The sequence below is a fragment of the Salmo salar genome, chromosome ssa04 (genome assembly GCF_905237065.1).
Source record: "Salmo salar chromosome ssa04, Ssal_v3.1, whole genome shotgun sequence".
Classification (NCBI taxonomy): domain Eukaryota; kingdom Metazoa; phylum Chordata; class Actinopteri; order Salmoniformes; family Salmonidae; genus Salmo; species Salmo salar.
The window spans coordinates 60,888,945-61,025,498 of record NC_059445.1 but is presented as its reverse complement, the minus strand read 5'-3'; the positions used below and the strand labels follow the sequence as shown (position 1 = coordinate 61,025,498).

At 42.4% G+C, this 136,554-nt stretch overlaps 3 protein-coding genes across 15 annotated transcripts; 2 read left to right on the top strand and 1 right to left on the bottom strand.

Moving 5' to 3' along the window:
• Window positions 1–25,170: 25,170 nt before the first annotated feature.
• Window positions 25,171–29,544, top strand: kcnj15 (potassium inwardly rectifying channel subfamily J member 15). 4 transcript variants are annotated; one of them, XM_014197146.2, is made up of 2 exons: window positions 25,171–25,430; window positions 26,605–29,544. In XM_014197146.2, exon 2 carries the CDS (start codon window positions 26,671–26,673, stop codon window positions 27,691–27,693), a length of 1,023 nt encoding a protein of 340 aa, XP_014052621.1. In that variant the 5' UTR covers window positions 25,171–25,430; window positions 26,605–26,670; the 3' UTR covers window positions 27,694–29,544. The 4 variants fall into 4 exon arrangements, with proteins under 4 accessions (XP_014052621.1, XP_014052624.1, XP_014052622.1 ...); XM_014197149.2 differs by lacking the exon at window positions 25,171–25,430 and adding an exon at window positions 25,816–25,953; XM_014197147.2 differs by lacking the exon at window positions 25,171–25,430 and adding an exon at window positions 25,875–26,226.
• A 274-nt stretch (window positions 29,545–29,818) lies between these two features.
• Window positions 29,819–107,689, bottom strand: LOC100194969 (v-ets erythroblastosis virus E26 oncogene like (avian)). Of its 10 annotated transcripts, none has more exons than XM_045716201.1 (12): window positions 107,540–107,689; window positions 83,431–83,517; window positions 45,363–45,577; window positions 41,081–41,235; window positions 36,257–36,460; window positions 34,475–34,525; window positions 33,527–33,601; window positions 32,988–33,050; window positions 32,649–32,705; window positions 32,506–32,553; window positions 32,107–32,169; window positions 29,819–31,939 (listed from the first exon to the last, which is right to left on the bottom strand). In XM_045716201.1, the coding sequence occupies exons 2-12, from the start codon at window positions 83,467–83,469 to the stop codon at window positions 31,419–31,421; spliced, it is 1,491 nt and encodes a 496-aa protein (XP_045572157.1). In that variant the 5' UTR covers window positions 83,470–83,517; window positions 107,540–107,689; the 3' UTR covers window positions 29,819–31,418.
• Window positions 107,690–115,980: 8,291 nt separating this feature from the next.
• On the top strand, window positions 115,981–125,393 carry ets2 (v-ets avian erythroblastosis virus E26 oncogene homolog 2). Its single transcript, NM_001140089.1, is given in 10 exon segments — window positions 115,981–116,179; window positions 117,045–117,114; window positions 118,536–118,656; window positions 119,881–120,000; window positions 121,010–121,210; window positions 121,419–121,493; window positions 121,946–122,149; window positions 122,322–122,591; window positions 122,769–122,887; window positions 123,659–125,393. Coding segments are annotated over 9 exon segments (1,374 nt in total). The 5' UTR covers window positions 115,981–116,179; window positions 117,045–117,066; the 3' UTR covers window positions 123,875–125,393.
• The last annotated feature ends 11,161 nt before the right edge of the window (window positions 125,394–136,554 follow it).

The window sequence follows — 136,554 nt, the reverse complement described above, 5'->3', positions numbered from 1 at the left end:
ACCTGAGGTAGAGTATATCATGATAAGCTGTAGACCACACTATTTATCAAGAAAGTTTTCATCTATATTTTTCATAGCTGTCTATTGACCACCACAAACCAATGCTGGCACTAAGACTGCACTCAATGAGCTGTATAAGGCGCTCCTAGTGGCTGGGGACTGTAATCCAGGTGACGTGTCTTTAGTATCCTTAAATGTGAAGACTGATTTTATCAAATCAATTCTCTATGTGTAATTATTATTACGTGATTAAACTAATCATGTAAACTTTAATTAACAAGGAAGTCGGGGCACCACGGAAAATGTTGAGATTACAAAGTTATAATTTTCCAAATATAACTCTTCAGATATTTTATTATCTGATCAATTAGTCTTCTATTAATGAATTATTACCTGTTAACTTCCGTCAGTCTCATCTGAACGTCGTAAAATTCTTGGTTATCTGCACGAACCTTAGCATAAATTATGAATCAGCAATATACAAATTGGCTTAATTATTTATTTACTGACTAATCAAATCACAGAAATACAACAAACAAACAGTAGGTATTATACATTGGGTTGCTACATGATACAAAGAAAAGTCCCTAGCGGACGAAACCGATATGCGGCTTGGTAGACAAAAGAAAGGGGTGGGCGGTTCAAGAGCGGGAAACTCAGAGGATAACTACACTCATTGAAATTGCTAATACTTTACATGAATGACCGCTCATTCGAAAATAAATTGTAATTTATATTTATGCCCGTATGTCGTTGTTGTCTTCTCTGTTGAAATCCGGTCCGTCTGCTGGAGAGTTCAGTCTCTCTCGTTGCGTTTCCCCTAAGATCAAAGTATTTTGTGGTTGTTAGAATGGATACTTCAGAGTACCATTCAGAAATGTTCTCATGGAATAGATGTTTCAGCGGTTGTCTGTATTCTCGTCCTAAGTTTACGTATTTTCTAGCTGCAGACTAGTAATTTGTGTTGTCTAGAATTTCTCACTTATTCTATAGTGAATTGATAGTCTCAGAGTTTAACCATTTCCAGCCGTGTAGCCAATGCTCCATGTGGTATAGTCTTGTCCTTTGCTAGAGTTGTAGTTTAAACCGCTTCACACACCAGCGTCACCAGCGTTTTGGTCTTAGAAATTCAACCATTGGCAACCTTAGCTTACACCGGGGTTTGCGTGGTCTGGTGTGAATTTCATCAGGAGTGGGTTTTATACGTTTCAGTAGAAAAGGGCGGTCCATGACACCATATGTGATGTCTGGGCTCACGGGGCTGTGGCCACTGACTAGTTAATCTTTATATGAAAATCCATACTCTCATTTAGAAGGTTTAATATCACATTACATATTTTCACAAATAGTTTGATGTTTAATCACATACTTTTCACAATATTTAGATGTAAACCTGACAGATGGGAAATGTACACTTTAAGAGATACCATTGTGTGTTTCCTGTCCTTCATGAGATCACCAAATGAAACACACTCATCATACATGTCCCTTAACTGTCCACAGACCATTCTCAAAAGTCTTCTTCCCAAATGAGCGGCGTTGTGGCACTAAGTGATGGTTGTATGGGGAACTTGTTTATGGCTCTATCACTTCCTAAGTGTCAAAGGAAATTAAATGAAAAAGAATGAAAGCATAAACAAAAGATATACAAAATACAGTTATCACACCTTAATCATCTGATTGGACTGTATTCTACATACATTCAAAGTCTTGGCAAAATGACCCTATCATGGCATTGTCTAATGTCATCTCTTGGGCGATCCTAATTTGCAGTGTGTTGCTTAGGGCACTATCCTAAGTTGATAACTACTCTCTTACTCTCAGAAACTGAGAGAGGGTTTCTGACAGGAATTTATGACCTGAGATAACAAAACCTGGGTTTAGGTGAGAGAGTGAGGGGGAGGGGGGGCACGATCTAAACTTAAATGCATTTTACTTCAATTTTACCAGCATGTTACATGTGCAACCAGAGGAAAAAAAATCTAGACCACCTTTACTCCACACACAGAGACACGCACAAAGCTTCCCTCGCCTTCCATTTGGCAAATTTGACCATAACTCCATCCTCCTGATTCCTGCTTGCAAGCAAAAACTAAAGCAGGAAGTACCAGTGACTCGCTCAATACGGAAGTGGTCAGATGACGTAGATGCTAAGCTACAGGACTGTTTTGCTAGTACAGACAGGAATATGTTCCTGGATTCTTACGATGGCATTGAGGAGCACACCACATCAGTCATTGGCTTCATCAATAAGTGCATCGATAACGTTGTCCCCACAGTGACCGTACGTACATACCCCAACCAGAAGCCATGGATTACAGGCAACATCCGCGCTGAGGTAAAGGGTATAGCTGCCGCTTTCAAGGAGCGGGACTCTAACCCGGACGCTTATAAGAAATCCTGCTATGCCCTCCAACTAATCATCAAATAGGCAAAGCTGTCACGGACGTCATAGTAAGTGGACCAAGGCGCAGCGGGTACATGAATGCTCATGTTTATTTTACAAAATAAAACACGAAAACAATGAACGGACGACAAACAGTCTTGCAGGCAACACACAGCTATGCAAAGAACAATCTCCCACAAATCCCATGACAAACACATTCCTAATTATAGGACCTTCAATCAGAGGCAACGATAGACAGCTGCATCCAATTGAAGGCCCTAATCCCAATTATCTAAACACAGATCTAAACACCCTAGAACAGACATAGAAATAACTGTAACGGCTGTCGTCGGGAATAGAGGACCAAAACGCAGCAGGAATGTGGATGCTCATCTTGTTATTTATTTTAAATAAAGAGAACACCAAAATAACAAAACGAAGAACGCACGAACAACAAAACAGTCTTGTCAGGCTCACACAGGCAAAACAAGAAACAAACTCCCACAACACTACACCAAACAATTACCCATATATAGGACTCTCAATCAGAGGCAACGAGAAAGCACCTGCCTCCAATTGAGAGTCCAGCCCCCATAAACCTACACATAGAAATACCACAAACCAGAAAGAACATAGAAATACAAAATATAGAACATAGACCAAAACCCGGAAATAATAAATCAAACACCCTACTACATAAATCACCACCCCGAACCACATAAAGAAAATACCCTCTGCCACATCCTGACCAAACTACAATAACAAATAACCCTTATACTGGTCAGGACGTGACAATAACAAACATAGAACAATGACCAAAACCCCGGAATACATAAATCAAACACCCCTCTACATACACACACACCCCGAACCATATAAAACAAATACCCCCTGCCACGTCCTGACCAAACTATAATAACAAATAACCCCTTTACTGGTCAGGACGTGACAAAAGCATCAATACAGGACTAAGATTGAATCGTAGTAAACCGGCTCCGACGCTCGTCGGATGTGGCAGGACTTGCAAACTATTACAGACTACAAAGGGAAGCACAGCAGCCAGCTTCCCAGTGACACGAGCGTACCAGATGACCTAATTTACTTCTATGAACGCTTCGAGGCAAACAACACTGAAGCATGCATGAGAGCATCAGCAGTTCCAGACGACTGTGTGATCACGCTGTCTGTTGTCGATGTGGGTAAGACCTTTGAACAGGTCAACATTCACAAGGCCACAGGTCCAGACGCATTACCAGGATGTGTACACCGAGCGTGCACTGACCAACTGTGTTTTCACTGACAATTTCAACCTGTCCCTGACCAAGTCTGTAATACCAACATGTTTCAAGCAGACCACCATAGTCCCTGTACCAAGGTAACCTGCCTAAATGACAACCGACTCGTAGTGCTCACGTCTGTAGCCATGAAGTGCTCTGAAAGGCTGGTCATGGCTCACATCAACACCATTATCCCAGAAACCCTAGACCCACTCCAATTTGCATACCACCCCCAACAGATCCATGAATTTTTGTATTTATTTTTTTATTTCACCTTTATTTAACCAGGTAGGCCAGTTGAGAACAAGTTCTCATTTACAACTGCGACCTGGCCAAGATAAAGCGACAGTGCGACACAAACAACACAGAGTTACACATGGCATAAGCAAACGTACAGTCAATAACACAATAGAAAACTATATACAGTGTGTGAAAATGAGGTAAGATTAGGGAGGTAAGGCAATAAATAGGCCGTAGAGGCAAAGTAATTACAATTTAGCAATTAAACAGTGGAGCGATAGATGTGCAGAAGATGAATGTGCAAGTAGAGATACTGGGGGGCAAAGGAGCAAAAATAGTAGGTAGTTGGATGGGCTATTTACAGATGGGCTATGTACAGGTGCAATGATCTGTAAGCTGCTCTGACAGCTGATGCTTAAAGTTAGTGAGGGAGATATGAGTCTCCAGCTTCAGTGATTTTTGCAATTCGTTCCAGACATTGGCAGCAGAGAACTGGAAGGAAAGGAGGTGGCCAAAAGAGGAATTGGCTTTGGGGGTGACCAGTGAAATATACCTGCTGGAGCGCGTGCTACAGGTGGGTGCTGCTATGGTGACCAGTGAGCTGAGATAAGGCGGGGCTTTAACTAGCAAAGACCTATAGATGACCTGGAGCCAGTGGGTTTGGCGACGAATATGAAGCGAGGGCCAGCCAACGAGAGCATACAGGTTGCAGTAGTGGGTAGTATATGGGACTTTAGTGACAAAATGGATGGCACTGTGATAGACTGCATCCAATTTGCTGAGTAGAGTGTTGGAGGCTATTCTGTAAATGGCATCGCCGAAGTCAAGGATCAGTAGGATAGTCAGTTTTACGAGGGTATGTTTGGCAGCATGAGTGAAGGATGCTTTCTTGCGAAATAGGAAGCCAACTCTAGATTTAATTTTGGATTGGAGATGCTTAATGTTCGTCTGGAAGGAGAGTTTACAGTCTAACCAGACACCTAGGTATTTGTAATTGTCCACATATTCTAAGTCAGAACCGTCCAGAGTGGTGATGCTGGACGGGCGGGCAGGTGGGGGCAGCGATTGGTTGAAGAGCATGCATTTAGTTTTACTTGCATTTAAGAGCAGTTGGAGGCCACGGAAGGAGAGTTGTATGGCATTGACGCTTGTCTGGAGGTTAGTTAACACAATGTCCAAAGAAGGGCCAGAAATATACAGAATGGTATCGTCTGCATAGAGGTGGATCAGAGAATCACCCGCAGCAAGAGAGACATCATTGATGTATACAGAGAGAAGAGTCGGCCCGAGAATTAAACCCTGTAGCACCCTCATAGAGACTGCCAGAGGTCCAGACAACAGGCCCTCCTCAGTCTGAGAAGAAGTTGGTGAACCAGGCGAGGCAGTCATTTGAGAAACCAAGGCTGTTGAGTCTGCCGATAAGAATGTGGTGATTGACAAAGTCGGAAGCCTTGGCCAGGTCGATGAATACAGCTGCACAGTATTGTCTCTTATCGATGGCGGTTATGATATTGATTAGGACCTTGAGCGTGGCTGAGGTGCACCCATGACCAGCTCGGAAACCAGATTGCATAGCGGAGAAGGTACGGTGGGATTCGAAATGGTCGGTGATCTGTTTGTTATCTAGGCTTTCGAAGACCTTAGAAAGGCAGGGTAGGATAGATATAGGTCTGTAACAGTTTGGGTCTAGAGGATGACCGCGGCAGCTTTCCAATCTTTGGGGATCTCAGACAATACAAAAGAGAGGTTGAGCAGGCTAGTAATAGGGGTTTCAACAATTGTGGCGAAAAGATTTTGCAGCTCTTTCAGAACATCAGCTATCTGAGTTGCTGTGGGGGGTGCAGAGCTGTTGACCGGGGTAGGGGTAGCCAAGTGGAAAGCATGGCCAGCCGTAGAAAAATGCTTTTTGAAATTCTCAATTATAGTGGATTTATCGGGGAAAAGGTAGCCTTTGCTTTCCTAACTGCCTGTGTATATTGGTTCCTAACTTCCCTAAAAAGTTGCATATCGCGGGGGATATTCGATGCTAATACAGAATGCCACAGAATGTCTTTGTGCTGGTCAAGGGCAGTCAGGTCTGGAGTGAACCAAGGGCTATGTCTGTTCCTGGTTCAACATTTTTTGAATGGGGCATGCTTATTTAAGATGGTGAGGAAAGCACTTTTAAAGAATAACCAGGCATTCTCTACTGACAGAATCAGGTCAATATCCTTCCAGGATACCCGGGCCAGGTCGATTAGAAAGTCCTGCTCGCTGAAGTGTTTTAGGGAGCGTTTGACAGTGAGGAGGGGTGGTCGTTTGACCGCAGACCCATTACGGAATCAGGCAATGAGGCAGTGATCGCTGAGATCCTGGTTGAAGACAGCAGAGGTGCATTCCACACTGCCTTTTCCCACCGGGACAAAAGGAACACCTATGTGAGAATGCTACTCATTGCCCTGGCTGGCTCGAGAGGTTTCCTTGCCTCAGTCGGCTCGGTGGCTTCCCATCCCACGTCACACTCCACCTGATCTTCGGGCTACCTCCCTGCAGCGGGATCGACAGGCGTCTTGCCTCAGCCGGATCGTCGGGCTTCCATGCCTTAGCCGGCTTGCCAGGCTCTCATGCTCCTGCCGGTTCGTTGGGCTTCCACGTCCCAACCAGCTTGCCCAGCGCCCATGTCTTGGACAGTTCGCCCAGGAGGGACGCCGGGTGGCGCCCCTAGAGGGGTACTGTCACGTCTGCTCCCGTTCTTCCCCCCCCTGGAGCTTGAGGGCGCCAGGCTGCCCTGCATCACGCACTCCTATCATCCATTATGCACACCTGCCTTCCCTCGTCATGCGCATCAGCGATATTGGACTCAACTGGACTCACTCATCACCTGTTTATTTCCTCCCCTATATTTGTCAGTTCCCCAGCTCTGTTCCCCGCTGATGCATTGAATGTTTTTTGTCTTTGATTTCTTGTATTCTGACGCTGTTCCTGTCTCGTTCCATGTCCATTCCTTATTAAATGTTTGACTCTCCATACCTGCTTCGTCTCTCCAGCGTCAAATCATTCCATGTGATAGTTACATCTTCGGCCGTTGTATGAAAGATGCATCGTTAAAAAACGTGGAAACCTAAGTTCCATTGCTATCGGGAAACCGGGCCCTGGTCCGTGCTACCTCTATCTCCACAGCAGCAGGAGTGTAATGGAAAAAGCACACAAAGGAGTATGGCTCTGGAAGAGGGCCCGGTTTCCTGATGGTTTTCGGAAACAGCTCAGTGAGTTAACGATGCTCCGATGAAGGTTAGTTCTAACAATGAACGTTAGAACCGGGCCCTGGTATAATCATCCTCACCATCTGCGGTTCAGCTGCACCTTTCAACACTCCTCGCTAACATCTGCACTCACACACAGACACACTACCACCACCATTAGATCTCATATGTTTGCAGAGAATATTCAACCACTCCTCCTGTTTGTACAGTATGAATTAAGGTGAAGAATTTGAGTAATTGCACTGGTACAACCTATTGAGCTGCTGGACTGGAAATTCATTTTTTTTTTATCTACTCAGTAGTGCCCTCTGCTGAGACTTTACAGGAAGAGTTCCACTACTGTTTAAAGGCCCAGTGCAGACAAAAACATGACTTGCCAGTGTTTTATATATATTTCCACACTATGAGGTTGGAATAATGCTGTGAAATTGTGAGAATTATGGTCACACCCTTTACTGTAATAGATGTTTGAAATTACAGCCTGTGTTGGTGGAATGGATTTTTGGCCTTCCATGATGACATCAGCATGATGTAAATTGGGTAATAGACCAATAAGAATGAGATTTCCAAACCTCTCTGCCAATACCAGCAAATGTTCAGTTTCCCCCTTTCCCTGTCAGACCACTCCCAGACAGTCCTACAATATTCTTGCTTGAGAAATTGCCCTTTGCTAAGAAGCAATTTTATTTTGTATTTTTTTACCCAAACAATCACAGTAAAGTACTGAATTGTTACCCAGAAATGACTTTATATTGAGATAAAAACGGCTGCATTGGACCTTTAATACAGTTAGTGTTCAATCTAAATGAAATTCAGTGACTTCAAACCACTAGGATCTAAACTGAGAGGGGGAGAGAGAGAGAGAGAGAGAGAGAGAGAGAGAGAGAGAGAGAGAGAGAGAGAGAGAGAGAGAGAGAATATCGGGCATTGGCAAGGACATTTTCAAAGGCAAGCAACACAGAAAACAATTCCATCCCAGCTCAAATAACCAGCCAGCAGATTCTGCCGCTGCCATTGACGCCCAGGAGAAAATGGATCACGGTGTATTGATGAAACAGAGACTCATATGAGTAGAGGGGATTTAAGATGAAATGGCAATGTCTGCCGCCCCAGTCTGTCTGTGGTAACATCACTGTGTATCCTTCTCACATATCCTGTCTCAGTGACATGATTGATGCAGAGCTAACACTGTGGTAGGAGGATATTTATATGTGACTGTTTATTGCACAAATAATATTGATGATATGAAGCATCGCATAAATATAGACACAGAATGGTGGACTGGGGATAGAGCTGTTGGAAAATGTATTAGCTGGTTTAATTTAACTCATGAATTGCATTCTATCATCATTTAGCAGTAAATGTTGTGGGAATATTTTTATTAAATTATTTGGATTCATAATGATTATTTACATTTACAGGCGGATACCTTCAGGGCAGGCATTTAACCCAGCTAGCACAAAACATTCTGAGAACCATGTTTCTTGGACTTTGGTGAGAGTGCAGTTGTCCTATGGTTATTTTGCATACAACCTTCCCACAACTTTGTGGGAATAGTGAAGGATAGTTGATTGACTTTGGAAGCATGAGTTTTTACTCACCAATGTAACAACACATTGTGGTCAAAGACTTAGTAACTTAGTTGTAGTCACGATCTGGTTACCTACAGTGCTTTCAGAAAGTATTCATACCCCTTGACTTATTCCACGTTTTCTTGTGTTACAGCCTGAATTCAAAATGTATTTAAAAAATAAATAAATTCTCACCCATCTAGACACAAATAAAATAATGACAAAGTGAAACATGTTTTTAGATATTTTAGCAAATTTATTGAAAATGAAATACAGACAATCTAATTTACATCAGTATTCACACCACTGAGTAAAGACTTTGTAGAAGCACCTTTGGCGGTGATAAAAGCTGTGAGTATTTTTAGATAAGTCTCTAAGAGCTTTGCACACCTGGAATGCACAATATTTGTCCATTATTATTTTTAAAAGTATTCAATCTCTGTCAAGATAATTGTTGATCAATGCTAGATTTTCAAGACTATTTAAGTCAAAACTCTAACTAGGCCACTCAGGAACATTCAATGTCGTCTTGATAAGCAACTACATTGTAGATTTGGCCTTGTGTTTTAGGTTATTGTCCTGCTTAAATATGAATTTGTCTCATGGTGTCTGTTGGAAAGCAGACAGAACCAGGTTTTCCTCCACAATTTAGTCTTAAAAAAACTCCCTAGTCCTCACTGATGACAAGCAAACCGATAACATGATGCAGCCACCACCATGCTTGAAAATATGAAGAGTGGTACTCAGTGATGTGTTGTGTTGGATTATCCCCAAACATAACGCTTTGTAATCAGGACAAAAAAGTACATTTCTTTGCCACATTTTTTGCAGTATTACTTAAGTGCCTTATTGCAACAGGATGCATGCTTTGGAATAATTTTATTCTATACTGGCTTCCTTCTATTTCACTCTGTCATGTAGGTATTGTGGAGTAACTACAATGTTGTTGATCCATCCTCAGTTTTCTCATATCACAATAATTAAACTCTGTACCTGTTTTAAAATCACCATTGGCCACCATTGGTAAAATTCCTGAGCTGTTTCTTTCCTCTACGGCAACTTAGTTAGGAAGGACGCTTGTATCCTTATAACGACTGGGTGTATTGATACCCCATCCAAAGCCAAATTAATAACTTCACTATGCTCAAAGGGATATACAGGGTCTGCTTTTACATTTTTTACACATCTACCCATCTCTGCTAGGCATTGAAAAACCTCCCTGGTCTTTGTGTTTGAATCTGTGCTTGGAATTTACTACTCAACTGAGGGACCTTACAGATAGTTGTATGTGTGGGTTACAGAGATGAGTTCGTTATTCAAAAATCATGTTAACCACTATTATTGAACACAGAGTGAATCCATCAAATCAAATCAAATTGTATTTGTCACATGCGTCGAATACAACAGATAGACCTTACAGTGAAACCAAAAATGCAGTTAAGAAAATACAAGTTTTAAGAAAGTATATACTAAATAAACTGAAGTAAACAATAAATAAATGAAAATAAAAATGAAAAAAAATAAGAAAATAGACAAATAAACAGTGTACAGTGTCAATGTGCGGGGGCACAGGTTAGTCAAGGTAATTTAGGTCATGTGTACATGTAGGTAGAGGTAAAGTGACTATGCATAGATAATAAACAGAGAGTAACAGCAGTGTAAAAATTTGTGGGGGGGGGCAATGCCAATAGTTTGGGTAGCAATTTGCTGTTCAGGAGTCTTATGGCTTGGGGGTAGAAGCTGTTAAGAAGCGTTTTAGAGCTAGACTTGGCGCTCTTGTACCGCTTGCCGTGCGGTAGCAGAGAGAACAGTCTACGACTAGGGTGGCTGGAGTCCGAGCAGTTGCCATACCAGGCAGTGATGCAACATGTCAGGATGCTCTCGATGGTGCAGCTGTAGAACTTTTTGAGGATCTGGGGACCCATGCCAAATCTTTTCAGTCTCATGAGGGGGAATAGGCGTTGTCGTGTCCTCTTCACGACTGTCTTGATGTGTTTGGACCATGACATTTGTTGGTGATGTGGACACAAAGGAACTTGAAGATCTCAACCTGATCCACTACATCCCCGTCGATGAGAATGGGGGCATGCTCGGCCCTCCTTTTCCTGTAGTCCACAATCATCTCCTTTGTCTTTTTCACCTTGAGGGAGAGGTTGTTATCCTGGCACCACACTGCCAGGTCTCTGACCTCCTCCCTATAGGCTGTCTCATCGTTGTCGGTGATCAGGCCTACCACTGTTGTGAAGTCGGCAAACTTAATGTTGTGGTTAGAGTCATCAAATAAAATAAAATACAATTTCATTGGTCACATACACATGGTTAGCAGATGTTAATGTGAGTGTAGCGAAATGCTTGTGCTTCTAACTTTAGTTCTGACAGTGCAGTAATATCTAAGAAGTAATCTAACAATTCCCCAACAACTACCTAATACACACAAATCTAAAGGGGTGAATGAGAATATGTACATATAAGTATATGGATGAGCGATGGCCGGGCGGCATATGCAAGGTGCAATAGATGGTACAAAATACAGTAAATACATGCAATATGAGTAATGTAAGATATGTAAACATTATTAAAGTGGCATTATTTAAAGTGGCATTGTTTAAAGTGACATATACATTCCGTTCTCAGTGTCAACAAAACTATTTCTATCCACGCCCACTAATTGCCATACCTGATTTTCCTTAAAAATGGGGTCTGTTTCAATAGACTAAAATGAATAGCTCTGTATGCGTGGCATGCTAGCTCCACCCTGGTGGCGCAGTGGAGAAATTTGATGGATAGAATGCAAAAGATTATAGGTTTGAATCTCACTGCATCTTGCCGTGTCACAACAAAAAATAGATCTGTTTGCATGATTAATGCCTGAGGAAATGAATTTACATGTGTCTTATCTGTGCTTGGAGTTCAAAAAAGTTAACCCAAAATAAGCTAGCAGTGTCATTAACTCTTACGGAAGTTATTCAAAAACCTCAAAATAACCTATAATTTCTACCTATAATCTCAGAGCATTAATGTCTATAATCTCAGAACCAAAGTAAAACATTCTCAGAACCTCCCTGCAACCAAAAAATAAAAGTTCCCAAAACAGGTAAAATGATAAATTCTGTTCATGGAATGTTTAACCTGTCTGGGATAGGGGGCAGTATTTTCACGGCCGGATAAACAATGTACCTGATTTAAACTGGTTACTACTCTTGCCCAGAAACGAGAATATGCATATTATCCCTAGATTTGGATAGAAAACACTCTAAAGTTTCTAAAACTGTTTGAATGGTGTCTGTGAGTATAACATAACTCATATGGCAGGCAAAAACCTGAGAAGATTCCAAGCAGGAAGTTGCCTGTCTGCGAATTTGTAGTTCTTCTGTTGCTTCTCTATCGAAACTACAGTATCTGAGCTGTTACGTGAAACTTTCTAAGGCTTCCATTGGCTCTCTAAAGCCTTCAGAAACCGGATTGAGGCGTCTCCTGTCTCTGGGCAGATAACAGGAGCACAGTTTGTCAGTGGACTGCCTGGTGACAGAGAGATTGGAGATGCGCGTTCATGAGACCTCACCATTTTTCTCTTCCTTTTTGAATGAATACAGCATTGCCCGGTTGGAATATTATCGCTATTTTACGAGAAAATAGCATAAAAATTGATTTTAAACAGCGTTTGACATGCTTCTAAGTACGGTAATGGAACATTTTGATTTTTTTGGTCTGGAAATGCGCTCGCGCGTTACCCTTTGGATAGTGACCTGAACGCATGAACAAAACGGGGATATTTGGACATAACTATGGATTATTTGGAACAAAAACAACATTTGTTGTGGAAGTAGCAGTCCTGGCAGTGCATTCTGACGAAGGACAGCAAAGGTAATCCAATTTTTCTAATATTAATTCTGAGTTTAGTGAGCCCCGAAGTTGGCGGGTGTCTGAATAGCTAGCCTGTGATGGCTGAGCTATGTACTCAGAATATTGCAAAATGTGCCTTCGCCGAAAAGCTATTTTAAAATCTGACATAGCAATTGCATAAAGGAGTTCTGTATCTATAATTCTTAAAATAATGTATGTATTTTGTCAACGTTTATGATGAGTAATTTAGTAAATTCACCGGAAGTTTTGGGTGGGAATGCTAGTTCTGAACATCACATGCTAATGTAAAAAGCTGTTTTTTGATATAAATATGAACTTGATTGAACAAAACATGCATGTATTGTATAACATCATGTCCTAGGAGTGTCATCTGATGAAGATCATCAAAGGTTAGTGCTGCATTTAGCTGTGTTTTGTTTTTTTGTGACATATATGCTTGCTTTGAAAATGGCTGTGTGATTATTTTTGGCTGTGTACTCTCCTAACATAATCTAATGTTTTGCTTTCGCTGTAAAGCCTTTTTGAAATCGGACAATGTGGTTGGATTAACGAGTCTTATCTTTCAAATGATGTAAAATAGTCATATGGTTGAAAAATTGAAATTATTGCATTTTTGAGGTATTTGTATGTTCTTCCATTGGATATTTGGCAAGGCGTTCCTCTAGCGGAACGTCTAGATGCAAGAGGTTAAAAAATGTTCCGTTTTACCAGTCAGGAAACTTATGGCTTCGCTCCCAGAATGGGAAACCAGAAACGTACGTTCCCACAACTTCCAAGGAACTAAATGTGCTAGCTGGGAATCAACCACACCAAGTTAAGTATTAATCATACAAATTACCACTTGATATATGAGCTGAAGTTGTGAAAGTGCAAGTGAATGCATGCAGTATAGGCTATCTGTGATATGCTGAACAGTTGAGTGTACATTTCTACTGGGCAAATGAAAATAGAGATTCAACAAAATGGACATTACAGAATAAAACTGTAGCACATTGAAGCAGGCAAAACACAACATCACAGTAATGATCGATGAGTGGTTGCATGGTTTACACCAAATGCAAGAAGTAAACAGTAGCAGTAGAAACTAGAGTAGAATAGAGTTTGCACATGATCTACAGTTAGTAAGCTGCGCTTAAATCTTTGTATCGGTCTTCGGATGCACAATGTAATTTGTAATTGTTGACTCTCCACATCTGAGGGCTTTTGCTCTCTGAGGTGTCCGTTCAAACTGCTTCAAAAACCTCTAATTGGTCGAAAGAATTACCAATAAAGAGCTACATTAAAAAATAATGTGAAGGTTATAATGGTACCAACTTATGTTTACCTATGTGAGCACCAATGGAAGACAGTTCTTATTTCTTCTCGCAAAGTTTGCTTATCCGTATCCCACAAGTTGCCTGCTCCGCTGCTCCTGTTTTTCAGATAGCATCTTCCCAGGTCCAGTAGAGTAAGCTAAACTCTGTGTGAGTTGTGTGTACTTTCAGTCTGTAACTAACAGCCTGTGACCTGTGGGTCGAAGTGTGAAATTCGGCCTCCAAGGCTGTGTGAGCTCTCCCCTACTTATCCCTTTTATACAGGAGGATATCGGGCTTCCTTTTCTTGTGCTGACTTAGCCCCCCAGATAGTGTGTGTGTGTGTGTGTGTGTGTGTGTGTGTGTGTGTGTGTGTGTGTGTGTGTGTGTGTGTGTGTGTGTGTGTGTGTGTGTGTGTGTGTGTGTGTGTGTGTGTGTGTGTGTGTGTGTGGGCCACCTTACTTCGGTGCTAACTTTGTCATGATATCCTCTGGGCACTAGTTTTAAAACTTTAAAACTCAAATAACCATGTCTCATAGAGAGTGCGTCGTCTAGGAAGGTAGTTAGCCTAGCCAGTTATACAACATGAGTTTCGGACTGCCTCCCCCAGGCATCCTTCTCCCCTGGTATTACTAGCACTCTACAAGTTATCTAGCTTAACAACTCAACCTAGCTGCCACCGTGTGTCATCAGCTTGGCTTACCAAAACGAAGGCAATTTGTGCGTGTTTCACATGAATAAGCCTACACTTAAACATCTCTCCTGCTCCAGCTCTGTTGTAGCTAGGCTGTTCAATTTCTACCAGATAATTGTAGCTATCTACTTTTACTGTATATTGAGGTAGCTACTCTGTAATACACTTTCCTGGTTTCTATTGTATTAGTTAATTGTATTAATTCATATATATTTGTATAACATATTTTTGTTGTCATTTTTTCTTCACATTCTGAGCTGAGAGAACACAGCATTACGTGATGCTGACCATGCAAGGCTGCTCCTCTTGTGGACTACAAATGGAAGACGGTCATGACCTGTGCACCGTCTGCCTAGGCATTGGTCACCTGCTAGAGTCCCTCTCTGATCCCTGCATTAACTGCCTGTGAAGGTGAGGGAAGTACGGCTAGCCAGATTTGAGGGCATGGTTTCCATTGTTCACCAGGAACCACCCAGGGCCATCAAAAGAGAGAAATCCCACGAAGTGCCCAAACCTCTACTGATCGGCTGTGATTCCGCTATTATCGAGAAGTTACAAAATGACAGAGCCCCAACAACCAGGATAATGTATGCTGGTCGCTGGAAATGGTGCTCAACCAGGGTGGAGGACCCGGTGTCTTGCTCCGTACCTGTCATACTGAGCTTCCTTCAGTCACTATTGGACTCAAGTCGCTCTGCCTCTACCTTGAAGGTGTATGCCTCAGCCATATCGGCAAACCATTTAGGCATCGATGTTAAATCGGCAGGGGCCCACTACCTCGTCGGCCAATTCTTACAGGGTGTCCAGTGGCTGCATCTCCCAGTGCCGTCCGCGTGGCATCCTGGGATCTGACACTTGTATTGGGGGCTTTGACCAAACCTCCCCTTCGAGTATAGGGAAGAGCCGGATATAAAATGGTTGTCTCTGAAAACAGCTTTCCTCTTAGCTATTTAATCAGCGAAGCGTGTGAGTGAGCTCAACGCACTCTCTATGAGTCCTGTCTGCCTATGAAGAAAGGCAGACAACCTAAGTGTGACCTTATGGCCCAATCATGCCTTTTTGCCTAAGGTTTTATTAACTCTTCACATCAACCAAGCCATCGAGCCTACTGCCCCCCCCCCTTTCCAGAATGCGGAGGAGTAACAAGCAAATCTCCTGTGTCGTCTGTTCCCTAAAATACTATATGCAAGCCTTTGAGCACTACAAGAAATCAGACCAGCTCTTCCTGTGCTCCGGTGAGAAGTCAAAAGGCCTTGCATTGCTCGGCTTTCACACTGGGTTGTGGATGTCATTGCTCGGGACTACAAGGGTATAGGGAAGCCTGTCATCGATCGGCGCATTAATCAAAGGTTGGCAGTGCTATTCCACACGATCTTGTTGATGTGAGTCATCCGTACTTTCATCCGTACTGACGGTCTAAAAGGTATGAAGTAGAACGGAAGTTACAAATGTAATTATGATTCTACAAATACCTGGAAGACCGTCAGTACTTTGCTGTCACTCTGAATCTTTGGGCAAGAAGATTCTCTGAGACAGTACATGGTCTGAGGCACATTTTTATATGAACCGCTAGGGAACGTCTTCCCATGCTGTCACGTCACCGGTGTGACTTTGTTGTTATTATTGCTCAACCTGCGAGGAGCGTGAGGGATATAATCCATACTTTCAACTGGACTGACGGTCTTCCAGGTATTCGTCTCATTCAACATGCCCAGCAGACACTCTGTAAGTAATAAACTTGCAGATTCAATTAAATGTGCAACATGACTAATGGTGAATTAATGTTTACTGGGGCTGTACGCTCTTTCAATAATAGCTCTGTTCTCTCCCCTGGGTCCCCAACATGCATCTCTGGCTTATACAGAACAGTTTTCCTCACCATGCTGATTCGCATCAATAGAAAATGAATCCTCCCTGCTTTGTCAATTGATCACAGTCAGCTGACTCTTGCACTGTTGAGGGACCATACATTTTAGTCATTTAGCAGACACTCTTATCTAGAGCTATAAATATACATTTCTTACATGTTTATGTTTCTCTCCGTACTGGTCCCCCATGGGAATCGAACCCACAACCCTGGCGTTGCAAACACCATGCTCTATCAACTGAGCCATACGGGCTTTGGAAAAGACAAGTGGTTCTACAGTATATAATTCAGGTTATAAGGGCACAATGCGAGACCCAGATGCAGACGGTTTGAGTCTTTGATATTTATTACATCCAAAAGGGGTAGGCAAGTGAATGGTCGTCGACAGGCAAAAGGTCAAAACCAGTTCAGGAGGTATAGTGTGGCAGGCAGGCTCGAGGTTAGGGCAGGCAGAATGGTCAGGCAGGCAGGTCCAGAAAACAGGCGAGGGTCAAAACAGGGAGGACTAGTAAAAGACAATAGAAAAAGGCAGGAGCACGGGAAAAACACGCTGGTTGACTTGGAACATACAAGATGAACTGGGACAGAGAGACAGGAAACACAGGGATAAATACACCAGGGATAACAAGCGACACTTGGAGGGGATGGAGACAATAACAAGGACAGGTGAAACTGATCAGGGTGTGACACAGGTGGATAATAAATCCACTGTGAAAAATTAGGTGAATATACAGTATCAATATCTTAATTGGCCTGCCGTACTGCTTGTAAGTGACTTTCCCATGCATTAGTGCTAGGAGATTATTGTCTCAGATCGATTGAGATCACATTGCTGCTCCAAATATGAACCCCATTCATCTTCTCTGCAGAACAATACAACCCACGTTCCCCCGTCTCTCTGCGATGCTGAATTGTCTTCAGCAGGCCAATATGGGGCTAATGAAAATCCACTAGCTGAAGGCTGGGAGAGGCAGATTATTTGAGAGCTTTGGTCTGTGTACAGGGCTCAGAGCCTTAGCTCACAATACAGGAAAATATAGCAATTTGATGCAGAGGCAGAAACCACTGTAAATATTACTGCTCCCCTAACTTAGACACACAGCCAACAAAGATCTCTGGCTATTATTACATTAGGCAAAAGTGCAGCTATCTGTGTACCTAGACTATTGACAAAAGACGTGAGGAAAACAAGCATGGTATTTTGTCTGGTCCATTCTATTTTAGACTTATGAGGTTGGTTGCATTCACAGACATGGAGAGCAGCATCAAAGGATGAGAAGCTTTACAATAAAGTGGGTTAACTGGTCTAAATATACAGTTTTTAGCAATATGCAGGGCATCGTCCACCTAGCAGGATAAACGACCCTGGTGAAAGTCTACTTTTAAATTATCCATAGACTATATGAAGCATCGTAGCTATTTTTTTCCCCCATTGACTCCAGAAATGACTGTCTAATGCTATTTTTCGTCTCGTTGTTTCTTACACACTTTTAATGAGTCAATATCTCTGTGGTGATAGATCACTGATACCAACCACTATATAGCAATATCTGTAAACACCCACCTTACACATTCACTGCCGGACCCCCTCACACAGCTGTGGCACCACCATCATCACCACCTTCATCATCCATCAACATCCTGTCCACACACCTGTTGACCCGATGAGCACAAATGAAATGCTCCTGAAACTACTCTTCCTTGATCTCCCTGCTTCTGTCATCTTTTTATCCTCTGGCATCTCCAGGGAGACCTGAGTCTCGGGGGCTGGGCTGGGCTGGGGAATACATTGCTTTTGTCAGGCTCCATTTCCCCTAGCAGCCTGATCTCATAGACTAGCGTAACATAGTAAACATAAATCTGAGATAGTGAAATTAGAATATGTTGCGTTTGGTATGGCTACATAAGACAGAAGGTTACTTAAGGCAAACAATGTAACATTGTAACATTCTCTGTTTCATGGAAACATGGCTCACTCGGGATATGTTGTCAGAGTCGGTACAGCCACCGGGTTTCATCATGAGTCGCATCGACAGAAACAAACACCTCTCTGGTAAGAAGAAGGGCCATGGTGTATTCCACATGATTAATGACTCATGGTGTAACAATAACAACATACAGGAAGTCAAGTCCTTTTGTTCACCTGATCTAGAATTCCTTACAATCAAATTCTGACCGCATTATCTCCCAAGAGAATTCCCCCCCCAAGCAGATATCTCGTCGGCCCTGAAAGAACTTCACTGGATTCTATGTTAACTGGAAACCATATATCCTGAGGCTGCATTTATTGTAGCTGGAGATTTTAAAAACTTCGTAGTTTAATAGCGATTAAATAAATCACTTACTTTTGAAGATCTTCCTCTGTTTGCAATCCAAAGGGTCCCAGCTACAACATCAATGGTCGTTTTGTTAGATAAAACCCTTCTTTATATCCCAAAAGGTCAGTTTAGTTGGCACCATCAATTTCAGTAATCCACTCATTCAAAATGCAGATAAAGGAGTCTAAAAAGCTACCGCTAAACTTCGTCCAAACAAGTCAAACAACGTTTCTATTTAATCCTCAGGTACTCTAAAATGTAAATAAACTATAATATTTCTTACGGAAAGTAATATGTTCTATAGGAAAGGAAAATTAGTAAGCGCGCGCCCTCTCCCTCGAGCCCCGAAAGACTGATTTTGTTCCGCTGCTCTTCTAACCAAAACTCAAAATGTTTGCTTGTTTCTCAAAAACAAGCCTGAAACCTTAAATAAAGACTGTTGACATCTAGTGGAAGCCATAGGAATTGCAATCTGGGAGACAGATTTACATAGAAACAATTGGCTTCCATTGTAAGAGCCTGGGACCTCAAAAACATATATATATTTAGGATTTTCTTCAGATTTTTCCCTGCCATATCAATTCTGTTATAGTCTCAGACATTATTTTAACAATTTTAGAAACTTAAAAGTGTTTTCTATCTGCATATCCTGCCTTCTGGGCCTGAGTAACAGGCAGTTTACTTTGGGCACATCAGTCAGGCGGAAATTCAGGAAACTAGACCCTATCCCTAACAAGTTTTAACAAAGCTAATTTGAGAACAAGACTACCTAAATTCTACCAGCACATTGACTGTTGTACCCGCTTGAGCAAACACTCGACCACTGCTACTCTAACTTCCGCAATGCATACGAGGCCCTCCCCCGCCCTCCCTTTGGAAAATCCGACCACAACTCCATCTTGTTCATACCGTCCTATAGGCAGAAATTCAAACAGTATGTACCCGTGACTAGAACCATTCAACGCTGGTCTGACCAATCGGAATCCAGGCTTCAAGATTGTTTTGATCACGTGGACTGGAAAATGTTCCGGGAAGCCTCAGACAATAACATCGATTTATACGCTGACTCGGTGAGTGAGTTTATTAGGAAGTGCATTGGAGATGTTGTACCGACTGTGACTATTAAAACCTACCTCAACCAGAAACCATGAACCACCTCCGCAAGGCAATCAAACAAGTGAAATGGAGTCGCAAATCAACAGCCCAGACATAAGAATTATGTGGCAGGGTCTACAAGGAAATTACGGACTCCAAAAAGAAAACCAGCCACGTCACGAACCCCGACGTCTTGCTTCCAGACAAGCTAAACTCCTTCTTTGCCCGCTTTGAGGATAATACAGTGCCACCGACGCGGCCCGCTACCAAGCACTGCAGGCCCCCGCTCTCCTTCTCCGTGGCCGAAGTGAGTAAGACATTTAAACGTGTTAACCCTTGCAAGGCTGCTGGCCCAGACGGCATCCCTAGCCGCATTCTCAGAGCATGGGCAGACCAGCTGGCTGGTGTGTTTACGGACATATTCAATCGCTCCCTATCCCAATCTGCTGTCCCCACATGCTTCAATGTGGCCACCATTGTTCCTGTACCAAAGAAGGCAAAGATAACTGAACAAAATAACTATTGCCCTGTGGCACTCACTTCTGTCATCATGAAGTGCTTTGAGAGACTAGTAAAGGATTATATCGCCTCCACCCTACCTGCCACCCTAGACCCACTTCAGTTTGCATACCGCCCCAACAGGTCCACAGACGATGCAATCGCCATCACACTGCACACTGTCCTATCCCATCTGAATAGGAAGTTAACATACACATAGGTTGGAGTCATTAAAACTCGTTTTTCAAAAACTCCACATATTTCTTGTTAACAAACTATAGATTTGGCAAGTCGGTTAGGACATCTACTTTGAGCATGACACAAGTCATTTTTCCAACAATTGTTTACAGACAGATTATTTCACTTATAATTCACTGTATCACAATAACAGTTGGTCAGAAGTTTACATACACTAAGTTGACTGTGCCTTTAAACAGCTTGGAAAATTCCAGAAAATTATGTCATGGCTTTGGAGCTTCTGATAGGCTAATTGACATCATTTGAGTCAACTGGAGGTGTACCCGTGGATGTATTTCAAGGCCTACCTTCAAAGTCAGTGCCTCTTTGCTTGACATCATGGGAAAATCAAAAGAAATCAGCCAAGACCTCAGAAAAATAATTGTAGACCTCCACATGTCTGGTTCATCCTTGGGAGCAATTTCTAAACGCCTGAAGGTACCACGTTCATCTGTACAAACAATAGTACGCAAGTATAAACACCATGGGAACATGCAGCCTTCATACCGCTCAGGAAGGAGACGCGTTCTGTCTCCTAGAGATGAACATACTTTGGTGCAAAAAGTGCAAATCAATCCCAGAACAACAGCAAACGGCCCTGTGAAGATGCTGGAGGTACAAACAGCTACAAAAGTATCAACAAGGAAGAAGCCACTGCTCCAAAATCACCATAAAATAGCCAGACTACGGTTTGCAACTGCACATGTGAACAAAGATCGTACTTTTTGGAGAAATGTCCTCTGGTCTGATGAAACAAAAATAGAACTGTTTGGCCATAATGACCATCGTTATGTTAGCAGGAAAAAGGGGGCGGCTTGCAAGCCGAAGAACACCATCCCAACCGTGAAGCATGGGGGTAGCAGCATCATGTTGTTGGGGTTCTTTGCTGCAGGAGGGACTGGTGCACTTCACAAAATAGATGGCATCATGAGGTAGGAAAATTATGTGGATATATTGAAGCAACATCTCAAGACGTCAGTCAGGAAGTTAAAGCTTGGTCGCAAATGAGTCTTCCAAATGGACAATGACCCCAAGCACACTTCCAAAGTTGTTGCAAAATGGCTTAAGGACAACAAAGTCAAGGTATTGGAGTGGCCATCACAAAGCCCGGACCTCAATCCTATAGAAAATATATGGGCAGAACTGAAAAAAGCATGTGCGAGCAAGGAAGCCTTCAAACCTGACTCAGTTACACCAGCTCTGTCAGGAGGAATGGGCCAAAATTCACCCAACTAATTGTGGGAAGCTTGTGGAAGGCTACCCAAAACGTTTGACCCAGGTTAAACAATTTAAAGGCAATGCTACCAAATACTAATTGAGTGTATTTCAACTTCTGACCCACTGGGAATGTGATGAAATAAATCATTCTCTCTACTATTATTCTGACATTTCACATTTTTAAAATAAATTGGTGATCATAACTGACCTAAGACAGGGTATTTTTACTAGGATTAAATGTTAGTAATCGTGAAGAACTGAGTTTAAATGTATTTGGCTAAGGTGTATGTAAACTTCCAACTTCAACTGTATATATTTGAATGGGAAGAGACTGTCACTGGCAGACATGGTTACAGACCCAACAACAATATATAGTATCCCCTCCTTGTGAAGGAAAGCACATGAGCTAATTATAATACACAAAGTCAGAAAAACAATGAAATCATTCTGTCATTACCTAAAATTATGAATAATGAGATAGGCCTATACCACATGACCAAAAGTATGTGGACACCTGCTCGTCTACCATCTCATTCCAAATTCATGGCGGCTGCTCGGCCATTGAAACCCATTTCATGAAGCTCCCGACGAACACTTATTCTGCTGACGTTGCTTCCAGAGGCAGTTTGGAACTCGCTAGTGAGTGTTGCAACCGAGGACAGACCATTTTTACGCGCTACACGCTTCAGCACTCGGCGGTCCTGCAGCTAAGCAGTTGTTGCTCCTAAATGTTTCCACTTCACAATAACAATAACAGCACTTACAGTTGACCTGCTCTAGCAGGGTAAACATTTGACGAACTGACTTGTTGGAAAAGTGACATCCTCAGACGGTGAAATGTTGAAAGTCACTGAGCTATTCAGTAAGGCCGTTCTACTGCCAATGTTTGGCTATGGAGATTGCATGGCTGTGTGCACGATTTTATACACCTGTCAGCAACGGGTGTGGCTGAAATAGCCAAATCCACTCATTTGAAGGGGTTTCCACATACTTTTGAATATATAGTGTATATAAGCATTATAACAATTGAGATGTACAAACTATGGCATAAGGGAATGATGAGCGGATAAGAGGCAAGCCGTAATTTCGAATAAGACATTAATGAGCGAGCTAAAATGGACATCTCTGCTGCAGAGGAATAGTTAATTACAGTTACCAGCCTCAGAAATTGCATCCCAAATAAATGCTTCACAGAGTTAAAGTAATAGACACATCTCAACATCAACTGTTCAGAGGAGACTGTGAATCAGGCATTCAAATCAAATCAAATCAAATTTATTTATATAGCCCTTCGTACATCAGCTGATATCTCAAAGTGCTGTACAGAAACCCAGCCTATCACTTGTTTTTCAACAGGACAATGACCCAACACACCTCCAGCCTGTGTAAGGGGTATTTTTCCAAGAAGGAGAGTGATGGAGTGCTGCATCAGATGACCTGGCCTCCACAATCACCCGATCTCAACCCAGTTGAGATGGTTTGGGATGAGTTGGACCGCAGAGTGAAGGAAAAGCAGCCAACAAGTGCTCAGCATGTGTGGGAACTCCTTCAAGACTGTCGGAAAAGCATTCCTCATGAAGCTGGTTGAGAGAATGCCAAGAGCGTGCAAAGCTGTCATCAAGGCAAATTGTGGCTACTTTGAAGAATCTCAAATATAAAATATATTTTGATTTGTTTAACACTTTTTTGGTTACTACATGAATCCATATGTGTTATTTCATAGTTTGTATGTCTTCACTATTATTCTACAATGTAGAAAATAATAAAAATAAAGAAAAACCCTTGAATGAGTAGGTGTGTCCAAACTTTTGACTGGTACTGTATATACTATTTTATTTTTAGCTAAACAGCTGGGGCTTAAAACAGGTGGGGCTCTTCGTAACATATCATATGTTCTGCAAATTCGTAAAATATCGTATATTTTGCAAATTCGTAACGAATATCATACAAATTGTAATCACAAATGAATAGACTTCTCAGGTTTACGTACAGAATAATATGAAATGTTCCAAGACCAGGTTGCCCCTACATGCCTTTCCCTCTCCACTCCACTCCCGTCCACTCCCCTCCACCACCCTGGGGAAGCGGGGCTGATTTGTGAATTTAACAATTGGTTAAGATCAAGGCAGAAGGCTCCCTTTAACTTCTTTGTCTGGGCCAACTTATCTCCGCCGCTGACCTATAAAATAGATGTGAGGGCCGGCGGTGCGGCGCTCTACTGAGTGCCGACAAACTGACTTTCTCATTTAATGATCTATTCAGCTCTGCCCACTTAGATAAAGATACTCTTGCAAATGAATGTCTTTGCTCCAGGCCATGCCAAGTGTGTATGTGCTGTGTGTGTGTGTGTGTGTGTGTGTGTGTGTGTGTGTGTGTGTGTGTGTGTGTGTGTGTGTGTGTGTGTGTGTGTGTGTGTGTGTGTGTGTGTGTGTGTGTGTGTACAGCCGCACAGGATGCATTAGCTATTAACTGTCTTTATAAATTTGTAACTGATCCTTAGTCATTGGTTGCATATCTGAAAGCGCAGGGTGCTTGGTTATGAAAGTTAATGAGGATAATGTCCACACACACACAGAACCATTAAGCCATTTCTGGCCTGATAGCTACTGAGCAGATAACAAAACTGAAATAATTACATTTAATATGAGTATGAATATGAATAGAATTAACATGTCAGTGACACTGACACTGAACCACACACTGACACAGATAAAAGGAAAAGCAGACACAAAACTGTCAATATATCAAGGGATTGACACCCTTCCACAGTCCAGTGTTCATATATCTTGGTAGCACCAGCCCTCAGCTCAGTTAATGACAAACGCAAGGAGCTCTTATCTGCACATCTTGTAACTTAATCCAAGGTCACAGAGCAATAGTTACACAGAGGATTGCATTAAATCTGGAGAGACACGTCTTGTGTTTTCCAATTACACAGATTCCTCATTGGCTACACATGGTTTATGGGCCCCCTTTCCCCATTTCCATACATACATGCGCTTTGCAAAACAATTGCTGTATTTTCAATGTGATGATTTTAGATATGGTGTGATTGTGACATGACTTGCCATTTTATTAATTAAATAAATGTAATTATATTTAACCCAATTTCGTTGCCAATTTTCCATTTGTCTTTAGCTGTCAACAACATCATACAGTATCTTCCCTTTCATTTTCTGGTCAATGATTTAGAATGTCTGACAGTACATTATTAGTCATTGGAGATAGTAAATAAGGGTGTATGTATAAAGCAACAACATTCATATATGGAACTACAAAACAAACCATGAGCTCAAAGAAGGAAAAAATGTGACAAGGAGCACTTGTTGCCATACCTACCCCTGGTTTGGTGGGGTAGATAGGTGGAGTTTGTCCTACACCTGAAATAAAAGCTGACCTACAGGTAGCCAAGAACTCATTGAAGGAGTTGTCTTCCTTCTCTCTCCTCTTTGTTCTCACAAACTGTCCTAAATATAATTATGCCAAAGTTCAATGTGCATAAGCAAGGGCAATAGAGGAGTGGGGACATTGTGGAACTCTCCAGGAAGGGTATTACAGCAGGTTCATGTTGCAGATTATAACTACTGAGAACAAGTGGAGCCACACACCTGAGAAGGCAACAACACTAAATGTGAGTATACACCTTCCTTGTATTTTTAAGATCTAGAGGGGTAAAAGTAATTTAATGACATAAGACATTCTACAAAAAGTGTTCCTGCCTGCTGAGTTAATTTACAACTTCACATAATTGCTTATTAACCCTGGAAAACAATAAGGAAAAGAATATTCCTAAACTTTCCGTCACAAGGAGCTCTATTTTTGTACTTGCGGTGTCATGCTTACATTTACATTTACATTTAAGTCATTTAGCAGACGCTCTTATCCAGAGCGACTTACAAATTGGTGCATTCACCTTATAATATCCAGTGGAACAACCACTTTACAATAGTGCATCTAAATCTTTTAAGGGGGGGTTAGAAGGATTACTTTATCCTATCCCAGGTATTCCTTGAAGAGGTGGGGTTTCAGGTGTCTCCGGAAGGTGGTGATTGACTCCGCTGTCCTGGCGTCGTGAGGGAGCTTGTTCCACCATTGGGGTGCCAGAGCAGCGAACAGTTTTGACTGGGCTGAGCGGGAACTGTGCTTCCTCAGAGGTAGGGAGGCGAGCAGGCCAGAGGTGGATGAACGGAGTGCCCTTGTTTGGGTGTAGGGCCTGATCAGAGCCTGAAGGTACGGAGGTGCCGTTCCCCTCACAGCTCCGTAGGCAAGCACCATGGTCTTGTAGCGGATGCGAGCTTCGACTGGAAGCCAGTGGAGAGAGCGGAGGAGCGGGGTGACGTGAGAGAACTTGGGAAGGTTGAACACCAGACGGGCTGCGGCGTTCTGGATGCTAACTGGCAAATAAAGAATCTTAGATTTACAAAAATGTAATGGTTTTGCATATAATATTAAAGAGACCCTGTTTGAATGTACAGTGGGGAATACATACAGTATTACACAATATTTAGACATTTGAGGAAATGTTTTTGGCTCAGTAATGTACTGTACATATGTCTACATCAGATGGAGGACATATCTAAAAGGTTAGTCACATATGCTCGTTGTGAAATTAGGTGTGTGGAGATATTTTATCAATCTCCTAATTCCTGTATTAAACCAACTAACTACTGTAGCTCCAGTGAGAATGTTCTTGTTACTGACATTTGTCCAAATGCCAGTTAATGCTTGAACTATTCCTGAACTATGTTACCTACTGTGTCCTAGTTTGTTGGCATTGACTAACATTGTTACTTCTTCCTTTTCAGCCTCACTGCTTGCCATGCAAATAGAGTGACAAACTGCCAACCAAAGAGAACACACTTAAGACCAAGATGACCACCAAGAAGGCAGATTTCCAGCGGAGGATTGTCTCCAAGGATGGACACAACCAAGTGCGCATTGACAACGTGGAGGGCATGGTGAAGCTCTATCTCCACGACATCTGGACCACGGTGGTGGACATGAAGTGGCGTTACAAGCTCACACTGTTCTCCTCCACCTTCGTCATGACCTGGTTCCTCTTCGGCGTAATCTTCTACTTCATCGGCATGGGCAACGGTGACTTCAAGGGTGAGCTGCTGTCCAACCACACGCCGTGCATCATGAATGTCGAGACCCTTACCGGCGCCTTCCTCTTCTCCCTGGAGTCGCAGACCACCATTGGCTACGGTTTCCGCTACATTACCGACGAGTGTCCACTGGCCATCTTCGTCCTGGTGGTCCAGCTGGTCACCACGGGCCTGGCTGAGATCTTCGTGACCGGGGCCTTCCTGGCCAAGCTGGCACGACCCAAGAAGCGGGCCGAGACTATAAAGTTCAGCCAGTCGGCGGTGATCTGCCGGCACGATGGCAAGCTATGTCTGATGGTGCGTGTGGCCAACATGAGGAAAAGCCTGCTGATCCAGTGCCAGCTGATCGGCAAGCTGCTTTCGCCCAACGTGACCGAGGAGGGCGAGAAGACGCTGATCCACCAGACAGCTGTGGACTTCTACATGGACTCATGCGGGGAGTGCCCCTTCCTAATCCTGCCCCTCACATTCTATCACGTGTTGGATGAGAGCAGCCCGCTGGCGGGGCTGACCGCTGAGAGGTTGCGGACGCGTGACTTTGAGCTGCTGGTCACCCTCAACGCCACCATGGAGTCCACGGCAGCTACGTGTCAGAGCCGCACATCGTTCGTTCCCCAGGAGATCCTGTGGGGCTACGAGTTCAAGCCCGTGCTCTTCAGCACCCCCAGTGGCCGGTACGTGGCTGACTTTAACTTCTTTGACAAGGTGCAGTTAAGCAGCGACCCGACACTCCTCAGCAACAACACAGAGAAGCTGAAATTGGAGGAGGTGTACAAGAAGGAATAAGGGAGGACACTCAAACATGTTGGACACACTGGTAATAAACATGATCCACTTTAATGGTTGTTTAACCATAGTTATTGTCTATAAACAATTTGGAAATACACCCAGCTAGCAAATTTGGTTCCTTGGAAGTTGTGGGAACGTATGTTTTTGGTTTCACATTGGTTATGTGAACGAAGCCATATGTTTCCATAAGTTGAAAATTTTGCCTGTTCTGGGAATATTTATTTTTAGGTTGCAGGAAGGTCCTGCGAACGTTTTACTCTGGTTCCTTTAAAGTTTTTCTGGGAGGTTTTATTAAACCTAAAATTATAGGTTATTTGGAGGTTTTTGAATAACTTCCTTAAAATGGTCACTGAATGTTTCAATAAGCCTTTTAATAATACTGCTAGCTTGTTTTGGGTTAATGTTTTTGAACTCCAAGCATTTCCTTAAGCATTAATCATGCAAACACATGTATTTGTTATTGTGACACAGCATCAGTGGGTTTATGAACCTATGATCTTCTGTTCTCTATCCATGGTATTAGTCCACTGCGCCATCAGGAAGGAGCTAACATGGCATATTTTTTACACATACAAAGCTGTTAATTTTAGTATGCTCGTACAGACCTCATTTCAAAGGAAACGAGACCTCATTAAGATCAGGTGTGGCCAATTAGTGGCCGGCCAACACACCTGAACACACCTGAACACACTTAACAAGATACAGGCTAGAGAGAGTTTTGTAGATGCTGAGAACAGAATGTATATGTTTTTAAATATCAATCTTAGAACGTTCTCTAAACATTACAAAAGTTTACTTGAGGATTTATACAGAATGTTTTCTTAACATTCTCTGAACTTTTTGAGAACATGACTTTAAATATAACCATGAGGAAGCCTGTAGGAAACATTATGCTGAAGTACCGAAATTCCCACAGAATAACATTGTTTCTTAATGTTCTTGGAACAATTTGAGAATGTGACTTTAAACATGACCATGTGCACCCGCACATTGACTATGTACCGGTAGTACCCCCTGTATATAGTCTCGCTGTTGTTATTTTACTACTGCTCTTTAATTACTTGTTCCTTTTATTTCTTATTGTTATTCATATTTTTTAAACTGCATTGTTGGTTAGGGGCTTGTAAGTAAGCATTTCACTTTAAGGTCTACACCTGTTGTATTCGGCGCATCTGACTAATACAATTTGATTTGATTTGAGGAACTGTTATGCTGAAGTACTGAAATTCCCACAGAAGAACGTTGTTTCTTAACATTCTCTGAACTATTTGAGAACATTCCCAATGTCAAAGCAGTTGGAGAACTAAAAAACTATAGGACAACCACGCTCTCAACAAGCTCTAAGAACCATATCGTTCTCAGAACGTTATGTGCTAGCTGGGCACAGTACGGAAATATATATGTTTGTATAACTCATAAACCTAATGAGTGACTGCTGACAAATTTAGGCAAAAAAAATAATGTTCCTGATCAGTGTGCATCTGGTCAGAGTACATTCATGTGCTGTGTACAGTATATTTGGCATATTATTTGTATTTACAAGCTTTATAATAGGAGTATATGGACATGCATTCAGAATAAGGACTGCGTCTCAGGTGCTGGTGTTTGTGTTATTGAATTTGTGGCAGTAACTGTTGCTGTACTAGAAAAAATTATGGAGGATTCCAGAAAAACAGATTCAAGATGTTGTTTCTTTTTATCACTCAAGTTGTATATTTTAATGAATTATACATATTTCACTCTAAAGATATATGGGGATATAACAAAACTAGTTTGAGATAATGGCTGTGTAATGCTTAAAAGCTGTGTTCCATCTGTATCTCTGAATAAACCATTGGCTTTCAAGAATATATGATCCATATACCATAATGAGATTGAAGGGATGTTTGTATCTATAAATAGCTCTATAAAATTCCATTACCCCCATCCCACACTGCTCTACTCCTCATCTCTGTTGTTGTGGCAACACTCAGGGTAGAGCCAATGAGGTTTGTCGTTTGGTTGTTGGCACACATCGACTGTATTGGGTCAAAATAATGGGGGCAACTCCTCTTTATACTGCATGCAGACAGGGCACAATAACACACAATCTTTCACCTTCCAAGACAAGAGAGGACAGCACTTTGGTTGAAGATACTTTATTAGAAATGACACAGTAGAAAATCTATCAAAGTATATCATTTTTATGGTCCCTTTAGTAAACAATCTCAGTATCTCAGTCCTGTTTCTCAGCTTACAAGGCTGGCAGCTTATAAGTGTTCTACCCAAGCCTGCATCCCATAAAATAATACTGAACAGGTCTGAAATGACTTGCCTGGCCGACACAATCAGTTTTATATTAGTATATATAGTTTATGTTGTAAACTGTTTACAGAACATAAAGTTCAAAGGCCACAACTGTTTTTTCATCGTTTACTGCCTTCTTTAGTCTATTTCAATGACTTTTTTGTCACTATATCTATTATAAAAACATTGTCTGTGTCTTTGGCTGGCTGAGATCAACTCGTAGTGTATATATTGCATAAGTTATAAATTTATCATATAAAAAGAAATATAACACTGACTTGTATACTTCAATCTAACAAACGCACAGCGTTCGCGACTCAGAAAAACAATAATACAAAATTGGAACTTTGTAAAATCTCTTCAGCTGAACTGGGAGTTTCTGTGGTAAGTCACTGTGGTCAAGAAAACTCCTCCTTCCTTATAAAAAGATTTGAGGTCACACACAACATTTTACGAATCGTGCTTAATTCCAGTTATTCAAAATTTCCAAAACACAGATTAATTGATTTCAAGGCACTCTCTTTAAGAATAACAGTCAAGTAAAACAATCTTCCCTTTACGTTCAATAATGCCATATGCACTACTATGTAGTATAATAATACTGATAAGACATAAGGCAGTTTATATCCAAAGGAATAATACTTAATTTTTCACATATTTCAGTGTCTTTCATGATCCGCCGTCCTCTCTGATGTTGCCCCACCCTTGGTCACAAACAGTCTGTGAGTCCATGCATGGTCATGTGAATGACCATCTAGCACACATCTACCCAAGGTGTTTCCTGCTGGTGCTTGTTTCACAGTTTACTACAGCCAAGTTTAGTACTTCTCCCTACTTCCTCTGAAGTACACACTCATCTGCCACACCACACCCCTCTCCACACTTACATCTTACTTATCTTGCCTCATCTTTACAGTCTTTGATATGTTTACTTCATTAAATAAGGTCGTTTAATAGTTTAAAAACATATATAATAAGTAACTGTTCATGCAGCTATTGTATTTTTGGGGTATATTTAGCGACCTTTATAAAAAGGACATGATCATGTTATATAGTCCACTGATAACTCCCTTTTAATTCTACTCAAAGACTTATCTTTCACTGTTCTCAGAAGCTACATGTCGCACAATGCCCTTGGTCATAGTAACGTCCACTATTGCCCTTTTTACATTTACAGTTTTCCCTCCTATATCGTCTTATAGCGACATGTCTGTAGCCCTCCTCTTAATCCTTTACAGAACCTTGAGTTCCCTCACCTGCTCATGCCCTAGACTTACACCAGTTACCCTACCTCTACCAAATTTCTTCATTATAGATCCTGCCCCTGTTTTTGTTTGGTTCTGACACTATCCAAACAGAAACCCTTTGTGTTTTCCTGTTTCTTCCCGTTTCTTCCTCCAGTTTTAGCGTAGCAAGACGCCCTTCCCTTGGCAGGTCTAATAGTACGTGCCCAGGTGGGAGGGCATGTGAGCACCTGGGTGCCGGGTGTTGGGGTAGATACCTCCGGTGGGGGAGTTCCAGTAGGGGTTGGGGGCAGCAAAGAAGCTGGAGGAGGTGACGGGTAGTGCTTGGGGGTGGGGCGTGACGAAGTTGACCTTCTGCTGGTGTGCATGGTAGGTGCTCATGTAGGACAGATCGGAGGGGTACTTGTACATGGAGGACTCTGGCGGGTGGGGCTGCAGGGCCTGGGCAATGCCGTGGAAGTCAAACTTGTAGGCGTAGCGCTTGCCGTGCACCTTGGTCATGATGTTCTTGTCGTAGTAGTAGCGCAGGGCGCGGCTCAGCTTGTCGTAGTTCATGTTGGGCTTGCTCTTCCTCTCGCCCCAGCGCCTCGCCACCTCGTCAGGGTCGGTCATCTTGAACTCGCCATTGGTGCCCTCCCAGGTGATGCAGCCGGAGTTGGTGCTGTCTGACAGGAGCTCCAGCAGGAACTGCCACAACTGTATCTGTCCCGAGCCTGCAGGCAGAAAAGGTGTCAACACAGTTAAAGTTACTAATACAGGCCGGGATTCAAACCGCACTATGTCGACATCGCACTGCACTTCACTTTCAAAGGCAATTTCCTTGATGTTCACGATCGCATTCAGGGTAAACGCTGCGGATGTCAGCTCAAGCGTAAATTACCTTTAAAGCTCAAGAGTAGTGCGATGTCGGCGGATTGCGGTTTGTTTGAGTCCCGGCCAACGTCTGGACAGAGACAGGAAGTCAACAGGTGTAACAATTACTTATACAGTCGGGACAGAGTCAGGGAGTCAATATCGTAACAATTATAATACAGTCTGGACAGAGACAAGGAATCAGCACGTAATCATTTATAATACAGTCTGGAGAGAGACAAGTGGTCATCACCATAACAACTACATACAGACATGCTACAGTCAACACCACAACAACAACTTATTGCAACAGTCACCACCATAACATCTGCTCATATAAATGGTTCCTTTGTTCTAATATTAATTTCTAAAATCGTACATTTTATCTAATGAAGTGATAATCACTCACACCCTCCATAAAACTCACCGGGGTTTGCCAGCCTGCTGCTCGTGGGCCCCAGGATCTGGTAAGGATCTAAGAAGGGAAACAATTTTACATTAGTAGGAGAAAATATTTTATTCAGCTCAATCACCATCTATTTCAGAGTACTGTTCAAACTAATATCTTACCTAGCTGAGGCCTCTGCTCCTCTGTTTTGGTGACAATGACTGGGGAGGGCTGGGAACCTTGAGGGATAAAGTGTCCAAAATATTAACAGGGGGTTGGTTTCCTTGAGGACAATGTTCCAAGTGTATACAGTGGAGAAATATATTCTTATCTTGAGGTATACAATTTCCTGTTCTGTGATTCTGCCCAGCCTGTGTTGTTTATGTCTAGTCCACAGGCTTGTAAAGATGTACCCTCTTAAATGAATTGAGGTACGTTGACACATTTCCCAATAGATGAAAAGCAAAGAGAGTGCCATCTTTTGACAAAGGACTGATGTACAGTACATTGTGACTCCTTACCTTTGGTGGAAGACACAGCTTGTGTAGGCCATCCAGATCTTCTGGCTGCTTCATATGCCAGGTCTGTAAAATAACAGTAATGACAAGTCAACCTGCTGCCTGCAGTTATGAACCTTACCCCTAGATGGCGCTATGATAAAAACAAAAACATGATGAGTGAGTGCATTTCAGTGGGTCACCTCATCGGTCTGAGGTAAGAGTGGTTGATTGCCAGAGACTTTCCATAATACAAGGGGCCTAAGCACATAGGCACAACTACTGCAGTCTGGAGTATTATTTTAAGGGCAGAGGATGCTTGTGTTGAATATAAACAAATTAAAGCACCTCTAAAATATTATTTTGACGAACTTCTTCTAAACATACCTTAGTATATGAGTATTTTTGTACAATAATCAAAATGTAGTACTTGTGTGCAAGGTGTGTGGTTCCTTGTTTCTGCTTTACCCATGTACCTTGCTCCTCTAAGTGTAATTGGATGTGCCTACAGTAAGCTCTTATGCCTCATCTACATAAAGTTGTAGGAGTGATGAATCACCCACCTGGCCTAGCGGAGACCCTGGGGGAGTTGTCAGTGGGATAAACGGGAGTGTTGGGGAAAATAAAACTTGCACCTCCTGTGAAGAGTGAAAGAGAGGATAATCAATGAATTACGTAAATTATTATGTACCCGTAATGTCACAACTTCTCATGACACATTGACTGAACGTTCCATATCCATGTGGGGAGGGATTTCGTGCAGCACATGGGTAATTACAGCACTATGCATCAACGTTAGACTTTAGCACATGCCTTCATCTACGCTCTACAGCCACAATGCATTACTGCACCAGCATACAGTAACTTCTGCACCACATAACAAAAACACATTAGAAATAATAACAACCAGTATCAGATTAGATGACTTGATGCATAATCTGATAATCATTTGAATACAAAAAAAGCAGTGTGCATGTACAGTATATAAAAAGTGCACTGTATATACATAGGTGGGCACTGTGTGAGTGTGAGGATACTGTGGTGGCGGGAGCAAAGCCAGAGGTAGAGAAGGGGGGCAGGGGTCTCCTTACCTGTGTTGCGAGCATGCATTAACCGCGGGGAGTTTTGTAAGGCTTTGTCAACATCATCGGAAGTCAAGTGAGGAAGTGGAGCTGAGAAATAAAACATTCTTTTGAAAAAGAGATGAACCAAAAAAAGAAAACAGCTCAAAACAACCTATGATGTGCAAGGAGTGATGCGTTGGGGGGCGTCAGCCATGATAAACACAGACCTTTAGCGATGCACTAAGGTAAGGGCTGCTCTCAGAACTGCCATAGAGGCAACATTCAACAGGCACGGAGCAGTACAGGGAGATAGCGGGTGAGGAGAGGGGAAACGGAGTGGGAAAGAGAGAGCGAGAAAGAGAGAGAGCATGTAAGTGTGGAACACATCGCCATAGCGAGAGGGGAGACAATGGCAGGGAGGACCAACCCAAATAAACAGTTAATCACCCGTGCCCACATTCGTCTGTGAGAATCCATCGCTTTTCCCAATTTTCCCTCCTTCAGAGTAAATTCGGCGAGCGTGTGTACACACAAGGGGGAAAGAGGAGCAGAAACCATTACCAAAAACAAAAGGAGGAGAGGGCATTCTTCCTTTCCCCCCCATCACTAGTGTTTTTTCCAGTCGAAGAGACCTCAAATACAAAGCCAGCCACCGTCAGGGTCTGTGAATAGTGTAGGTGTGCCTACCCACTCCCTTCAGACCATTTTACATCTAAAGCCAAACAAAAATACATCTTTGGAGACAGATAAGTAGGCCTATTGGCAATTCTCTCTTATCAATTTCAAACTGCCCACAGTATTTAAATGAGGGGGTGGGAACTGTTGATTGCACTAAAAGGAATGTATAAGAAAAGGTCATTCAAAAGATTTTTGTGAGACGTGTTTCAAGAGAGCTTCAAGCACAAACAACAGCCCAGTTCAGAACGTGGTGGTACGCCACTCTAAACTCTGGACTCCTCCAGCTATCTGTCTGTCTGCGTGGTCTGTGTGTCTGGCTTTCTTTCTGTTTTGTTCCTCTCTTTCTCCCATCACTTACCTCATCTGTACATCTGTGGCTAAACCCTACCAAAACCGACACTGATATCAAACAAACAAAACCATTAGCAGTCATCATGAGAAGAGTAATGTTTCATTGGAAAGTTGTCTGCACGATCAAATGGAGCTTGGACTACCCTATTCTTGGAGTGCAGAGAGAGACAGACTATCAAAGATACACAAAATCTCAAGAGTCTATACTATGACTATAAACAGATATGTCTCTTAAGATCGGTGTCAATTAGGACTTTGATGTAGTACATCTATTCCTCTTCAAAAACATGTTCATGATTTTATTATTGTTACACTACTGCCACCATTAATCCTACTACTACTACCCAACTACTACTACTGTCACATCTACTGCTAACAATTTAAAAACGGTGTGTGTGTGTGTGTGTGTGTGTGTGTGTGTGTGTGTGTGTGTGTGTGTGTGTGTGTGTGTGTGTGTGTGTGTGTGTGTGTGTGTGTGTGTGTGTGTGTGTGTGCGCGCGTGCGTGTGCAAGTGAACGAGCATGTGGACGACATGCACAACAACGTGTGTGTGTAGAGGGGAGGTGAGGTGCAGTGGACAGGAAAGCAGGCCTTGGAGCAGTGAGTCATTCAGCCAAAGCAGCAGAAGCAGCAGCAACAGGGACTCCTTCACCAGGTTGCATTCTAATCTGTAGTCAAGCAAAATAGCTGAGGCCCTCTGGAGTACGTCAGTGAGAGCTCAGTTTGATTCACACTACACACAGACAGGACTACTGAGGCTCGCTACTGGAAGGCTGCAGGATCTGCCTTTTGCCCTAACTTTAACAAGCTATGACTTTTAACAAGCAGACACTTTGTTAAGGGAACAAGTGTATCTTGTATCTCACACTCCCCTTTCTCCTTAATAATCTAGACAAGTCTGGTTCTAGAGAGCCACAGTGTGTACAGGCTTTGGTTTCAGGCCACAATTTAAAGCACCTTAGGCCTGCTTACCTTATAACCCCCCAGGACAAGTTTCCTACCTTACCCCTGGTATCGAGGTAAAGAATGGACCACCAGACTACAGCAGCCCTTCAGTAGTAGCCCTTTGTAGCATTTCTCTTTACCACCTGCCAACGCATTGTGTTGGTCAGCTGGGGAAAAGGGACAGAAGGCGGGAGCACGGAGAGGGAGGAGAGGAGAGAGGGATGATGAGGAGGAGAAGGAAGATACTAGACTCACTCTCTCTGAGGTAGTGCAGGTGGGAGAGTAGGATCTCTGCGTTGTAGCTGAGCGTGAGCCTCTGGAAGTCCTCCTTGCTCATCTTGCACAGGTCCTTGCCGTCCATGTTGTGGAAGAGAGCCACGTCCACGTCCAGCAAGCCATACTCCTTAACTGCCCACTCCAGCCACTGGCGCACATGCTCCGTGGACCAGAGTGTGGGATCTGCAAGGCCATGGACACAACATAGGAAGGGGATGTGTTAACACTATGGAAGGGGATGTGTTAACACTATGGAAGGGGGTGTGTTAACACTATGGAAGGTGATGTGTTAACACTATGGAAGGGGATGTGTTAACACTATGGAAGGGGGTGTGTTAACACTATGGAAGGGGGTGTGTTAACACTATGGAAGGGGATGTGTTAACACTATGGAAGGGGATGTGTTAACACTATGGAAGGGGATGTGTTAACACTATGGAAGGGGTAAGATGCAGCGAGTAGCAACATGTAACTGGAGCAACTTATCCCACCACAGAGAAAGGAGAATGGAAACTCATAGTAAATGCTCACGTTTATACTTACTTATTTTCTTACAGTTCATACTTACTCTCGTTCTTTATATGATAATAGTTGAGAATACATTTGCAATGAAACTGGTTTTAACAACCAACATTTTCTAAATAAATGTTAATTTGTGCAAATACAGTCCATTTACATGAGTACTGTGTTTAGAACGATGACATTCTCTTTCCCAGAGATAAGACCACTGTTACAAAACACACACACACCTAACAAACATAACAGGATCCAAAAAACAGCTGACAGGTACAGAAACAAACCACACTGTCGTCTGGTCCTCTGTTCCAGCAATATTTAACAGTACCTGTAACTCTGTATCTGTGTCCCAAATGGCACCCTATTCCCTACATAGTGCACTACTTATGAGCAGAGCCTTACGTGCCTTGGTCAAAAGTAGTGCATCGTATAGGGCATAGGGTGCTATTGGGGACGCATATGTAACCCTAGCTCTCTGAGAACGAGACTACTAGCCTCTAAATATATATATTTTTTTGGGGGGGGGCTGGAAGCCTGAGTACTTACACAGGCTCAGAGAGCAAGGGGCAACGGTAACTCATCCCTCACTACAGAGACACGAGGCAAGGATCAGTTGGGCGAAGGGGAGGCTGGCTGGCACTCGCTCTCCTCAGCCCTCAGGTCTGTCTCAGTGCAATATTGGAGGACTTAACCATCCAAACAATATAGTGGATGTGGCATTAAGCAGTGAATGCACTGTAATGCAGATGGAATTCAGATGGGACAGAAACTATAGAGGGGTGGAATCAAGTACTACATATTATAAACTGGGTGGTTAGAGCCCTGAATGCTGATTGGCTGACAGCTGTGGTATATAAGACCGTATTTTCTAGTGTTCTACTCCGCTAGCCAGCACCTCGCCTTTATAGGTGTGCGTTTCTTTTTTCTAGATATAAGACCGTATACCACAGGTATGACAAAACGTTTATTTTTACTGCTCTAATTACGTTGATAACCTGTTTATAATAGCAATAAGGCACCTCAGAGGTTTGTGGTATATATATACCACGGCTAAAGGCTGTGTCCAGGCACTCCGCAATGCATCGTGCCTAAAAACAGCCCTTACCCGTGGTATATTGGCCATACAGTATACCCCCCCCCCCCCCCTTATTGCTTAATTATATCATAGGCAATACACTTTTGCATAACGTTTCTGTATTCTCTCCAACAATATATTATCCTATATGGCAGAGATGTTGGGTGGGGCTCTAAGGCCTCTTAAAATGCACTAAGTGGTGCATTGTGCATCATATAGGAACAGATCTGTATGTATTTGAAGTTGAAATGCCCTCCCCAAGTCCCTATACCAAAATATCAGGAATGCGTTTCCTATACGTAGAGCAGAGAAGCCAGTTTAATATTGACCTCCCATTACATTCCGTGGAGCAGTGTGTGGCTATTGTCCTCTAAATTAACAGCAAAAACAGGATGTTCTTAACATGTCGCGTCATTGTCCTTGTCAGTTTCAGTTGGAGAGGAAGTTGCACTATGCCAGAAAAACTGTGTTGCACAACCTCCAGATAGAGAGTACAGTGCTCCAATCCGTCAATGGACAGGTTTGTCTTCGGGAAAATTACTCAAAACAAAGTTTCTCTATGGTTATTTTCCATTGGCTACATTACTGTGGGGTGGCATGTAGCCTAGTGGTTAGAGTGTTGGGCCAGTAACCGAAAGGTTTCTGGATTGAATCCCAATGCTGACAAGGTAAAGATCTGTGGTTCTGCCCCTGAACAAGGCAGTTATCCACTGTTCCTAGGCCGTCATTGTAAATAAAAATTTGTTTTCAACTGACTTGCCTAGTTAAATAAAGGTTACACTGTGACAAAGGCTAACATAGGATCTAGTGTGACCTTTGGTTTGAGCTTCATGTACACTATGGGTCAAATATTTTTGAATATTCAAGGGTTTTTCTTTATTTTTACTATTTTCTACATTGTAGACAAGACATCAAAACTATGAAATAACACATATGGAATCATGTAGTAAACAAAAAAGTGTTAAACAAATCTAAATATATTTGAGATTCTTCAAATAGCCACCTTTTGCCTTGATGACAGTCTTGCACACTCTTGGCATTCTCTCAACCAGCTTCATGAGGTAGTCACCTGGAATGCATTTCAATTAACAGGTGTGCCCTTTTAAAAGTTAATTTGTGGAATTGATTTACTTCTTAATGCGTTTGAGCCAATCAGTAGTGGTGTGACAAGGTAGTGGGGTATACTGAAGATAGCCCTATTTGGTAAAAGACCAAGTCCATATTATAGCAAGAACAGCTCAAATAAGCAAAGATAAATGACAGTCCATCATTACTTTAAGACAAGAAGGTCAGTCAATACGGAACATTTCAAGAACTTTGAAAGTTTCTACAAGTGCAGTCGCAAAAACCATCAAGCGCTATGATGAAACTGGCTCTCATGAGGACCGCCACAAGAATGGAAGACCCAGAGTTACCTGTGCTGGAGATGATAAGTTCATTAGAGTTACCAGCTTCAGAAATTGCAGCCCAAATAAATGCTTCACAGAGTTGAAGTAATAGACACATCTCAACATCAACTGTTCAGAGGAGACTGTGTGAATCAGGCCTTCATGGTCCAATTGCTGCAAAGAAACCACTACTAAAGGACACCAATAAGAAGAAGAGACTTGCTTGGGACAAGAAACACAAGCAATGGACATTAGACAGGTGGAAATGTGTCCTTTGGTCTGGAGTTCAAATTGGACATTTTTGGTTCCAACCGCTGTGTCTTTGTGAGATGTGGGTTAGGTGAACGGATGATCTCTGCATGTGTATTTCCCACCGTAAAGCATTGAGGAGGAAGTGTTATGGTGTGAGGGTGCTTTGCTGGTGACACTGTCTATGATTTATTTATAATTCAAGGCACACTTAACCAACATGGCTACCACAGCATTCTGCAGCGATACGCCATCCCATCTGGTTTGGGCTTAGTGGGACTATCATTTGTTTTTGAACAGGACAATGACCCAACACACCTCCAGGCTGTGTAAGGGAAATTTTACCAAGAAGGAGAGTGATGGAGTGCTGCATCAGATGACCTGGCCTCCATAATCCCCCGACCTCAACCAAATTGAAATGGTATGGGATGAGTCGGACCGGAGAGTGAAGGAAAAGCAGCCAACAAGCGCTCAGCATATGTGGGAACTCCTTCAAGACTGTTAGAAAAGCATTCCAGGTCAAGTTGGTTAATAGAATGCCAAGAGTGTGCAAAGCTGTCATCAAGGCAAAGGGTGGCTATTTGAAGAATCTCAAATATAAAATATATTTTCATTTGTTTAACACTTTTTTGGTTACTACATGATTCCATATGTGTTATTTCATAGCTTTGATGTCTTCACTATTATTCTACAATGTAGAAAATAGTCAAAATAAAGAAATACCCATGAGTGAGTAGATGTTCTAAAACTTTTGACCGGTAGTGTAGTTCACAAAAGGTGTAGTCATTAAAACCCCTATGCACATAGGCCAGGATTGTATTTATTTTTGATGCATCAAGAAGTGACTATCTAATGCAGATCTATGACTTTATATCAAAGAAAATATTTACAAAGTTAGCACCTAATTTCAAAGGTGCTTTATTTTGGCTATTCTGATTCCTCTTTTACCCAAAAGACACAGCACAGCCTCATGGATGTTCCAGTCAGGATTCAGTGCTGTATTCTAGGTGTGTGTCTTTGAATGGGGAACTGATAAGAATACTTTTCTCCCATTTGGCAGGGACTCACATCACCCCTCCACTCTGCTCCTTACGCCACCCTGCTCCTTACTCCACCCAGATGGACCTACACCATAGGAAACCGTCTAGACAAGGAAAAGCACACTCTGCAACAAAACGCTGGGGCTTCTGTGCTGCAGATAACAGGAAGTCTCTCCTTGTGACAGATGAATGTATGTAAGAGACATGAGGTCCCTAATCGAAAGCAGTGAGTGATTCACATGACTGATTGGGACTGGTATTGAAGGCCCCTTTAACCGCAGAGGGCAACGCCCTGCTTCTCATTCTAAAGCAGGTCCTCTTTAGTTATGTTTACATGTGTACATAGGACACATGAGCTCGTGAGCTAGTTCACATCAGATGAGATATCCATTTTTATTATCATCTCAACTGAAGACAGGTGAGTCGACCCAAGGTAATTGAGAAGATCTAACTAAGAGCTTCAGCTGTCTTTAGAAAAGTGTTCTGGTGTTCTGGTGTTCAAATCACTGTGGTATCATTTGATGTGCTCTGTTACCTGCGGGAACAATGACGCGGCGCTCATTGGTGGTCATGTTGGGGGGAGCGATGTGCTTATCCTCCAGGTAACTGCTGTAAGTGACAGGGGTGCTGCCCTCTCCTCCACTGGACAGCTTCCCATTCTTCCCCACGCTGCATTCGTCAGGAGAGTTTCTGTCAGGACAAAACACAGCGGGGAGGAGTGGGGTCAGTCACAGGGAGGCGGAGTCATCCACATATGGGCGGAGTCAATCCCAGAGGGGCGGAGTCAACCACACCTGCAATGCTCATCAAGACTATTGGTTTACCTAACTGGTAACACTACACTGGAACATCTGTTAAACAACTGTTAATAAACCATTAGTAATTTGTTTGTAAACCGTTAGTAAAATGTTTGTTGATGATTATCTATCTGTATCTTTGTATTATCCCATGCATTCATGTTGACCCAAAAATCTCCCCATAACATTGCTAGTGTGTGCCTTGATGCTCAAACAGAGGAGACCGTGTAATTGTGATGTCAACTCTCCTCCCACCACAGACTGCGAAACAAAGTATTCTCAGATTTTTCGTCTATACCATTCCAATCCATTATTCTTTCGAATATCCCAGCTATGGCTGCAACCTGTGCCCCGCAGCTCTCCTGAAGCCACATAAAAAGACGGATCTCCACTAAAATAAAGTGGAGGGAGGGAGGCGTGCCAGGGGCCCTGGGCCCCATAAATGACCCCATTCCAAATGACTCTTCTGCCATTATCATAGCTTCTGATTCCCCCGGGGCGCGGCCACCAGATGGGATGGATTACCCATGGAATGTCATATAAATTCATATCAACCTGCTGTGGCCAAGATATGAACCATTTTGGAAGCATTTCTTGGAATCTAAGTCATGTGTCAACCAACTGTTGGCCTCTCCTGACCCAGCCTTGATGGAGAGTATGTCCTTGCCACGGGTACAGACCCCAGATGCATGTGATTTGGGAATAGCTGTTTCAAAGTAAAATCACATACAAGTGATTTATTCTCAGATCTGGTGTTGGAGGGATTTTTTAATCCAGTTGTATTTCAATAATCTTAGTCCCAAAGATTACAGTAACTATTCTATGGCACTTTCATAAAGAGACGTTTTATACTTCTTCTGTGAATTAGTTGCCTATAGTGCTGTTAGTCCCAAAGACTGTCCATTGACAAAATGTTGATGGCCATTTATTTTTTCTACAGGATTATTCTTATAACCGGAATGATCCAGTTTCCAGATTGTAATGTTAACATGAGACTTTCAACTGAAATTACCACATTGCTGCAAAGTGGACCACCTTAAATACCTTGTTTTTCACTTGGCAGAAATTCTGCCTCCCAAAGGGGGTCTCACTTATGTGTCCATAAATGTTAGCAACTTGACTGCAGAAACTAGAGACCCCATTCAATGGGGTTCAGAGGGTCAACATAAAAAATCAGGTGAAAGCTTCACTACAAATATTTTCCGTGGAAGACAATAGCCGCTTTCAGCCAAACAGCACAACCTGAGTGATTGCCTTCCTCTTCCCAGAAGATGGAACTCTCATCATTAGGGAATCCATCATTAAGCCATAAGGATATGGTATCTGGATCTAGTTGAGCAAGGGGTGAGAGATGTCCAAGGTGTGACTTGTACTGAAAAGGCCCTCGGAATTCGTCTGATTGAAAAACATTCTGCCAGTTTGAGTTTGACAAAGAAAATTGAAAAGAACGTCTGATACTAAACTAGGCCAAAATAAAACTTTAAATATGAACAGGAAGTTGGGGGGAATTCAAATGGTCTTATTTACTATAAAACATACCCCCGAAAAACATATTCTATCGCAACCCTGTTTTAAGGATCAAAACAAGCCTAGACCAATTAGTTTTATAGAACATTTGCTCATGCACAAATCATACTTCACATGCATTCCCAAAATGTAATACACAATGCCCATACTTCTACAGTTTTTTATCATATTTCATTTCAATCAATACAGAGAGAGAGCGAGAGAGAGAGAGAAAATAAGCAACAGAATTCATCTTTGCTAATTCAAAATGCATGATTTTTTCTTGCGGCCCAGTTTCAGAAGAAAAACCAAGTATCTTTTGCAACTGGAGAGGGAGACAACGAGATTTCCTTTATGTAATCAATTTACGCTTGATTGAGTTTAACAGTTTGGGCAGAAGATCATACTACTGCACCCTTCCAAGATATTATTATTGTGAAAGTATCTGATGTTCATTTGACTGTGGAGAGCAGCCATGTCACCACATGTGCTGTTCGAAAAATACCACAAGAACTGGGGATGTTATCTATTATTGTGAAATGGATTGAGATTGTATTCAAAGGGCGGCGACTGTTGTAAATTTGAGCTAATTAGCCAAAACAAATGAACTATGTTGTGTTAGAATGTCTGATTAAAGATGAATGCAATGGGATCGATGGAAAACTAGTATATCTGTGTGCCTGAGTCTACTGTGGAAGTCTCAGTGTCTGTGTGTAGACATATGCATTTGTATGTGATGCAGCAAAGTGCGCTGCAGTTCAGCCCTGATTAGTGTGTGTGTGTGTGTGTGTGTGTGTGTGTGTGTGTGTGTGTGTGTGTGTGTGTGTGTGTGTGTGTGTGTGTGTGTGTGTGTGTCCGAGCCCATTGGACATAAGTTCACTTACTCTATTGTCTCCCACCCAGTATGAGTCACCATCAGATGCTTACGGAGGCCAAGCGACTGTAAACTGCTCTCCACTGGGCCCAGACACATGCTAAAACACATTCAACCCTCTATCACTGTAGAGAGAAAGAGAGAGAAAGAAAGAGAGAGATACAGAGGCAGAGACTAGAGACAGATATAGAGATAACAATGAGAGAGAGAGAGAGAGAGAGAGACAGAGCGAGGTAGACAGAAAGTACAAACAATCCAAGGGAATCCTAGCGTAGAGGAGTGCAGGCTTCCCGTCGACCTTGTCTTGAAGCTAACTTGTTCATTGTTCTCCAGGTTTGGGTCAGCTAATTAATCTGCCAAGAGGTTGGGCTCCCGGGCTCACTTCACTTCCCATAAACCCTGCTGCTGCTCACTGAGGGTACTGGGTGGGGGGTGATGGAGGGGGGCATGGGAGGGGAGGTCCACAAACCCATTAAATCCAGATAATGAGGGTAGCCTCAGGACCCCTGCTAGCCCCCATGTCAACATTCCCCGTAATAATTTCCATCGCTGAGGCTATCTGTCACCCAGCTGTACCCTTACGCTACCTCCCTTTTCTAAAGCTTCAGCCATAAAAAGCCCATTGCCATGTAACACAATCTTTAAGATGATCAACTCTGGAAACTGGGACCAAACTCCTGGGCTGTCGGAGTGCTTTGGAACACTCCGGGTTGAGCTTTGGGTCCCCAGATGCTAGCATACAGATGGTGTGCGCACACACAGACACACACACACCTGTCTTCCCCCCTCCAAACACACACATACATTTATTTGGCAGTACAGTAGGCCTCCCTCTAGCAGCATAGTGAATGGAGGGGAGGATGGTGGTGTGTGCAGGAGCAGCAGTGCTGTCTGTGTTGATCTCCGCTGTAAATCTTCCTCTGCTCCCTGACTCGTCACTAATTGGAACAATCTTTCCCATGTCTCACCGCCAGATAAATAAGGCCCTCTGCCTGTGTGTCTGTGGAGAGACCTGCTCCAAAGATGGAGATGGCTGTGTGGTGATTGGAGGGTGGCTAGATGGATGGAGGGGGTGTTCTTGCACGTGTGAGATGTGTTAGAAATATGAATGCAGTGGCGGTCCTTCTATATTTTTTTTGTGGTACAGCTGTTTTGAGTTTGGGATTCCAACAGCAGCAACTCTGTCTTGGATTGGGTCTCAGGCAGCTTTGCCAGTTTTTTTTCACCCACTGAAAACCTCAGTCAAGTTCCTCGTCTGTTTGGCAAGTAGCTTGGCTGCTGGCTGTTACTGTGTAAGCCAGGCGAGACTCTTTACTATTGATGGGCGTAAACAGCAGACGTCCCTTTAACTGACTCTATACCACAGCATTGAATTTTCTGCCCCCGTAACTCAAAATATTTACATTGCGACGTTCGATTTCAGGCCGCATCGACCCACCTGTTTAAAGTACATTAATACAAATGCAGACAATAGACAGGAAATCAGGGCCACAGGCAGCCCGGCTGCAGCCCAGTGCACATTGGACCCCAGGGTGTAAAGCACTGTGTCACTTCACTCCTTCTAATGCTAGCACTCTCCAGAGCGCACATGATATGGGCCAGACATATGTAAAAGTGAAGCTAAAGGTGGACTGCTGTACCTGTTTCCGTTGACCTGTCCACTGTTGCACTCCATCTTGATGGTGACGCGGGCGGGCGGCTGGGACAGCCAGTCCTGCTGGTGCACCCTGGGGCTCATCTTGGCCGTCTGGCCGTACTCGCTGGCCGCCGCCGCCATCTCAGCCTTGGCGTGGTGGGGCGTTCCGTAGGTGCACTCGAACAGCGACTGGTCCTCACTCACCACCGACAACGCTTCCTGTACACAGAAAGAAAGCGCAAAGACATATCCCTCTTAGATTTCTATTACAATCAAAGCTCCATTCACTTGGTTTATAATCAACTGGTTCAGATTCATTAAGTGTGGATTTTGGCATGAACCGAGTATGATTGATTTGTGATCCTTGGGGCTCTGCTCAAATTGCAGGTAATTTGGGACCGGTCCGTGATTTAAACCCTAAGCTCTATGCACATATGTGGTGGATATAACATTAGATTGCAGTCTGATGAATACCTCCTTGTGCGCTCATTGTTTTGTGGGTAAAATGGCAGACAGAATGACCCCTGGAAAACTCACCTGAAAACCAGGCCCCCTCATTATAGAGGGATTACCATGGCCAGTAAAAGTGCTCCAGTTTCATTCACTTCTACCTGGGTTGAATTAGAGCACAGAAGTATACGCTATGATTAAACCAGCAGGGTGTCTACCAGGCTCTATATAAAATATATAAAGACCTCATTATACATGAATAATATCCACATATGATCGACAACATGGGCAAAGAGTACCAATATTAACCAACCTGACCCTCTAAACTAACACATGCTAACCCTCTTGATCATTAACGTTTCACAGGCATTTTGTCCAACTTTTTGTCTTCCTCACAGGACAATCGCTACATCCAGGCATCCCAGGTCTGAGGTAAGTTCACCCGGTGCCATCTAGATGGGATAGGCCTCCTAAAGAGTCTGGGTTACTTCCTGTACATTTTTGGGATGTTTTCCCTTTTTTTTCATAGTTTTCCCCTCTATTTATACAGGTTATTCTCATTGAAATTAAATATATTTTACATGAGAAATCTGTTAGGTTCACCAGCTAGCCACTGTCGCCCAAAGCCTGCTTTAGGGGATTTACACGTTTGATTTCTCATTAAATACTCTGTGCCAATGGCATAAAAAAGTTCCAAATCAACAAACATTTTATTAAATGTTTTAGACTTTCTCAACTGTTCAGTATCTCCCTATCCCAAGACCCCCAATTTAGCTGTAGAAAGACCTGAGAGCTTTTTTATTTCCAGGTATTCTTTAGGTTATTGGGTTAGGTCAAGGCATTCTAAGCAAATTCAGCCATTCTTGGGGGAAATGGAAATTGAGACTCTACTTCAACTTTCATTCCAACATCCATTTGTTGTGATGTCAGGAGACCACAGTGCAGACCACACTCATGATTATCACACACTGGGTATACTCCCTGAAACCACAAGGCCTCAGTCAGGTCCCCATGTGTCCTTCATCCAAGAAAGATGGAATCATATGCAATACAAAACGCTTTTAAGATTTGTACATTTAAAGATGAAATGCATGTTCTAGCCAAGGAATTAATTAAATCTTGATTAATCTAGTGTTTATCCTTAATTTATTTCAAAGCCATTCCTGTCTCCTCCCATCAACCTCAAATGAATGGGATCCAACAGTAAAAATCCATTCAACACCAATGACTAACACAAACACATATTTTCACACAAATGCCATGACATGGCAACCTGTCTCTAATTTTCCCAGTATTGTTCATAAAATCTCTTAGCCAAATCCTGTATTGCTACATATACCTGAGGGCTTCTATCTGAGTCTAACGCCAACCCTTCTCTTCTCTCTTTCCTCTGAGCTCGTCAGCCCTCCTCAACCTGCCCTCTCTCTCTCTCTCTCTCTTGTGGAAGGAGAGCCCCTCCAACATCTCGGTGTAAGTGACCCACCCTGATCTCAAATCACTTAGGAGGAAAAGGAAGCTGTGTCGGAAAGGAGATTAATCTAGTGGGGACTGGTCCTCCCTGATATGTCAGCTGCAAACCACATTACAGAGCAAGCTCGGCACATTGACCCTCATCTGAGAGAAAAGAGGGGGGGGTCCAAGGGTTAGACATAGACGAGAGCAGAGCATAATATACACGAGGTGACCCCAGCCAGCATGAATAAGGGGCACACACACACAGCTTTTGTTCACCCAATGCAAACAAAACAAAACCACATCCACTCACAGCTAATGTTCAGCCACACAGCTCCATACTTCCTGAGCTTTGATCCTATGGAAAAGACCATAAAGCCAGGAACTGACCAAAAAACAACCAAAAGATAGGCCACAGAGAGATCCGTCATCAATCACAGCTGGGATTTTTGATAGATGTGTAGCCATCGAGTGCCATTTTAATGCAGTCTGTTTACATTGTGTCTGGGAACAACTAACAGATTTAGGATCTTAATGTGATCACCCTGTTGCAGGAGAACTTGCCTGAAATGTAGAAAATGCTAAACTTGTACTGTATTTGAGGTTTAAAAAGGCTTCAGAAGTTTGTAATTTCCACTATGAAAATTCAGAGTTGATTTTCCCTTACGAAAAATGTATCAACCCCTACAAAAATGTCCACTAATTATAATCCACATAATAATTCACATTTCTTGTTGCTGCAGGACTATTATTTTCCTGCTGTAGCAAACTGGATCAATTTAAGATCCTACAACTGTAAACCAGTTATTATAAATTATTTGGCCATCCTGAAGACAACAGAAATATGTGACAAAATAACATGACACTAAATACTAGATTTGGCGATCACAACATAGAGAAGATTCAGATATTCCATAAACACCAAGACACAATGAAGCAAACATAATTCGCCTTTAGATTTAAACTAAACTAGCTTAGATCAACACAAGAGTCTGGCCAGGTCTCCATCTTGCCCCAAACTCAGTACAGTACATTCCTCTATGGTCCATTATTCCTCTTCTAAAGAAAGTGAGAGATTGTTTCACAACCTTAGTGTCATGGCCAAAGAAAATGAACACAGATTTAGGCAGGGAAGAATGAGGCTGTGCTGAGCCCAGTTTTCCTAACGAACAGTGTCCACCATAGAATAAGTCATATGATGTACACATTCAGGGAGGTCCTCTATGGGAGCGTGTAGTGGAGTTCCAGGGGTTGCAGCATGGCTGTCTGGGTAGGGAAATGAACGGCTGACCAGTGGGCAGCTGGTTCAAATCAGAACTTGAGCCCCTATGAGGCAGTATAGTAAATTACCCTCCATAAATATTGAGCTTTATAAGTGGAAATTGGTATAGTACACTTAATTTCACCTCATATAATGTTGTGTATATCACATTTAATAACAGTCAAAATCATGTTAGCCTGAGCTGGTTTACAGTACTTTATGGTGGACATTTTGTCCTAAAACATTTCTTCCTAAACCTGCTCCAGTGTCCCCAGGGTCATTCTGACCTTATAACGTGACATAGAGAGCCATATTCACAGTGTATGAGTAGCTCTAGTCCTGTACTCCCTCTCAATGGAGCCATTGGACCCATTCATGGAGAATGTCCCAGGCAGCCTTCCCAATGAGACATGGTGTGGTGTGGCTGAAGACAGGAAGCTCCCCTTCTCCCATCATTTCCTGCATTTAAAGTTCCTGATAGTGGGGGAGGGATATCGGGAGGTGGGGAGCGCAAAACAGGAAGTGCTCATCGTTGGCATTTTGATTGTGGTTGAGATTTGGAACACTAATGGAGTTGATGGCCGGATGAAGAGAGGGAGAAACAGAAAGAGAGGGAGTGGGAGGGAGTTCTCCCTGCAATTTCTACACAGCAGGCCATTGGGCAGTTCACCACAGGTTGACGTTTATTTTAGTCTTGTCCTGGAGGCAGAACTGAGCAATTTCCCCTTAGATAGGCCAGCTGCAACATTGGTAATTGTAATAATTCGATTTTTGGTCTAAAGGGTTAGGGTTAAGGTTAGGTTTGAAATCAGATGTCATGGCTTTGTGGCTATGCTAGCTAGTGACCACTTTGCAGGGCTGCCTCCAGAACAAAATGCAGTAACATCAGTAGTGCAGGTTATGGCCTTGCACTTCCCGGTCCTTCAATCAGGGGCAGCCATTCTGGATGTTGTTTTAGCAGCTCCCTCCCTGATTCCACCAATTAAGACTACCTTAATTTCCATTTGGTCAGACAGGCAATATTGGGGTGTCCTACTATGAATTGACAGAGACAAACCTTCCCAGTCCAAAACACAAGATCTGTTATTTTTCAAACAGGAAGAACACCTGTGTTACGTTTCCACGAAAGCCGTTTTGTTAGCATTGAAAAGCAGTCTGATTTGTACATGACTGCTGGAAAACGTTTTGTTTCGCAATTGGACACCACAGAGACAATGTTTTTTCCTAGTAGAGATCCAATGATGAATAACTTCCAGGGGCCTTGATTTGGCAGTAACACGTGTTATGGAGAAAGAGATGGAGCTGTTACACTTATGTGTGAAACTATAGTACAGGATGAAACTTGGAATGTCAAAAGCCTGGAGAGTTTCAATTTGAAAAATTATGGGTGTTTTTATTTCCATAGGTCAGTGACAAAGGTTGGCCAGAGCCTCAGACCTCACAAAGACACAGAGGTTGGTTGGCCACAACTTCCTGGATCCCCCTCTGGTATGTGCATTACACACACATACACACACTATTTGCATTGTTTGTCTCAGTTCTATCCATAGGTGGGCATGATAAACTGTTTTGTTTGTGTCCTGATATCCTGATGTGGTTGACTCAATGAACTGAATGCCACACTCTTCATTGTGTAAATAATTGTACATTGTATTAAGTTTTTAAAAATTTTTATACACATTTAGGACTAAAGAAGTGGCTATGGACCAGCAAAGTTAACAGGTTGGTCTACCAAGAACATTTATGATTGGTAAGGGATGAGATCTGTTCCACGAAAGCCGTTTTGTTAGCATTGAAAAGCAGTCTGATTTGTACATGACTGCTGGAAAACATGTTTTGTTTTTGCAATTGGACACCACAGAGAGAATGTTTTTTCCTGAACATTGCTTTCTAGGTGTGTACTAGATACTAGAGGACCCAACTCACTGACCCCAATTGAACTGTCTAAGATGATAGACTGTCCACTGGTGCCATAACGTGTCTTCATGCTGAGAACAGTGTGACATTATCAAAACAACATGACACAGCTTTTCAGTCGGTTGCGTTGTGCTCATTTCAGCAAAACTATTCCCCAATCGCCTTGTGCTATTGTGACAGAAAAGCAGTGTTCTCCAAAAAAAAGTTGATAACAGAGAGTATCTATGTCAGTTGTTCAGAATATTCTTTATAGTCATCCATAATAATCTCAATCAGGTGCAATGAAGTTCACCACCACCAAACCTGTTCCACAAAAAGCCAGCCAGTGCACCGAGAAGGCATTTATAAACAGCGGTCACTCTCCTCTCTGCATGGGACTTCAACTCAACCACGGTCCCAGTGCCACAATATCACGGGTCACAAAGGAGCAAGCTCCCTCTCCAAACATTTGGGTTCTACTTCCAAAGTGTACCTGTTTACATTGAATACCAGTAAGACAGCTGATTATGTAATTATGGCTTCCCTGCTTTTGTTTTATTGCTCACACTGTGATTTGGCTGTAAACATCTTGTGCTGCCACTGGCAGACGCAGAGGGTGGAAATATTAGACGCCATGTTGAATTAGGTTTGCAGGTGACTGACTCCCTAGCAGGACTCTAAATTAAAACAAGGGAGGGATATCGGGAGGTAGCACTGGAGCTCCCAACTTTAAAAAGTTAGGAGCACAACAAAATGTAGGAGCACCAGAAAATATATTTTTTATATTAATTGAGATATAGCCTATGAGTTCCAGCTACTTCTGAAGCACGTTGTGCCCTAGATTATTTGATTATTATAAAAAGCAAAAAATGCTTTCCTCCTCTGTCCATTGTCTAATAGGCGCTGTTACAGTAACTACACAAGGGTAATTACTTGATAGACTAACACTAGGATAGCTATGTCAAAGTATTAACTATTTACTACGACTATTTACCATTCATTTTGATTATGACGTTAACATAGGCATTAATGCAACAATAACAATTGCATGATAAAATGTCTTCAGAGAATTTAAACCTCCCACTATTTCAGTTCCTTCAGCACAGGATAGCATTTTTCATTTCAAAGTATAATTTTCGCAGATGGTTCTTTGACAAATACCTAAGACTCAACCCCCCCCAAAAAAGACCAATACATAAGAATGCAAAAAAACAGTCAATTTTCTATTCGTAATTTTTTTGTAAAGGTAAAAATATCAACATCAAAAACATAATAAACGTTAAAATTGGTGCCTCTCCATAACGGATAAAATTTTCAAGAAATGTAAATTCCGGTTTGTTTTATTTGTTTGTAAAACAAGCCAGGTCAAATCACTTCTGCGTCCAAAAGAACAAAATCTCAGATTTTGTCATTAACCCAAAGATTTTTGAAACCGTACAGCCCATCCGCATAGGAAAAAGGAAATTTGCAAGGAAATCTTGTCGCACCTCTATGGCAGAAGGGTGTTACCCTTCGCCTGCTTGGTCAGTGTTTCTTTAAAGTGCCACGAAAACTAAAACAATGCCCAAGCACTACAGAAAATAAGCAATAAAAAGCCAAAACTTTTGAGAAAAAAAATAGAAATGTACTTACCTTAATGGTGCTGGCCATATTTGTTCAGGACCTCTCAGTCCTGGTAAAACACACTGGTATAAATTCTAATATGATTTTTTTTCTGGACAGAAAGCTAGTTGAGGTTCCACTAAGCGGTGTTTGGAGCGGATGAGATTGTGCTAACGTTGGGAAGTGAAGTCAGCCAATAGCAGGAAGAGGTTTCTATTGGTTCTGGCCACTGCAACTCGAAGAAACAGGATATTTGGGAGAGAGGAGATAAGAAGGGCTAAAAACAATGTTGTTATTCTTGATGATGTGGGTTAGAAGTTTTTATTTTTAAGTAAGGAGGGGTAAGGTTGTAGAGGGGAGACTAACTAAAGGCTGATCTGAGAGTAGGTTCTCTACTGAGGCAGGCAGATGTGAAGTGTGTGTTTGTGTGTCACACAAATAAATCGGTGATAGGATGCAAATGTCTGATCACACCATCCATACTTGATTCGCTTGCCTGCCATGTGCCTCTATAGAGGGCTAACAGTCGAGGATGGCTACAGTGAGTACAGCACCAACCTCTCTTGCACAGAGCACTCAACACTATTGAAAAGATAATTTCACCACTTTTGAACAAGGGGCATTTCAACATTACTACACTTAAACCATTTTTTTTATCAGGTTTAAGTATATTCCAGTAGAAATTAACCTTTATAAACTCACTTAAATAACAGGTCACATGTATGCCTCAATTTAGTAGGCTACCTGCATAATAAATAGAAAAACTGAATGTCCACACAATGAATGAATATTAATTGAATGGAGAATGAGATGTGAGCGGCCCGGCCCTCCCTTCTTCAGGGGGGTCTGGTTGGTTCTGGAGACTAGATGTGAGAAAGCAGAAAACCTGAGCAGGCCTGATAAGGAGGTGAAGTCAAGGAGAAAGTCAAGGAGAAAGTAAGAGAGGAAATCAGAGCACAGCCTGACATCCTGCTGCCGACCTCTGTCAAAACACACCCATGACTGACCACCCCTGGTCCTGGACGTTGATTACACACACACACAAACAGGCGGGGGCAGACCCACTGCACTGTGACCTCTGACCTGTGACCACTCTCAGGTGCACAGTTGAACCACAGTTCAGACCAGAAAGCCCTCAAGGTAGTACTCAACTGACCACTGTGAGGCTCAGGGCCGTAGCCAGGGTCTGAGTTTTTGTCAAATTCGGTGTCCTTATATGTAGCTACAGCCATGGTGAGGTTCACAGCATTTGTAAACCGATCGTGGCGTGGCATCATATCATTTACAAAGAGGAATTATTTTACAAGATGGTGTAGCAGTAGGACGTATGTGTTTGTCTTTGTCTTATCCCGTATAAATAGCCGGTCTTTTTCGTATACATCTTAATCTCACTTTCTATCTACGAACTAAATATACTTTCCTGCAACCCGCCTCACCCAATGTGGTACGGATCAGCCTCACCCAGAGCATATCGGACTGCTTCTCTCCACCACATCACCGGATTCCTGCCGCCCTGGATCATTACACCGGATCATCACAGCTAGCTAGCTGCAAACAAGTAGCTACTGTTAGCTATCGCCTCTGTCCCGAAGCAAGCACTAGCTAGCCTTGAGCTAGCCTCGAGCTAGGCCCATATACTAGCTAATTCTAGGGCTACAATGCCTCCTTTGCCAATTGGCCTGGACCCTTTATTGTCGACACGGAACCCCGCCGATCCATCACGACGGGACTGCCGACGTGATCGCCCGATGTGGTCTCAACAGGCTATTCTGTTACGATGTTGCCGAAAAACCATCTGCTAGCCCCGGCCCGCTAGCTTTTCTGAACGCTGTGTCCCCTGCACGCCTAGTGTAGTAGTGACTACCGAATGGCACCCTGACTCACCTATTGCTGCTCTTTTGACCCTATGATCACTCGGCTACACAGCTGATGCCCCCTGGACTGTTTCAATAACACGGTACCTCATTTTGTTTACCTGTCGGCCCCAGCCTCGAACTCAGGTCCTGTATGTACCTAACTGACCCGCTCTGCCCATTCATCGCCATTTACCCGTTGTTGTCTTAGCTCTCCTGATCAACACCTGTGATTGCTTTATGCCTCTCTCTTAGTTCAATATGCCTCGTCTCCTGCTGTCTTGGCTAGTTCTTATTGTTTTATTTCACTGTAGAGCCTCTAGCCCGCTCAAAATGCCTTAGATAGCTCTTTTGTCCCACCCCACACACATGCGGAGACCTCACCTGGCTTAACTGGTGCCTCTAGAGACGAAACCTCTCTCATCGTCACTCAACGCCTAGGTTTACCTCCACTGTACTCACATCCTACCATACCATTGTCTGTACATTATGCCTTGAATCTATTCTACAACGCCCAGAAATCTGCTCCTTCTATTCTCTGTCCCCAACGCACTAGACAACCAGTTCTTATAGCCTTTAATCGTACCCTTATCCTACTCCTCCTCTGCTCCTCTGGTGATGTAGAGGTTAACCCAGGCCCTGTAGCCCCCAGTTCCACTCCTATTCCCCAGGCGCTATCATTTGTTGACTTCTGTAACCGTAAAAGCCTTGGTTTCATGCATGTTAACATCAGAAGCCTCCTCCCTAAGTTAGTTTTATTCACTGCTTTAGCACACTCTGCCAACCCTGATGTCCTCGTCGTGTCTGAATCCTGGCTTAGGAAGGCCACCAAAAAATTCTGAAATTTCCATCCCCAACTACAACATTTTCCGCCAAGATAGAACTGCCAAAGAGGGGGGAGTTGCAATCTACTGCAGAGATAGCCTGCAGAGTTCTGTCATGCTATCCAGGTCTGTGCCCAAACAGTTCGAGCTGCTAATTTTAAAAATCCACCTTTACAGAAATCAGTCTCTCACTGTTGTTATAGACCCTCAGCCCCAAGCTGTGCCCTGGACACCATATGTGAATTAATTGCCCTCCATTTATCTTCAGAGTTTGTACTGTTAGGTGACCTAAACTGGGATATGCTTAACACCCCCGCCGTCCTACAATCTAAGCTAGATGCCCTCAATCTCACCCAAATTATCAAGGAACCTACCAGGAACAACCCTAAATCCGTAAACACGGGCACCCTCATAGATATCATCCTGACCAACCTGCCCTCTAAATACACCTCTGCTGTCTTCAACCCGGATCTCAGCGATCACTGCCTCATTGCCTGAGTCCATAATGGGTCCGCGGTCAAATGACCACCCCTCATCACTGTCAAACGCTCCCTAAAACACTTCAGCGAGCAGGCCTTTCTAATCAACCTGGCCCGGGTGTCCTGGAAGTATATTGACCTCATTCCGTCAGTAGAGGATGCCTGGTTATTCTTCAAAAGTGCTTTCCTCACTATCTTAAATAACCATGCCCCATTCAAAAGATTTGAATTAAGAACAGATATAGCCCTTGGTTCACTCCAGACTTGACTGCCCTTGACCAGCACAAAAACATCCTGTGGCGTACTGTATTAGCATTGAATAGCCCCCGCAATATGCAACTTTTCAGATAACTTTTTCAGGGAAGTTAGGAACCAACATACACAGGCAGTTAGAAAAGCAAAGGCTAGCTTTTTCAAACAGAAATGTGCATCCTGTAGCACAAACTCCAAAAAGTTCTGGGACACTGTAAAGTCCATGGAGAATAAGAGCATCTCCTCCCAGCTGCCCACTGCACTGAGGCTAGGTAACACTGTCACCACCGATAAATCTACAATAATTGAGAATTTCAATAAGCATTTTTGGACATGCTTTCCACCTGGCTACGGGCGGGCGGCTTCCACCCTCCCCCTCGTCTAGCATGACTACTCTGGACAGTTCTGACTTAGAATATGTGGACAACTACAAATACCTAGGTGTCTGGTTAGACTGTAAACTCTCCTTCCAGACTCACACTAAGCATCTCCAATCCAAAATTAAATCTAGAATCGGCTTCCTATTTCGCAACAAAGCATCCTTCACTCATGCTGCCAAACATACCCTAGTAAAACTGACTATCCTACCGGTCCTTGACTTCGGCGATGTCATTTACAAAATAGCCCCATATACTACCCATCACTGCGACCTGTATGCTCTCGTTGGCTGGCCCTCGCTTCATATTTGTTGCCAAACCCACTGGCTCCAGGTCACCTATAAGTCTTTGCTAGGTATAGCGCCGCCTTATCTCAGCTCACTGGCCACCTTAGCAGCACCCACCTGTAGAACGTGCTCCAGCAGGTATATTTCACTGGTCATCCCCAAAGCCAACTCCTCCTTTGGCTGCCTTTCCTTCCAGTTCTCTGCTGCCAATGACTGGAACAAATTGCAAAAATCACTGTAGCTGGAGTCTTATATCTCCCTCAATAAATTTAAGCATCAGCTGTCAGAGCAGCTTACTGATCATTGCATCTGTACACAGCCCATCTGTGAATAGCCCACCCAACTACCTCATCCCCATGTTGTTTTTTTCTCCTTTGCACCCCAGTATCTCTAATTGCATATTCATCTTCTGCACATCTACCACTCCAGTGTTTCATTGCTAAATTGTAATTATTTCGCAACTATGGCCTATTTATTGCATTACCTCCTAATCTTACTACATTTGCACACACTGTATATAGATTTTTCTATTGTGTTATTGACTGTACGTTTGTTTATCCCATGTGTAACTCTGTTATAACGTTCGTCGCCTGGTGACGAGGAAGCGGACCAAAACGCAGCTGGGAGCGAACACATGTTTATTCAACACACTGGAATTAAACATGTACACAAAAATCAAGAAAAATGCAGATACGTTACGTGCTCAAACAAAGAGACAACACCCCACAAACAGCGTGGGGAAAACAGCAACTTAAATGTGATCCCAATCAGAGACAATTAGCGACAGCTGTCTCTGATTGGGAATCGACAGAACCCAACATAGAAATAACCCACCTAGAGCCTACACAAGGCTAAAACGTAAACCAAACACAAACCAATGAAAAATACCTAACATGACACACACCCTGACCCAATATACCCGAGTTCACCTGGTCAGGGCGTGACATCTGTGTTGTTTGTGTCGCACTGCTTTGCTTTATCTTGGCCAGGTCGCAGTTGTAAATGAGAACTTGTTCTCAACTGGCCAACCTGGTTAAATAAAGGTGAAATAAAATACAAATAAAATAAAGAAGAGGCTGTGAGAAGAACAGTGTTTTCCCTATTTTGAAAGGAATTGAGTAATTTACCACCTGTTGACTGTTGTTTTTTCAACTTTCAACAAATTTAATTTGGGAGGGGGCAAAATATAGCACATGTAGTATTTTGTACCAAAACCAACAAACACATGATAGCACTTTTAACTGTGTTACAAGTATTATTGGTGGGTGTGCATTTTTGGGAATGTCTTTTTTACGGTCTATGGGTGTGCATTTTGTAAGACTGAAATGTTGCAATTATTTTGGTTATTGTCTTTCAACAGATGATCACAAGATTTACCCAAATAGCATTAAGAAAAACAGGAGGATGTTGTGTTGCTCAAATTGTGCTGGTTTTCACAAGTTTCTGCTGTTTGTTGTTGCATCACCAAATGAAGAAATACTATGAAGTGTGTGAGAATCTCCAACAGCCAAATTAGGCCTACATCTAGTCTTTCATTTTATTTCAGTTTTCAGTCTCTCTCTCTCTCTTTCTCTCTCTTTCTCCATCCTCCCCCATCCATCTCTCCTGTTGTCTGACTGGTTTTATGGCCTCCTGCGGGAAGTCTGTAGGATGTGACCCCTGTTCCCCTCTCACACCAAATCTAGGCCACCCAACAATGCTGACACACACACATGTAAACACGCACACACACACACCTCAACCATCCCAACCCTCCACCTCACCAAATCCCACCCATCCTACCTCTATTACCCGTCACCCAATACCACCATACCCCCTCACTCCCCTCCTCCATATTCATCTCCACCTTATCTCCTTCACCCCATCTCCAGTCTCCAGTCCCCCCCCCCCACACACACCCATACCATCCACCCCATTTTCGGCATACCCCTAGTCACCCTCCTACTCGTGTACCCTCCACCCCATCTCCAGCAGTTCTGACCTGGAAGTGCTACCTCCACAGGGGGCTGGGAAGCCATGCTTCTCCCTCTCGTAAGAATGTCCTGTACTACACGCTCACAGACACACACACCAGTCTCTGGGACCATCTATAAATACAGTAGCCTCCGACTGTGCAGGGCTTCACCCCCTCTAGCCCTGCTCCCCACAACACATCCTCTACTTCAGAGGATCCGGAGGAGGAAGCTTCAGTATAGACTTGTGTGCGTAAAGAGACATATTGATGGTCTTGGAAAAATGCTTGATGTCACAAGTGAATGTCTTGTTGTATAGGGGTTAGTGTGGTGGCAGCTGAACAATAGAGGAGGAGTGTGAGGGGCTCGGTCACATGCTGGGTATTTGTGGATTGTGGAGCACTTGGGCACAGGGCTAATGCTAATGCATATTCCCCTATTAACGGCTCCATCTACAGGCAGCTTGGCGAAACAGCACCCAGTACACAGGCAGGATTCCTAAGATGTGTCTCAATCACAGGAGGTTGATGGCACCTTAATTGGGGAGGACGGGCTCATGGTAATGGCTGGAGCAGAATCAGTGGAATAGTATCAAGCACATGGTTTCTATGTTTTGCTCTGTTTCAGCCATTATTATGAGCCGTCCTCCCCTCAGCAGCCTCCACTAGTCTCAATGGTATGCGTCTCTGAAAAGTCGTCCATGTAAGTAGGTGAGGTAAAAGTGTTGCCTGAGAGAAACATATTTACATATCAGGCCATGTTAAGGCTCTAACGATTTACCTTTCTCTCTTTCTCCCTCTATCAATGAATGACTCCCACTCTGCATCTCGCTACATCACTTATTCTCTGTTTACCTCCTACTGGAGCTCAATAGAGCTTCTCCTTCGAACCTCATCTGATGTGAACTACTGTAAACAGTGGAAGGTTGCTCTCTAACGTTCAACCTAATGACCAGGTATGTGTGCCTCCTTTGGCACAGGGATCATAAACTCCATTAACAGTTGGCAGGCTCCTAGAGCGCCACCATCACCGTTCAGGAGTGAAGGGTTGAACAGATCCCAGTCTGTGTGCTGCTAGTCTGCCTGGTGGTCTAGCTGTTATAGCCCTATGGGGAGGCAGGTTGGTCACGAGAGAGAGAGCAGGAAACCAGCATCCCTCCACCCTCGGACGTACACTACATGCCCGGCGGCCACCAACTTTTATGGAGATACCTACAGCGTGGGTAGTAGTACACCCATTGTGATGCTTTATAAGCGTGTTTATGACCTGTCGTTAACGTTAGTAAGGCTCCTAAGTGGCGTAACGAATCGTGCATAAAAAATGTGCAGGTTAGATTACAGTTCATGTCAAGTATTATAATTCTGGAATGGCCGACAGAGTTAATGGCTATATCATGCTAGTCTGCTCTGCATTGGTTTTCCTATTTACTGTCAGTATTACTTCAGCAGCAATCACATTCAAAAATAAAGACGTAAAAAATACTTTCTGCCCAGGATCTAAATAAACAACATTTCAGAGAATGTGCATCAAATTTAAGAGCAGCTCTTGACTCTCGAAAGCCAATGTGTGAGAGCTTTGAGCTCAATGCATGAAATGCACTGTAAAATAAAGTTATCAATATGATTTGCTATTAATATATAAAACAAAACCGATGGGCATGTATCATTTCCATTTAAGAACAGTATCATATACACAATAAAATATGATGACAAATGAATTCTAACCTTTGGTTTCCCTCAGCCCAGCTCTTTCTAGGTTCTTAACCGCAGTAAAACGCTGACTGAGCACGGCCATCACGGCCAGCCCAGAAGGGTTCCTTTTGAAGCTGAAGGAGTGAAAGGGGACATTTAAGGATCACTTACATCTAAACACAGCCTAGCAGTATCCTGCAGCAGCACTGCACAGATGCTCATTTAGCATTCCACAGCCTCCTGTAGCATTGCCTTCATACAGGGGGAGGGAGAGAGAGAGAGAGAGAGAGAGAAGAGAAAACACCATATGATTTGAATTAATCACCGTGGCCAGACAGTTATATTAAAAATAACATTTTTCATCTTTCGGTCACAATTGCTCGTCTGTTGCTTGACAAAATACTGGCCTGAAGCTGACGGTATAATGGGCTATGGGCGCTCTCTGTTTTTTTCTGGCAACTCACACAACCGTCATGCGTTTTCTAATTGACAGGATTGGACGACACAGGGAACCAGTCACAGCACAGGCTGTATGGACCCTGCCCCTGAAGTGATAGGATAAGGTTTTAGACACAATACCTTGCAACTCATTCCTAATACAAACAAGGTTTTGTACACAGTATGTTTGATCGACTGATAATACAACCTTGCACGTGTCCTTCCACCTACATTGATTTAATAGGAGATATTAAACCATGGCTATTTCAAAATAAGCACAGATCAGGCTTTTCTATGTATACCCCATAAAAGTGTCCCAAATATAGCCTTGCAGGTCACAGTGTAGGCCTTGACGTGTGCAGTCGAGGAGTAATCTCACCCTAGATGTGCGGGCAAACCAGGAAGTGGTAAACCACATGACCTGCCTATGCAGAGTCCAGGAAGAGAGAGGGTTGTGAGCTGGAGAACGTTAACTTGGTGGCATGGACCCTGTCCTCGGATTTCAAGGCCGCTTGAGACAATGACTTATCAGTGACCCAAGCCCTGCTCAGATAATCAGTGGTGTAAAAAGTACAAAATTGTTATACTTGAGTAAAAGTAAAGATAGCTTAATAGACAAGGACCCAAGTAAAAGTCAACCAGTATAAAACTACTTGAGTAAAAGTCTAAAAGTATTTGGTTTTAAATATACTTAATTATCAAAAGTAAATGGAATTGCTAAAATATACTTAAGTACCAAAAGTAAAAGTATAAATCATTTAAAAAACCAGACGGCAAAATGTTTGTATTAAATATATATTTTTTTATTTACGAATAGCCAGGGGCACACTCCAACACTCAGACATTATTTACAAATGAAGCATTTGTGTTTAGTGAGTCCGCCAGATCAGCGGCAGTAGGGATGACCAGGGATGTTCTGTTGATAAGTGTGTGAATTGGACAAAATTCCTGTCAAAATGTATGATGTAGGGAGCATCATGGTTTGGAGCTGCTTTGCTTCCTCAGGGCCTGGACAGCTTGCTATCTTTGACGGAAAAATGTATTCCCAATCTTATCAAGACATTTTGCAGGAGAATGTTAGGCTATCCATCCACCATTTGAAACTCACCAGAAGTTGGGTGATGCAACAGGACAACGACCCAAAACACAGAAGTAAATCAACAACAGAATGGCTTCAACAGAAGGAAATACACCTTCTGGAATGGCCCAGTCCTGACCTCAACCCGATTGAGATGCTGTGGCATGACCTCAAGAGAGCGGTTCACACTAGACATCCCAAGAATATTACCGAACTGAAACAGTTTTGTTAAGAGAAATGGTCCAAAATTCCTCCTGACTGTTGTGCAGGTCTGATCCGCAACTACAGAAAATGTTTGGTTGAGGTTATTGCTGCCAAAGGAGGGTCAACCAGTTATTAAATCCAAGGGTTCACATACTTTTCCCACCCTGCACTGTGAATGTTTACACAGTGTGTTCAATAAAGACATGAAAACATATACTTGCTGGTGTGCTATTAGTTTGAACAGACTGTTTGTCTATGGTTGTGACTTAGATGAAGATCAGATCAAATTTGATGACCAATTTATGCAGAAATCCAGGTAATTCCAAAGGGTTCACATACTTTTTCTTGCCACTTTACATATGAGATGAGTAATGTGAGATGTGCAAACATTCTTAAAGTGGCATTATTAAAGTGACTAGTGATCCATTTATTAAAGTGGCCAATGACATCAAGTCTGTAGGTAGGCAGCCGCCTCACTGTGCCTGTGGTGGCTGTTTAACAGTCTGATGGCTTTGAGATATCGCTCTGTCCCTGCTTTGAAGCACCTATACTCGCCTTCTGGATGGAAGCGGGGTGAACAGGCAGCGGCTCGGGTGGTTATTGTCCTTGATGATCCTTTTGCCTTCCTGTGACATCGGGTGTTGTAGATGATTTGGAGGGCAGGTAGTTTGCCCCTGGTAATGCATTTTGCAGCCCCCTGACGTTGAAGAGGCGCTGTTGCGCCTTCTTCGCCACACTGTGTGCGTGGACCATTTCAGTTTGTCGGTGATATGTACACAGAGGAACTTAAAATGTTCCACCTTCTCCACTGCTGTCCCGTCGATGTGGATAGGGGGGTGCTCCCTTTGCTGTTTCCTAAAGTCCACGATCGTCTCTTTTGTTTTGTTGACATTGAGTGAGAGGTTATTTTCCTGACACCACACTCTGAGGACCCTCACCTCCTCCTGTAGGCTGTCTCGTCGTTGTTGGTAATCAAGCCTACCACTGTTGTGTCGTCTGCAAACTTGATGATTGAGTTGGAGGCGTGCATGGCCACGCAGTCATGGATGAACAGGGAGTACAGGAGGGGGCTGAGGACGCACCCTTGTGGGGCCCCAGTGTTCAGGATCAGTGGGGTGGAGATGTTGTTTCCTACCTTCATCACCTGGGGGAGGCCCGTCAGGAAGTCCAGGACCCAGTTGCACAGGGTGGGGTCAAGACCCAGGGTCTCAAGCTTAATGATGAGTCTGGAGGGTACTATGGTGTTGAATGCTGAGCTGTAGTCAATGAACAGCATTCTTACATAGGTATTCCTCTTGTCCAGATAGGGCAGTGTGATGGCGATTGCATCGTCTGTGGACCTATTGGGGTGGTAAGCAAATTGAAGTGGGTCTAGGGTCACAGGTGGGGTGGAGGTGATATGATGGTCAGATGTACCAAAAGGAGGGCGGGGGAGGGCCTTGTATGCATCGCGGAAGTTAGAGTAGCAATGCTCGAGCGTGTTACTCACTCGTGTACAGCAATCGATAGGCTGAGAGAATTTAGGTAGCCTCGTTCTCAAATTGGCTTTGTTAAAATCCTCAGCTACAATACATGCAGCCTCAGGATATATGGATTCCAGTTTGCATAAAGTCCAGTGAAGTTCCTTGATGGCTGTCTTGGTATCCACTTTCGGGGGGATATACAGTGGGGGGAAAAATTATTTGATCCCCTGCTGATTTTGTACATTTGCCCACTTACAAAGAAATGATCACTCTATAATTTTAATAGTAGGTTTATTTGAACAGTGAGAGACAGAATAACAAAAAAAAATCCAGAAAAACGCATGTCAAAAATCTTATAAAATGATTTGCATTTTAATGAGGGAAATACGTATTTGACCCCTCTGCAAAACATGACTTAGTACTTGGTGGCAAAACCCTTGTTGGCAATCACAGAGGTCAGATGTTTCTTGTAGTTGGCCACCAGGTTTGCACACATCTCAGGAGGGATTTTGTCCCACTCCTCTTTGCAGATCTTCTCCAATTCATTAAGGTTTCGAGGCTGACGTTTGGCAACTCGAACCTTCAGCTCCCTCCACAGATTTTCTATGGGATTAAGGTCTGGAGACTGGCTAGGCCACTCCAGGACCTTAAAACCTCTTGGGGCTAGGGTGCAGTGTTGAGAATTTTGAAAAAAATATGTGCCCATTTTTAACTGCCTCCTACACCAACTCAGAAGCTAGAATATGCATATTATTGTTCACATTTGGATAGAAAACACTCTGAATTTTCTAAAACTGTTTGAATGGTGTCTGTAAGTATAACAGAACTCATATGGCAGTCAAAACCCTGAGACAAATTCTGACAGGAAGTGGATACCTGATGTGTTGAATTACCTTTAAGCCTATGCCATTGAAACACACAGGGGCTTATTAATTGTTGAGCACTTCCTATGGCTTCCACTAGATGTCACCAGTCTTTAGAAAGTGTTTTGAGTCTTATACTGTGAGAACTGAACGAACAAGAGCCTTGGAACGGTGGTGGCCGATTAGACTCTGGCGCGCGAGTTCATGTTTGGGTACTCTTGTTCCAAAACGTTTTAAAAGAGAATGCAAACGTCCGCCTTGAATATTATTAATGTTCTGGTTAAAAAAGGCACTAATGATTTATGCTATACAACGTTTGACATGTTTGAACGAACGTAAATATTTTTTTTCCCCTCGTTCATGACGAGAAGTCCGGCTGGCATAGATCATGTGCTAACAACACGGAGCTTTTTGGACATAAATTATGAGCTTTTTCGAACAAAACTACATTTGTTATGGACCTGGGATTCCTGGAAGTGACATCTGATGAAGAGAATCAAAGGTAATGGATTATTTACATAGTATTTTCGATTTTAGATCTCTCCAACATGGCGGTTAGTCTGTATCGCAAAGCGTATTTTTTCTGGGCGCAGTGCTCAGATTATTGCAAAGTGTGATTTCCCAGTAAGGTTATTTTTAAATCTGGCAATCCGGTTGCGTTCAAGAGATGTAAATCTATAATTCTTTGAATGACAATATAATATTTTACCAATGTTTTCGAATAGTAATTATTTAATTTGTTGTGCTGCTTGACTGGCGGTTATTGGAGGGAAACGATTTCCTCAACATCAACGCCATAGTAAAACGCTGTTTTTGGATATAAATATGAACTTGATAGAACAAAAAATGCATGCATTGTCTAACATAATGTCCTAGGAGTGTCATCTGATGGAGATTGTCAAAGGTTAGTGCATCATTTTAGCTGGTTTTCTGCTTTTGGTGACGCCTGTCTTTGAATTGACAAAACACTACACACAGCTATTGTCAATGTACTCTCCTAACATAATCTAACTTTATGCTTTTGCCGTAAAGCCTTTTTGAAATCGGACAACGTGGTTAGATTAAGGAGATGTTTATCTTTCAAAGGGTGTAAGATAGTTGTATGTTTGAGAAATTTGAATTATGACATTTAATTGTTTTCAAATTTGGCGCTCTTGATATTTCACCTGTTGTTGATTGGGTGTACCAGGGGTGGGACGCTTGCGTCCCACATAGCCCATAGAGGTTAATGTGCTTCTTCTTGAGCCACTCCTTTGTTGCATTGGCCTGGTGTTTTGGGTCATTGTCATGCTGGAATACCCATCCACGACCCATTTTCAATGCCCTGGCTGAGGGAAGGAGGTTCTCACCCAAGATTTGACGGTACATGGCCCCGTCCATCGTCCCTTTGATGCGGTGAAGTTGTCCTGTCCCCTTAGCAGAAAAACACCCCCAAAGCATAATGTTTCCACCTCCATGTTTGACGGTGGGGATGGTGTTCTTGGGGTCATAGGCAGCATTCCTCCTCCTCCAAACACGGCGAGTTGAGTTGATGTCAAAGAGCTCCATTTTGATCTCATCTGACCACAACACTTTCACCCAGTTGTCCTCTGAATCATTCAGATGTTCATTGGCAAACTTCAGACGGGCATGTATATGTGCTTTCTTGAGCAGGGGGACCTTGCGGGCGCTGCAGGATTTCAGTCCTTCACGGCGTAGTGTGTTACCAATTGTTTTCTTGGTGACTATGGTCCCAGCTGCCTTGAGATAGAGAGGGGTTTTTGTTCTTTATTTTGGTTAGGCCAGGGTGTTACATTGGGTGGGCGTTCTATGTTCTTTTTCTATGTTTTTGTATTTCTTTGTTTTGGGCCGTGTGTGGCTCCCAATCAGGCACAGCTGAAGTTCGTTGTTGTTGATTGGGAGTCGCACATAAGGAGCATGTGTTTCCTTTGGGTTTTGTGGGGGATTGTTTCTGTTTAGTGTTTTGCACCTGACAGGACTGTTTGGCTGTCGGTTTCCTTGTTTTGTTTTTGTATAGTGTTCTTGCTTAATTAAATTCAAAGATGAACACTAACTCTGCTGCGTATTGGTCCACGTTCTCAGACGATGACTTCTCTGTTTCGTCTGACGAAGAAGACAGCCGTTACACTCTCACTGTTCAAATAAACCTACTATTAAAATGATAGACTGATCAATTCTTTGTAAGTGGGCAAACGTACAAAATCAGCAGGGGATCAAATACTTTTTTCCCCCACTGTAACTTTAATAGCAAATTTACATTTACATTTTAGTCATTTAGCAGACGCTCTTATCCAGAGCGACTTACAGTAGTGAATGCATACATTTCATTTCATGCATTTTTGTATTTTTTTCGTACTGGTCAACCATTGATGCCATAGCTCCAGTAAAGTTGAAAAAGGCCACATCCAAACGGAGAGCCCCTTGGATGAGTGAGGAAACTAATCAATTTAAAAAAATGCAAAAAGGCAGAGTGGAAGGGTAAAAAGTAAAAGATCCAGGTCCATTGTGACATTCTGAGAGAGCAACTTGGCATATATAACAAGGCAATTAGAAATGCCAGATGGGCTCATTTTTCTAACTTGATCACTACTAATCAGAATAATGAGAGAGTGCTCTTCTTGACCATTGATGGACTGATAAATCCTACCCCCTCAAACCTATGTGAACTTTCCTCCACATCTAAATGTGATGAGTTTGTGGCATATTTCAGAGATAAGATAACCAACCAATTAGGCTGGGTATGAGTCAAGGAAGACCTGATGAGAACTTTGATGATTTGTGCCCTAATCCACCACGCAAAGGCACTATGGATTTATTTTCCCTGTTTCACCATAGCATTTGTAGTGCAGTGGGGAACAAGGAGTGATTAACAACAGCTTGCACTTCAGATATGCAATTAAAAACCGTTAGGAAGAAGGTGGTGGGGATATGATGGAGAAGGCAGGTAGAAGGTTTAAGTTGTGATATCACTTTCCTGAGCAAAGTATTAAATAGAGCCATGACTAAATGGAACTCTGCCACCCCAGGTAACTCAAGCTAGCATTAAAACCAGAGTTTAAAAAGCGGATAAAAGAACATCTTACAGCCAGGGGCGGAAATCCTGGGGGGGACGGGGGGGACACAACCCCCCCATCCTGGGAAAAATATGATTTGTCCCCCCCAATATATCACTGAAACATAACTATGTAATTTAAATAATATTAATAACACGCAATGAAAGCAATTGTGCTGATTATAGACACCTAATAGCGCGTTTTTAAGTTTCAAAAGATTGCGACCCCCCCACCCTTTGCCTCACAATGGTTTGATCCACTGCCAGTTCCTTAGTTGGCAAGGTAACAGAGAGGTGGTATCCACTGTCTGAAAGGCACTTAATGAACGTAACTGACGTGAGGTTAATCCAGTCAATCGCGCACACACACTAGCTGAATATGCAGAGCTAGCGGGCAAATATTAACTATTAAGCTAGCTAGTAATTATTCCATTTATGTGGCCTCGTCAAAGATGGAATCTTTGCTATCGTCAATTTATTCCAAGATCAGCATGCAGATGATGTAAGTTAGTGCTTCAAAGTCCCTGTGATAAGGTTAGCGATAAACTGAAGTCCAAACTGAACAGAACTACACTCTCTTCTACCATTGTCTTAAATATATTTAACCTGTTGGGGGTAGGGGGCAGTATTTACACGGCCGGATAAAAAACGTACCCGATTTAATCTGGTTATTACTACTGCCCAGAAACTAGAATATGCATATAATTATTGGCTTTGGATAGAAAACACTCTAAAGTTTCTAAAACTGTTTGAATGGTGTCTGTGAGTATAACAGAACTCATATGGCAGGCAAAAACCTGAGAAGATTCTGTACAGGAAGTGCCCTCTCTGACCATTCCTTGAGCTTCTTGACTCGGTTTATTGAAGACTGAGGATCTTTGCTGTAACGTGACACTTCCTACGGCTCCCATAGGCTCTCAGAAGGCGGAAAAAGCTGAATGATGTAATTCCAGCCACTGGCTGAAAAACATTAGCACTTTTGGTAAGTGCTCTATCAGAGGACAATGGGCTGAGGCGCGTGCACGAGTCGACCCCATGTTTTTATTTTCTTTCGTCTTTGAACCTAAACACAGATTCCCGGTCGGAATATTATCGCTTTTTTACGAGAAAAATGGCATAAAAATGTATTTTAAACAGCGGTTGACATGCTTCGAAGTACGGTAATGGAATATTTCGAAATGTTTTGTCACGAAATGCGTCGTGCACGTCACCCTTCTATCCATTCGGATAGTGTCGTGAACGCACGAACAAAACAGAGGATATTTGAACATAACTATGGATTATTTTGAACCAAACCAACATTTGTTATTGAAGTAGAAGTCCTGGGAGTGCATTCTGACGAAGACAGCAAAGGTAATAACATTTTTGTTATAGTAAATCTGATTTTGGTGAGTGCTAAACTTGGTGGGTGTCTAAATAGCTAGCCCTGTGATGCCGGGCTATCTACTGAGAATATTGCAAAATGTGCTTTCACCGAAAAGCTATTTTAAAATCGGACATAGCGAGTGCATAGAGGAGTTCTGTATCTATAATTCTTAAAATAATTGTTATGTTTTTTGTGAACGTTTATCGTGAGTAATTTAGTAAATTCACCGGAAGTTTGCAGGGGGTATGCTAGTTCTGAACGTCACATGCTAATGTAAAAAGCTGTTTTTTGATATAAATATGAACTTGATTGAACAAAACATGCATGTATTGTATAACATAATGTCCTAGGGTTGTCATCTGATGAAGATCATCAAAGGTTAGTGCTGCATTTAGCTGTGGTTTGGGTTTATGTGACATTATATGCTAGCTTGAAAAATGGGTGTCTGATTATTTCTGGCTGGGTACTCTGCTGATATAATCTAATGTTTTGCTTTCGTTGTAAAGCCTTTTTGAAATCGGACAGTGTGGTTAGATTAACGAGATTCTTGTCTTTAAAATTCTTGTCTTTTAAAGGTATTTGAATAACGCGCCACGGGATTCAACTGGCTGTTGAGTAGGTGGGACGATTTCGTCCCGCCGACCCTAGAGAGGTTAATGGTCTCGTTGCAAAAGCTAAATTGTCGCAAGGGAACTTTTATTTATTTATTTTATTTCACCTTTATTTAACCCGGGTAGCAAAGATTATAGCAAACACCACTGAAACGGAATTGGTGCTCGCTAGCTTTGCAAATTCAGCTATTGTTGGAAGCCAGCCAATATGAAACAAACTATTAAAATTACAAAAGGTTGCAGCATATGTTGTGTAAATGGTGAACTCATACAGCTGTCAACTCTTGTCATTTTAATCCGTTTCACATTTGCTAGCTACCTTTTAGATCGAAGCCCAAATAGAATGATAAAAGATAAGATGATAGAAGCCCATCTCCTACTGTAAATAACCTACACACTGTGTGTGTGTGTAGCCAGCCAGCCAGGTAGAAAAAAATGGCAGAAAAATAAAAGATGGACATCAGAGTATTTTTCAATACACCAAAACGCAAAGTAAGAACCCTAGTAGCCTAATATCTCAAAGACTAGTTGATAAAATGTTCATAAGAAAGAAATGAAATTCTAATGGAAATGTTTCACAATGATGTCATTAGGCAGAGCAGGCAACAGATGGCACACAGACAGCAGAGTTGGGGACAGATATGCAGGGACAGACTGGCAGAGACAGGGAGTCTCAGGTAAGTTTGTTGAGTCTTTGTTTGGCAACATTATGAAAGGTTCTCAATTTTTCTTACTTGTAAAATAGGAACATAATTGGAAAATGCCATGGATACCCCCACTCTCAACTTAAACTGGTGACTGAACTAAGATTTGTTAAAGGCAATGGTATTGCTGTTGTGATTAGTTGTGTAGTTTTGGGTACCGGTAGTTAGGAGTACGGCAAACACCTTATTTCTTTGGTTCCTCAATATACATTTACCATATTACAATGTAGGCTATGTGTTACAGCACTACTTTTGGTGTCCCCCTCAGGATTTGCTCTTGAGAAAATGTCATGTAATTGTCCCCTCCAAAGTTGATATCAGATTTTCGCCCCTGCTTACAGCACATGTTGTATTGTATTTTGCATTGTATTGTGTATTATATTATGTATGCGAAATGTGGTTGGATATGACTGTGATATTATGTGGTTGTCTCGCAAAGATGAATGCATTAGCTGTGAGTTGCTCTGGATGGGAGCGTCTGCTGAACGGCTAAATTGTCATGTAAATGTAGTGCTATGTATGTATATTATGTATTAGATTTTTTGTGTTGTTTCCTGTTTGGACCCCAGGAAGAGTAACCGTTGCCTTGGCAGCAGCTAATTGGGGATCCTAATAAATACTAAAACCAAGAAAGGCTTTTTGGATGAGCCCAGTCCAGCATGTTCACTTATTAGCTACCCAATCTATCTATATCTATACTACATTTATGAGATTAAAGACAAAAAAACAAACCAGAAACTCTCCTAAAAGCTAACCTTAGGTAAAAGTCAGGTAAAACTGTTAGGATGAAAAAGCTAAAGTCTTAGAGATAGTCATTCCCCACTGGGCACAGCCATCAATTCGGCGTCTATTCCACGCTGGTTCAACGTATTTTCATTGAAATGACATGGAAACAACATTATTTCAACCAGTTTGTGCCCAGTGGATCCTCTGCAGCTAACCTCCTTCAAGTTAATTAAGTGCTCTACACACCAATGAAAGGTACTACACAACATGGCCAAAGGTATGGCACTGATGTTGGGCGATTAGGCCTGGCTTGCAGTCGGCATTCCAATTCATCCCAAAGATGTTCGATGGGGTTGAGGCCAGTCAAGTTCTTCCACATCAATCTCGACAAACAACTCCTGTATGGACCTCGCTTTGTGCACGGGGGCATTGTCATGCTGAAACAGGAAAGGGCCTTACCTAAACTGTTGCCACAAAGTTGGAAGCACAGAATTGTCTAGAATGTCATTGTATGCTTTAGCATTACGATTTCGTTCTCCTGGCACCCCCTAAACCTATATTAGTCCATCGGACTGCCAGATGGTGAAGCATGATTCATCACTCCAGAAAATGCGTTTTCACTGCTCCAGAGGCTTGTGTGTGGCTGCTCAGCCATGGAAACCCATTTCATATCGAACAGTTTTGTGCTGACGTTGCTTCCAGAGACAGTTTGGGAACTTGGTAGTGAGTGTTGCAACCGAGGACAGACGATTTTTAATGCGCTACATGCTTCAGCACTCGAGGGGTCCCATTCTGTGAGTTTGTGTGGCCTACCACATTGCGGCTGAGCCGTTGTTGCTCCTAGACATTTCCACTTCACAATAACAGCACTTACAGTTGACCGGGGCAGCTATAGCAAGACAGAAATTTGACGAACTGACTTGTTGGAAAGGTGGCATTCTATGATGGTGCCACGTTGAAAGTCACTGAGCTCTTCAATATGGGGCAATCTACAGCCAATCTCTGTCTATGGAGATTGCATGGCACTGTGCTTGATTTTATACACCGGGTGTTGCTGAAATAGCCAAATCTACTAATTTGAAGGGGTGTCCACATACTTTTGTAGTGTAGATTCTTGAAAGGGAAACATTCGTCTCTAAAGGCCAGTCTGGAGTAGATACCTATAAGTCTACCTGTTTTATCACAAGGGCAGAGACCCAGGCAGACTGCCTGCCACTCTGTGATAGATTTCATTTGGCCACACCCAGACCACTGGCACGCTAGCCCTCCATGAGTCACGCCACAAGACTTTCGGGGTCAAGCCACAGAGCAGGAAATCACCGCCAGAAAGAATTTCCATGGCCAGGAGGGGAGAGGGACAGGATTCCTGCCTTCTCACGTCACTGTGCCAATTTATACTACATATTCAGCCAAGACCAAGTCAACAATAAACAACGGATTTAGTCCTGTATTGCACTGAGCAGGTTATGAAGTATGATATTATAAATATGGTATGATGATGAAATCATCAATGGTCCATTGTCATGTATCCATAGATACTTTTATATTCTGTGGTAACCTACGCATAAACCAAATGTGCAAACAGACAATCTCGTCACCAATACCAAAAGGTTCAATTTGAGAGCATGTCAGACATTATTTCTGTATAATTGTGATTTATTATTTGAAGAAATACAATTCATAAAGACTATACATGTTTATTAATTACTTATAACACCTTTATAAACCCAATATAGACCATACCAGAACAGTAAATGTAACCAAGACATAAGTATTGTGGGAATGATTTGACGTTGAAGATCACACTGTAAAAAGCTCCAACATAGGGTGGTGAGCCCTCAAACAAACAATCCATGCTAGAAGACAAGCAGCAACATAGTGTATTGGCTACAACAGAAAGCCCTTCTTCCCAAACACAACCAAACCCAACCAGTGGGATTTCCCAGAACCTCCAGTCCAGTCTAAATCTCTAGCTGTCTGCCGGGACACTACCAGACACTCCAATAGTAATTTGGCGTGCTGCAACAAGCGGTGCCTTTGAGTGCAACCTGCTGCAGGCTGGCTTCCAGACAGGGCCTCTGCCTTGGTCCATCGCGCCATGCCAGGAATGAAGCACTTAATGGTTTTTAGCTGATTGGGGCCAGCGGGGCCCTGAGACACTACACACAGTGTGCTGAGCACTTAGACCCCTAAGTGGGACAGCATCAGTCATTCTGATTGTGGAAATAAACAATCATTCCTGACGGCTGCTGTTGTTGCTTCTGGTCCTAACAGACTGGCCCAGCCTGTGCTTGTGCCTGTGCCTGAGCCTGGACCCAGAGCCTGCACACTGATCTTAGAGAGACTCCGAGGTTTATTTATGCTCTTCGCATCCATGAAACCAGAAGTTTGTGCTGCCAATTAGGCAGAAAATGACCGGGAAATACTTTGTATGGAGGATGGAATAGCTAGGTGTTTACGTATAGGATTGTAGTTTATGGTCTAGTTATTCCACTGTGATTGGACAGGACTGTGTAATAAATGGAGAATCCTAACTAGAGGCTCACAACTCTCCCATTGACATCAATGAATGATATCCACAAAATGTGAGTTACTCAAGCATATCTCACACTAGGATCTATCCCTGTCTACGTTTCTTATCATGATAACAACTTTTTCCATCCATTGACACAAAAACATTCACAGCTACACTGCCTATGCATGCATGTCTTAGTACAGGCTACATGATAGGATTTATTTCAGATAAAAAAGAATTAGCTCACTGAAGAACTGTGGCATTAATTTGAGACCTTTTTATATAGGCGACTGAAAATAGCACAGGAAGCCAGAGATCTGTCTAACAGACCAGAGACTGCCTTCCAGGTCTCCCTCCGTCTCACACAGGAACAGATAAAGCAACCTGTGTTCTCTAACCCAGTGCCTTACACAGGACACAGAGACTGAGAACCTTGCATGCTTGTATTGATAATGGAGAAGCCAAAGAGTCAAAGAAACAGACAGGGTGAGAGACAAAAGATGAGAGAAGAATAAGAAGAGAGATCAGAGAGGAGAAACTGGGAAGCAACTGGGAAGAGGACATGAGGAACAGGACAAGACATGAGAGAAGAAGAAGAAAAAGACATGAGAGAGGAAATAATGAAAGAGTGGGAACAACAAAGTAAACAGGGGAGATTAGTCGAGAGAGCAGAGAAGAGATAAAAAACAGAATCTAAGAGAGGAGGAGTGTGGGATCGGTTACCTCTGTGCGCTGCGAAGCCCTGTCTGTTTCTCTCTCTCTCTGTCTCCAGCTGCCACGCTGAGCAGCACATCTGGCCTGGCTGCCTTGCTGCCTGCAGCCGGGGCCGTGCACACATGTGAGTGCGTGTGTCAGCGCCTCGGTCACAACTTGGCAACCAGTCCGGCCCCGCGCCGAGGCTGCCGGGTAACAAATGACTGAAATATCTACCCAGCTTTGCTCCACATGCCTGGCCTGCACAGAATTTAAACGAACGTGACCAGACCGCAAGTTTGCCTCTACCCTATACTCCCCCTCCTCAGACTTAAAAAACACACACGACCGAAAAATCCAAATACAGAAAAAGAGAGAGAGAGAGAGAGAGAGAGAGAGAGAGAGAGAGAGAGAGAAAGAGAAAAGGGCCATGGTCGGATCTCCACACATATACAATTCCTGAATGCCAGATTTCTTGGAATGGCTGGTGTGGCTTCTGGCCCGCTCCTCTTTGTCGGAGTGTCTGAGTCCCCGCAAAACACAGGATCAACCTTTCATACAGTCAGTGTCTATGGTCTCAACAAGCTAGAAGTCCATTCAACTCAATGGCAACTGCAGATAGTCCCTGTAAATGTGTACCCTGTTCCCATGTAGAATCTAGTTCCACAGAAGGAGCAGATCACCTGAAGAGAAAAGAGTGGTGGAGGTGTGAGCCACACAGATCACTGAGCCTCTGTATCCACAGTCTGTCCCGGTCTGTCCCCTACTCCCACAACTCACCAGTCCTCCACTCAAACACAGACTTTGAGGTCTTTCACAGTGATATTAGACCATAGGGACCAATTGTCTCAGTCAGAGCATGTGGTGGATGAAACATGAAATGTCCAGTGAGTCACAGGCTATGAATCAGTGCTATTATGGGGTCTGGAATACACTTGAACGGGCCAAAGATTCTACTGAAATAACCTAATATGTGTTTATGACAACTAACCTACACTCTTAAAAATAAAGGTTCAAGTTGGAACCGAGTAAAGTTATTGAGATCGATGCCATAGGGCAACAATTTTAGGGTCTCTGAAGAACCATAAATTAGTTGATTCTTTGAAGAACCATACAAAAATCCAAAACCAGAAATGTTTCGGCCCTCCAGGACTCGTGTGGTGATACTGATGATTTGTCTCCACAAATGGTTTGTTTACATGGCAGGTTAGGATAAGTAACGTGGCAGGTTAGGATAATTGACATGGCAGGTTAGGAGCACTAATGCAGCAGGTTATCAGGTTAGGAGAATAAGGTTAAGGTTAAAAAAGGCTTAGGTTTAGGCTTAGCTACAATGCTACATCTAGCAACAATGGTAGAAATGTTAACAATCTGTGATGGACAAATCATCCGTATCATAACACTGGAATTGAATAGCCTTGCTGTATGGTTTTAAGCCTTATTTGCATATTTCCTAGGGTGCCATTTGAGTGAATTCTAGAGTTACCAGTACCACACATGACCGTTTGCTAGTGACAGAGAAATGGTTGTTGCATTCATTTTCAGTCCTGTGGCCTTCACCAAGTGAGATCCTAAGTGAATACAATGCATTTGGAAAGTTTTCAGACCCCTTGACTTTTTCCACAATTTGTTACGTTACAGCCTTATTCTAAAATGGGTTCAATACATTTTTTTCCTCATCAATCTACACACAATACCCCATAATGACAAAGCGAAAACAGGTTTTTTGAAATCTTTGCAGATTTATAAAAAAAATATAAAACAGAAATACCTTATTTTCTTAAGTATTCAGACCTTTTACTATGAGACTCGAAATTGAGCCTAATACAGTGGCCTGAAACGCATAGTTCACAGGTCACATCAGGCCTGCAAGTCACATTATGCTGGCTTGCAAAGTCATGTGTAATTCCTATTGGATTCCAGCAAGAGTGGGGATACCCAACAATTAGAAATTGTACTCACCCACAACCTTAATTCAGAATGACTGCCAGGGATGGGAAGACTTAAGATATCAAATCGAATCAAAGGGTATTAGTCAGATACAGTTTATCAGGTGTTATAGTGGTGCAGCGAAATGCTTTGTTACTAGTGCCTAACAATGCAGTCAAATGTCAAACAATAACAATTTTAAGAAAAATACAACAAAAAGGCAAGAAATCAATGACGGAGGGACTAATCCAATTAACAACCCAAATAACACTGTAGCAGTATCAAAATGCAATCAATACATACAGTACCAGTCAAAAGTTTGGACACCTACTCACTCAAGGGTTTTTCTTTATTTTTACTATTTTCTACATTGTAGAATAATAGTTAAGACATCAAACGTATGAAATAACACATATGGAATAATGTAGTAACCAAAAAAGTGTATTTTAGATTTTTCAAAGTAGCCACTTTGTACACGCTTGGCATTCTCTCAACCAGCTTCACCTAGAATGCTTTTCCATCAGTCTTGAAGGAGTTCCCACATATGCTGAGCACTTGTTGGCTGCTTTTCCTTTACTTTGCAGTTCAACTCATCCCAAACCTTCTCAATTGGCTTGAGGTTGGGTGATTGTGGAGGCCAGGTGATCTGATGCAGCACTCCATCACTCTCCTTCATGGTAAAATAGCCCTTACAAAGCCTTGAGGTGTGTTAGGTCATGTTCTGTTGAAAAACAAATGATAGTCCCACTAAGCGCAAACCAGATGGGATGGCGTATCACTGCAGAATACTGTGGTAGCCATGCTGGTTAAGTGTGCATTGAATTCTAAATATATCACTGAGTGTCACCAGCAAAGCACCCCACACCTCCTCCTCCATGCTTCACGGTGGGAGTCACACATGCGGAGATCATCCGTTCACCTACTCTGCATCTTACAAAGACACGGCGGTTGGACAGGCTGACCAAAGGACAGATTTCCACCGGTCTAATGTCCATTGCTCATGTTTCTTGGCCCAAGCATGTGTCTACTTCTTGATGTCCTTTAGCAGTGGTTTCTTTGCAGCAATTCAACCATGATTCACTAAGGCCTGATTCATGCAGTCTCCTCTGAACAGTTGATGTTGAGATGTGTCTGTTACTTGAACTCTGTGAAGCATTGATCTGGGCTGCAATTTCTGAAACTGGTAACTAACTTATCCTCTGCAGCGGTAACACTGGCTCTTCCTTTCCTTTGGCAGTCCTCATGAGACAGTTTCATCATAGCACTTGATGGTTTTTGCGACTGCACATGAAGAAATGTTCAAAGTTCTTGAAATTTTCCAGATTGACTGACCTTCATGTCTTAAAGTAATGGACTGTCGTTTCTCTTTGCTTATTTGAGTTGTTCTTGCTATAATATGGACTTGGTCTTTTACTAAATAGGGTCATCTTCTGTATACTACCCCTACCTTGTCACAACACAACAGATTGGCTCAAATGCATTGAGGAAAAAAAATCCACTAATTAACTTTTAACAAGGCACACCTGTTAATTGAATTCCAGGTGACTAATAAATTAATAAATTCCAGGTGACTACCTCATGAAGCTGGTTGAGAGAATGCCAACAGTGTGCAAAGCTGTCAAGGCAATGGGCGGCTACTTTGAAGAATCTCATATTTGGATTTGTTTAATACTTTTTTAGTTACTACTGTACATGATTCTATACATTTTATTTCATTGTTCTGTCTTCACTATTATTCTACAATGCAGAAAATAGTAAAAGAAAAACCCTGGAATGAGTTGGTGTGTCCAAACTTTTAGTAGATACAGTGCCTTCAGAAAGGATTCACACCTTGACTTTTTCCACATTTTGTTGTTACACAGCCTGAATTTAAAATTGATTAAATTTATGTTTTTGTTGTCACTGGCCTACACACAATACCCCATAATGTCAAAGTGGAATAATGTTTTTTTAAATGTTCAAATTAATAAAAAATTCAAAGCTGGCTTGAGTCAATAAGTATTCAACACCTTTGTTATGACAAGCATAAATAAGTTCAGGAGTAAAAATTTGCTTAACAAGTCACGTAATAAGTTGTATGTATTCACTCTGTGTGCAATAATAGTGTTTAACATGATTTTTGAATGACTAACTCATCTCTGTACTCCACACATACAATTATCTGTGATGTGTAAGGTTGGACCCAGGTACAGAGATGAGACCAGACGAGGAATCAGTGGTTAAAGATAAACATAATACTTTACTGAGATACGGTAGCCGCAGGATCACAGTACACTTAAAAAAATGTAATAAACACTAAATCTCAGTCAGTCAGTCAGTCAGTCAATCAGTCAGTCAGTCAAAAAACAACAACAACAACAACAACAACAACAACAACAACAACAACAACAACAACAACAACACACAGTAAACAATTCAAGCTTCTGCAAAGGACAACAGAAAACACACCTCTTTTAACAGGGAAATCATAATGAGTAAATTGGACACACCTGAGTGTCGTTAATGTCTCTAGGATGGTCTCTGCCGCCCTCTGGTGACAGGTGGAACCATGACATAATCTGTAAGATCCCTCTGTCGAGCAGTGCATTTCAAACACATTCAACCACAAAGACCAGGAGGTTTCTCAATGCCTCACAAAGAAGGGCACCTATTGGTAGATGGGTAAAAATAAAAAAGCAGACATTGAATACCCATTTGAGCATGGTGAAGTTATTAATTACACTTTGGATGGCGTCCTTTCTAACTCACTTGCAGGACAGGAAGGAAACCGCTCATGGAATTCACCATGAGGCCAATGGTGACTTTAAAACAGTTACAGAGTTTAATTGTTGTGATAGGAGAAAACTGAGGATTGATCAACAACATTGTAGTTACTAATTGACAGAGATGGCCGACAGAGATGGCCGCCTCGCTTCGCATTCCTAGGAAACTATGCAGTATTTTGTTTTTTTGTGTTATTTCTTACATTGTTACCCCAGGAAATCTTAGGTTTTATTACATACAGTCGGGAGGAACTATTGGATATAAGAGCAATGTCAACTCACCAAAATTACGACCAGGAATACGACTTTCCCGAAGCGGATCCTCTGTTTGGTCCACCACCCAGGACAATGGATCGGATCCGAGCCGGCGACCCAAAACAACGGCGCCGCAGAAGGGGCAGACGGGCACATCGCACACCGCTCCCGAGCATAACACTCACCAATGTCCAGTCTCTTGACAACAAGGTAGACGAAATCTGAGCAAGGGTTGCCTTCCAGAGAGACATCAGAGACTGTAATGTTCTTTGTTTCACGGAAACATGGCTCCCTCGAGACAGGCTATTGGAGTCGGTACAGCCACCTGGTTTCACGCATCACGCCGACAGAAACAAGCATCTCTCAGGTAAGAAGAAGGGCGGGGGTGTATGCCTTATGATTAACGAGACGTGGTGTGATCATAACAACATACAGGAACTCAAGTCCTATTGTTCACCTGATTTAGAATTCCTCACAATCAAATGCAGACCGCAATATCTACCAAGAGAATTCTCTTTGATCATAATCACAGTCGTGTATATTCCCCCCCAAGTAGACACATCGACGGCCCTGAACGAACTTCATTTGACTCTATGTAAACTGGAAACCACATATCCTGAGGCTGCATTTATTGTAGCTGGGGATTTTAACAAGGCTAATCTGAAAACAAGGCTCCCTAAATTCTATCAGCATATCGATTGCGCGACCCGGGCTGGCAAAACCCTGGATCATTGTTATTCTAACTTTTGCGACGCATATAAGGCCCTCCCCTGGCCTCCTTTCGGAAAAGCTGACCACGACTCCATTTTGTTGCTCCCAGCCTATAGGCAGAAACTAAAACAGGAAGCACCCGTGCTCAGGTCTGTTCAACGCTGGTCCGACCAATCGGATTCCACGCTTCAAGATCGCTTCGATCACGTGGACTGGGATATGTTCCGCATAGCGTTGAACAACAATATTGATGAATACGCTGATTCGGTGAGCGAGTTTATTAGCAAGTGCATCGGTGATGTTATACCCACAGCGTCTATTAAAACATTCCCCAACCAGAAACCGTGGATTGATGGCAGCATTCACGGAAAACTGAAAACGCGAACCACTGCTTTTAATTAGGGCAAGGTAACTGGAAACATGACCGAATACAGACAGTGTAGCTATTCCCTCCACAAGGCAATCAAACAAGCTAAGCGTCAGTATAGAGACAAAGTAGAGTCGCAATTCAACAGCTCAGACACGAGAGGTATGTGGCAGGGTCTACAGTCAATCACGGAATACTAAAGAAAAACCAGCCCCGTCGCGGACCACGATGTCTTGCTCCCAGACAAACTAAACAACTTCTTTGCTCGCTTTGAGGACAATACAGTGCCACTGACATGGCCCGCTACCAAAACCTGCGGGCTCTCCTTCACTGCAGCCAACGTGAGTAAAACATTTAAACTTGTTAACCCTCGCAAGGCTGCAGGCCGAGACGTCATCCCCAGCCGCGTCCTCAGAGCATGTGCAGACCAGCTGGCTGGTGTGTTTACGGACATATTCAATCAATCCTTATCCCAGTCTGCTGTTCCCACATGCTTCAAGAGGGCCACCATTGTTCCTTTTCCTAAGAAAGCTAAGGTAACTGAGCTAAATGACTACCGCCCCGTAGCACTCACTTCCGTCATCATGAAGTGCTTTGAGAGACTAGTCAAGGACCATATCACCTCCACCCTACCTGACACCCTAGACCCACTCCAATTTTCTTACCGCCCCAGTAGGTCCACAGACGACGCAATCGCAATCACACTGCACACTGCCCTAACCCATCTGGACAAGAGGAATACCTATGTTTAAATGCTGTTCATCGACTACAGCTCAGCATTTAACACCATAGTACCCTCCATTTAACACCATAGTACCCTCCAAACTCGTCATTAAGCTCGAGACCCTGGGTTTCGACCCCGCCCTGTGCAACTGGGTCCTGGACTTCCTGACGGGCCACCCACAGGTGGTGAGGGTAGGTAACAACATCTCCACCCCGCTGATCCTCAACACTGGGGCCCCACAAGGGTGCGTTCTCAGCCCCCTCCTGTGCTCCCTGCACACCCATGCATATCTCCAACTCAATCATCAAGTTTGCAGACGACACTACAGTGGTAGGCTTGATTACCAACAACGACGAGACGGGGAGGAGGTGAGGGACCTCGGAGTGTGGTGTCAGGAAAATAACCTCACACTCAATGTCAACAAAACAAAGGAGATGATCGTGGACTTCAGGAAACAGCAGAGGGAGCAGCCCCCAATCCACATCGACGGGACAGTAGTGGAGAGGGTGGAAAGTTTTAAGTTCCTCGGCGTACACATCACGGACAAACTGAAATGGTCCACCCACACAGACAGCGTGGTGAAGAAGGCGCAGCAGCGCCTCTTCAACCTGTCACGTCCTGGCCAGTATAAGGGTTAATGGAAAAATGTATGTAATAAATGTATCACTAGCCACTTTAAACAATGCCACTTCTATAATGTTTACATACCCTGCATTACTCATCTCATATGTATATACTGTCCTCTATACCATCTACTGCATCTTGCCTCTGCCGTTCGACCATCACTCATTCATATATTTTTATGTACATATTCTTATTCATTGCTTTACACTTGTGTGTATAAGGTAGTTGTTGTGGAACTGTTAGGTTAGATTACTTGTTAGATATTACTGCATGGTCGGAACTAGAAGCACAAGCATTTCGCTACACTCACATTAACATCTGCTAACCATGTGTATGTGACAAATAACATTTGATTTGATTTGATTTGAAAAGAAGGAAGCCTGTAAAGAAAAGAAATATTCCAAAACATGCATCCTGTATGCAACAAGGCAAGAAATGTGTCAAAGCAATTAACTTTTTGTCCTGAATACAAAGTGTTATGTTTGGGGCAAATTCAATCCAAAACATTACTGATTACCACTCTCCATATTTTCAAGAATAGTCGTGACTATATCATGTTATAGGTACAGTATGCTTGTAATCGTTAAGGACTGGGGAGTTTTTCAGGATAATAAAGAAACGGAATGGAGCTAAGCACAGGCAAAATCCTAGAGGAAAACTTGGTTCAATCTGCTTTCCACCAGACACTGAGAAATGAATCACCATTCAGCAGGACAATAACCTAAAACACAAAGCCAAATCTACACTGGAGATGCTTACCAAGAAGACAGTGAATGTTCCTAAGTAACCGAGTTACAGTTTTGACTTAAATCTACTTGAAAATCTATGGTAAGACCTGATAATGGTTGTGTAACAATGATCAACAACAAATTTGACAGAGCTTGAATTATTTTTTTAATAATTATGGGCAAACGTTGCGCAATCCAGGTGTGGAAAGCTCGTAGAGACTTACCTAGAAAGACTCACAGCTCTAATCTAGTATTTTATTTTCAAGAAATTTGCCAAAAAAAGTTTTTACATGTTTTCACTTTGTCATTATGGGGTATTTTGTGTCGATGGGTGAGAAAAATAATATTGATTTAAGCCATGGCATTGCTGTAACACAACAAAATGTGGAATAAGTCAAGGGGTATGAATACTTTCTGATTTCACTGCATACCGCATACCTGGGGTCCTGGGTGGCGCAGCAATAGAAATGTTACACTGAAATGGAGACATCTGCAGGTTTCCATACATTTCAATAACCTTTTAGAATTCTGAAGAAGCGTAGATGCCATGTCAAGAAGCCCACATTTAATTCAAAGATACTTTATTGGGCAGTGCCCCTGTGACAACAACTTTGGACCCCCTTGTGGCCCGCCTAAATCTGGAGTATGAAATAATTTTTACATAACAAATTTTTGCTATCGTTCTTTTTTTACATCCGTTATTAGGCATTGGCTTTAGGCGGAACACAACAGTATCGTACCACAAGCAAAATTATATGAAAACAATAACGTCTAATGTAACTGGCCCCTCTAACAGTACAACTGGCCCCAGCTTGGCCCCCCCAGTTGAAATGGTCTAGAACCGCCACTGTACAGTACATGTAGACAACGATGTAGACTGCAATCTGCAGACTCAACAGTCCCGGGCCTGCAGCCAAACCAAACAGATGAAATTCTGCTCTAGACCTTTATGGCAATGAATAAGTACTCCACCCTCGGGACCACCCTCATAATCACACTGGCACAATCCACAATGGCCCTATTGCTTCCCCTAAAGACATCTCCTTGTCATCCACTGCAAAACCCTCTATGGATAGCATAATATTGACTAAACGCAATGCATTCACAGATCTAACCTAAAACGGCAAAAGGTGATAACTCTACAATAAAGTCACAATAGCGTTACACATAGGTGTGAGGGTAATAGGGTGCCCAGACCTGCAGACATTACCACAAAATAAACGTTAACCTCAGGCTTCATTGTCTAATACTGGACCATGAAAAGCTACAATTCTGGACTATTTCCTTTTGGCGCAGTACTCTCCAGGCTGATATGAAACCCTATCCTGTGAAAAAAGATCCTTGGGGGACCCCCATCTGGCAGTCCTCTGTATTATTGAGGAGAGAAGAGGAATTTAAGAAGATAAAAAAGCATCTCTGCAGCCAGATACCACGTAGCAGTAAAATTAACGCCCAGCAGTCACACAGTACACTGTCATGGCTTTACCAGAAGCAGACATAACACTGGTGGAGACAGTCGGCCCACTCTAATCCACTGGTATGGAGAGAGAGGAGGAGGATTGGAAAAGCAGTCCAGGTCAATTATTCCCAGAAGAGGCCATGGAGTTACTCACTCACACACATACATGCATGCACACACACACACAGTGTAGGTACTGCTTCCACACTCTAGTCCTCTGCTTTGATACACTTGTGTATATCCTCCATTCACAGTATCGAAATGAATGGAAGAGACTCAGATTCAGTCACAGGATATGTCCAATGTGGTTCGGCAAGTACTCTCTCTACTAATAAATGAAAAGCAATATTTTCATGGTACAGCTGATCCAATACAGTATGGACATGGTTTAGTGTAGAGATGTTGTCTGGACTAGTGGACTTACTTTGGTGGGGCCTGCAGGGTCTGTTCCAGTCTGAATCATGACCCCCGGCTGACATCAGAGACACGAGCAGCACACACAGCCTTCTACCTGAGAGAGGGAGAGGGAGAGGGAGAGGGAGAGGTGGGAGAGAGTGAGAAAGAGATATATTGTCATTCAATATCAATTAAATTGTTCTCATTACACATATCTTAGTGAATGTACTGTATTATTGTGTATTATAGGGACTCTTCTAATCATGATGGTAATGGCCTGCATCCCCTAGCTACTGGGGGACAGAACACCCAACGGTTAAAAAGGGTGTCTTGCCTTGGCAGGACCCTCATAGTCGACACACTGCTGAGACCCTGCATGAGCGCTAACCCGGGCTTGGGGAAACGACTCTCGACAGAGACCTCCATTTAGAGCGATGGGGCGATCCACGCAGTTCCAGAAATAAACAGCTTGTACGGTCACGACTGACTGTCGCTGTGAATGTCAGACCTGTAAAGGTCTATTGTGTCATAATATGTGGCCCATTTGGGTTAAGCAGTAGGGCTGGAGAGATAGGCACGTCTCCCACTCTCTATGGGCTCTCCTCACCTCTCCTCCGTCCTACAGGACACATCTGGGAGCCATCAGGGAACAGACAGCGAGCGGCCCCGTGGCCACTGGGAGCTGAGCTGGTTGTAATTACTTATTAATCATAGGCTCTGTGTGTGTGTGTGTGTGTGTGTGTGTGTGTGTGTGTGTGTGTGTGTGTGTGTGTGTGTGTGTGTGTGTGTGTGTGTGTGTGTGTGTGTGCGTGTGCGTGTGCGTGTGTGTAGGAGAAGGACGTAGGCAGGCTAAGCAGCTCCTGAACAGCTCACACACAATTAATCAAATTCACATAAAAATTGCAATATTCACATGTGAAATATCCATACCGCAAGAGATCCATACTGTATCGCATGTAATATCCATTTTTATAGTTTACTCCGTTTATATCCATTTTTATAGTTTACTCCGTTTATCGTCTCTCTTGGCATGTACACAACTGGACAGATGTCCTTTTCACTCAGTATTTCCCCGCTACTGGTCGTGTTTGTAACGCAAGATGGAGGAGAGCCTGTCTCTCATCAGAGATCGCAATTATTTTGTGAGATTGCAAATTTACAAAATGTTTTATTTCATTCAAGACAGGAGAAACATACTGTTTCAGGTGATAATAAAACATGTTTTCTTTTAGTTGCTTTTTCCTCAACTTGTTTCTTTTACTATCTCTTACTTTCTAGCAAGTCAAGCTAGCTTACACAGAGCAGCTAACCTTAGCACTAGCTAGCTAAAAGCTAGGCTAGGTTGAAGATACTGTTGCTATTATTCAACATTATTATTAAAATATTAATGATTTATAGTACCTCATTCTATGGTTTGGTAACTTACTGTTCTATTTTCGGGCTGAAGACCAAGCAGAGTTTGAAAAAATTCAAAGTATACGCCATCTATTTCCTATGGAGTCTCGGACACAAGGGGGCACTGAGATGCCACTCCGTTGCGGACAGACCCCATTGAAATTAATGACATCCAGAGCAACACAACGGACTGCAAATTTGGGATGTGTAAGGGCGTCTCACTCTCCTCTTGTGGCTGCTCACCCCATACACCAAGCCCTACACCCGTAAATCAAGCAGTTCAGTTCCTCCTCCACGCTGTTAGATTCACTATATGTTTGCATGCTGTTAGGTCAAATGCAGTCAACAGATTGTTCCAAACAAGAACGATGTTGCTTTGTTCTTTGCTTCTTAATATAAATCATTCTATTTCAATGATTTCAACAGTTCACCCAAGTTTTTTGATCTACAACGAGTGTAAAAATCATTAGGAACACCTTCCTAATATTGAGTTTCACCCCCTTTTACCCTCAGAAGAGCCTCAATTCATTGGGGTATGGACTCTTCAAGATGTCTAAAGCTTTCCACAGGGATGCTGGCCCATGTTGACTCCAATGCTTCCCACAAGCTGGCTGGAGGTCCTTTGGGTGGTGGACCATTCTTGATACACATGGGAAACTTTTGAGCGTGAACAACCCTGCAGCATTGCAGTACTTGACACACTCAAGAACTAGTGGGATAAACAACTCACGTCCTGTTGTAAATCAACGGAGAAGATCCAGGCTTTCCCTCTCCAAATTCACCAATGGAATATCTTTGTCTCAACAGACCTTTTTCCCGCTGAAACTCTAACACGTTCAAAAGCTAATACTGGAATAATATTTCGAACTTAGAATGTGGGGAATGGACAGAGGCGATCTATAGAACACTAATGTAATTGTGTTTGTTATTTTGTGATGTCATTAAAAATGTTATAAAGGAAATACTGTAACTTGGAAAGTATACCCACTACATATATGCAGTTTCCATACTATATGTTGTGCATGTAATATGGAAAATGAGTAAAGTGTTTTTTTAAGAGAGGGATGTGATGTGAGAAGCTATAAGAGATAATTGTTTTCCATAACTTTGCACAGTAAGTAGTCACCGCCCCGGAGTGAGATCAGGGAGAGTGCCAGCCTGCCGGAACAAACCCTTTCAAGCAAAAGGTATAAAGGATGGGTTAAGAAAAAACACATTAGACCAGAAAAATGTGAAGTTATAGCTGCACGTTTATAATGGTTTGAACTTTGAATCTCAACATGAGGTGGAGAAGATAAACTCACCTCATGGACAATCACTGGTACGGCTTATTAGCTGTCCTAAGTAAAGTATCTTCAAAAGCGAATTTAGGACCATCCTGTTATTCTGCTCAAACCACCGTATTACGCTACTTTCATCACCCCACTGGGGAACCATCGATACGGCTGGCTAGCCTATCTTCAAAGAAGCATCTTCAAGAGCAAATGGAAGGAAAATCAACTCTGTAGTTCTGTTCAGGACTACACGACAAGTCACCGTATACCAGCCAACTATAAAAGAAGGACAACAGTAGAAGACTTGTTGGAACCATTTCGGACAATCAGAGCCTTACAAGCGTGCTGCGAAAAGGCCCAACCCTCTTTCCAAGGCTGCCCCGTTCACCAAGAAATCCCCGGCGAACCCAGGCATTTCACATAAATACATTCATGATTTCTTATTCAAAGCGGGCGGCAGTTCGTGTGCAAAGTATATGGTTACTATAGGTGAAAATAGTTTCTGAATGTACCAATGTTAAGCATCTCTGTCCCTCTCTCTTTCCCTCTCCATCTCTTCTTTAACAAGAAGCCATGTTGTTGTCATTCTGCTAGGGACCTGTTTTTAGAGTATTACATCTCCAATCAATAAATAGTGCAGAGTGTGTATGTTTATCCTGTGTTCCCATTTAATTAGCTGGTAAATAAATAATTAAACCAATTTGTGTAGTACTGACTCATAAGTAAGGCTCGGGTTTTTGCAGATGCAAGGAGGTTACAACTGTTCAGAATGGTGATATGATACGAGGTTATGATTAATAAATTGACTGTGATAGGTAAAGACCTTTTAGAGTTTAATTCAGGAGATGTTAACTCTTTAAAGATCTGTTCTCGTGGTGCCACAGATCTTAATGAGTTCATTGTTACATGATTAATTGAATTGGGTAACAATTAAACATAGTTAGTTAATTAGATAAATAAGTCTTCAAATGAATGTTAAAATCAAGTCACGACACTGTTCAAAGACACTTAAATCTTTTGTCCTGCCCCTCTTTTGTCTTGCCCCTCACCTTATGAATGGCACACGTCTTAATTGTCTCAAGGCTTAAAAATCCTTCTTTAACCTGTCTCTGATTGAAGTAGATTTAACAAGTGACATCAATAAGGGATCATGGCTTTCATCTGGATTCACCTGGTCAGTCTATGTCGTGGAAAGAGCAGGTGTTCCTAATGTTTTATACACTCAGTGTATATCACAAGTCAAATCGCAATCGCAGCATATTGTGCTACCCTAATGCGACTGACCTCCAACAATTACACTACATGTACATTATTTATAGAAAAAACATCTCGCCCCAAGAGTGAGTGTGTGTGTTTGTGTGGGTGGGGGGGATGGAAGGGGGGCAGGCAGTTTAAGCAGCTCCTAGGCTATTATTTATATAAAAAAACATCTTACCCAAAGAGTGTGTGCATTTTTCTTTTTCTGAGGCACACTGGTACAGGCACCAGTGGAGCTTGGATTAAAGGTAGGTGTTGCTACGACGATGGCCTAGAGGCCTGGTGACATCATACCCATTTTCCCACTATGGCCTCTCACTCACTCTGTTGCCCTACTGTCTGTAGTACTCTGATACCCTGTGGGGAACGAAAGGCAACCGGAGTGCCGATTTATCATCACACACATATATGCCAAAGCACACACACTTATCATAACAGCACACACTGAGCATGGAGCCACGGCACACAGAGAACACAGAGAACACTCCAACACATTCCAGAACACCCACGAGGACAGCCACCACAGCAAACGAAGCACACACATACACATACACACACACTTACACAATTATATAGTTGGTGTTGGCCTATAAGAAACATGATATTGGTATCAGCCAATAATCTCTTTCATAGCAAGTTTTCTGGGTAGAAACTGTTTAGACCTAGTGTTACATTTGACCAACATTATCTGTCTCCAGTATCGCCCAGAACCGTGCTTAATGATATATTAGTAATGACCATTCAGCCATCATTACAATAGACTCTGGCAGTGTTGTTTTCCTCAAATCTTTCACAATTTGTCATCTGGACATCTAGGTATTTTTCTCATGATTAGGACGTCTCAATAGACCATGGCACTAAGATTAAAACACATAGTGCCTCTCATTGACTGAGCCTCTAACCCCTTATCCCTCTCATTCTGGTGATGTTTCTAGTGGGGACCCCCAACCGAGAGACACACACACACACTCCTTCGTCCCCCCCAGCACATGTGGCCCTATGTTGAGTGAGTGACAGGCAGACCCAGGGGAAAAGTAGTGTTGTGCTGCTACTGCAGCCAGTGGCATGTCATTTCAGCCAGAGCACTTATAATTATCCTGTTTTCTTTGACCAAAATAAAACTTTCCAGAGATTAAAAATGCCCCAGGCGAGGAAAAGAGTGGCGAGTGACATCACGGCCGAGTAATGGATTTTAAAGTGGCTCAGGTTTAGATTTCTGAGTAAGCACTAAATTGAAAAGGTATGGTGGTAAGAAACGTAACGAGCGTACCCTCAATACCATACGGATACTATATGTGCAAACGGGAGACTTCTTGGTCAACAAATTGACTTGATTAGTATGGCCTATTTTCCTTAATTTAATACAAATTAAAGGCCGGCCTGTTCTGACTCTAACCAATATATTATCGCTGCTATCTAAATCCATATCAATGTCCACAATTGAGTATGACAACAGCTTTGATAGCTCATTTGTCCTTGATGTCGACGGACATGATAAATCAGCAATGTGGATAAAAAATTCCAAATTCCCTGAAATGGAGTACCTTATAATATAATTGGTATATATTTTGATTAGCTGTGGTGCTGCTGATGACACTGTGTGTTGTAAATGCAACCTCAGAATCAGCCTGTTATATTAACAACCAAAGCTTAAGGGCATGGAGAGCTGGTCATACTGACATCATCTGTCCCAATCCATCTCAGTGGTGCCATCATTAGGTTACAGAGACCACAAACTCCACCATTTAATGTCACATCAGTTGGAAAACAACAGAATGTGCCCGATCACCTCTCCCAGACTCCCACGCAACCTATCTTTGGCTATTTTAAAACCCATTTAAAGGCATTTAGTGAGGAACCCACCCACACTCACATAAAATGCAATTTGCACAACCTAAATAATTTATACTTCCTCTGAAAGAAAGGAAAAAAGCACGGGTCTGGATCAGCGATCTCAAGCATTTTCAGTCATCTGTATCTAATTAATATTTATCTCATCATACTTCTCTATAGAGGCCCCAACACCTCAGTGTGTGGCTGTGCTGCATGGCTAACTGACTGTGTTGGTTTACAGTTAAATAAAACTAAATAATGAATTTCAAACAATGAGATATTGGAGAGTGTGTTGTGAACTATGTCTTTGTGAGGTGAACTGTGTCTTTGCATTGAGTAGTGGAATAAAACAATACTTATTGAAGGAATACTGTTTCAGCATACTCCAGCACTGCAGGGTAAAGCCACCCAAAGCATTAGAGCGGGTGGTCTTATCAGCCTTGCTCTAATAGTCCTTAAAGAATTACACTACTTAGCATATTTTCAGCAAATTAGGCACATATGGTTGTGGAGAAAGGTTGGCTCGCACACACAGAGACACAGACAGACGCAGACACACACACACAGACACACTTTGGTCTAGCGATTTGCCTGTCAGAAATGTTGCCGCATTGCTCACTGTTGTGCTGTTGTTTTTACCACATGATGAAGGTGCAAGGCTATAAGTGAAAGGCATCAACATAACTTACTTACAAGCGCTATATGAGCACTGTCTAGGAAAAGACACCATCCTAAATGTTTGCTGATAAAATACTACTACAATATTCTTTGGAAAGATACTACCGCTGGGAATTGCCAGGGACCTCACGATACGATATTATTACGATACTTAGGTGCCTATGCGATATGCATTGCGATTCAGTACTGTGATTTATTGCAATTCAATGTTCTAAACATATTGCTCACCATATGTCTGCTGCAGAGGGACAAGAGAGAGCATGAGAAAACAAGTTTTGATCAGTCATGGAAATAAAAGTGCTGAAATAAAATTTGCTCCCTATTTGAAAAGAAGATGGAGAACAAGTTATGAAGGACAAATACTGGAGTTTTATTGCAGGTACAGCCAACTACCGCAAAAATAATAATGCGATATTGTCAAAACAATACGATATATCGTAAAAAATAATACCCCGATATGTAACTGTATCGATTTTTTCATGTCACTAAAAGATACAGTATATTATTATATAGTACGCCTGTTGATGTCTATATCTGCAGATGTCCATGTCATCTATCTCACTTTCCTCAAGGATGGTCTGTCTCCACTTCTATGCTTAGAATAGCACATGCCTATCTGGTGAACACAACATCTAAACAAATGTATAATGAGCACCAATAACTTTGGGTTCTTTTAGCTTTTCACAGTGCATGGTGAGCGTCATCTCATCTGGCTGCCTGGAGTCATAAAGCATAGCATTCTAACCCCATACATGCCTGTGGCCCTCATGGTCTCTGTGGTACTCTCCACATATAGGCTAAAAACAGAAGGGTAATCCAGTCTTCTCACTCCCTGTGGACCGCTAACACTACGATAAGTTTCACTTAACAAACTAATTCTCTCTTTCAACTATAGGAAGACGACTGCTTGGTAGAACTTTTTCAATGATTGACTTCGTATACATTTCTAATAGAGCTCACCATAAATCCATCCATGCATCCATCCAACCATCTGGCTAGCTTGCTGGCTCTTTGTCTTTGTGTCTGTGTGTTTGTCTGTCATCCTGTGTCTGTCTGTCTGTCTGTCAGGCTGGCTGTCTGCCTCTGTGTGCATAGCTTCACAGAAATTAAACCAACACACAGACAATCTGGTCATGTGCAGAGAATCTGTATCAATTCTATGAGTATAGCTGGGATGGTGGAATTTAAGCCTGGGTAAAATAACTGCATTCAAGGCTTCATGTAAAGCTGTAACAATATCATTGCTTTGAGTCCACCTATGCATGCGTTTAGATATTTCTAGATCAGCGCGGCAAATTATTCAGCCTTCCCAACTAACCACAAACCTCTTTCATTTTAAATGTAACAGCATCAGTATGCTGCTGAGAGAGAGGAACAAGAAAACAGCATAATTACTTAATACCACTAAAGAGGGAATCATATGTCACATGAAGAAAAGCGTGAACACTGTAACACTTTACATTGAAAAATGGGCTTTGGGAAAACTAATGTAATGTGAATGAATGGCTGATGCCAAATCAAATCTGTGTTTGAATACAAGAGTCAAGGAGCCTTATGCAGAGTAAAATTAAGCCAAATAAATATACACACATAACCCCAATACAATGACTCAGTCATATTGAAGTAAGTAGAGAACATAAACGCTAGGGCTTGGCATTACCAGAGACCTCACGATATAATATCATCACGATACTTAGGTGCCAATTCTATATGTATTGCCACTCAATTCCAAACATATTGCTCACCATATGTCTGCTGCAGGGGGACAAGAGAGAGCCAGGAAAAAACTAGTTTTAATCAGTCTTGGAAATAAAAGTGCTGAAAACAAAGTTATGATGGAAAAATACTGGAGTTCTGGTGCGGGTACAACCAAATAGTGCAAAAATAATATTGTGATATTGTCAAAACGATACGATTGATATATCGTCAAAAATACTTTCCCGGTATGTAACGGTATCAATTTGTCTAATAAACACATGTATGGGCTATGTATGTGTATATTTATTTCTATGGGACAATCAAAAAATTGTACTGATAAAGCGCCACTCTAGTTACGGCTACAATACAATATGGGATATTCTCTGGCATCATCTGACATAGCTGGTATCATTCTCCTTAAGAAACGTGGTTCTCAGGTAGTAGCAGGAGGCTTGATGACAGGCGGCATGTCTTTGTACTTCCCTACCGATCCAATAGAACATGTCCACTAGAGAGGAGGGAGAGAGAGAGAGAGAGCGAGAGAGACCCTGCTCTGAAAGGAGGTGATTACTTGCAGGTGGGGTGAGCTCTCCTCCTCTCTCTCACTCACTCACTCAGTATATTCCAGCAAAGTAGATTACTCATATCTGACTGAACTTTCACTTCTATAGTAAATCAGTTCTATACATTTCCATGTACTACATTCTCTTCCCTGCCAAATTGTATTTTCCATCTGAGTGGAAACCAACTTAATCTCTATGTTGTGATATACCGTACAGTATATGAACTTGTCTGAATAGCCCTGAGTAGGCTGAATAGTCTACATCATTGGAAGACATTCATCATTTTGTCTGTGGTCCTAACATTGATTTATTTTACTTCTTTGTCTAGTGGAGACTATATATACTTTCACTATGAGAAGGGTGATGATTATGCTAACAAAGTGTTTCAAATCACAAACTCAAATCACCATCTTACACCATACCATTGCTGAAAAACAGGGCCAAAGTAACAATACCTTTAAGGCAACTAATTCAGGATAAGTCAATGGGTTGGTTTTGGGGTCTAAGCTATTGACATCAACCGCTCATTAAAATGACAGTCAGTGATGTCATTAAGGTGACCCCCTCGTTTTGCTCCTGCTTTGCAAAACCACATCTCTGTTCACAGTGGGAAAACGTCACACTTCCGCGTTTTGTTGCGACTTGGCTACCTGCCAAATTTTTTGTTTTTTACTTTTAATAACCATTTGGTTTTTTCCTCGCTCAACTTCTTTCATTCAACTTTTTCACTCCGGACGCTTTAGTACGGAATACCAAGAGCTCAACTCATACAACGCTCTCTATAAAACTACTAAAGGAAAGTGCTTATTTCCAGCGTGTGAGTGTGACTCCAGTTGTTGGCCAGTACATGCTGTAACTGTATGTTTTGTATCCCCCACGACTACAGACACCGGGGACATGGCCGACATGTCTGTCGGGAATAGCCAGGCCCGGTGCATAGCTAGGAACGCTAACACGCAGACTGGCCGGTGCGTAGCTAGGAACAGCTGGCGACTTGCCACGGACAACTGACCCAGCCATCACCCGCCCCCCTGCACTTCTTTCTCGTGCTTCACATTCAATGTGAGACAGACAACAACCCAGTTGTGCGAGGCGCTGTTAGGGGCGTCCGCGTTGCCTGGAAATGTTTGTTCCCTTGCACTGTCGGCGTTCAGCAGTGAAAACCCCTTTGAATCTGCTGGGAACTCGTGTGCTATTAAGTGTATAATCTGCAAAACGTTCTTAGTTGTCATGGGGAAAGGTCCGATGGATACCTTAATTTGTGAAACATTTATTGAATTTGATGCAGCTAAAGAAAGGATTATTACTCTTCATGAAGAAATAAAACATTTTACCAAATGCCTTGAACTGAATAAGAATTCTTTGAGACTTTCGGCATCCAAAAGGATCATAATGAGACATTCCTGGACTATGATCAATTTCCGCTGGACTATGATCAATTTCCGCTGGACTATGAACAACTTGGGTGCTCCCTCCATGGCTACGGATGTCCCTCTACAGTTGAAATCGGAAGTTTACATACACTTAGGTTGGAGTCAGTTAAACTCGTTTTTCAACCACTCCACAAATGTCTTGTTAACCTGTTGTGGTATAGGGGGCAGTATTTTCATGGCCGGATAAAAAACGTACCCGATTTAATCTGGTTACTACTCCTGCCCAGAAACTAGAATATGCATATAATTAGTAGATTTTGATAGAAAACACTCTAAAGTTTCTAAAACTGTTTGAATGGTGTCTGTGAGTATAACAGAACTCATATGGCAGGCCAAAACCTGAGAAGATTCCATGCAGGAAGTGCCCTGTCTGACAATTTGTTGTCCTTCTGTTGCATCTCTATCGACATTACAGCATCTGTGCTGTAACGTGACACTTTCTAAGTCTTCCATTGGCTCTCTAAAGCCGCCAGAAAGTGGAATGGGGTGTCTGCTGTCTCTGGGCAAAGTACAGCAGCAGAGTTTGTAAGTGGTCAGCCTGGGGACAGTGAGACTGAGATGCGCATTCACGAGACTTCTCAATTTTTTTCTTTCAGCCTTTGAATGAATACAACGTTGCCCGGTTGGAATATTATCGCTATTTTACAAGAAAAGTAGCATAAAAATTGATTTTAAACAGCGTTTGACATGCTTCTAAGTACGGTAATGGAATATTTTGATAGAAAAAAATTGTCACGAAATGCACTCTACCCTTTGGATAGTGACCTGAACGCATGAACAAAATGGCGGTATTTGGATATAACTATGGATTATTTGGAACCAAAATAACATTTGTTGTTGAAGTAGAAGTCCTGGGAGTTCATTCTGACGAAGAACAGCAAAGGTAATCCAATTTTTCTAATAGTAATTCTGAGTTTAGGTTGTCGCAAACTTGGTGGGTGTCAAATTAGCTAGCCATGATGGCCGAGCTATGTACTCAGAATATTGCAAAATGTGCTTCCGCCGAAAAGCTATTATAAAATCGGACATAGCGATTGCATAAAGGAGTTCTGTATCTATAATTCTTAAAATAATTGTTATGTATTTTGTCAACGTTTATCGTGAGTAATTTAGTAAATTCACCGGAAATCTTCGGTGGGTATGCTAGTTCTGAACATCACATGCTAATGTAAAAAGCTGGTTTTTGATATAAATATGAACTTGATTGAACAAAACATGCATGTATAGTATAACATAATGTCCTAGGAGTGTCATCTGATGAAGATCATCAAAGGTTAGTGCTGCATTTAGCTGAGTTTTGGGTATTTGTGATGCATGCTAGTTGCTTGGATATGGCTGTGTGGTTTTTTGTGTCTATGTACTCTCCTAACATAATCTAATGTTTTGCTTTCACTGTAAAGCCTTTTGGAAATCGGACAATGTGGTTCGATTCAGGAGAAGTGTATCTATAAAATGGTGTAAAATAGTCCTATGTTTGAGAACTTTGAATTATGACATTTTGTGGTTTTAAATTTGGCGCTCTGATTTGTCACTGGCTGTTGAATAGTGTGGGGCAATTTCGTCCTACCTCCCCTAGAGAGGTTAACAAACTATAGTTTTGGCAAGTCGGTTAGGACATCTATTTTGTGCATGACACAAGTAATTTTTTCAACAATTGTTTACAGACAGATTATTTCACTTATAATTCACTGTATCACAATTCCAGTGGGTCAGAAGTTAACATACACTAAGTTGACTGCGCCTTTAAACAGCTTGGAAAATTCCAGAAAATTATGTAATGGCTTTAGAAGCTTCCGAAAGGCTAATTGACATTATTTGAGTCAATTGGAGGTGTACCTGTGGATGTATTTCAAGGCCTACCTTCAAACTCAGTGCCTCTTTGCTTGATATCATGGGAAAATCTAAAGAAATCAGCCAAGACCTCAGAAAAAAAATGGTAAACCTCCACAAGTCTGGTTCATCCTTGGGAGCAATTTCCAAACGCCTGAAGGTACCACGTTCATCTGTACAAACAATAGTACGCAAGTATAAACACCATGGGACCATGCAGCCGTCATACCACTCAGGATGGAGACGCGTTCTGTCTCCAAGAGATGAAAGTACTTTGGTGCGAAAAGTGTAAATCAATCCCAGAACAACAGCAATGGACCTTGTGAAGATGCTGGAGGAAACAGGTACAAAAGTATCTATATCCACAGTAAAACGAGTCATATATTAACATAACCTGAAAGGCCGCTCAGCAAGGAAGAAGCCACTGCTCCAAAACTGTCATAAAAAAAGCCAGACTACGGTTTGCAACTGCACATGGGGACAAAGATTGTACTTTTTGGAGAAATGTCCTCTGGTCTGATGAAACAAAAATATAACTGTTTGGCCATAATGACCATCGTTATGTTTGGAGGAAAAAGGGGGAAGCTTGCAAGCGAAGAACACCATCCCAACCGTGAAGCACGGGGGTGGCAGCATCATGTTGTGGGGGTGCTTTGCTGCAGGAGGGACTGGTGCACTTCACAAAATAGATAGCATCATGAGGCAGGAAATTATGTCGATATATTGAAGCAACATCTCAAGGCATCAGTCAGGAAGTTAAAGCTTGGTCGCAAATGGGTCTTCCAAATGGACAATGACCCCAAGCATACTTCCAGAGTTGTGGCAAAATGGCTTAAGGACAACAAAGTCAAGGTATTAGAGTGGCCATCACAAAGACCTGACCTCAATCCTATAGAACATTTGTGGGCAGAGCTGAAAAAGTGTGTGCGAGCAAGGATGCCTACAAACCTGACTCAGTTACACCAGCTCTGTCAGGAGGAATAGGCCAAAATTCACCCAACTTATTGTGGGAAGCTTGTGGAAAGCTAACCGAGACGTTTGACCCAAGTTAAACAATTTAAAGGCAATGCTATCAAATACTAATTGAGTGTATGCAAACCTCTGACCCACTGGGAATGGGATGAAAGAAATAAAAGCTGAAATAAATCATTCTCTCGACTATTATTCTGACATTTCACATTCCTAAAATAAATTGGTGATCCTAACTGACCTAAGACAGTGAATTTTTACTAGGATTAAATGTCAGGAATTGTGAAAAACTGAGTTTAAATGTATTTGGCTAAGGTGTATGTAAACTTCCGACTTCAAAGTTCTGTCCCTTTGGCTGTTGTGACCTTCACGCAGCCGGCATCTCAGCAACCCTCTTCTCAGGTGAGTTCTGTGGCTCTGGCCTCGCAATCAGCTTCGAGACACGGCAGAGGCCGTATCATTCCAGCTATTGGGATAGGGAGTTCGATGGTGAGGCATATATCTGTACCTGGGACAAACACTTTGTGTTTTCCTGGGGCAAAAGTTCAGGATATCACCAAGTTGCTCTATGAGGCTGTGAGTCAGTCACCGGGGGCTGATACTGTCATGGTTTATGTGGGGTTGAATGACATTATGAAGGGCAGCTCAGAACATCTGAAGATGGATTTTAAAGAAATTATTGGGTCACTACTTGACACCAACAAACGCCCCAAAATATCTGGCCCCCCTCTGCCCTCGTTGGCATTGAACAGTTCAGCAGACTTTTAGCCCTCTATAACTGGCTATGAGACTATTGCAGCTCTGTGGGTGTAACATTTATTGACAATTTTGATACCTTCGGGAAACAAAGCTTGTATTATAAGGAGGATGGGATCCACCCAAATCATGTAAGGCTGTGCTGAGACAATTACTTATTAATGACCCAAGCCCAGCTCATTTAATCACTACCATTGTGTCTCTGACTTGTAAGAATGCTTCAGCAAATGTGCATTATCCCAGGGGTAAGTAACCTAATTGATGTCCCTCTTACTGCCTCTGCTGATCCTACACCTATTGTATGCAGTAATCATATGCCTATGAACCAAGGTTATACTGTTAGAACGGAGGTGGTGTGCCCTAGCAGGAAGTTCACTGTGTGCATAAATAACAAGAAGCAAGAAAAACAATCAAGCATCCCAGAAAAGTGTTAAAAATAGCCCACGTTAACATTTCTAGCTTAAGAAACAAGGTTCATGAAATCAATAATTTTGTTAGTAACAGATGACATTCATATTCTGACAATCTCTGACACTCACTTAGATCTACAGAAATGACCGAAATGCCAAAGGTGGAGGTGTGGCTGTTTAAATTACTGATGATTGGCTGAGAGAAATTGATGATAAAATGATTGTGGGGACTGTTTTGTTAGACTTCAGTGCTGCTGTTGACATTATCGATCTGTTGCTGGAAAAACAAGTGTTATGGCTTTTACACCCCCTGCTATATTGTGGATAAAGAGTTACTTGTCTAACAGAACACAGAGGGTGTTCTTTAATGGAAATCCAGGTAGAATCAGGAATTCCCCAGGGCAGCTGTCTAGGCCCCTTACTTTGTCAATCTTTACTAACGACGTGCCAGTAAAAGCGTCTATGTGTCTATGTATGCGGATGACTCAACACTATACACGTCAGCTACCACAGCTACTGAAATGACTGCAACAGTTAAAAAAGAGCTGCAGTTAGTTTCAGAATGGGTGGCAAGGAATAAGTTAGTCCGAAATATTTCAAAAACTAAAAGCGTTGTATTTGGGACAAATCATTCAAAAAACCATAAACCTCAACTAAATATTGTAATAAATAATGTGGAAATTGAGCTGTTGAGGTGAAGATACTGCTTGGAGTAACCCTGGCTTGTAAACTGTCATGGTCAAACATATTGATACAACAGTAGCTAAGATTGGGAGAAGTCTGTCCATTATAAAGTGATGCTCTGCCTTTTTATCAACAAGGCAGGTCCTACAGGCCCTAGTTTTGTCGCACCTGGACTGCTGTTCAGTCATGTGGTCAGGTGCCACAAAGAGGGACTTAGGAAAATTGCAATTGGCTCAGAACAGGGAAGCATGGCTGGCATTTGGATGTACACAGACAGCTAACATTAATAATATGCATGCCAATCTCTCCTGGCTCAAAGTGGGGGAGAGATTGACTTCATCACTACTTGTATTTGTGAGAGGTATTGACATGTTGAATGCACTGAGCTGTCTGTTTAGACTACTAGCACACAGCTAGGACACCCATGTATACCCCACAAGACATGCCACCAGATGTCTCTTCACAGTCCCCAAGTCCAGAACAGACTATGGGAGGCGCACAGTACTACATAGAGCCATGACTACATGGAACTCTATTCCACATCAAGTAACTCATGCAAGTAGTAAAATTAGATTTAAAAAGCAGATACAAATATGGAACAGCAGGGAGTGTGAAGCAACACTAACATAAACACAGACACATGCATACTAACACTATGCATACAATACAATACACACTATACACACACGTCCACATGGATTTTGTGTTGTAGATATGTGGTTGTAGAGTAGGGGCCTGAGGGCACACACTTAATATGTTGTGAAATCTGTTGTGAATGTATTGTATTGTTGTAAAAAACGTGTAACTGCCTTTATTTTGCTGGACCCCAGGAAGAGTAGCTGCTGCCTTGGCATAATAAATAGAAACACAAATACATGTTAAGATGACCATCAGTCCTGTGGTTACTGAGTTGACCGGTAAGCTCTAGTGTACAGTCGTGTGGTCCAGCAGGTTTACCACGTGATAAAAGGTTTTTAACGGGCGAGGGGCAGCCCATAAAGCACCTCTTTACCATGGTTTACCATGGCCCCCGAACACGTCACACCCTCGGCACAGCCACTGCCCTCATAATGGCTCGGGCCCCCTCTTGCAAGTATGCTAGCAATTAGCCACGACTATGTGCTGAGCAGGAAATCTAAAATTAGGTTTTACTACCTATAATGGAAGATTTGCGGGATGGTTTAATTTGCAGTCTCTGGGTGAAGAAACTGCAGCTTGCTGAACAAAAACAAAAGTGCTGGCCCTGGTTCATGTGGATGGTGAAGCTGGGGTAGAGGGGTACAGGATAAGGGACGTTGGTGTGGGAAAACAACTGGTGAACATATCGCCATGAGCACAGACAGACTCATACTTGTGCGATGTCTCGCTCACATTTATGCAAATACAGGATCACACTGCACTCACACTCAATCATACACACACACGTCACACACACGTTTTCAACGGCTGCGACACTGCTGCTCTTCATTTCACACATAAATATACGCGCATGTTCACATTCAAACAGCTACACCGATACACAGACAGATATTCACATTGTACTACCGTATGGCTGTGACTATGAAGATTCTACTGCTCTTTTTCTGTAACAGCCGTGCCTCGATTCTCTCTCTTTTGCACAGACAGACAGACAGACAGACAGACAGACAGACAGACAGTACAGGATGTGGTGTCAGTGAGGACTAAAGGCCTTAGACTGCCTTTACTCTGCTCAGCTTTTACAGCATTCAAAGATGTGGCGAAGACCCAGCCCACATCACTTCAGCAGAAGAGGACACTTCATGCCATAATTGTAAGAAATACAGTTTCCATATTTCTATTCTGACAAAAAAAAAAGCAATAATTCACGTAAGAAATATTTAACATCAACAAGTTTGGCTCCTTCTTTAGACCAATGAAAACGGCCATTACAGTATTTGTTCTGGTCTTCGTAATTTAACATTGGGTGCTAAGGCCTGTCTATCCTATTAACCAATTGTCAATCTATACCAGAGATAGAGGACGATAACATCTCATCTGTACAATGACAGAAAGTGGGTCTCTCTTTCTCTCCCGCTTTTCTCTTTCTCTCTCTCTCTCTCCCTGTGACATTGAACCAACAACCCTGACAGTAAACGCATTCCCATAACCAGACAGACTCAAGCCTTTTATACACACTATCATTACTGTATTTCTACTGTATGAGGACCATGTTGGGCCCCTCTCATGTCCTCTGCACCCTTCCTTTCCCCTACTGTGCCACAGCTTGTGGGTAACCAGACAGGCCTGTGGCTGAGGTGAGGAAAAAGCTAGGCTAGACTAAATGATAGAGGGTGTGTTTGGGGGGCCAATATGAGTCAAAGCAGCCCCCCACAAGCAAGGAGGACTAAATATTGCCACAGCCACACCACACCTCTCAACACTCGCATCACACCTACCTCACCATCACCAGCCCAACCACTCACAATATGTTACTCAATATCGAGGTTGGGGCGGCTGGAGCATAACAGGGTTAGATTGGTTAAGCTGTCTGCCAGGTGCTCTGACAGTGGTGAGTTGTTGGAGTGATTTTTACCTAATTCCACCCCTGGGTGGTACACATACATGTAGTATTATGTGTGAAGCTTAAATCACTAATAACCATTGACTGGCTGTAACGATTTACATAAACATTTATAAATGTAAAAAAATGCATCGATATGACATTAACCACAAATGATGATGTCTTTTGTGAATGCTGACGGCTCTGCTTTAATGGATTTTCCATTTGAAGTGGAGGAAATATTTTGTCAGCTAAAAGATATCAACACCTCTCACAATGAGTTATTTTAGTGGCAGGTAAGATAAGTAACGTATTTGGAATTAAGTGTAAATGAAAAAACGACATTGAATATTTTCCCAACATGTGCACTTTGTTGGATTATTGGATCAGTTCTTTCACACAAAAACAAAGAGTATGCTGGGTAAATGTTCAGCCAAAATCGAATTCAGAAGATGTGACAAATGGGCTGGAAAAGACCTGGCAACCCAATGTTAAATGTTGCCTTTGGAATGGTGATCTAAATTTTGATACGATAGAGGAGCAAACCAGATGTTGCAAAAATGATCCCCACCACATAAATCACCGAGACATAAGCTTACAAAACAGCAGTAAATGATTTAATTATGCAGAATGGTCAGGAGTGTGTGTGTGTGTGTGTGTGTGTGTGTGTGTGTGTGTGTGTGTGTGTGTGTGTGTGTGTGTGTGTGTGTGTGTGTGTGTGTGTGTGTCGTAAAATGGGCCTGGAAGAGCGGCTGATTCCGCATGTGTTTTTTTGCAGCTCATTATGACAAAATGTATTTGAGTCTTGGGGGTGTGGTTCAATGTGGGTGTGTTATGTTTGCTTTATCGTATCCTGGCAGTTACTGTTGTTTGTCCCTCTTGAGTCACGGTAGCAACAACATAGCCACTACCACTTCCTCAAAATAGTCCAAATTAATCTAAGATAAATCAGGAAATCTGTAATGAATTTTGCAGTTTTTGCCGAGGAGGTCTTAGTCGCGCAATTTTACATCTAGCTAAGGTGTTTGGTGCAGTTTTCTGAAGTAAAAAAATGTGCATGAAAAATCAGTGCACTGCAGACAGTATCTGCTGCTGGCTGCGCTCAGGACTGATTACTGAGAACGTCTAAAACGTAATCATCAGCAAGCTGTCAAACTATCGTAAATTAAGCACAAACTGCTACACACTGTGTATCAGTGCCCAAAATCACTAGCTAGCTGTTCCATCTCTGTGTTTGTCAATGAAGCTATCTACTACTAGCTAGCATGCACATTGACCAGGCAGGCCACATTAGCGAAATCATCTTATCAAGTCACTGGCAAGTGGCGACGTGTGCTTCGGTGATGTTTTGTTGTTACAACTTTCTCATTATCTATTACCAGAGTGTGTGTCTGTCTGGCAGTGTTTCATAGGGAATCATGTTACAAAACAGGTCGCGGCGGGTCACAAGATGCTCACGAATGGTTTTTGAATTTTGGAATATTGACAAGTGGCAGTTGGGATGCAAGTGCGCATAGTCTCAATTCTCATTTTGCCCAAAACAGTGGAAGACTCGATTGATCACTATCAAACACGTCAACAATTGCTATCCATAAATGGCTTAGGAGCCAAGTGTTCTTTCCAGGGGTGGATTGGCCATCTGGCAATTCTGGTAAATGCTAGATGGGCTGGACCATTTTTTTGTTGGGTGGGCTGGTTGAAATTGACACACACAAAAATATTTTTTATATAAAAATAAAACTTTGAAAAAGTGACATGGCCGGCGGCCCATAGGCCTGTTATGATTTTTTTGTAAGATTTTTGAGCAATTCTCTGTTATACTAATCTATAATTAGCCTTTGGCTGATCAGTGGACAATGGCCGGCTCCCCTACCGTTTTCTGATAGGCTGAGCTGATGTCACGCAAACTCACATTCAAATTCAAATGCGGCATCAGCAAAGAGACCTAGTCCGACTCTGTCATCAGTTAGACAGCCAAGATCATAGGTCGTAAAAAACTGAAAGGGTGCCTATAACGTAGAAAGAGCACATTCTACATTGTCACCTCACTCCAAACTTAAAATGTTTTGGGCAGATAAAACCATGATTTGGTCAAACAGTAATATCCTCCTGTAGTGAAAGTGTCTGCTCTGCCCCTGATCCTGTGCCCTCGCTGGGGCCTGCTGCTGTGATGAGCTTTGGAAGCTTCATCCCTTGTACCTGCCGAAGAGAGGTGGGTCTCGACTTTCTGTGGGTATAATTTGTATTTCTTAACTCTCAATATTCAGTTCAACAGCAACCATTTTACAACCAAGCAATTTGATATGGCTTTGAGATATGGAGCGGCACGTGCGTGAAATGCTCACCAGCCATTGTGAGGGTATAGGCCTATAGGTCTCGTGGGTAATAGCCTACAACTGAAAAAAATATTTTTATGACATTACGTATACTGTTGGATGAATACTTGGCTACGAGCAGTGGGTTTTATATTTAGAGTTAGCGGTCTATTTAAAGTGTTTTGAGTTGCTGAAACCAAAATTAATTAGCCTATGATACAGTGAGGGAAAAAAGTATTTGATCCCCTGCTGATTTTGTACGTTTGCCCACTGACAAAGAAATGATCAGTCTATAATTTTAATGGTAGGTTTATTTGAACAGTGAGAGACAGAATAACAACAAAAAAATCCAGAAAAACGCATGTCAAAAATGTTATAAATTGATTTGCATTTTAATGAGGGAAATAAGTATTTGACCACCTCTCAATCAGAAAGATTTCTGGCTCCCAGGTGTCTTTTATACAGGTAACGAGCTGAGATTAGGAGCACACTCTTAAAGGGAGTGCTCCTAATCTCAGTTTGTTACCTTTAAAAAAGACACCTGTCCACAGAAGCAATCAATCAATCAGATTCCAAACTCTCCACCATGGCCAAGACCAAAGAGCTCTCCAAGGATGTCAGGGACAAGATTGTAGACCTACACAAGGCTGGAATGGGCTACAAGACCATCGCCAAGCAGCTTGGTGAGAAGGTGACAACAGTTGGTGCGATTATTCGCAAATGAAAGAAACACAAAAGAACTGTCAATCTCCCTCGGCCTTGGGCTCCATGCAAGATCTCACCTCGTGGAGTTGCAATGATCATGAGAACAGTGAGGAATCAGCCCAGAACTACACGGGAGGATCTTGTCAATGATCTCAAGGCAGCGGGGACCATAGTCACCAAGAAAACAATTGGTAACACACTACGCCGTGAAGGACTGAAATCCTGCAGTGCCCGCAAGGTCCCCCTGATCAAGAAAGCAAATATACATGCCCATCTGAAGTTTGCCAATGAACATCTGAATGATTCAGAGGACAACTGGGTGAAAGTGTTGTGGTCAGATGAGACCAAAATGGAGCTCTTTGGCATCAACTCAACTCGCCGTGTTTGGAGGAGGAGGAATGTTGCCTATGACCCCAAGAACACCATCCCCACCGTCAAACATGGAGGTGGAAACATTATGCTTTGGGGGTGTTTTTCTGCTAAGGGGATAGGACAACTTCACCACATCAAAGGGACGATGGACGGGGCCATGTACCATCAAATCTTGGGTGAGAACCTCCTTCCCTCAGCCAGGGCATTGAAAATGGGTCGTGGATGGGTATTCCAGCATGACAAGGACCCAAAACACACGGCCAAGGCAACAAAGGAGTGGCTCAAGAAGAAGCACATTAAGGTCCTGGAGTGGCCTAGCCAGTCTCCAGACCTTAATCCCATAGAAAATCTGTGGAGGGAGCTGAAGGTTTGAGTTGCCAAACGTCAGCCTCGAAACCTTAATGACTTGGGGAAGATCTGCAAAGAGGAGTGGGACAAAATCCCTCCTGAGATGTGTGCAAACCTAGTGGCCAACTTCAAGAAACGTCTGACCTCTGTGATTGCCAACAAGGGTTTTGCCACCAAGTACTAAGTCATGTTTTGCAGAAGGGTCAAATACTTATTTCCCTCATTAAAATGCAAATCATTTTATAACATTTTTGACATGCGTTTTTCTGGATTTTTTTGTTGTTTTTCTGTCTCTCACTGTTCAAATAAACCTACCATTAAAATTATAGACTGATCATTTCTTTGTCAGTGGGAAAACGTACAAAATCAGCAGGGGATCAAATACTTTTTTCCCTCACTGTATTAGTTAGTGCACATAAAGATGTATGTAATTCATCTCTATTGAATAAAACAAAACATTCTGGAGTTCTATTTTCACAGTAAAATATAGCAACTATAGTCTAATTGTCAACCCAAAATTCATGACAATCCCTGGATTAGGTTGCACATCAAAATATCTTGAATAATTTATTCCTGCTTGGACGTATTAGATGGAAACAACTTACTTCTTGAATACCTCAGCAGTCAATTTATTATACTTATCATACTTAATAAAGACTATAATGACTTTATAAGATGATTACTCATGATTTGGGTCCGTCCATGATTACTCCTGATTTGGGGGGTGAGTTGGCGGCGCGCACAGTGGGCTGGTGTGAATAAAATGTCTGGGGTGGAATTATTCAGCATAAAATTCTGAATTCTTGTCCACCCCTTGTTCTTTCAACATAACATTGGGCATGTACAGTGCCGCCTCTGCCTATAGGGCCCCTCGGCCGCTCGGGGGCCTGACCAAAAAAAGGAACTTACTGTTGATAGTTAGAAAAGTAGAATAGTCAAGGTGCAATTTTTTAGACAGCTCGGTAAGGTTGTCTAGCATTGACCACCAGGGGGCCCCCATTGATTTTGTTAGTCACTCACTTAGATATCATATGAACATGGCATAAGTCATGGTAAAAAGTGTAGAATTGCAGGAAATTTGTTTTAAAACTGTAAAAGTATCTCACCGCCCCATGGCAAAATGTGTAGAACTGCAGGAAATTAGCTTAAAAACTGAAAAATATTTATCCTCCTCATGGCAAAATGTGTAGAATTGCAGGTGTGGGCCGAGCATAACACATCAACCCTGTTACCCATAGATAGGCAAAAAATATTTTCACAATTGTATTTTTTTTTTAAAGCATTCAATTGCTACTTCCTGTTGCACGCAACAAGCTCCCATTCCCCCTGTCACAAAGGGATGTATGGCTGATTTAAGATGAAATCATCAACCCTGTTACGGTCAACCCTGTTACTTTATTTGGCACTTAATAGGCACCTACTATAGTATTTTTTTTATTAACATCTTGAGATGGAAAAACATGTTTTTTATAAAGTTGAACATGTGCTCTTTATCAGAGAATGTTAAAACTAGGTGAAATCAGAAGTTTGTTTAGACCAAGTTAAACTTCTCAAAAGGGACCAAATTGGTGGAACGACCCTTTTGCGTTCAGTTGCCCTTTAAGAGCCTTGCAAAAAAATTGTTGATTGAAAGAAATTTAAAGGGATGATATTGCGGTAATAACCTACATAGCTTATACTAGTTTATAGTAGTTGATAAAGCTATAAATATATACAGTATTGTTATAAATGGTTTATAAGCAGTTGATAACATATTTAAATCACTGTGTAGATTTAATTCTAAATTGATTTAATGATTTGTGATTCGGCACTGAAAGCTTAGTTACAAAAAAGTATGTCAATACTGTATTGTGTTCATTATAAAAGTAGCTGATTAACTGAACTCATTATTGAACAGGTAAATTAAAGATTTAATTGTCTTAATGTGTAATGTCTATGGGTGGAGCATGGTTGGATCAAGCCCATTCCAAAATTATGCACGGCCCTTTCCTTCAATCCAGGAGAAATATAGATAAATTAACAGAGAGCATGAGACTAATATTTAAGAGTCTCAGACTAACACTAAAGAAAAGTATTATTATTAATTTATCCTGGTAGATTATTGAGAACACATTGTCTTTTACAATAATGACCTGGCCAAGAGTTTTGCAGTGATATACTGAATCAATGTCAATGTCAGTGGTTTAAGTCGCTTTGGAGAAAAGTGTCAGCAAAATGACAATAGTTTCTGTATAGTAGGCCACAGCATACTTATAAAGTCAGCAGAAAACAATAGTAGAAAATGATACAAAATTGAAGTAAAAAAGATAGATAGGGCCTACAGATGTAAACACAGAGGTAAGAAAGGACAGCTGTGGGATAAAACAGTATGTGGTGAACAATCATTCATATTGTTGATAAAATTATACAAGGAAACAAATTGGTTGAGTTGTAAGTTGCATTATAGTTCGTTGCTGCCTAGTAGTTGATCATTAACTAGGGCTACTAATCATCATGTTAATAAATTGGTCAGGGTTGCTTAATTTTGGGGGAATATTTCAGAATAGTCAATGAAAATCCCCATAAATCTGTTGTATAAAACAACCTCAAAACACTGAGTTGCATTCCGTTTAGTTCTCAAACAGCCTATTGTAATTGTCAGATTGTTTCAATGAGTGTTATATCCTATGTAATGTTAGACTTAAACTCCACTAATCCCACAACTACTATTAGCTCACAATTATCATAACCACAACGCAACAACTTTTGTCAGTATTGCATCACCCATTTCTATCACTTCTATTTGACCTGTGCTTTGTAATGGTTTGATTAAAAGGTCTGCCATAAATGTAGCCTTCTCATCAGGGAGTAACCAAAATATCCTACCTGTCAACTGTCACTCACGGACCATCACTTCAGAGCATCATGCATCATCACTGAGAATGCCACCCCTTCCTCAAGTTCACAAAAACTTTTTCATAAACAAATTGTGATAGCAAACATAATTTAATCATTGATATTAAACAGCTAGCTTCCAGCTCAGCTACCGCGCAAAGCGACATGTTCTAATACATCAACTTTTTTTGTAAAAGCTTTCATAATAACGCTTGGACTTACGGTTTGGTCGTGAAACTTTGAATCGTTGTCGGTGAGAAAAACTAAAGCTGCCACGCTGTTTCAATGAACTGCTCTTCAATGCCACCAAACTGCATCTACTACTAAGTATTGGAGAATGGAGGCAAGTCACACAAAACACAACTGCGCACGAGAGAGAAAGAGAGAGAGAGAGAATGGATGGATGGGGGGAGGGAGAGAGTTGGTCGGCAGCTAGAGTCGTAACTGAGGAGTAAAATACATGTGAAGTAGTAGTAATGTGACTACTATACTATTCAAATCAAAAAGTTAAAACGATTTTGATTCAAGGGGTGAAAGTTGAATGTGCTGTATTGTCAGGTAGGTATAGGGTGTGGATAGCAAGGTGTACTCATACAGTGAACACCTTTAGAACATCTAAGAATGCCAGCACTTTTGCCTAGACCACCAATGTTATTTGGTGGAGTGGGAGACAAAGATTGCTTTGTGCTTGACCAGTTTCTGGAAAGAGCTAATTGACTTTAATGATAAAGTAATTGTGTCAAATTGCTAACTCTCCAGGCTTAAAGAATCCCCCTCACGATGTGAGGTCAAGCACCAGGTTCCTGGTGAAAGAGGTGTCCTTTATTAAAACAATAGTGTCTATTAGAGCAGAGATGTGGTAGAAATTATAATCAGCAGTAATAAGCAAGATATATTCAAAGGCCCAATGATAAGACATGACCACAAAATGATTTGTAATAATTTATGTAAATGTCAGTGACTTACATATAAAAAACTTGTTAACATTTTAATGCATTTTTTTTTTTGCATATTGACATGCATGGCTTTTGTCATTGAAATAACCACAATTATTGATAGGCCTACAAATAATGATTTGTCGAACATTGAAAAACATGGTAATAATGGTAATAATCACAAATCTTACATTATACAAGAACACACTATAATAATTATTATTTTTGTAATATCTACTTCAGCGCTCTGTTTTCAAGGTTTAAGGTTTCAAAGGGAAAATACTTTGTGTTTTTATTTTCAAAACAATACCATTCTGCAGAACAAACTGCCCTTTGGTGACAGTTTTGGACAGGGTCTAGCACACAGAAGTCTGCTTGTGACGGAGGGGTGTTTTCAATGAAAGCTAAGTTATTTTAGCTCCAGACATGTTTACATTTCTGTGGTTTAGTCTCTAACTTTCCCTCTTTCCCTCTTTTTTCCCTCTCTTATTTCAGAATGGTGCACCACGAGTGAAGGCACAATCCCCTCAGCACCCAGACATTCCTTCAGTCTGCCAGAAAATGAAGAGGAGGAGGGAAAAAAAGGTAGAATATGAAAGAAACACACACACACACACACACACACACACACACACACACACACACACACACACACACACACACACACACACACATGGACCCCCAGGTCTGGGTCAGGGGAGACGCAATGGGCACTAAGGGCCCCGTCCTCCCCCTCTTCCCCTCGCCCCACCTCTGTTTGAACACCCTCAATCATTCCGATCCCTATACTTGTTGCTTGTGCAAAAGAAACGTATGGCAATTGTCTATATTTTCTTAGATGCTCTATAATCATTTGCATTATCAAAATGGGAGACACCAGAGGAATCTAATGGTCATCTAAAGAGCACTTTTACTCCGAAAAGATCCACCCACCAATAATGTACCAGTAGATGGATAGTTCAATATTGAATCATGTAGTACACTTAGTGTACAAAACATTAGGAACATATTGCTAATATTGAGTTGCACCCCCTTTTGCCCTCAGAACAGCCTCCATTTGTCGGGGCATGGACTCTACAAGGTGTCGAAAGCGTTCCACAGGGACGCTGGCCCATGTTGACTCCAATGCTTCCCACAGTTGTGTCAAGTTGACTGGATGTCCACCATTGGGTGGTGGACCATTCTTGATACACATGGGAAACTGTTGAGAGTGAAAAACCCAGCATCATTGCAGTTCTTAACACACTTAAACCAGTGTGGCTGGCACCTACTACCATACCTTGTTCAAAGGCACTTAAATATTTTGTCTTGCCCATTCACCTTCTGAATGGCACACATTCACAATCCATGTCTCAATTTGCTCAAGGCTTAAAAATCCTTATTTTTCTCCCCTTCATCTACACTGATTGAAGTGGAGAGGTGACATCAATAAGGGATCATAGCTTTCACCTGGATTCACTTGGTCAGTCTACAAAATATCATGGAAAGAGCATGTTTTGTACACTCAGTGTATACTGTAATCTGATAATAGGGCATGACTGCACATTTCTTCAATACAGTACTTTCAATTACTTGTGGTGCATTTGATTTAGCTTGACCGGCAGACAAGATGGTCAAAGGCGGAGTTGATACTTTTGGGACTATTCTATTGCTTCCATTCTGCTGAGAAAGCTAAATCAAGTGCACCTGACATATTTAAAAGCATTTTACATAAATTTGCCCCAGGCCTGCAATGCATCCAGGTAAGGTGTGCTTGATATACTTATGTGCTCTTCCTTCAAGTATCTATTGTCCCAGTAAGTCAGTAAACAGAATATTGGCAGACTGAGCAAGGATTTACTTTCTTGTGACAGTCAAGCAGAGGACGTTCCACTTTAGTCAAATCATGGAAACAAACATCAATCCTTATGTACAGTACACAAAGAATGCAGACATAGAATACAATTCTTCCCTCTAAACAAACAAAATTGAAATATTTAGGGAATTAAAATCCTCCCGTAGATAGCTTGAGGCACACAGAGCACAGTGGTGCAGAATTGACAGCTACCAGATGGCAAAATGAACACTGGCTATCTGAAAAAGTACCCAGATGGCTCAATGGCACTTTGCTGTCTGAGATAGTTTTCCTGTACCTGTGTAGAAAAGTTAGTTCACAGAGACATTTACATTACATTTTAGTCATTTAGCAGACACTCTTATCCAGAGCGACTTACAGTAGTGAATACATTTCATACATTTTTTTTTTTCATACTGGCCCCCCATGGGAATCAAACCCACAACCCTGGCATTGCAAACACCATGCTCTACCAACTGAGCCACAGGGAACCCCGACCGTGATGTGTAATCTTGCCTGCAACTTATAGGCTTTAGCTCAGAGAGCTAACAGTGTTGATTGGCAATGACAACCTGTGTACAATGCCTTATTGGATAAACCAGCAGGACCCTTGAACTAAGCTCTTCTGGGTTGAATGAAGACAATCAAATGATCTGTTGAATGAGAAAAAACAGTTGATCTGTTGTCATTCATCACCATATCTGCTTCATCCCCACATTAAACATATATGCTGTGGTGGTCCTGTGTGGCTCAGTTGGTCGAACATGGTGTTTGCAATGCCAAGGTTGTGGGTTCGATTCCCACGGGGGACCAGTGCGGAGAAAAACATTTATGAAATGTAGGCATTCACTATGTATGCATGCTCAATGGAATATTAACCATTGTCTTGTCATCAGGAGAAGTTCAAATAAACCAAGCATGAATGTTGCTGACATTATTGCACTTTCTGTCATTTTTCAGTAGCTATGTCATCTGTAGATACTTTGAGGTTGTAGAGCCTAATGGTCCAGTGGTTAGTGTTGAGTGATAGGGACCTGGGCTAGACTGTCCCGTGTAAAAGGGGGTCTGTGTGACCCCGCCATGGCACCCAAGACACGCCACTCTCGCCGCTCCTAGATGACACGTGTGGTGTGTGAGGAGAGAGCGACAACACTGCCACATCTGGCCTGCCACAATGTGTTTCACATCCCTCTCTCCCTCCCAATAGGGAGAGGGAGAGGGCGAGAGAAGGAGTGGGGGGCAGAGAACCGAACCTCCCGGCTTCTTGGTGTTTCGTGTAGAGTCTGTTCTGTGTAGAATCTGTTTTCAACAGGGAGGGAGGGAGGGAGGGAGAAAAAGAGCAACGTTGAGTCTAGACAGTGGAGGTTGGGATTGAAATCTGGAAGCCATTGACTCCAGTTCGGAGCTCGGGGTTGCCCTCTCTCTCTCTGCAGAAAGGGATCGCATTTCACTGCCTAATTACACATGAAAAATGGTCACATCATTTTTTCACTTTGCCTCTTGTTTTTTTTACACACAAAACTGGGTGGGGGAGGCTGGCTCTCTGAATAAGCTGTTGTGCCCAGATCATGTTTTGGGATATCTCAAAGTATTAGTTAGAGGCTGAATTGTGTGCCCATTGTCAATAGCCTTTTTAAAAATAACTGTTTATGCTGTATGGATATATTGTGTACTCATATGGTTATCCCTGGATATATTTATTGTAAATGTTTAATGTACACTCCAGTGTGTCAAATCATACAAGCCCCTAGACAAGGCCATCTAAACCATAATGTGGTATTTTTGTAATTGAAGACTGGTTCAGTATTATGATTTTAGCAAATTATAATCAAATTATTGTATAAATAAGTATGAATAAATGTGTGAACCGGTGTGTACATTTCAGCCATAAAATTAAGCAGAGTAATTGGACTGAAAACCTCAGCTCATTTCAAGTTTTTTTTGGTATACGTTTGCAAAGTCTATTTTTATTTGATTTCGCCAGCAGAGGGAGGTATAGCCAAGCAAATTAACCCCAGCCAATCAAAACAAAAGACTGCATGTACTTTTCACAGAACTGTCAATCGAATGGAGATGTAGAAATGGGTCAATCTATCACAGACTGATGATGTCAGTAATAACAACATTTTTATATGGACAGATGACCAGGTAGATTTAGTGTCAAGATTCAAATGTATTTGGTACTCTACCTTTTACAATGCCCATTAGGCTTACATTCATTCCACAGATTGAGCCTTGGGCTCAGGTGAGTCTCTGTGTTAGTGTGGACCAGTGGATCTTAAAGAGAACTAGGCTAGTGCTCGTCAGGGGAGATATTTAGTAAGGAGAGGAACATTTGATTCCAACATACAGTAGCTAAGTCATGACCACATGTAATACACAATGGTTTTAATGGTACACAGTGGCACCAATCCTTCCAGGAGTCGATATGGTAACAGTGACTGCCTCTTAAGTGTGAAACGCCTCAGTAAAACTTTAAAAAAAACGGGAAACGTTACTATACAATGAGTATCAGCTTCAACATGTGCCGTTCTCTATGGAAAAGCCATCATGCACTCAGGACTGAAAAAGACTCCAGTGAAAATACAAATATGCAAACTTTTGGTACGCCGCACAGTCATCTGCTGAGAGGCTCTCTGTCGGTGAGTGGCAGTGTTCTGAGCAAAGCAGCAGATCGACTCTGGGAGATGATTTTATGGAGGACTTTCTCATGGTAGGTTCACTCCAGGGGGGCCTGACGGTGGGGCAGGGATCTGTCCATCCAGATGCCTGAGCACATTTCACTGCTGTGTGTGCACTGTACTCAGCTTGTATTTCTGTTGACCTTGGACGCTCAATCGTTCAGGCCTTTGCGAATACTCCAAGAAAAGAAAAGAAGAAAACTTGATGAGTCATGCAAAAGAAAATGGTGAGGCCAAAACAAAGCCATGAAAAAGAAAAACACTGAAAAGAAAGTAGCATCACTCAGGGTGTGATGTGTTGGTCGTGTTAGAACGTGTCATGATTTTGTAGGATAAGCTTATCTGGGAAACGCATAGAATGTCTTATGGGGAGTAGTTTGAGAGATCTTCTGTGTAGGCGCCATTAAATACATTGCCCTCTTGTTAGACATTATGTGTACCAATCAATGAAGATGAGTGATTGGTCATGATGGTTGGTCGTGAGTATGAGAAACCTTTCATTGCCACTGTTTTCTTAGTCTTTCCCAACATCCATAACTGACCAGGGCGGAGGCCAGCGTTCACAAGAGGATTTGATTCACGGTTCCAAGATAACTGTTTCCACATGCTGCTTTTTATATCAATCAGTGATAGGCTCCAGATCTGCAGTAGATTAATTGGCAGCCAGGTATCAACATCCTTAAAAAAACTATTTTCAAAGCAGGTCTATGTCCTGTCAGCAGTCAGCACACAGCCATCTCCTCCATATCTTTCTCTCCTTCATCTCTCTTTCCCCCTTATCTCTATCTCCCTCATCGCTCTCTCTTTCATCTCTCTCCCTCTCTTTTCACATTTAGTACTGAAACAGACAGAGAAGGAGTTGGGAGTTGCTTAGCAACAGTAGATGCAATGAGTGCAATGAAAAGCTAAATCACGTTTTGCAGACCCGGGCAATTTGCCCTGCGACCCAACAATGTTTTCAATAGGGCAGATTGATATTTTCATTGGTTGAACAATGTTACATAAAAATGAGTGCTTCACATAATTTCTCATTGTCATCTGACCTCTCATGGCCATTTCAATACAGGGCTGCTGTCCATTGAAATGAAGCAATAGTCATTGGGATCATCATCTTCATCATACTGTATGTATGAATTAACAGGTTGATTTCAATACAAGAGAAAAGGTAAACGGAGCATGGCGTCCTTCAGTGAGGTTTTATGTCTATAATATAAGCAGTGGCAGGTAGTCTAGTGGTTAAGAGTATTGGACCAGTAACCGAAAGGTCGCTGGTTTGAATCCCAAACTGACTAGGTGAAAGGTCTGTCGTTCTGCCCTTGAACAAGGCAGTTAACCCCCAACAACTGCACTGTGGATGTTGATTAAGGCAGCCCCAATGCATCTTTCTGAGTCAGATGGGTTGGGTTAAATGTGGTAGACACATTTTGGATAAATACATTCAGTTGTGCAACTGGAATCCCTTTTCCCTAATTGCTCTGGATAAGAGTGTCTGCTAAATGACGTAAATGTGATATCAAGGTAGACATTCTAAGGGTTAGTACTGTGCTCCACATCTTTTGTAGATCAGCAATTCATTTCAAGGCTATGTGCCAGCATTCTGAAATGGTTTCCTTTTATACTTTCCTGATTTTTTTATGTAAGTGTGATTTTTAAAGGAGGTCACTGCAGGCTTACAGACCTCATAATAAGAAGAAATACCTCATTCTCACTAAGACACAAGTGGCAACACTTTATTTCAGCCCTCTGTTATGTCCAATGAAGGCTACCAAAGTCTGGCCCTCTACTATTTTACTTCCTGAAACTTTGGGGTAAAATTCCAAAGATGTACCCCATCCTCCAAATGGATTGAAATGTGTCAAAGCATTCCACACATAGAGATAGAACTGACTAAACACCTGATATACTTTATGTTGATGAAAATGGTCCATGGCCTGTAGAACCATGCTAGATACTGCATGTGTCCAACAGACTGGCATGTACAAATACTACATGATTCAAAATAAATACAGCAAATTTTGAGGTCCATTGTTACAAATCAAAACACAACCTTCTCAACCAAGCTTGGACATTGAAACTTTACTAATCTAAAACGTCTCTCCCAAGGGTTTCATTTAAAGACGTCCTCCAGCAATTTTTAAACTTTTATTGTTGAAAAGCGATATCCCAAGTATAAATACAGTAAATTACACACACTAAAGGGTAAAAAAACATGTTTTCATCAAAAGACTTCAAGGTGAAGGGCATTCAAAGAGTTGGTCTGATGGGAATTTCTGATGTCATCGGTCTCCCCTTTGCTTGAGGAACAATAGAGGAGCAATAGAGAACAAAAGAGCAAAGCCCCACCAATCACAATGAGGTTTACCAAATTCCACACCTCTGGAAGAGTTCTCAACTACATTTGACTGAAAGTAGTGGGGAGGGCACTTTTTACAATACGGATACACCCTATTCACTGATTCACTTGTAGTAGGGGGTCTATAGCTACCGTCTTTCTCATGGTCAAGGTGAGAAAAAGGGTGACACTTCATCACACACTGTACATCTCTCTATTGTCCAGGCATTGTCCCCCTCAGTCTTGTGTCTGGGAGGATGTGTCAACAGTCAATGCCATTTACACTGTATCATTTAGGGATGGAGGTATCCACTCATGCAGACATGATGGGAAATGCTGTGACATACAGATGTTAAATAGACCAACACAAAATAATCAGGCCATTCTTAATGTTCTTGTTCTATAACTTCCTGATCTTTCTTTGGCCCATGTTTTGGATCTAGGCTGAAACATATCAGTGAACAAAAATATTGTTGTTGGTTAATTGATTGATTGATATCCTTGAGGAAACTTTTCTCATCTTTTTTATTTATTCTCAAGTGGCACTGCCTTTGAACCCTCAAAGTATACGATTGACAGGGCCATTCCACAGTAGGCTATTATGAATTACTGAGCTGAGTGTGATTTCGATAAGCATTCATCACTGACAATATTTCTGGATAAGTGCGTCAGAGTTGCTTGGCTTCTGCACGTTTTCAGCGTTAATAAATGTTCTATTATGACAGAACTGCAACACTGTTTACATGCGGTAAAGGGCGTTGAATATGTTCCACTATGATCATTTTCCATTGCTTACTACACGCTCCTCCCACTGAGCTACACAGCGCGCAATGAAAACAGCAACAAAAAAGCTGCACTTCCTCATTGCCTAGATACACTCGTCAAGCACACACGAAGAAACAAGGCTGCGCATTGTTTTGATTTTATACTGGTCAGTGTATCTGGGAGGTACAAATACTAAAATACAGCATAGGCCTGCGCACATACAACACTGAATAGGATAATTATTCAATATCGAAAAGGAATACAATTTAACGTTACACTGTTGCTGTTTTGAAGAACAGCCGATCAATTCAACAGGTAGGTCCCTGATTTGTGTCTCTTCTCTTGTTCTTTGATCTATTCCCAGACAATGTGGCATTTGACTCTGTACTGCTTTCCTGAATAGTTTGTTTCTGTTCTACATGACATTTGCGATAATAGTTTCTGGTGGAATAATAACCAAAGGTAAATCCCATTCCATGCCTTGGGCTATGCGAAATATTATTTAAATTGGGGTAATGATTAATTTATCACTGATATTAAATATATCTTTACGAATTATTCAACATGGCTATGTCAATGGAATCACTATTGAATGTGTGGCGCTAATCTAATATGAAGGACCACCCTCCCCTACCATGAGGGGCCTTGAGTCATTTCAGGGACCGATTAAACTTGTGACCAATGAGAGAATTATGCTATTTTTCTGTCTCAGCCATTCGTGATGTCATAATGATAGTGTGTGTGAAATTGTTGGCCTAATGTAAAACATATTTTTGTGTAAGTAATTCCCCAAACTAACCAAATCAATAGCCTATTTATTCAGTAGTGTTCAGGTTGCTTTGGAAAGTGTGCCAATGCATTAGGATATTGAATTCAATGTGCAGGCTTTATTTATATAATGTAATAGCCTAACACAATTTAGGCTCTATTAAGCCATTATGTGCTCGGTATAAAATAAGACATTGTAATATACTCATATTTATACATTGCACATTTTTTTGTTGCTATTTAGGAGAACAGTGGATCTATAGGTTGCATGTGAATTCATTGTCATTGTAGAGAAACGTATTACAACCCTCAGAGACAGATACAGTATCATACAAATTTCCATTCAGTGTGATGTCATTACTGATGTGTATTAGTGTTGCTCATAAAGTTTCTCTCTGTAATTTACCTGAAGATTACTGACGTGTGACCTCAGCATGGACCAAGTGGCCCCCTTGTCCACTGGCTATCGCTCCAGCCTCAAGGTGAGACTTCACAAGGCTGTGCCACTAATACAGTAGATAAGTAGGAAAATCGCATACATCGTAGTGCTGGAGATGGAGTTGTGTATAGTACATATAGGACTACTGTATCACAACTGATACTGCAAGGCTGGATCAAAATCCTGCACACCCAATAGCTCTCCAGGACTGGAATTGGAGCACCCTTCACTTAAGGCTATTGGGGAGTTAAGAAACACGGATTCCAAATATCAGCAGAGATTTCTTTTTAAATCCTGTGTGTTGCAGCACACTTGAGTCTGCTATTCTTCTCCCCATAACTTTAACCATAAAATATTAAATGAAAGGAAAGAGGACAAAGCCAGGCATATTAAATGTGAAGATAATTGGGGAGCTGATGGAGGAGAGGCTCTCAGTCTGTCCACCTTCTCTACTGCCACTAACTCAATTAGTCCCCTTGGTAACTAGCAGGAAAAAAGGCTCTCGAGACATTGAGGACCCCGTTTGTGCCAGCCTACCTTTTCTAAGGCCAAATAAATAGACAAATCATTAAACAGTTTAAGGATAAAAAAGGATGGTGTTTTGTGGGGAGTTATTTGAATAAAAAATCATTGTGCCTTACAGTATTAGACAGGCGCACAAATGGCACTTTAGCGTACATCTTTACTATCGATGTCCTAATGATTTGTTAAGGTTTCATGTGCGGCTTGGTTGTATAACGTCATAAGAAGTCTCATCAGCATCTGTAAAGGGCTAATGCTGAAATGGGTACAGTGCAGATTCAAACAGAGCTCATCTTAAAATGGCTTGTTTTTAGCTAATAGAATTGTGAAGAAGAGCCTGGTTTGTCTAACCTGATTCGAAGAGGGGGAACGAGAGAGAGTGAAAAGGGAGCGAGAAGGATAGAGGGAGGAGGGGGTAGAGTTTTTTTTCTCAAAAAGCAGCAGCCTATGCTGTGTTATAAACCCTCAGAGCTGAACTGCTGCCAGCTGCATCAAGGGGAGTTTCTAGTTCTGCTACGGAACAGGAAGACTATGTATGGTCATCCTCTCCCAGCGGTTCAGGGCCAGGCTTAGCTGGGAGAATAAGAAAGGCCTGATGTGTTTGACTAATGATGACAGATTGGCTTTACTGAAAGGGAGTGCCCACTTACAGAGTTCTTTCTGTCATTGCTTTTGCCTGCTCTGTTATCTTTTGTCTTTTATCTCACTTTATGTGACTCCGTCTAAAGAAGTGAATAAGGTATTTCCTAAATGATTCACAGTATCTGTGGGTGATCAGGTGTTGGTCATCCGTTCAGGGCTATACTTGTCTCACCTAATATATGCAATTATGTAGACATACTGTAGAATGGGGCTTTCTCAAATCATCAGGCAAAATACATGTTTTGTGTCTTTTAATTTAAACTAACAGTATTTTGTTTTTTATGTGTTTGTCCTCCACAGCGGCAGGCAGCGTTTGACCTTTTTGAAGATCCCATGTCTCTGTTCTCGGGATACTTCCTCCCCTCAGACGATGAGCAGTCTTTTCAGGAGGTGCCCTCTGGCCTCAACTGTGTCTCACATGGTACGCCACCACCACAACCTACCAACGAGTGCCACATCACTCTAGCCCTCTACTTTACACCAAAACACTTTCATAACACCAATACCAACTAATCACCCCAGGCCAAAGTTAGACCAAACTCTATTAGGAAGATTATTTGCGAGACATGAGGTGACAAAGTTAACAATGTAGTTAAACTGATTGCTGGTATACAAACTGTTTTAATTAATGATTAACAGAAAAACAGGTGTTTATTCGTGGTTAACAATTATCCATAACCCAAACTTTGTTAATCAATCTATCATCCTGTTCCATGGCAGCTAGCCCATTTAAACTGTCTGAACCCTACTTAGATTTTTTTTAAGGCCCAATGCAGCTGGGTTTTTTTTTCAATCTCAATATTAAATCATTACTGGGTAACAATTAGGTACCTTACTGTGATTGTTTTGAATTAAAATTAAAGAAAAATAGCTTCTTTGCAAAGAGCAATTTCTCAAGCAAGAATTTAGCTGGGAGTGGTCTGAGTGGGGAGGGGAAAACTGAAAACTAGCTTTTATTGGCAGAGAGGTTTGGACCTCTTTCTTATTGGTCTATTAACTAATTAAACACCTTGTGATGTCACCAGGCATGCCAAAACTCCATCCTACCTAAACAGACTGACATTTTAGGCAGTCTTTTCAAACAGCTCTTGCACTAAAAGTGCACCGTCATCAGTTTCAAAATTTCACAGTATTATTCTAACCTCATGGTGTGTAAATGTATATAAAACACAGGGAAATCATGGTTTTGGCTGCACTGGGCCTTTAAATTTAACTTTATTTTTGAGTTTGTATATGTATGAGTAGTGTTTTAAAGCTGTTGTTAGTGTGCACAAAACAGAGTAGTGTACAGTCAATTTGGAGCTGGATCAACTATGAACAGTATTAGGCAGTGGCATACTGTACACTGTTCATTCTTGTTCGCATTGACAGACCTGCCTATTGTGTTGAGATCACACCAACTTGTGGTTTGTGTTGTGCAATAGAGGTTATTATACAGATAGAACTCATTGTTCTTACAGCATTGACAGTAAACCCTGCTCATATATGTGTTATCACACACGTAGGCACAAAGGAAATGCGCGTTTTGGACTGATTTGGGTCTTTAAACAATTATGACACTGTTAAAGCAATGTTATTACATAAGAAAGGTCTAGAAAGGTTGATTAATAAGGTAATCAAACATTTGTTTTTGTAAACTCTCCAGACATGGGCCCTTGCTCTGTTCCACTTTTGACCCCGTGCAGTAAGGCAGTGATGAGTCAGGCCTTGAAGGACAGCTTCAGTGGCTTCTCCAAGGTTCAACGCTGCTGTGGCATCTCCAACAGTGAGTCACTTTCTACACCTGCTCAATCTCATTGCCCTCCCTTTTTCTTAATTTCTATTGAAATGTTTTCTACAAGGATAACAATTTGCTCATTTCCTAGCTAATTTTGAACTGGATTGGAGGTCAGTCATTTTTGCCTCATTTCGAAAGCTTTGCACTCAGTCCAGCTTCCACAATAGATTAGCTCCTGATTCTTACTCGTTAACACCATGTTTGTATGACATTTTCCCACTTGTTGAGTGTTTAAGTAATTTATTTTCTTCCCCTCTTTAAAGGACAGGTTCACCATTTTTAACCAAATCTCTATTTTTGATGTAAATAGCATGTTATAGAAGTGTCCAGACACTTTTTTTGTGATTTCACTTGGTTTGGAGAAAGAGAGCCCCCCACCAGCAATAGATTTCCTCATGGCTCATTCTGCAGTATGGGGGCCACAGATAAACATGAACAAAGGCTCCAAAAACACCCAAATATGTCCTTTTAGAAATGCATAGTGATGCAGGTCTTTAGATGTTGTACACATGAAATTGTGTAATTCTGAACTTTATCCGCAACTTTATATTCCATTTTATTGGACTCGGGCGATACTTTTTACGATACTTTTCCACGTGTCTCATTTCTCGTGTCACCACAATGGGAACCAAAAAATATATAAATGCTCGCATACAGAAAAGTATCGCCCATTTCGAAAATGACTTATTTGTTCATGTTTATCCATACTGCAGAACAAGCAATAATGAAGTCTATTGCTGGTGGGGTAAGTTTCTCAAAACCAAGTGAAATCGAAAAAACTGTGTCTGGACTCTTCTATAACATGCCATTTACATAAAAAAAATTAGATTTGGTAAAACATTTTGCCTGTCCCTTAATCATTAAAAAGTAAGCCTAGTTAATCAAGACAAAGACTGGTGTATTTTGGTGAGGTTTCCATGGAATTGTGCATTAACGTTTTAGTAATTTAAAATGACTGTATATTAAGCCATATCTTTTTTCTTTCTCGCTTTCACAGACCCCCATAAGTGGACCAAGCAGCATGTGATGCAGTGGCTCCACTGGGCAGCCAGTGAGTTCAGCCTGGCCAACGTCCACTTCTTTAAGTTTGACATGAACGGCCAGGAGCTGTGTGACCTGGGCAAGGAGAGCTTCCTGGACCTGGCCCCAGACTTTGTGGGCGACATCCTGTGGGAGCACCTGGACCAGATGATGAAAGGTAACCGTGGAACTTTTTAGTCAGATGGTGTTTGTGTGGAAGGAAGATGGGGGAAAGAATAGGTGGAGTCATTAGTTCTTTTTGTATTCGGGTGGAAATGGTTTCTTTATTCTGTTGAATTACTGTATCCTTTGGCTAAATGATACATGCTAAAATCAAATAACAGTATTTCTGACGGTTCCTGACTTTATCCTCCGTTTTCTTCCAGAATGTCAAGAGAGAGAAGAATCCAAAAGCCTCAGCAGTGTTGTGCCCTCAGTAACCAACTGGATGAGCTCTGTCGGTGAGCGTCCATTAGAAAAACAAACTAAGCACCAGAGGGTTCAAATCCAAGTAAACATCAGATAGACAAAACAGTTTGACTTCAGCTTCATTTGAACAGAAGCCTTAAAGGCCCAATTCAGCCATTTAAAAAAATCTCAATATGAAATATTTTCTGGCTAACAATTAAGTACTTTACTGTGATTGTTTTCAATTAAAATGGTCAAAAAGAAACTGTCTGGGAGTGGTCTGAGTTGGGAAGGGAAAGAGCGAGAGGTTAGAAACTCTTTCTTATTGGCCTATTAACTAATTTACTGTCTAGTGATATCACTATTCCAACCTCAGTGTGGAAATATATATAAAACATAGAAAAATCACACTTTTGACTGCACTGGGCCTTTAGGCTGTCCAAAGAGGTCTCTGAGGGGTGGGTGTGATGAGATGAGCTAAGTGGGCATATGTTCTTCTCTACAGGCTTCAGTCTGGAGGTGACCCAGTGTGCCCTGCAGGTGCCTGACAACAGCGGTAGTCTGCTGAGAGAACTGTTTGAGACTGCGGACAAGACTACCCTGCTGACCCGAGATCAGGAGTTCTCCATGTTCTCTAAGCCCCAGCTGAGCACGGTCAACGTCAGCTACATCAGGAGCAACCCAGACGCAGGGCAACTCTGCAAAGCCTGTGAGTAGGCACTGTTGTCTAGAAGCTATTAATCAATGTTAATTAATTAGTGTTCATTTTCCAAGGGAACACATGTAAGCGATTCCCAACAGATATTTGAATTCAGTGATAGTTCCTTAACGTGATTCAGTTTCAGTTGAACTAACCATCTCTGTGCTTTGTTTATCCACAGTCTCGTCCCAGGACCAGAGTTTGTGTTCATTGGAGAGCATGGACAGCTTTGAGGGGCCAGAGTCCATGCTGCAATCCTGGGGTAGCCAGTCTTCCCTGGCGGACAACCAGAGGGTGCCGTCCAACGACAGCTTTGAGGAAGAGTGCAACAGCAGCACTCTGAGCCTGGGGAATCAGGGCCTATCCTTCAAGGACTACGTCCAGGAGAGGAACGAGCCTGTGGAACTGGGAAAGCCTGTCATACCTGCTGCCGTGCTGGCTGGCTTCACTGGTGAGTTTATAAACCCGCTGACACAGTCAAACCCAGCTCATCTTGTATGAAATACTATCTATCTCTCTGTCAACCCCAGTTTCAACCAGTTCAAAACAGCACACTATAGTTGTGTATACACAAATTATGCCTTTTGATCGCCGTCTGACTCCTATGCCTCTTTTTTCCTCTCAACAGGAAGCGGTCCTATCCAGCTGTGGCAGTTCCTGCTGGAGCTCCTGACTGATAAGAGTTGTCAGACCATCATCAGCTGGACGGGAGACGGCTGGGAGTTCAAACTCACTGACCCAGATGAGGTGAGTGTCAATTGGCCTCATACAATATGTGTATATCAGTTTGTGGAGGAGATAGCCACAAGGGTTTACAGTAGTGGTGTACCGAGTACTCTGACAAAAAGAGTATCGCAACGGATATGGAGAATTTTCAGAATGCGATTATGACAAGTATTTTTTGTAATTCAAATAGTAATTGTCAGCTGCCAGCACGCATCTCTCTGTCCCTCAAACATTGTGAAGCCCTTTCTGCTCTAAATAACTAGTGGCTAGTTCTTATATCTGTAAGAAACAAGCGGGGTATCGTTTGAGCCTGCTGTAACGATTGGATTAGAAAAAGCCGTTCTCCCTCTGCTCTTATTTCCCCAGACAGACATACGCGGGGCTCCGTCTCTCTCACTCATCTCAGGGCACATTACACCACTTCTACAAACATTGTGTGTGAATCAGAATTGCTAGTGATTGTTGTTCTAGCTATCAATCTAGTTATATTTTCTGTCGACTTTGCTGAGGACATATGTTTGTTTTTGTCTGTGTACTTACTGAGTAGCTTAAATAAATATCCTCACACTTGTGTGATAGGCTTTACCTGCATTTAAACCACACTTCTGGGTCTTCCGATTACGAGTATCAAGTGTGATAAAATGGATACAATTACAAATACGATTGAGATTGGCAACACCGCTAGTTTACAGGACTAAAAAAGTCTTCAACACAAGAGCCATCAGAAGACATCAAGATGTAGTGTAAGACTGTTTTGCATTGGTGTTTATCATTCTCTCCTTCCTCCTCCAGGTGGCTAGACGCTGGGGCCGCAGGAAGAACAAGCCCAAGATGAACTACGAGAAGCTGAGCCGTGGCCTGCGATACTACTACGACAAGAACATCATCCACAAGACCTCGGGCAAGCGATACGTCTACCGCTTCGTCTGCGACCTGCAGAATCTTCTGGGCTACTCGGCCGAAGAGCTCCACATCATGCTAGGGGTCCAGCCTGACACTGAGGATTGAACCAACTGGTGTTTTATCGAAAGGGAAGGGGTTGGAGATCTAGCCAGTGGGGTCTCACTACCCCAACTTAGCAAAAGTTGCTAATGGTACAGGCCATCTGAAAGTAATTTCTGGTCATTGAACAGGTGGCACTGATTGATGTCCACTGATAGTGGCTACACAGGTGGGCAGACAGTGAGCATCTCTAATTTGGAGAGGCAGCTCATGTCTCGGCTCTTGTGCCATCAATGTTCATTGTTGTGCAAGCTTTGGTTGAGAGGGGTGCCAGTATTTAAATCAAGCATTCCCTCTGGGTGAAAGTGTTATTGTGGAAGTTGTAATGGATCAGCTCTGTATCCATCTGCAAAGTGGAGAGCTGTTAATTGCGCAGATGACAATGGTGATCAATGTAACATAGATGATTTTTTCATTCTTGCCTTATTCTCAGCAAGTATGGTGTTTATGGAGTCTGAACAGTGGACATTTAGACTTACTGTGAATGATCTTGAGGTTACCAAACAAGAATGGTTTTGAGGTGGCGGCTCCAGCGCCTTAAATAGGAGTTTTGATGGAAAATGTATTCATGATTTTATGGAATAGCTAAGATTGCCTTTACTGTTGTGCTTACTAATGCATTGTCCTGCTGACCAGCTTGCAGCGCAACTGGAATACCAGTCATTGTGGCTATTGCATTTCTCCTCTATCAAAAAGGAAATAATTTAATTGTTGTTCTGTAAATATGAATATTTTGTCATGTTTGGTGAGTTATACACAATTCACATGTGAATATGGCTTTAAAGGTTGAATGTAACGGTGTAGCAGCTATCATAATGTATTTTTGTAGCAGGTTTATCAGGGATAAATTTGTGAATTGATTGTTTATTTATTTTTATGTGACCAAAGCGACATGTGGATGTATATGGTTTATTCTAAACTATAGTTGCATTTTGTTGTATGTTTTTATATTCTGTACCAAAGTCCCTGTGTATATATTACATTGGTACTACTGTACTTGTTATAAATACGATGAATATTCACTGTGTATTTACTGAAGAAGATAAAGCAGCCTTTTTCAAGTTGTTGTACAGATGACAGACACAAAAATTGCATAATTTTGGCATGGGTACGATCTTATTCCTTCCTAGCCCATGTGTGTTTGTGCTGTTCTCTTAATCATTTTAGTCGTCTTCTATTAATTGATATTGTATAACACAATGAAAAGTAAGATCATCTTGAGAATTCTGTTGTCGAAATCTTAATAATATAGAACATTTTGAACTGACAGGTGAAGCAACAGGGTTATTGTACATTATTTTATAATAGAATGTTGGTCTTGCTACAACATCCAAGCTCTGAATATATAATTGGCAGCGTGACATGCTGTGCTGTTTGCTGTAACTAAAGATGTGCATGTCATCGGCATGCCAAAGACCTGTGTAACTTATTCATCATAATGACTTTACTTAAATTACTTTGTCAGCATTTCAGTGTTTTTTAAATGGAAAATGGCTTTGACATTTTAATAAAAGCTTTATTTTTATATGGTATTATGTTTCTTTTATTGACTTTTGGTAGTTTAATATAAGGAGGGGTAGCTAATTAAAGAGCCATGGGTTTTAAAGAACACTTAGTTGAGTACCAAAATGTGTGTGAGTTTCTTAAGCCAATAGGATAAAAATCTGTCACACCAAGAATTAAGAAGTAATTTTTTTTAAATTGCCAAAGTACTGTTTTTTTTTCTTTGTTACTCTGTGTTAAATCTATTGTCAATCCACAGCTAGTCTCAATGCACACTAACCCATTGAACATTTTATCTTAGCGGATGCTACTTCCATCCCCAGCACCTTTGCCATTTACAAAAATGCCATGCAATGTACGGTATGAATCTCTCACCAGTGCATAGTCTTATGAAATGCATTGCTTCATAGTGTATGTGTGCAGGATTTTTTAAAATATAGATATTTTTTAATTTATTTAACCTTCATTTAACTAGGCAAGTCAGTTAAGAACAAATTCTTATTTACAATGACGGCCTACACCGGCCAAACCCAGACGACGCTGGGTCAATTGTGCGCCACCCTATGGGACTCCCAATCACGTCCGGTTGTGATACAGCCTGGATTCAAACCAGGGTGTCTGTAGTGACGCCTCTAGCACTGAGATGCAGGGCCTTAGACACTGCGCCACTCTAGCCCAACAATGATCAAACACCTACTGTATGTAAGCCCATGGATAAGCTTAGGAAGGTTAGAATTTTTGTTGTGAAGCTCGCAATGTTCAAGGCTGGGGAATGACACACTTTATTGTATTTATGCACTATAATCATGTTGTCTTTTGTATATCATTATCAGTCATTTATAGCTAAATGATCATTACATTTACATTTACGTCATTTAGCAGACGCTCTTATCTAGAGCGACTTACAAATTGGTGCATTCACCATATGATATCCAGTGGAACAACCACTTTACAATAGTACATCTATATCTTAGAAGGATTACTTTATCCTATCCTAGGTATTCCTTAAAGAGGTGGGGTTTCAGGTGTCTCCGGAAGGTGGTGATTGACTCCGCTGTCCTGGCGTCATGAGGGAGCTTGTTCCACCATTGGGGTGCCAGAGCAGCGAACAGTTTTGACTGGGCTGAGCGGGAACTGTGCTTCCGCAGAGGTAGGGGGGCCAGCAGGCCAGAGGTGGGCATGGTTCGGGAGAAGATGCGGGAAGAGAACTGTGCAGGTGAGCTAACTGTTTACCACTGCATCATACATCAGGAATCACTGTGTGCCAAAGCCCTAAAGATGGAACATGTTATGACCACAGTAACACAGGTAGTTAACTTTATAAGAGCCAAAGGTCTGAATCACCGCCAGTTTAAATTTTTTCTAGAGGAGTGTGGTTCGGAATACGCAGACGTGCCGTATCACACAGAGGTGAGATGGCTAAGCAGAGGAAAAGTACTGAACAGATGTTTCGAGCTGCGTGAGGAAATATGTCAATTCCTGGAAACCAAAGGGAAGGATACAGCAGAGCTCCGGGAGCAAAAGTTTCTGTGTGAGCTGGCCTTTCTCTGTGACATCTCGAGCCATCTCGATGCGCTGAACCTGCAGCTTCCGGGGGGGGGGGCGCATCATCACAGACATGTATGCTGCAGTGAGGGCCTTTAAAACTAAACTGTGCCTGTGGGAGAATCAGATGCTGCAAGGAAACCCTTGCCATTTTCCCTGCTGCCAAACCATAAAAGCGCAGATCTCTACCGCCGTGTTCCCATGCGCACAGTTTGCTGAAAAACTCAGTGTTCTCGCCGCTGAGTTTAGCCGGCGATTTGCCGACTTCGATGTCCAGAAATGTAGGTTTGAACTGCTTAGTAATCCCTTCGCAGTTGATGTGGAAAATGCACCAACCAACATCCAAATGGAGCTGATTGAACTCCAGTGCAACGACACGCTGAAGTCAAAGTATGATGCTGTGGGCGCCGCACAGTTTCCACGGTTCATCCCTGACACAATGCCTCAGCACCCAAGCTGCTCAGATGCTCTCCATGTTCGGCAGCACTTATCTATGCGAGCAACTTTTCTCCTCGATGAAGATGACCAAAACAACTCACAGGAGACGTCTGACTGATGAACACCTTCGCTCGATACTGAGGATTTCTTCAGCTCAGAGCCTGAGCCCAGACATTGATGAACTAGCATCCAAGAAGAGATGCCAGGTATCTGGCTTGGGCACATCAGATTAGATCAGTGTGCAATAATTAACGTTTTCTTTGTGCACTTTTTCTTGCTACAAGGCATGGGCTTGAATGGTTGATTGATTTATTATCATTTTATTTGTAAAATTATTAGCCAGTGGAAAAAGTTTATTTTGGTATTTAAATCAGATGGCTGCAAATAGAAAAGAGGCATACGATTTTTATTTAAATTGTATTTATTTAATAAATGAATGCCATTGATGTGTTTTTTCATTTGAAATTCGATTTTGCATGTCTCCACTATTAAATTATATATTGTATGGTAATAAGCGATGCTTGTTCCATATTCAATGTTAAAGCAAAACTTGTTTGGGTCCATATTAAAAGGTTCATTTGTTCAATGTTGTCCCGCGACTTTGTTCAGGTTTTACATTTTGGCCCACTGGGTATTTGAGTTTGACACCCCTGTTGTAGAGCATGAACCTACAGGATCGAGTCACCGCCTTGATGTTAGTGGAGAACGACAGGGTGTTGTCCAGGGTCACGCCAAGGCTCTTAGCACTCTGGGAGGAGGACACAATGGAGTTATCAACCGTGATGGCGAGATCATGGAACGGGAAGTCCTTCCCCGGGAGGAAGAGCAGCTCCATCTTGCCGAGGTTCAGCTTGAGGTGGTGATCCGTCATCCACACTGATATGTCTGCCAGACATGCAGAGATGCGATTCGCCACCTGGTTATCAGAAGGGGGAAAGGAGAAGATTAATTGTGTGTCGTCTGCGTAGCAATGATAGGAGAGAACATGTGAGGATATGACAGAGCCAAGTGACTTGGTGTATAGCGAGAATAGGAGAGGGCCTAGAACTGAGCCCTGGGGGACACCAGTGGTGAGAGCACGTGGTGCAGAGACGGATTCTCGCCACGCCACCTGGTAGGAGCGACCTGTCAGGTAGGACGCAATCCAAGAGTGAGCCGCGCCAGAGATGCCCAACTCGGAGAGGGTGGAGAGGAAGATCTGATGGTTCACAGTATCAAAGGCAGCAGATAGGTCTAGAAGGATGAGAGCAGAGGAGAGAGAGTTAGCTTTAGCAGTGCGGAGAGCCTCCGTGACACAGAGAAGAGCAGTCTCAGTTGAATGACCAGACTTGAAACCTGACTGATTTGGATCAAGAAGGTCATTCTGAGAGAGATAGCAAGAGAGCTGGCCAAGGACAGCACGCTCAAGAGTTTTGGAGACAAAAGAAAGAAGGGATACTGGTCTGTAGTTGTTGACATTGGAGGGATCGAGTGTTGGTTTTTTGAGAAGGGGTGCAACTCTCGCTCTCTTGAAGACGGAAGGGACGTAGCCAGCGGTCAAGGATGAGTTGATGAGCGAGGTGAGGTAAGGGAGAAGGTCTTCGGAAATGGTCTGGAGAATAGAGGAGGGGATAGGGTCATGCGGGCAGGTTGTTAGGCGGCCGGCCGTTACAAGTCGCAAGATTTCATCTGGAGAGAGAGGGGAGAAAGAGGTCAAAGCATAGGGTAGGGCAATGTGAGCAGCACCAGCGGTGTCGTTTGACTTAACAAACGAGGATCGGATGTGGTCAACCTTCTTTTCAAAATGGTTGACGAAGTAATCCGCAGAGGGAGGAGGGGGGAGGGGGAGGAGGATTCAGGAGGGAGGAGAAGGTGGCAAAGAGCTTCCTAGGGTTAGAGGCAGATGCTTGGATTTTAGAGTGGTAGAAAGTGGCTTTAGCAGCAGAAACAGAGGAAGAAAATGTAGAGAGGAGGAAGTGAAAAGATGCCAGGTCCGCAGGGAGGCTAGTTTTCCTCCATTTCCGCTCGGCTGCCCGGAGCCCTGTTCTGTGAGCTCGCAATGAGTCGTCAAGCCATGGAATAGGAGGGGAGGACCGAGTCGGCCGGCCGGGAGGATAGGGGACATAGAGAGTCAAAGGATGCAGAAGGGAGGAGAGGAGGGTTGAGGAGGCAGAATCAGGAGATTGGTTGGAGAAGGATTGAGCAGAGGGAAGAGATGATAGGATGGAAGAGGAGAGAGTAGCAGGAGAGAGAGAGCGAAGGTTGCGACGGTGCAATACCATCTGAGTTGGGGCAGAGTGAGTAGTGTTGGAGGAGAGCGAGAGGGAAAAGGATACAAGGTAGAGGTCGGAGACTTGGAGGGGAGTTGCAGTGAGATTAGTAGAAGAACAGCATCTAGTAAAGATGAGGTCAAGCGTATTGCCTGCCTTGTGAGTAGGGGGGACGGTGAGAGGGTGAGGTCAAAGAGGAGAGGAGTGGAAAGAAGGAGGCAGAGAGAAATTAGTCAAAGGTAGACGTAGGGAGGTTAAAGTCACCCAGAACTGAGAGGGGTGAGCCATCCTCAGGAAAGGAACTTATCAAGGCGTCAAGCTCATTGATGAACTCTCCAAGGGAACCTGAAGGGCGATAAATGATAAGGATGTTAAGCTTGAATGGGCTAGTGACTGTGACAGCATGGAATTCAAAGGAGGAGATAGACAGATGGGTCAGGGGAGAAAGAGAGAATGTCCACTTTGGAGAGATGTGGATTCCAGTGCCACCACCCCACTGACCAGATGTTCTCGGGGTATGCGAGAACATGTGGTCAGACAAGGAGAGAGCAGTAGGAGTAGCAGTGTTTTCTGTGGTAATCCATGTTTCCGTCAGCGCCAAGAAGTCGAGGGACTGGAGGGTAGCATAGGCTGAGATGAACTCTGCCTTGTTGGCCGCAGATCGGCAGTTCCAGAGGCTGCCGGAGACCTGGAACTCCACGTGGGTCGTGCGTGCTGGGACCACCAGGTTAGAGTGGCAGCAGCCACGCGGTGTGAAGCGTTTGTATTGCCTGTGCAGAGAGGAGAGAACAGGGATAGACAGACACATAGTTGACAGGCTACAGGAGAGGCTACGCTAATGCAAAGGAGATTGGCATGAAAATTAACTAAACAACTGGGGAAGCGAGAGAGCAGGGCCTCCCTCACTAACCATTCACTGAAACACTCAAATATAACTTTTCCAACTTCCACTTTAGAAATTATAATTGATGTAAACTACAGTGGTTCAATGTTTCGAGGAATCGGCTCAAACTTAGTTTATTCAGCTAGATAACTTGGTACAGTATTCTTCCGTGAAACCCACCCAGTGCACCGTATCCTATGACGCCGTAGCTAACTAGCATGCTAGCATCCAATAACACACGGTTAGCACCAATACTTGGTTACAACAAACTACCAATGGATCATTCGTGTCCGTGTCTAGTTCCTTTCATAACGCAGAAGTAATTAAACATTGGCTAGCTAATACAAAGTCAGTCCTGCTAGCTACACAAGTGGACTACACATCTCGAATGTTCAAAAAGTTAAGCTTACGTTGCAAAAATCTTATTGACTAAAAATGATACAGTACTGCTAGCTGGTAGAGTTGTTGACTTTGTTTGAAAATGTAGCTGGCTAGCTAACCTCGATAGTTACTCTGTACTACGCCTTTATCTTTGATACAAAGACAACTATGTAGCTAGCTAACATTACACTAATCAAATCGTTCCGTTGTAATGTATTTAGTTTCTACAGTACTGCTAGTTGGTAAAGTTGGCTAGCTAGCAGTGGCTGTGGTGTTCACTTTGTTTGGAAAACGGCGTCGCTGCGAACGAATACAGCTGGCTAGCTAACCTTGTTAGTTTCTCAGAGCTACATCTTTATTTTTGATACAAAGACAGCAAAGACAACTATGTAGCTAGCTAACATTACACTAATCAAATCGTTCCGTTGTAATGTAATGAAATGTAATATTACCCGCCGAGCGAGGTACAGCACGACTATTCACTCCAGCATCCGGTTTGTATGAGCCATATACAATATGATCAATATGTGTAGTTTTAGGGCCGCCATAACCGTTTTAAAATTATAGAAGAAAAAACATGTGTGGAACTGTTGACAGAAGACGGGACGGCATTTCTGAATTTGAGTCCGTTTCTGCCGTAACATGGACTCTTAATAATTCCTGAAACAAGCAAAGGAATCTTCAGTTGCCTAAGCAACGCACCCCACAATGCAGCAGCAGCTCACTTTGTATATGGCTTCAATAGCTGCAGGAGCGGAGGAGAGGAGAAAATGTGCACTAAAAAACCAAATTTTAACAGTTATTAGTATGGTGACCGTGGCCATTTGGCTGGCCAATTAACATCATCCAAAATTCCTTAATCATCACAGCCCTATGCGTTGATGCACTGTAATCTATTGACCCAGGCAAAAACACCCACGTAAAAAGGATACATTCCAAAGGGAAGGTGCTTAACAATGGAGGAATTCAGATAAAGGGAAGGTGCATAATGATGGAGGAATTCAGATATGACGTAATTGTTATAAGTACTACCCACAGTGTTTTTAAACTACGGTGTGCGACACAGTAAATCATCAATGTGCCAGTAAATCAGCACAATGTACTTTTTGGGGTTTTCAAATTGCCGCCGTCTTGGAGCTAGAATTTGGATCATGTATAGAGAGCAATGTACAATACGGCGAACTTAGCAAACGATGCCTTTTTGGTAAGTACATGGGAGCCGACATCTTTATGCACTCTCGGCGTTCTATTTACTAAGTAGTTCAGGCTGTTGAGGGGAGGATGGCTCATAATAATGGCTGGAACAAAATAATCCCATGATCATTAATCGAAATATGAAATAGTCACGTGAAGCTCTAGCTACATGAGACGTGCTGCCTCTTTCCTTTTGAGAGCATGTGGAGAGAGATCTCTCACATATCTGATATGTCCAGACAGCTCCCCGGTCCCAGCTCTGTTCACAACTGTACACAACACACTCTACACACACAGCCCAGCGAGCCTCCTACAGCTGTGTCAACATGGCCTACACTGAGCCCTGTCGTAGTCCAGGGTATTCACTTACATGACTCAAAGACTAACTGTCAACATCTGTCTCCACAATAAAGCGTGTGTGATTACACATATACGACCAGGGTTTACTGTCAATGCTGTAAGAACAATGAGTTCTATCTGTATAATAACCTCTATTGCGCAACACAAACCACAAGTTGGTGTGATCTCAACACAATAGGCAGGTCTGTCAATGCAAACAAGAATGAACAGTGTACAGTATGCCACTGCCTAATACTGTTCATAGTTGATCCAGCTCCAAATTGACTGTACACTACTCTGTTTTGTGCACATTAACAACAGCCTTAAAACACTACTCATACATATACAAACTCAAAAATAAAGTTAATTTTAAAGGCCCAGTGCAGCCAAAACCGTGATTTCCCTGTGTTTTATATATACTTCCACACTCTGAGGTTGGAATAATACTGTGAAATTGTGAAATGATAATAATGCCCTTTTAGTGTAAGAGCTGTTTGAAAAGATCACCTGATATTTCAGCCTGTTTTGGTGGGATGGAGTTTTGGCCTGCCTGGTGACATCAGACAGTCGTAGATAGTCATAGCAAACATTTTTGCTTGAGAAATTGCTTTTTGTTAAGAAGCTATTTTGGTTTCTTTTTAATTGAAAACAATCACAGTAAGGCACTAAATTGCTACCCAGAAATGTTTTGGTATTGAGATATAAAAGGCTGCAATGGACCTTTACAGACTGACTACACCGCTCGCGTCACGTGTGCGAGCGTTGCTAAATAAATTTAGAAATCTATGTTATTCAATTATTGCACCCACACTGCTTGCGTGCGCCAACGAGCATCTGCGTTGCCAAGGGCTAAAGTAGAAATCAGTTCTATTTCTGACGCAGATCGCACTGCGAGTCCTGCCTCTCCCATCTCCTCATTGGTTTATAGAAGCAGGTACCCACGTGCCATCTCCTCATTGGTTATACCCACGTGGGTGACTGAAAGACGAATGAGGTCAGTGCGGTAATGCACCTAATTTATGAAAGTTGCCAATCGCAATATAAAGTCAAGAGAAGAAAAGCCTGGAAGGAAGAGAGATGACTAGAAACGATTCGGTTGACCGTTTTATGTGTGGATTAATATGCGGAGTAGAGGACCTTGTGCATTTCAGGTAAAATAACAACTCAATGTTTATATCCCAGGACAAATTAGCTAGCAAGTGCAAGCTAACTAGCTAAATTCTCATAAATGTTTAATGCTTTTCGACCTGTCCCCAAATTAATATAATTGGTTCAGAGTTTGTTTTGATATTTTAACCTACGTGTCGTGATAGCGTTTGGTGTGGGGGGACAAATTTAATTTATGCACGATGGCGCACGATAGCGCACGCGTGCAGCCGTTTTGAGTTCCGCGTTTAAGGCCAGTAACTAAAGGACAGTGACTAAATGTACATTTGCTTGAATGATCATACCTCTTAGGATTTTTATGTTGAGTTAACAAAATACATGTCATAAGAATTACAATACTATATTTCGGATCATTTCCACAAACTCTCCCACATCTTATAGTCTTACAAGTAATATTGGTAAAAGATAGTGAGATAATACTGGTAAGGAAATGAAAAATTAACATAGTGTTTACTGGAAGCAGTAACCTCCATATGATAGACTCAACTCAAGTGCTGCTACAGTACCAGCACCCAACCTTAACCTAACATGCTGCAGCTATTGTGTTGATCCTCCAGTCAAAGACGAACACATGACTGTCTCTCTGCATTGTGTGCCTGACAGAACATATAATACACACTCATCTTTTGTGGAACATGGTGTTCTACAGTGAAGGGCAACACTGAAGTGTACAGAACATGGTTTCTTAGGAATGAGCGGAGGAAGCAGAGTATGTGAGTGGAGTTGAGTGTTTAGAAAATCCTGCTCATCGCTCACAGCGGGCGCTCCATGTCCTTTCCAACCGCTCTGGTAAAAACGGCTCCTCACTGCTCCCCGACGACAACGGTGGTAGGCCTGATTACCGACAACGATGAGACAGCCTATAGGGAGGAGGTCAGAGACCTGACAGTGTGGTGCCAGGACAACAACCCCTCCATCAAGACAAAGGTGATCGTGGCCTACAGGAAAAGGAGGGCCAAGAACGCCCCCATTCACATTGACATGGCTGTAGTGGAGCAGGTTGAGAGCTTCAAGTTCCTTGGTGTCCACATCACCTACAAACTATCATGGTCCAAAGACACCAAGACAGTCGTGAAGAGGGCACAACAATGCCTATTCCCCCTCAGGAGACTGAAAAGATTTGGCATTGGTCCTCAGATCCTCAAAAGTTCTACAGCTGCACAATCAAGAGCATCCTGACTGGTTGCATCACCGCCTGGTATGGCAACTGCTCGGCATCTGACCGCAAGGCGCTAAAGAGGGTACGGCCCAGCGTACGGCCCAGTACATCAATGGGCCAAGATTCATGCCATCCAGGACCTCTATACCAGGCGGTGTCAGAGGAAGGCCCTAAAAATTGTCAAAGAATCTTAGGGGCCTTTCTCGGGAGCCTATAGCAGCACACAAGTAGACTACAATTACATGCTGGGCCGGGCATGCCATGAGCTCGTGAAATGAGCACTACTTGGAGCGCTACTGGAGCGAAATTGGATCGGACGAGAAGGCTCAGTTTCCAGAATTTGGGAAACTCGCTCTGAGCTCCAGTGAAATCGGACATGGTCCACTCCTAGCTCCGCTCCAGCTCCACTCACATACTCTGGAAGGAAGTAGTAGCATATATGGTTTGAAGGAGTACATGTCTGTCATCTACATGCAATTATTACTGAAGCAACTGCTGCTTCACCCTCTGTAATGTGATTCATGCTCATGTTCAGATAGAGAACTGTTAATTGAAATTGGCTGATGCCTGTGGCTCTGAGTATGTCCTCAAGTAAATAACCTATAGATATACAGTGCATTCGGGAAAGTATTCAGACCCCTTGACTTTTTCTACATTTTGTTAAGTTACAGCCTTCTTCTAAAATGGATTAAATCGTTTTTTTCCCTCCTCAATCTACACACCATAACCCACAATGAGAAAGCATGAACAGGTTAAGAAAGTTTTGCAGATTTGTTAAAAATAAGTAACTGAAATATCACATTTACATAAGTATTCAGACCATTTATTCAGTACTTAGTTGAAGCACCTTTGGCAGCGATTACCAGCCTCGAGTCTTCTTGGGTATGACGCTACAAGCTTGGCACACCTGTATTTGGGGAGTTTCTCCCATTATTCTCTGCAGATCCTCTCAAGCTCTGTCAGGTTGGATGGGGAGTGTCGCTGCACATTATTGAGATGTTTGATCGGGTTCAAGTCTGGGCTCTGGCTGGGCCACTCAAGGACATTCAGAGACTTGTCCCGAAGCCACCCCTGCGTTGTCTTGGCTGTGTGCTTAGGGTCGTTGTCCTGTTGGAAGGCGAACCTTTGCCCCAGTCTGAGGTCCTAAGTGCTTTGGAGCACGTTTTCATGAAGGATCTCTCTGTACTTTGCTCTGTTCATCTTTCCCTAAATCCTGACTGTCATGTGCCTTTTACTGAGGAGTGGCTTCCGTCTGGCCACGCTACCATAAAGGCCTGATTGGTGGAGTGCTGCAGAGATGGTTGTCCTTCTAGAAGGTTCTCAAATCTCCATAGAGGAACTCTGGAGCTCTGTCAGAGGGACCATCGGGTTCTTGGTCACCTCCCTGACCAAGGCCCTTCTCCCTTCTCCCCCGATTGCTGTTATTATATAACAGTGTTAGTTAACATTTTACAAATGCTTTGACAGTATGTTTTTTAAAAAGGGGTGTTTTTGAGTTTCTACCTCATGTCTCAATTGCTCTACAAAGATGAATGGAACCAGCCTGCCTGTTTCTACCACATGGCAAATTCAAACAAGCCACCGGGGGATTCCACTGCGTACTCCAATAACACTGTAATAGCCTTTTTCTGGAAACTCCTTTTCATATCTGGACTGTTACCATCAATGGGCAGCACAACTGATTATTCAGGGCCTGTGACAAAAGGCTTTACAATGCACCAGATAGCACAATCTTAAATATCCCTTTATTACCCTCTACTATCTTTGATAATGGATTCTTAGGAAACATTGACACAATGTGTAAGCCTACCTACAATGAGCATATGGA

Coding starts and splice junctions, on each gene's coding strand:
- kcnj15 (XM_014197146.2), top strand. CDS start 26,671: ATGACCACCAAGAAGGCAGATTTCCAGCGGAGGATTGTCTCCAAGGAT.
- LOC100194969 (XM_014197054.2), bottom strand. CDS start 83,469: ATGATTCAGACTGGAACAGACCCTGCAGGCCCCACCAAA. Junction 34,136..36,256: donor CCTGCACTACCTCAGAGAGA/GTGAGTCTAGTA, acceptor TTTATTTCTCAG/CTCCACTTCCTCACTTGACT. Junction 32,706..32,987: donor AGCTGTGTCTTCCACCAAAG/GTAAGGAGTCAC, acceptor TTATCCCTCAAG/GTTCCCAGCCCTCCCCAGTC.